This window comes from Phodopus roborovskii, unplaced genomic scaffold (genome assembly GCF_943737965.1).
Source record: "Phodopus roborovskii unplaced genomic scaffold, PHOROB, whole genome shotgun sequence".
Classification (NCBI taxonomy): Eukaryota; Metazoa; Chordata; class Mammalia; order Rodentia; family Cricetidae; genus Phodopus; species Phodopus roborovskii.
The window spans coordinates 2,154,922-2,298,486 of record NW_026125700.1 but is presented as its reverse complement, the minus strand read 5'-3'; the positions used below and the strand labels follow the sequence as shown (position 1 = coordinate 2,298,486).

At 42.9% G+C, this 143,565-nt stretch overlaps 4 protein-coding genes across 5 annotated transcripts in view; 1 reads left to right on the top strand and 3 right to left on the bottom strand.

The window, feature by feature from the left end:
• The window catches only part of Utp14a (UTP14A small subunit processome component), a 20,832-nt gene extending 5,660 nt beyond the window's left edge, over positions 1-15,172 (bottom strand). The window contains exons 1-11 of the mRNA XM_051178481.1: positions 15,007-15,172; positions 13,796-13,871; positions 12,520-12,590; positions 11,600-11,664; positions 8,737-8,879; positions 8,338-8,493; positions 2,809-2,928; positions 2,614-2,708; positions 1,933-2,056; positions 1,770-1,847; positions 725-1,112 (exon numbers count right to left, since the gene is read on the bottom strand). Coding sequence (XP_051034438.1) covers positions 725-1,112; positions 1,770-1,847; positions 1,933-2,056; positions 2,614-2,708; positions 2,809-2,928; positions 8,338-8,493; positions 8,737-8,879; positions 11,600-11,664; positions 12,520-12,590; positions 13,796-13,871; positions 15,007-15,035 — 1,345 coding nt within the window. The 5' untranslated portion in view covers positions 15,036-15,172. The remainder of the gene's footprint in view (positions 1-724; positions 1,113-1,769; positions 1,848-1,932; positions 2,057-2,613; positions 2,709-2,808; positions 2,929-8,337; positions 8,494-8,736; positions 8,880-11,599; positions 11,665-12,519; positions 12,591-13,795; positions 13,872-15,006) is intronic.
• Positions 15,173-52,702: 37,530 nt separating this feature from the next.
• Positions 52,703-81,937, top strand: Zdhhc9 (zinc finger DHHC-type palmitoyltransferase 9). Its single transcript, XM_051178480.1, has 9 exons — positions 52,703-52,942; positions 64,154-64,314; positions 67,662-67,820; positions 72,322-72,459; positions 73,376-73,424; positions 74,172-74,274; positions 76,272-76,375; positions 76,744-76,840; positions 80,308-81,937. Exons 1-9 carry the CDS (start codon positions 52,776-52,778, stop codon positions 80,419-80,421), a joined length of 1,092 nt encoding a protein of 363 aa, XP_051034437.1. The 5' UTR covers positions 52,703-52,775; the 3' UTR covers positions 80,422-81,937.
• A 6,018-nt stretch (positions 81,938-87,955) lies between these two features.
• On the bottom strand, positions 87,956-103,252 carry Sash3 (SAM and SH3 domain containing 3). Of its 2 annotated transcripts, none has more exons than XM_051178478.1 (8): positions 102,749-103,252; positions 94,957-95,052; positions 94,531-94,677; positions 91,952-92,093; positions 90,576-90,724; positions 90,230-90,439; positions 89,928-90,078; positions 87,956-89,404 (listed from the first exon to the last, which is right to left on the bottom strand). In XM_051178478.1, the coding sequence occupies exons 1-8, from the start codon at positions 102,803-102,805 to the stop codon at positions 89,211-89,213; spliced, it is 1,146 nt and encodes a 381-aa protein (XP_051034435.1). In that variant the 5' UTR covers positions 102,806-103,252; the 3' UTR covers positions 87,956-89,210. The 2 variants fall into 2 exon arrangements, with proteins under 2 accessions (XP_051034435.1, XP_051034436.1); XM_051178479.1 differs by having other exon boundaries at positions 87,956-89,401; positions 102,749-103,251.
• A 10,222-nt stretch (positions 103,253-113,474) lies between these two features.
• On the bottom strand, positions 113,475-141,113 carry Xpnpep2 (X-prolyl aminopeptidase 2). The gene is made up of 21 exons (XM_051178477.1): positions 140,886-141,113; positions 138,076-138,149; positions 135,882-135,992; positions 134,198-134,261; positions 133,148-133,252; positions 132,851-132,937; positions 131,813-131,959; positions 128,171-128,272; positions 127,461-127,542; positions 127,000-127,195; positions 126,192-126,281; positions 125,367-125,476; positions 124,649-124,726; positions 123,289-123,360; positions 121,608-121,668; positions 120,139-120,208; positions 119,497-119,601; positions 119,083-119,142; positions 117,345-117,421; positions 114,700-114,789; positions 113,475-114,139 (listed from the first exon to the last, which is right to left on the bottom strand). Exons 1-21 carry the CDS (start codon positions 140,932-140,934, stop codon positions 113,945-113,947), a joined length of 2,025 nt encoding a protein of 674 aa, XP_051034434.1. The 5' UTR covers positions 140,935-141,113; the 3' UTR covers positions 113,475-113,944.
• Between the last annotated feature and the right edge of the window lie 2,452 nt (positions 141,114-143,565).

Here is a 143,565-nt window from a genome sequence, read left to right as displayed (position 1 = left end):
ACTGGCCTTGAACTCACAGAGGTCTCTGCCTGACTCCCGAGTGCTGGTTTTAAAGGTGTGCACAGCCTGAGCTGTAACAGAGAAACCCTGTCTCAAAAACCAAAGAGTGAGGGAGAGGGAGGGAGAGAGACTGAGGATACAGGGCAATGGTGAAGCACTTGCCTAAAATATTGGCTTTTATCTCATCCCCAGCACTACAGCCCTCCAATAAGTAAATGAAGTTACATACAGCCTGCAGAACTATTCATTCTGGGGAAGTGTCACCCAAATACAGACACATAAAATCCAGCACTATGAAGTACTTAAAAGTGCCACTTTTTGCTTTACAGATTCCAGACATTTGAAGTAGTTTAACGATTTCTCCAGATCTACCTGGTCTCTAAAGTATGTGTAGATTTTGACACTTACCATCTGACTAGATGCAAGTCTGTAGGTACCAAGAATGTTAAGCCACACCTTTTCAATGCAAGCTTAGTAATGTCTTTGTGAAGATTATAAACCTCAAGAACAGAAAAATGTGTTTGAGCACATTGAATTTGATTATCAAATGCCTTAGGAAAAAAATGGTTATTGTGAATCTAATTTCACTTAAGGGTCCCAGTACACACTCTTCTAAGTCCCTAGAGTTTAATCACCATGTAGCATGTGTGGGTGGACATTTCTTCCTTCTCTCAGTCCATCTACAGCAATAAGAAACCAACCCTTCCATCCCATCACAGCTCACCTTTGGTTTCTTGGTCACCCAGTGGCTTAGCATCCTGGTTGAGCTTAGCTCTTTTCCTAAGGGTTCTCCTTTCCTCAAATTCTTTCAACAAAACATCTTCCTCTTCCATTGCTCTTTCATTTCCCTCATTTTCAGAAAACTCATGGACCACAGGCTCACGCGGCTCTTCAGCATCCACCTGGATATCATCCTCTTTTGCATCACGATTGCAACTCCTGAGCATCCATGGATTAGGTCCATCTGCATTCATCTGTACTTCATTCACTACATCAGGAACCAGGGCTTCTTCCTCATCAGCGCCTCCTTCCTCCTCACTCTCTGAGACAACTCTGAGCTTCTGTGTCAGTTCTTTGTTCTTAGCCAACTGTTCTTGCATAGCTTGGCGGGCCTAGAGGAAGGAGTCCCCCAGCACAGGAGCTTTGTCATCAGCGACCACAGTAATACCTTTTCCCTTATTTCTTAAAGCTGCCTCCATTATTTCTTTCCTTTTTTCCAACAGGGTCTCACTAGGTAGCCTAGTCTGAATGGGCGGTCAGTCTTCCTGCCTCAGCCTTTCTAGCACTCGGTTTGTATGTATGTATCACAACACTAAGCTCAAGCTGCTGCTTTTACTTTATTTTTTTTTTCTTCAATGTGCTGGGCTGGAACCCCAAGCATTCATTATGTTATGTAAGTGCTCTACCATTGAGCTAAAAACCCAGATTTTCCATTTCATTTGGTATCTCTTACTGGTATCTAATGTTTAAACAGTAAGTGGCCATGGGATAAAACAGAAAGACAAATTATCCTTAAGGATGCAGCAGGTGAAATACAATGATAAGAAAAAGTTCCCCCCTCTTTTACTAGATTTGCCTTGCTATTATTTTCCTTTGGCCTTTTCCCATATTTTCCTCTCTGCCCAAAGCTTTTTCCTAGTGTCTTTATATTCCTAGTCTTTCATTCATCCCTGTGACTTGGTTTTTCCCAACTCATTCTGCTACCATCCTTGTGACCTGTTTTCTTTTTTTCTCCAATTCCATCTCCTCTCGTCTTGTCCATCTCTTACCTCTAGGTCATACTTTGCCATAATTGCCTTTGACTTGGCCCATTTGCCACTGTTTTGATGCTTAAGGCTCATTCGCTCCTAGAAAGGAAGGACAGAATGAGATATTTAATACCGTCTAGGGATAGTTGTTTGCAAAGGTGTGAAAAACAACAGGCAAACTCACCATCATTCTGGCTTTCTCAATTTTTTCCAGTTCTTCCAATGCAGCATTTGGATCGACCTTCCTCAGCTGTTCAAAGTCTTTTATGGCCTTCTTAGCCTTTCCTTTCTTCACAATTTTGTGATATCTACAGGGTAAGAGAGAAGGTGTGCAAGCTTAGTTTTATCTGAAATACCAAGCACCATATGCAAAAGTGCCCAGGGTATCCAAGGGGTTTCCTTATGCAGATGCTAGAATGGCTACCACAGAGCCAATACAGAACCTGAGAAGATGGACAGAACTCTCTGACCCTTCAGGCTTGTGCAGAGCAGACTCGCCTGTTTCTATAGCTTAAAGAAGGAACAGAACAAGTTCCAAAGAAGCAGAACAGCAAAAGAGAAGTCCTAGTGGATTCCACAGCTGTGAAAAGTCAAGGGCTCATGGTATAGAACCACTCCATGCTCTTTTGGGAGAGAACGTAACCAAACAGCCCTCTTCTTGTCAATGTCAAGTATAAACGCTAAGGCCAGAGGAGCGGGTATTAATGAAGCAGGCACAGCTACATGAGGTTGGTTTAGGAAAGGTGACTAGTCATTCCTACTTGGGACTTCTTTTACGGGACCCTAATTGTCATGACAAAAGTTCTTTCCAAAGAAGTCGTGATTAACCACACCATTTTCTTCTACAGATACACAGCTTCCTTACTTTTTACTTTTGATTTTCTTCATTCTTCGAGCCCTGGCTTCATAGTAGGATTGCAGAGCCCGGGCCCTCTGAAGCTCTGCTCGGCGAATCTTAGCCTACAATGAATGACATGTACAGTAACTCCTGGACTTGAAGTCAAATTCTGGGAGTACCATGGCTTGCCTGGGTATGTCAAATGTTCTATATAACACTTACCTCTTCCAGGCTCATGGCTTTGAGGGAAGCTTTTTCCACAGGAGTCAGTAAAGGGTCTGTCACTGGCTGTTTGTTCTTATGGAGGAGGTTAAAAACTTCCTGTTCCAGAGGTGTTCTTGCCTTAAGGAAGTAACAAAATATGCCAAATCTAAAGTTCTAGTGTAGCTGTTCAGAGCAATAGACAGTGCCTCATTTTATTCTGAATTTTAAAAATTTGCTGTATTTCCTTCTTTCTTCTTTTCTTAGATGAGATCTAGACCTGGCTAGCCTGGAACTCAATATAGCCCAAGTTGCCCCAGAAGTCAGGGTAGCTTCCATTTCAGCTTCCCTAGTGCTATGATTACAGGTAGCTACTATTACACTCAGCTTGGATTTCTAGAAAACTCTAAGACAACTTCCACAAGGGGATTCAGGTACTCTTTAATATTACTTGGGGGATAATTTTCTGTTATCAATGATGAGAACACAGAACTCCATTTTCTTGAGAATGTTAGCATGATACTCTTAAGTCAAATGCTGGGAAGAGAGTAACACCAAATTGTCAAAAAGTCCAAAATTATCAGAAAGTTATGGTGACACACAGTTATAATCCCTACATTTGGGAGATAAAGGCAGGGTGATCGCTGAAAGTCCAAGGCCACGCTGGGTGATTTAGCAAGCTTCTGACTCAAAAAAAAAAAAAAAAAAAAAAAATAAAAAAAAAACTACCCTCAATATTTTATATTTATTTGGTCTTATCATATTTCTACAGGGAAAGGAGAGGTTGTATCTTAAGTGTTATTTGCCATTGATGATATTAACTGGAAAACCAACCCAGAAGGAAACTAATTTTTAATGTTCCTGCCTTAGCCTTTCAAGTGCTGGCATTACAGGTTATGCGTTACTATGCCTGGCTCTCATCTTTTTATTTATTACCAAGAAGACAAGCATGGTAGTTCTAGTTCTTAGGTACATTTTACCCAGTAATTTATTTTATAGCAGGGCATGTGTTTTAATTTCCTGACCATAAAAAGATTTTTTTTTTAATAGGACCTTCATGCATTCATCTAGTAGTTCAAATTTAACTCTACTCATTTTCTAAGTTTGGCTCCAACTCCACAGTTTCCATGTACTTTTTTATGATAGGTGATGACTATGGAATAAACTGTGCACCAGTTATTTCACATGTCAATCAAAAACCCCATTTGCCGCTTGACTGACATTGTAAGGTGATTAAAATAATCAGGCCCATCAGGCCATGGTCCATCCTGACACAGCACAAAGACAGCCTTAGGCAACAGCCAGTTTCAAACCTCACATATTTGCATTTTTCTTCAGTAGCCACATGCATCATGGTCAGTATTAAACTTACAAATATCTGAGCAAACACATAAATACACATCATCACATGTTACAAGGTGCTATTGATTTAGCCATAAACTTATTCTACTGAATGGTAAAGGTGCATGTTCTTCCATTTTTAGTATCTGCAGAAGTGATCAATCACAGGCTACAAAGTGATTTATATTACAATGTTGTAATCGCCCTTCAAATTCAATTCCATTTGCCAACTTTTATTGATTTCAGCTACATTCCAGGCACTTGTGAGGGGTGCTAGGACTACACAATTAATTAAGATAGATCCTGTCTTCATAGAGCTCAGAGCTAAGAGACACATATGCTAAAACAATGGAACACTAAGAGACACATATGCTACTAACAATGGGACATTAATGGGTTAAATGTTATTCCATAAAGGTAAGTATACAGAAAGGAACCGTTAATTCCGATTAAGAGGTGGGTGGGTTAGAGAGGGAAGGAAATAACTCTTAGATTTAGGCTTTGAGGCTTATGTACAATCCCTCCAAGACTGGGAAATGTCCAAACAGATGAGCATAAACAAAAACACAGGTAGCAGGAAATGAGTTACCGGTATGTAAGAGAACAATGTGTTCTTGAGCACAGCTAAAACACTAGGCGTTTGTATTTTATGCTCTAAGAGCCTTTGATGGATTTTAATTGAATTTTTACATTGATTGTGTGTGTGTGTGTGTGTGTGTGTGTGTGTAGGTGCTCATACACAGGTGGAGATATAGGACAACTTCTGGGAGCCAGTTAATTTCTTCCACCATATGGGTCCCAGGAATAGAAGTTGTCAGGCTTGGCAGTAGGCATCCTTAGCACTGAGCCATTTCACTGGCCCATAATGGATTTTAAGGAGGAGAGTCACAAATAATTTTGTGTTTCAGAATGGAAATCCTGATGGTGTGAACTAGCTCTTGAAGACCAGGCCGGTCTCAAACTCACAGAGATCCTCCTGCCTCTGCCTCCCGAGTGCTGGAATTAAAGGCATTCAACACCAATGCCCAGCTGAGACAAGCAGCAGTTAGACAAGAAGAGGAAACAAACAGCAGTGAAGGCTAGCTCTTTCCAAAGAATATTCCTCCTTAGATGATAGTGAGATTTGTTTTATTTTGTAAAAGCTTGAAACACGATATAACTTTCTATTTTTTTCTACCCTCAACTTTTAAAAATTTTAGTTGGAGACAGAATGTTGCTAAATTGCTCTGGCTGGTTGGACCTTTCAAACCTCTACCTCAGTCTCACAGACAGCTAGGATTATAGGCCTGCCATCATGCCCAGCCATATGTCCCCCAAATTTGCCTTGAGCTGGAAATCTTCGAATCTTACGCTCCTAAGCGAATTGTAGGCATGTACCATATGCCTAGGCAGACCCCCTTTTCATCGATGGGTCTCAAGGCAATCAGTCCTCCTCTGCCAGTTTCCCAAGTGCTAGAATTACAGACAAAAGCTATGAAGGTCTGATAGTGGTTCAGAATGGGTCCAACAGGTGTATTCATTCTTTGTTTATAGCCTTTAAAATTCTGGTATAGAGCTGGGTGTTGGCAGCACACGCCTTTAATCCCAGCACTCGGGAGGCAGAGGCAGGTGGATCTCTGAGTTTGAGACCAGCCTGGTCTACAAGTGCTAGTTCCAAGACAGGCTCCAAAGCTACAGAGAAATCCTGTCTCAAAAAAAAAAAAAACAAACAAACAAACAAAAAAACCAAAAACCAAAAACCAAAAATAAATATAAAATTCTGGTATAGGTACATGCCTGCTATTCCAGGCCTCTGAGAGGTGCCTGTAAGGAGTCAAGGCCAACTTAAGAAAGATATTGTCTCAAAGCAAACGTAACAGCTAGTGTACACTGTGAACCTCCAATCTCCCATAGGGACACTCAGCATTTATTTTGTTTCTCCCCTTTCCTCCTTCTGTCTTTGAGACACAGTCTCACAGTGTAGTTCTGGCTGGCCTGGAGCTCACAGAGATCCACCTGCCTCTGTATTCTGAGATTAAAGGCATATATCACCATGCCTGCGTATCATGCAGCAATTTCTAATGACAAACTCCCTCTTTGAGTGCGTACTGAGACAAAGGTTTAAATGGGGACACTTTGGTAAACGCAGGTGGGGACTGAAAGAAAGGAGAGATAGAGTATATGTTACCTTATGTCCTTTGAAAGAAAGGAGAGATAGAGTATATGTTACCTTATGTCCTTTGTAGCACTTTACGGTTTACAAATGCGTTCTCCTGCTTTGTCTCACTTAACTCTCTTTAGCTAGAGTTAAATGCTAACTTAGGAAGCAAAACCCAAACTACAGTGCAGGCTTTTCTGATTGTCCACCTCCAGAAATCCTGTTCTCTTTGGTACTTTGAACTCTTAAATTGCAAGGGAACTACTGGAACTTGCTAGCCAAAATCCTTTCTTTCTCTTTCTGTGCTACGCTAGCACAGTTTCTCAGGAATAAATCTTAGAATGAATGGCACAATATTCTCAAAGTGTACCATATGGGCCCTACTCACTGATGAGGCTGGACCTCTTGGCCAACATGGTACTCTCCTGTTAAGTCCCAGATTACTTTATCATTTGGAAAAAGCAAGGTGCCCAGCAGCATGGAAACTACTACATTCTCCATCAAAAATGGGGGCAAAAATCGTGAATATACAAATAAAACTCTAATTCAACCATAAAAACTCATAAAACTTGTTATTTTGGGGCAGGCATGGAAGTAAACCTGAGCAGAAGGAAGATGAAGTGGTGTAAGATACCACTAATTATCTTCAATACTTTGTTTTTGAACCCTGTAAATTGTTATTACCTCGTCAACTTTTTTCTAAAGTCCCCCTTCATCCTGCAGCCACATTTTATACCTGATCTCTTTTTCATGTAGAAAAGGAAGAATCCTAGAAAGAGAATGGTAGCGACTTCAAAAATACTATAAGAAAACAGAGCTTAGTCCCTTAATAAGTGACATTTGTTTAGTTATGGTGGCAAGCAATGTAATTTTAGTTAGCTTTAATTAGTTCAACTTCTAGCATAAGACACTGTAATATCTTTTTTAGAAAGAACAGAGAAACGCTAATAACTTTGTGGTCAGATCTATCTATCTATCTATCTATCTATCTATCTATCTATCTATCTATCTATCTTCTTTCTTTCTTTCTTTCTTTCTTTCTTTCTTTCTTTCTTTCTTTCTATCAGGTATCATGTAGGTACTGTTTTCTTTGACTTTTTTTCTTTATGACAGACCATTCTAGTAGAGACTCCATACCAATTGTACACTAGAAAAGTAGGCTGACTGCTTTGAAGGAGTTGTTCATATAGTAAGAAATAGAGTCTCTAGGGACCAATTTCGCCAAGAGTGTAACTGCCATTCTCCCTAAACCACATCATTTACTACTAGTATCATTTCATACAAGGAGATTTCAAAACCACTAAAATGGGAAGAATACCCAATAATAAAGAAGAATTGATACATTAAAACCCACCCATGATTAGGCATAGTGGCAGGGCTCAGTGTTTGGTTAACACAGCTTTAAAGTATTCCTTACCCCCTTCATGAGTTACATATTTTTGGGTGGTAGCATCACAACAAAACAGAACTAGGGGATAAGAAAGAAAACACAGGTGTTGGAGAGATGGCTCAGTGGTTAAGAGCACTGGCTGCTCTTCCAGAGGACCCAGGTTCAATTCCCAGCACCCACATGGCAGCTCACACCTATCCAGTTCCAGGGGATCTGACACCCTCACATAGACATACATGCAGGCACAACACTAATGAACATAAAATTATACAAAAGAAAACACAATGTTTCTTTGATCTTGGCAGACACACACACATACACACACTTTTCTAATTAATTGTTTTTGAGACACGATCTCACATAGCTAGCTCAATCTGGCCACAAACTCCTGACTCTTCTGCTCCCACCTTCCAAATGCTGGGATTATAGCCATGTATCACCATGTCCCAATCTTTGTCATCAGATGCTTTAACACTAAAACGTATAAAGCCACATTTTGAATACCATAATCACAAAGAGAATGACTACATAGCTATTGCCTCCTCTCTGTTTTTCTGACTACTAAACGAAAATGACATAAGCTGGCATTCAGGGTTAAATTACTCATGCAAACTGGGTGAAGGTTCTGAATCTTCAATTTGCACTCAGCTTTCAAGGATTGTTTTCATTTTTTTGCACTCACCTTCCAGTCACTAAACACATGTTCAATGGGAGCAAAGGAAGTTGGCTCCTTCCCCATGGGAAAGACCAGCTGCTCTGCTTCCCGATTCTTCTGAACCACAGAATCCCATTTGGAGAGGGTTTCTGAAGTTTTACTGAATGCCACTTCTCTCTGGATCTAAACCAGGCAAAATACAGAAAAGGAAAGGGCATGAAATTCCACATCGAACTCAAAGGAATAAAACAAAAACAAAAACAAACAAACACCAAGAGGCAATGCTTCTTAGTTGCCCTCACCCCAATAATTGGAAGGCTAGATATGGACTCTTGTTAAGTTCTGAAGACTTCAGCTGTCCCTAATTTACCTTCCTCCTCAGTTCAAGTGCTTTCCTTTAATGGGACCATTTTTCACATAACTTACCTGTTCAACCTCTGCTTTGTTAAGGGGTAATTCCAGAGTCTTCTTTGATTTGACTCTACTCAGTTGTTTTTTTACAGCAGACAATGAGGGTGAAGGTTTAACAGGTCCAAGCAGATCTGAAAGGGCCAATTTTTCTCCAGAGCCTGTGGAAAGGCCAACTTTCTGGTCAGTTTTGGAAGTGAGAAAAAAAAATTTAAATATAAAGTAGGGAGTAGTCTGAATAGAATATGTTGATAGTCTTGAAAATGTGCATGGAATTACAAATAATTCTTATTTCAATCATTTATCCCTAGCCATAGTGACACCACTAATCTTGTACATTTCCAAATATGTTAGGGCATAGAAGCAAAATGAAAAAGTTATTCAAAAAGTCAGTTAGTTACTTTTTTCCTGTTTCCCCCACAAGTCAGGCTCTCTGTGTAACAGCCCTGGCTGTCCTGGAATTCACTCTGTAGACCAAGCTGGCCTCGAACTCATAGATCCACCCGCTTGTGCCTCAATGCTGAGATTAAAGCTGTGCATCACCACTGCCCAGCTTCTGTCTTTTTACTTCTACTTTTGCCTCACTGCAATTCACTTGTCCCATAGCAGCCAGTCGGTTTATGAAAATGTGTACCTCAATGTTACAATCCTGCTGAAAACAATTCATTGTTGCTTAATTATACCTAGGATCTCATAAACCTAAGGGACACATACCAATAGGATTTGGTCTTCACCTGCCTCTCTACCCTATATCATTCTGCTATCCTCCAGTCATTTAAGTCTTCTTTCCGAATTTTCCAACAATGCCCTGTGTTTCTTTAACTGTTCCCAAGCTGTTCCTCTGACTGAAATGTTTTCTCCTACCTTTATATGGTTGACTTTTCCTCTCCTTCAATTTTGCCTCTTCAAGGACCTTTAATGACCAACCAGTCTTAAGTATTCACTTAAGTCATTATATCATCTGGTTTTTGTTTTTATGACAGGTCTCATGTAGACCAGGATGGCCTTGAACTGTGAAGCCAAGCTTGGGCTTGAATTCCTGATTTTCTTCTTCTCAGTACTGAGATTAAAGATATGAGCCACTGTTGTATTATCCTGTTTTAGTTCTTCCCTTCATTACTAGACTGCAGAGCCCATCATGCCTTAGTCTTCATTGTTCATTTAGTATCTAGACTATCACCTGCTATTGACTTAGTTACTTTGGTGGACACATTGTAATACTCAATAAATGCCTGTTGAATGAATTCAATTAGCTTACTGGTAATATACTGCTAACGGCTGGTGATTACTAGAAGCACAGAACTCATTCAAGCTGCCCAAGTTTAGAGAAGGGTGAAAAAAATCGGCATCTAGAGACAGGAACTATGCCACTTACTAGATCTTTTATTTTTCTGGTAGGAGCAAGCAGGGTCTGAGAATATAGCCCTTGCTGGCTTGGAACTTGCTATCAGACTGGCCTTGAACATACACCTGCTTCTGCACCCCCCACCAATGTTGAGAATAAAAAGTATGTGCCACCACACCTAATAGATTATATATTTTTAACAGGGGTGATATTGTCCTTTTACCCCTTTTACCCCTCTTCCCCAACTCAGGGGATAACAATGGGCTCTTGAGCAGGTGTTGGCACATGAAAAAAAAAATCTTAGGTAATTTTAAGCTTTGTGTCTGACCAAGACTCAACATGTGTCCATTCTTATTTATTGGATTTCCTGGACTGGGAGGCAATGAGGTTAAAAAAAAAAAAAGGCTGGTGACACGGCTCCTTAGACTAGTCATGCAACGATCTGTCACCAGGTTTCTTTTCTGTTGAGGGGGCCTGAGATTCTGTCTTGATCCTTTGCCCCTTGACATGTTGCTTTGGGGGGAATCATAGCAAAGATGCTGATGTTTGAGAAGCCAGAAAAAAAAATCAACTCATAGCAGATTAAAGACTACAACATAAAACCAGACATTCTGAAGTGCTAGAAGAAAAGGTCACCACCACCGTCAGCCTTAACTGGTCATGGAAGAAAACTTCTTGTTGCAGTGGATGTTGTACCAGAGACTCAATCACCCAAGTGCCTGTTTCCGTGGCACAATGCTTAGACATAAATGGCTGTCTGTATTACCACTTCAAGTCTGAGAGAATACCATGAAAAAGGGAGGAAGGGGTGGCCGGTTACATGGCAGCTGCTTTCAAATCGAAGCATTCCCATAGGAAGGAGGGGGAAGGCTGAAACTTGCAAGATTATCCAAGTCCACCCCTACTACACAACTTTAGAAGTAGTTCACTGTTGGGGGAAGAGATTTGAGTAGCCAGCTATAGAGATTTTCTTGGTCAATTCCTGCAAGAAGTCAAGGGGTGCAACATTCTTAAGTCCTCACCAATGTTGCAATGGGCTTTTGATAATATACCTGCTTTTGGGCCATTCTAGCTCCAATAAGTAACTCCTCACCCATATTCCTGTTAGTCACCCCAATATAAACTTATTGGTTTATCAATGCCACAAATATTTCTTTTTCGGGGGGTGGGGTTTCAAGACAGGGTTTCTCTTTGAAACAGTCCTGGCTGTTCTGGATCTTACTCTGTAGACCAGGCTGGAAGAGCACTGGGATTAAATGTGTGCAACACAATTCTAAAAAGTCTCCAATAAAGCTGAATGTCTGTCCTAACTTGAGGCATCATGAGAGAACTGAAATACAAAGGCAATTGTGACATTAAAGAGTTATACAAACATGACAGTTAAGCTAGTAAGAGATGCAAGGAACCATCATTCAAATCACTTTATGCAATAAGCATCCCACTAAGCTCCTTAGCCTTCTTCATCTGACTACCTTTAATGCATTCTTACAGGAGAATATTTATGGTTTCATGCATAAATATCTTTTTAAAACTTACCTTCATTACTAACATTAAACTCGGACACTTTCAGACTAGCCTCAGATCTCTCAGGCAATTTCCACCTGAAATCAGGAAAAAATGATATACTAGAATTAGACACATTTGCATGGGGACCATAAGCACTTATGTTCATTGTTTTGTTTCTGAGATGCTGGGGTCTAGATTTTCATATATGCTATACATGTGCTCTACCACTGAGTTACATCTTTAAGAAGAATACTTCTTCAAAGGCAGCCAGGGTTTTATGGGCCACACCCAATGGTCCACTTTTGTCACAGAGCAACCAAAGTGTTCCTAAATTTAAACTTAGAAGTCTAATCTGCCTCTCATCCTTTCATGTAGATTCAATCCTTAAAAAAATACAATGAAGTACACTGCAAAAAAATTTAAGCACACGTTGATATGAATCCAAGACCTGCCACTTATAAATGATTGACCATGGAGATAAAATTTTAATTGATTTCTTTAATGGGAATATTTAATTTGTATTCAATGCTTCAGAATACTATAGGTGTAAATTAAATAAAACTTCCAATGTGTGAGTTCTAATACAGTAACAGCAATAAGGAAAATAGCCAACAGCAATCATACAGGTTTTTTTTTTTTTTAACTATATGCTACACACACAGGAACTAGGATCATTACATGGGACATTCAATAAATCCCATTAGACATCTGAGAGAAACAGCTAGTTATAGGGCCAGCAAAATGGCTCAAGAGGTGAAGGCCATTGCTGCCAAGTCAAACTGAGTTTGCCCCCTGAATTCCCCACAAGGTGGAAAGGAAAGAATCAACTTCCACAAGTTGTCCTCTGACCTCCAATTATGGTAAGTTGTATATGTATATGTATATTCTCACACAAAGAAAGGAAAGGACCTTAAGGAAAGGAAAGGAAGACAAGCAGGCAGGGATGTTACCTATTTTTTCCATCAAGGGAACCAATTGCTTCCAGAAGCTTTTGATGCTTTCTTTCTCCATCACTGTCCCCCTAAACTCAGAAAAGGAAAACCCATTAGGACAACGAGAAGAGGGAAAAGACAACTTGGAAATAAGTCCACATAAAATTTTGGTTATGGTTGGTAGAGAACAGGGGAATCAGATGACATATTATATGAGCACTCTAATCCAAGCTGAAATTGGAACTGTCTCAAAATCTAAACTCTATCTTTATAAGGAATGTTGATCCTTAGTAACTTGAGTCCTAGTACCTTGGCTAATGTCCTAACTTTTAAGAAAACTGCTGCTGGGTGGTAGTGAAGCACGCTTTCAATCCCACCACTAGGGAGTCAGGTAAAGGCAGACGGATCTTTGTGAGTTCAAGGCCAGCCTGGTCTACAGATAGAGTTCCAGGACAGCCAGGACTGTTACACAGAGAAACCCTGTCTACAAAAACAAACAAACAACCTGCCCCCCCACCAACAGAACCCAAAAAACAAAACCAGCTTAAGGGAGGGAATGGGAGGAGCGGAGGGAGGGGAAACTGTTGCTGGTATGCAAACAAACAAACAGACAAAAAGAAATCAGCTTAAGCTAGGTGGTGGAGAGCATGCTTCTAGTCCCAGCACTGGCAGATCTCTGAGTTTGAGACTATCCAGGGTGGTTACAGAGAGACATCCTGTCTTGAAACACTCCATGGTGTTTTTTTTTTATTATTGTTAGCTTAGTGGCTGCACAAGAATTACCGATATTTTAATTATCATCTGCAGAGAAAACCTGTCTTGAATGCCCTAAAAGAAATAGGGGGTGTTCCTATCAAGTGTTGGATTAAAGGTGTGTGCCACTGACCGTCACAATAAAATCCCTTAAAAACTAACAAAGACAAGCTCTCAGTCCACAGCCTAGGCTGGCCTCAAACTTGAGGTACCCCCTGCCCTAGCCTCCCAAGTTATAGGATGACGGTCAGCATCCCTGGCCTTTCCTTATCATTAAAATTGGAACTATTTTATACAGGATGTAAAACACTTTAAGTAGTTTTGTCAGGGAACTGGGTTTAAAATTCATATATATATATATATATATATATATATATAAAATTTATCATATATATGTATACACATACATAATTCATACACACACACACACACACACACATATATATATATATATTCCCACATATATATCTCTCCAATCCTTTCCTCTCCAGGAATGTGCTGTTCACCCTAATTTTGCGTCACTTCAACACTTGTCACCCACCTCATCTTCACTGGCACTCAAGGGGTAGTTGGTTGGCAAATCCACTAGTTCTTTCTGCTGGCTCAAAGCCAGAAGGCTGTTTTAAAAAGGTAACATAGAAATATTAACATGTGAAATAACCCTTCTATTAAAATAACACCTAAACCAGTGATTCTCAACCTTTAAGTCGCGACCTCCGGGAAGTTGTCAAGGACCCTGTCACAGAGATCGCCAAAGACCATCGGAAAACACAGATGTTTACGTGATGATTCATATCAGTAGCAAAATTACAGTTATGAAGTAGCAATGAAAATAATTTTATGGATGGAGGTCACCACAACATGAGGAACTGTATTAAAGTGTCGCGGCATTTGGAAGGTTGAGAAGCACTGCTCTAAACCAATTCATTCAGTTCTTTTCAGTTCCAAGTAGCCTTATTTGAGAAATGCGCAACAGTAAGAGCACCTTTGATAACTTGTCAATATTCTTAAATTTTGACCGAAGTCAAGCAACAATTCCAAGGTTAATAGTAATTGATGACGACTTCCAAATCCGCAAGACTTAAACACGTTCCTTAGGGATAAGCACCGCATTTCCCAGCGATGCCGGCACCGCATTTCCAGTTGATGCCTTTGAGGTAAAGGCAGTTTCCTAATTAACCTTTTAAACATTCTATTAGCATTTCTGTGCATCTTCTACCAGTCAGGTGCCTTGATACGTGCAGCCTATTCAAAAAGTAATATTGACCATTTGTCAAGAACTGGGGAGCTAGGGGCATGACTGAAACCAACCGAGTACGGGCTTTTAACGGAGATTGATAGTGGGAAAGCGTCTAGTTCATCTCGGCATTTACATTTGGCTTTTCTACCGCTGAGGGGGAACACGTGAAATATCACAGGGGAGGAAATATTGTGGATGACTCTCACACAACTTGGCACTGCCTGCGCAAGTCGCGCATGGCAGAGGCAGAAAATGGGCACGTGACAAGTAAAGGGAAACCAATACTAACTTTGTCAAGAGATAGAAGGAGGATCATCAGTCTTAACAGCGATGCAGTTAAAGAGAAGAGAAACAGAGGCGCAAAACCAAATTAACGGATTTTAAAGGATGAATCGCAAATACACTTAACTACTGGCAGGGTCTTGGGATGATTGTTAGAAAGTGGCTCCTATTTTCCCAAATCCAGGAAAGTCAGCCCTCAAAGAGACCCGGGATTTCCCTTTCCTTCTTACCCCTTCGCAGCTTTGGTCGTGCTCATCATTGTAGCCTGTCTCTCACATGGGTCCGGAGCGGAAGCCAAAAAGAGAGCAAGTTACTTGCCTGCCGCAAAGCAATTTTTTTGCTTCCGCCAATCACACGCGGCAAAAAGCGTCATTTCCGCCCAGGGAGAGGCTGATGAAGAATTAGGAGTCTTTTTAAGATTGGCTGGCGTAAAAAGCCGCCTGCCTGGCAGTGGGCGGCAATGACGGTAGGCGGGGCTTTGCATTTCTCATTCTTTTCCTAGCTCTTTAATTTCGCGGTGGCGATTTTTTAGGGCCTTGGTTTTCTTGTCCAAGATGAGTGATGAGAGGGTGAGGGTGTCCGAGCCCTGCTGAAAGCTAAAAACCCCACAAACCTCCAGAACCAAGCACCATGGGACTGTGTCACACAAAACTCATTACTTGCCAGCCCCAAGCTCTGTTGAACTCCCGCATTGTGGTGTGCATAGGGCTAGAAGGATGGAGAGAACATGAATATAGCAAGTTTCCTTACCCTCTTTTTTTAAAAAAATAAATTTTTATTTAAATTAAAAACAATCTTATTTCACATACCAATTTCAGTTCCCTCTCCCTCCTGTCCTCCCAAGCTCCCTCCTATCTTAAGGGAAAATCCTTTTTGATTCGGTGTACCTGTGATTGCAGCCCGCTGTGCCCTTTTCCTGTGCAACAAAATGCTATTCAAGAATGAGTTATTGAATTATTACTAGCACTGGGAAGGCAGAGGCAGGAAAATGTCTTACATTTCATCAGGGGCTACTTAGTGAGACTCTAACACACACAGCATTATTTCAGCGCTATAGCTCACTGGTAGAGTCCTTACCTCACAGGCATGAGGCACAAGGTCTTACAGTATTTTCTGTGATTGCAGTTTCTCACCTCTTCACAAACATTTCTTCTTGTTTGAGACAGGCTGTATATAGTTCAGGCTAGCCTTCAATTGGTGGTCCTCTTGTTTTAGCGTTCCAACTGTTGGAATTACATGCTGTGGCACCACATCTGGCTCAATAATTCTTTTTTAAAAAATAAACCTATCTATTTAAGTTTGTCAGTGCGTGTGTGCGCGCGCGCGTGTGTGTGTGTGTACAGGACACTGTACACATATGAAATGAGTGGGCAAGTTGTGGAAGTTCCTTCCACCAACAATCTGGCTTCAGGGAATTAAATTGAACTTGTCAGGCTTGAGGTGGCATGCTTCTGTCCACTGGGCTACATTGTCAGCCCGAGACTTCTTGCATAAACATATTCTTGCCATTTCTTTTAGGTCGTTTCCATTTCTTTTTCTCAACTGTTCACTGAAATTTAAAGTTCTTAAGTAAAATAATACTTCTTAGTCTTTGTCTTCCCAGAATTTGCTAGCAGTTTTTGTTTTTCATTAATCATTCAGTAAATTTTTCTTTTAGAACATTGACTATGTGCCAGGCTTCTAGGAGTTGTTGATACATTAGTGAATAAAACAGATATATGCTATGGCTTCATAGATACTATTTTCCAGTGGGCTTTAGTACAATTTTAATGTTTTTAAAACTCTATCACAGAATTCTCTGACTATTCTTTCCTGGTATCTTAGCTCTATGGCCGTCTTCAATTTTCTTTGCTGGATATTTCCAGTATACTTACTCTCTAAATGATGGTGTTCCCTAGAGTTCTATTCTCACCCTTCTTTGTTTATTCCATATGTTCTTCTTGGGGTAAATCACTTTTTAAAACTGATACATGAACTCCAAAGCCTACAATTCTAGCTTAGATGTCTTTCTTAAACTATAAACCAGTATCTCTGGTTGCCTCTTTTATTCCCAAAAGCACAATAGAAATAACCAGTGATTTTGCCTTTCCCACCAGAATTCTCTTCTATTCTTCACTTCCATAATTGGCCAATAAACTATGCAATCAAGTCAGATGTTAGAGAATCATCTTACACTCACCATTCCATGCTTATTCCAACACCATTATTTTTACTTCCAGGTCCTCTCAAATATCTCCCCATTTTTCTGTCATTATTGTCTTTATACTAACTTAGATTCCTGCAATTTCAGGTCTGTGGTATTTAAGTAGTTTTATAGAAAAGGGGGATATTGTAATATTTTGAACGTGAGTTCTGAAGCTAAGTTATTTGTGTTTGAAATGGTTGTCACTTATTAACTTGGTAATCACTTTTTTAAACACATTTTAACATATCTAAAAATGTATTTTGTGTTTGTTATGGGTACACATGACATATTGGATGTGAAAGTCAGAGAGCAATTTGTGGGAGTCAGATCTCCTTCCATCAAGGTGTCAGGCTTGGGAGCAAGCACCTTTACCTGCTGATTTTGGTTCAAGATTGGTACTTGTGAAGTCATTTCGGCCCTCCGTGTCTGTGTTCTCTTATCTCTAAAATGCGGATAAGACCAGGCAGGCATCTGAGGGACATGCCCGTAATTGTAGCATTTGGAAAGTAGAGGTGTGAAGATCAGGAGTTGGAGCTCATCCTTGCTGGTATAGTGAGTTTTGTGGTCACCCTAGGTTACATGAGACTACTTCTCAAAAAGTGGGGATTTTTCACAACTACACTAGGTAGTTGTGAAAACTAAATGAATTAACATGTACAAGAAACAGAAAATACATGAAAAACACTTAGAGTAGCCTGTCATACATCAAGGACTCAATAATTAACTATAATAATGGCAATTGTTTCAACCAGTTTTTCAATTGCTAGTCTCTCCACCCAATTATGTATTTTAAAGATGCAAAGAGACTATTATTAAGGAGATAAAAAATAAAGTACAAGTTTAGTCTATCCTTTTTGAATGACTTGCCACCTCCCTAAGACACTTCAAATTATGTTTTTATGAATAGATGATATTTTATATGCAATATGAATAAGAGCATTTTAGAAAGCATTGACTTTTTGTTCCTTTTTTTAGGAAACAGTTTCTCTGTGTAGCTCTGACTATCCTGAAACTTGTTCTGTAAACCAGGCTGGCCTCAAACTCAGAGATCCACCTGCTTATGCCTCCTGAGTGCTGGGATTAAAGGCGTGTGTCACCATGACTGGCCCTTCCTTCCATTTCCCTCTAATATGGAATTATAGCAATGTCAATGCCATATTGTAGCTAAAACCTAAAGGGTGAGAAAGAACTAGTTTCGCAAAGAATGGGGAAGAATGTTCAGGGCAGAATCAATAATGTACACACAGTCACTCAGGGTCGGGAAGACCTTACTGTATTTTAGAAACAGAAGGCATCCCTGTCAATATTAAGGTAATAACAGGCAAGGGTGGAGAGACAGAATTTAGTTCATGTAGGACTTCATAGATGTTGAAAGTATTTGAATATTACGCCAAGTAAAATGGGTCACAAATATGCAGTTATGTAGGAGAGTGATTTTTTTTTTAGTTTTATGAATACCATTTTTCCGCTGTGTGGAGAAAGGATTGGAGATGGGTAGGAGCAGAAGCAGAGATGAAGCTGGGTGTGGTGGCACATGCCTTTAATTCCAGAACTCTGGAGGCAGAGGCAAGGAGATCTCTGTGAGTTTGTGGACAGTCTATAAAGCAAGGTCCAGAACAGCCAGGGCTCTGTTACACAGCACAGCAAACTCTGCCTTGAAAAACAAAACCAAACAAAAATAAATAAATAAAAAAGAAAGAAAGAAAAGAAAGGAAGAAAAGGATCAGAGACCACCCAGGAAGCTATTATGCAAACAGCTAGAGAGAAGGTGATGTTTTGGAATAAGGAAACAGCTGTGAAGACATAGTCATTAATGGACGTACCAGAAGAACGTGGGAGGAAAGAGAAAGATTAAGCCATAAGTACTGTCTTCATCAATTGACTGGGTACTTTCAGTGAGCTGCAGAAGACTCGTGAGGGATTGAATGGGTAGAGGCAATTGTGGAGTGAGACTATAAACTCAGTCTTGTCTTTTTGTAGTTTTAGAGTTATATTAGTCACTTTTCTGTTGGTGATAAATTGTCATGGTCAGAAGCGACTTAGAGAAGATATTGTTTATTTTGGCTTATGGTTCTGGAGGGATAAGGGTCTATCCTAGCAGGCAAGCATGGCACAAGGTGGCAGGCGTGGAAACAGGAGCAAGAAGCTCAGAAGTCACCTCTCTCTCCCTCCCTCCTTCTCCCTCTCTCTGAGATCCACCTGCCTCTGACTCTCAAGTGCTGGGATTAAAGGCTTGTGCCTCCACTGCCCGCCTCCTATTAGCTTCCAATACCCTGAAACACATTTTAACTGGAGCCCCCAGTGGGCCACACCTATCATGTCCACAGAAAATATTCCTACCTGGAAACTCACAGCCATCACATTCTTCTAAAATGCAGAGAAGAAACAGAAAGCAAGGAACAACATACCCACTCAACAAAGACAAAGCCAGATGTAAGGAAGAAAACACCCACCCAACAAAGACAAAGCCAGATGTAAGAACCTAGACTTACAATCACCCTAACACCAGATGCCCAGATGCAGGAGTAAAAACACAATCAATAACAGCCAATACAATATGTCTCTGCTGGAGCCCAACAACCCTACCATTGCAGGCCCTTAGTATTCCAACATAGCTAAAGCACAAGAAAAAGACCTTAAAAAGTCTCTATGAATATGACAGAGGTCATTAAGGAGGAAATGAGTAAATCCCTTAAAGGAGTCCAAGAAAACACAGTGGAAGGAAATGAATAAAACTGTTCAAGACCGAAAATGGGAATAGAATCAATAAAGAAAAACCAAACTGAGGGAATTCTGGAAATGAAAATTTAAGATTTTTGAAGAGGAATTACAACGGAACAGAATATAAGAGTTAGAAGAGATAATCTTAGGTGTTGAAAATATGGTTGAAGAAATGGATACATCGGTCAAAGAAAATGTTAAAACACAAAACATACAGGAAATCTGGGACACTAATGAAAAGATCAAATTTAAGAATAATAGGAATAGAAAAAAGGAGAAGATTCCCAGTTCAAAGGCCCAGAAAATATCTTCAGCAAAATCATAGAACAAAATTTCCTAAAGAATGAGTTGTTTATAAAGATACAGGAAGCACACACAGCACCAGATAGATTGGGCTAGTAAAGAAAGTCCCCTTGGCACATAATAATCAAAACACTAGATGTACAGAACAAAGAAAGAATATTAAAAACTGCAAGGGAAAAGACCAAGTGACATTTAAAGGCAGACCTATTAGAATAACACCTGACTTCTTTTGGGAAGGGGTGGTGAGACAGGGTTTGTCTGTGTAGATTTGTAGACCAGGCTGGCCTCTACAGAGATCTGCCTGCCTCTGCCTCTTGAGTCCTGGGATTAAAGGCGTGCACCACCACTACCTGGCTGACACCTGACTTCTTAATGGAGACTCTAAGAGCTGGGATTAAGGGAGGGAATGTGTGGAGAGACAGCTTGAATTGAAGGGCAACTGACAGGTGGTGTGGAAACCTAGTGCAGTGGAAACTTCCTAAAACATATGAAGGTGATCCAAATGAAGTCTCCAAGTAGTGAGGGAGACAGAGCCCCAATTGGTCATCTCCTGTCACCAAAAGGAGGTTACATTCAATTGAGTTGTTAGCCAAAGGAGTCCTATGGAAATATCCCAACAGCCAGCCTGTTGCCAGGATAATAGGTTGTTCAATTACCATGCCCAGTTGAACTGTATATATTAATGAATAAAGTGTGTGACATTACATATCAAGCTCTTTCTTTAAAGAGTAAGAGAAGCTGACTCCCAGGACGCTGAGGATGAGATATGAGGATTGACTCAAGTTCAAAGCGTTCCAGACCAGGTCATGCCAGAGCTACATAGCAAAACCCCATCACACACACACACACACACACACACACACACACACACACACACACACACACACACACACAATGCCAGTGGGACCAGAAATATGGCTCCACAATTAAAAGCACTTGCTGTCCTTCCAGGGAACTGGGGTTCAGTTTCCAGCACCCAGTTAGGCAGTTTACAGCTGTCTGTAACTCCAGCTCCAGGGGATCAGATGCCTCTGGCCTCCACAGACACCTCTCTCTCTCTCTCTCTTTCTCTCTCTCTCTCTTTCTCTCTCTCTCTATCTTTCTTTCTCGTTCTCTCTCTCACATACACACATACACTCACACATAATTAAAATAATAAAAATAAATCTTTTACCTTGTGACCTGTGATATCATTATAGTCATTAATTAGTTCTGGTATTTTCTTTTGAAGTTCCCTGAGGATAACTGTTTCCAGGTTGATAACAATGTCATCTCCAAGTGAACACGATTTTTCTAGGTCTGATCTTGCAAATCTGTAATCTCTAAAGTTCAAAATTAGATCATCTTTTTCTGTGGGGCATAGAGGTGCACTTGGGAGGTAGGCAGATCTCTATAATTTCAAGGCCACCCTGGTCAATATGAGTTCCAGATCTACATAGTGAGACCTACAAACAAACAAACAAACAAAAAACAAGACAACCCCCACTTCCTCTCTTTTTCCTCTTTCAATAAATATGCATGAATATGTTCCCATGTTTACATGGCTCTGTGGATATATGTGCACATATGTTTGAATGCATGTGAAGGTCCAAGGTTGATGCTGGGAACCATCCTCCTTATTAATGTCATTCATTGAGTCAGGGTCTTGCCATCAAGCGTGAATAGTCCTACTAGCCAGCTTGCTCTGGGAAATCAATCCCCTGACTTCAACTTCCAATGTGGGAATTACAGGCACCATATCCACCCAGTATTTATGTGGATTTGGGGGATCTGAACTAGGGCTCTCATGATTGTGTATGGCAAGCACTTTAACCACAGAGCAATCTCCCCAGCCCATAAAAATACATTTTAAAATGGTTTGGGGACACAACTCATTAGTAGTGTGCTTGCCTAGCATGTATAAGACCATGGGTTCAATCCCCAGAAATACAACACACATCATTTCTTCTTTTCCAAAATGAGTGGCTTTCATTTCTTTTCTTTGACTTATTGCACTGGTTAGGATTTCCAGGACAAACTTGAACTGAAATGAAGCAGACATCTTTTTTTTTTTGTCTTCAGTTCAGCTTCAATCATTTGCCATTTAATATGTTTGCTGTGAAGATTTTTCTTTTATTTAACATTTTATTTATTTGCTCTCTCTGTGTATGTGTTCTAAATAATGGATATGAAAATTTTCAAGCATTTTCTGCATTTAATAAAGTGAATGTTTCAATTTTTACTTAATTTTCTTAAAGTGGTTAATTATATTGAGGGATTTCTGTTTTGTGCTTCAGAAGGAACCTAGTGTTCTCATGCATGCTAGATAGGGGCTCTACTACCAATTATATGTCAACCCCACCTGATTTTTACTCCTTTTAATATATTTCTGCATCTGATTATTAATACTATAACACTGAGTTGATACATTGTAATTAACCAAAGTTCATACTGTATCCGTATTGTTTTTAGTTTTTACCTATTTGTTGTATTCATATTTTCTTAGTTTTTATCCTTTTTCTGTCCCAGAATTTTTAAACATCACTTTTTAATTTTTATTTGTATTTATTTATTTACTTATTTGATTTTTGGTTTTTAAAGACAGGGTTTCTCTGTATAACAGTCCTGGCTGTCCTAGAAATTACTTTGTATACCATGTTGGCTTCAGACTCACAGAGATCCACCAGCTTCTATCTCCCAAGTGCCACCATGCCACACCTCTCTATTATTTTATTTTTAAAATTATTTTTGATTTATTATTTTTCTGAGACAGGGTCTCATTATGTAGCTCTGCCTGTCCTGGAAATCTATATGTACACCAGGCTGGAAAGAAGCGCACACTTGGCACTGTTCCAGACTCTTATCCAGAATGCCAACTACATTTAGTCATCAGTTGTCTTTAGATTCCTCATTTGTGACAGTCTTTCAGACTTTCCTTGCTTTCAGTGACCTTGACACTTTCAAGAGTACTGATCGGGTATTTTGTAGAATATCTCTTTATTGGAATTTAACTGTTGCTTTCTTTTTGTTTCGGAGATAGAGTCTATGTAATATAGCTGGCAAGAACTTGTTATGCAGCCTAGATTGACCTTGAGTGTATGATCCCCTTTCTTGCATTAGCTTCCAATGTCCTAGGATTGCAGGCTTGTGCCACCCTAGCTGTTCTTTCCCTCATGAGAAGATTTCAGTTTTACTATAAAGACTACAGAGGTAGAATGCCATTTCATCATATTATATCCAAGGTACAGTTATCAGCTTGACTTTTCACTACTGATAGAGAACTTACCCACTGGCTTAGGTAGTACTCTGTCAAATTTTATCCGCAGTTAACTGACTCTTTTCCCTTGTTTCCCCTATTGTACTGTTTGGAAGAACATCGGTCTATACAGTCCATACTCAAGGAATGGACAGTAATTCTCTCTTGGAGAATTGACTATTGGTATAAATTATTTGGGATTCTTTAAAAATGTGAGGTTTTGTAACTAATCTTAAATTTGGTCATTAATTTATAACTATGGGCTCATAAATATTTATTTTGTGAGTTGGATTATAATCCAACAGTGCATTATTTTGTTGCTGAAGTTATTTTGTCTTTGATCATTAAGAATGCTTACTGTTGGTTCTGGTGTCTCTTTGAGACAGGAACTCTCATCAAAGGGAGCACTTCCTTACTTTCTGGCACCACAAAATGTTATAAGAGCTTGTATATTTCCTGTTCCTGTCCTAAAATTAACCATATTTGTTAGGATGTCCGGTTCTTTCCTTCACGTAACCGAATGCTATTAGAAACCAGTAACTTTGATTTTGTTGTGCTTTTCCATTATTTTGTTAGTTGTGCTTTTGCATTTAAGGACAGGGTTTAAAAGAAAGCCTTTTTGGGTTTTCATCAGGATTCGATTGAATTTCTCGATCAATTTGAACCACAATTTCTTCTTTTGTTTTTTACATGGGGTCTCGTTGTGTGGCTCTATCTAGCCTGGACACAACTTCTATTAAACAATAACAAGTTAACTGAACCACGAATTGATCTATATTTATTTAGGTCTTCTTTAATTGCACTACTCTTTTAGGGTATAGGTCTTGTAGATTGGTTGGTATTTTAATTATCTTTATACTGTTTATAATTGTATTGCTTTTAAATATTTACATTTCTAGTTGTTTGCTGTTAGTACGAATAGAAATACAATTTTCATTTGCATATTGATCTTTTATCCTGCCATCCCACCCTCTCTCTGAGACAGGCTCTTATGTAGACCTGGCTGATCAGGAATTCATTATATAGGCTAGCTTGCCTTTACCTCACTTGCCTCTACCTCCTGAGTGCTGTAACTAAAGGTGTGTGGCCCTATGCCTGACTTATCCTGAAATAATTTAAGGTTGCTTGCTAGGTCTCCAAGTATTTTTTGTTTGTTTGCCTGGTTTTTGTTATTATTCTTATGAAACAGGGTCTCACTTTGCTGGTAGACTGGAACTTATTTTGCAGACCAGGCTGCTATCTCTGACTCCCAAATGCTGGGATTAAATATCTGTGCCTTCATACCCAGTCATGATGTACCTCCTCCTTCTCTTCCTCTGTCTCCTCCTCCTCTTTCTTCTTCGACACAGGATTTTTCTGTGTAACAGCCTTAGCTGCTTCTGCCTACCAAGTGCTGCGATTAAAGGCATGTGATGAAAAAATGAGTGTTCTTAGCTAAGACTGGAAACAAGTTTGTTAACCATTCTTGCTACTTGTCCTGTATGTTGTTGTTTTTAAAGAAATTTATTGCTGTGTGGTGGTGGCACACATCTTTAACCCCAGCATCAGGAGGCAGAGGCAGGTGGATTTCTGTGAGTTCGAGGCCAGTCTGGTCTAAAGAGTGATTTCCAGGATAACCAAGGCACTACCAATGGAGGCTGGAGTTAGAGACAGTTGTGAGCTACCTGGTGTGGGTAGCTCCTCTTGCAAAAGCAGCAGGTACTCCTAAACATCAGCCATCTCTTCAGAATCATGAAATATAGATTCTAAGCCAGTGTATCCAGAACAGAAAAGAAATAAAAACACTCAGATTGGAAAGAAAGGAGTCAAACCAACTTTATTTCTAGTTGACGATTATTGATGTAAAAAAAAAAAAAAAAACAAACTTATATGTCATCCTAGAACCTTCATGTAGTAGCTGTTGGAAACAGAAGCAGACACCCACAGCTAAACACTGAGCCAAACTCCTGGAATCCAGTTGCAGAGAGGGAGGAGTGATAAGAAAAGGGGTCAAGACCAGGCTGCAGAAACCCACAGAGACAGCTGACCTGAACAAGGGGGAGCTCATGGACCCCCAGACTGACAGCTGGGAAACCAGCATTGAACCAACTCAGACCTGAACCTGGGTATCAGTTAGAAGGCCTAGACAGTCTAAGGGACCTCTGACAGTGGAACCAGGATGTATCTATCCCTGGTGCACAAAAAGACTTTGGAAGCACATTCCCCATGGAGGGATACTCCCTTAACATAGAGGCTGACAGATTTTGATGATCCCTTCTGGAAGGCCTCACCTTCCTTGTGGAGTGGGTGGGAAATGGGATTGGGGTGGTTAGGGAGTATGGAAGGATGGGAGGGAAAGCGAACTGGGATAGATGTGTAAAATAAGAAAAAAGATAATAATAAAGCCAGAATTTAGTTTTAAAAAGATGTGTATGAAAAGGTAAATACAAAAATGAATTATATTCCTATAGAATAACAATAAAAATGAAAAAATAAAATTACAAATATAATTCTGTTCACAATAATACCACAATAAATTGAGCGTTTTGAAATCAATTTAGTAAAAAATAATGTAGACCTGTACACAAAAACTATGAGGGCCATGAGATGGCTCGGCGGGTAAAGACACTTGCTGCCCAACCTGATGATCTGAGTTCCATCCTTGTGACACACATAGTGTAACAGATAACTGATTCATGAAAGTTGTCCTCTGACGCCCACACTTGCACTGTGGCATGCCCACACCCAAACACGTAGTACACACATAAATAAGGAATGTAAACAGAATGAAGCAATACTTAAGGAAATTAAAGATCTACAGAAATGGAGAGAATTCCAGGTACATGATTGAAAAATAGCTTTGCAAACAGCAATTTACACTAAAGTGATATGTAAATTACATAAAAATCACCATTAAAATTCCAGTAGGTTTTACAAAAAAATACACTGTCAATCTGTTTCTAAATGTATACAGGAATGAATTCTACCAGATATTAAAAAAATATCAATACTTCTCAAATTATTTCACACAATAGAAACAGAAGGAATATTGCCAAACTCTTTTTATGAGGCTACAGTTATCTTGATAACCTAACCACACAAAGACACAACTAAGAAAGAGAATTACAGAACAATTTCCCTCATGAACATTGATGCAAAAATACTCAATAAAATACTGCTAAATCGAATCCAAAGAGGATGCATCCCAGAGATGCAGGGATGTTTCAACACAAAAAAATTTGTCAACGTAATCCAACATATAAACAAACTGAAAAAAAAAATCATTTCATGATGAGAAAGCCTTCGACAAAATTCAGCACCCCTTCATGATAAAGGTCTTGGGGAGAATAGGGATACAAGGAATATACACTAAGCCAACTGCCAACATCCATTTAAATGGAGAGAAACTCAATGCAATTCCTCTAAAATCAGGAACAAGACAAGACTGTCCACTCTCTCCATATCTATTCAAGATAGTACTCATTGTTCTAGCTAGAGCAATAAGACAACAAAAGGAGATCAAGGGGATACAAAGTGGAAAAGGAGAAGTTAAACTTTTGCTATTTGCTGATGATATGATAGTTTACATAAGTGATCCCAAAAATTCTACCAGGGAACTCCTACAACTGATAAACACCTTCAGTGATGTGGCAGGACACAAGATTAATTAAAAAAAAAATCAGTAGCCCTCCTGTATACGATGATAAACGGGCTGAGAATGAAATCAGGGAAACATCACCCTTCACAATAGCCACAAATAACATAAAATATCTTGGGGTAACTCTAACCAAACAAGTGAAAGGCCTGTATGACAAGAACTTTAAGTCTTTAAAGAAAGAAATTAAAGATGTCAGGAAATAGAAAAATCTCCCATGCTCTGGGATAGCTGGGATAAACATAGAAAAAAAGGCAACCCTACCAAAGGCAATTTATAGATTCAAAGCAATGCCTGTTAAAAATTCCAGTACAATTCCTCACAGACCTCAAAAGAATAATACTCAACTTCATATGGGAAAACAAAAAACTCAGGATAGCTAAAACAACCTTGTCTAATAAAGGATCATCTGGGGGTATCACCATTTTTGACTTCAAGCTCACTACAGAGCTATAGTAATGAAAATAGCATAGTGTTTGCATAAAAACAGATAGGTGGACCAACAGAATTGAAGACTCTGATACTAATCCACACACCTATGAACAGCTGATTTTTTTAAAAAGAAGCCAAATTTGTACAACAGAAAAAAGAAAGCATTTTCAACAAATGGTGCTGGTTGACGGCATGTGGAAGAATGCTAATAGATCCATTTCTATCTACCAACAAAAGAGTTTTAAGCATGGTACAAAGAATACCACCCACCCATACCCTCTTATTTCTGGACATTTCTATGTGTATTTTCTACAATACAAGCCTGCTCTGTTATAAAGCTCTAAAATAATCATCAACATTAGATTATAACATTGCTATTGCTATCATCTGACTCAAGTTTTGCCAGTTTTTCAGTAGTGTCCTTAAGCCAGAGAATCCAATTCAGAACCAAGTGCTACATTTTGCTTCAATGTCTACTCAGTGTCCTTCAATTTTCAACACTTGAAGATAATAGTGTAGTTATTTTGTGAAATGCCCCTTCACTTGGGTCTTTCTTACATTTCCCCAAGATTATATTCTAGCTATGAAATTTGAGCATTAACACCAAAGAAATAATGCTTTCTTCTTTCATGGCATCTTACCAGCGGGCATGTTATTTCACTGTTTATTATTTTTTAAAAGATTTGTTATTTTTAAAACTATGTATAGTTGTGTGTGTTTGTGTTGGGATAAGTCCTTTGGGGGCCAGAGGTGTTAGATCCCCTGGAGCTGGAGTGAGGCCATTGCAAACCATCTGATGTGGGTGCTTGGAACTGAGCTCAGGTCCTCTGCAAGAAAAGCAAGGGCTCTTAACTGTGGAGCCATCTCTCCAGCCCACTGTGTTTTATTATTGGTGATTTTCTCTTTGTTCATTTGATTAAGGTGACATTTTCTGGATTTTCTCTACTGACAATTACTTTCTTGTCTTTGCCAACATTAAGGAACTTTGACTCTCTCTGTATTTGTCTATCAATCACTCTACACACACACACACACACACACACACACACACACACGCACGCGCGCGCGCACACACACACACACACACACTTGTGCATATACTCATGAAACTTATTGCTTTTATTTTGGGGGAGAGTATATTTCCCCACTACCACAAATTATACAGTCAAGTTTTATACTTTTGAAGGGGATAGTACACCCACAGTGCAACAGATGAGCTTCATCCCCAGAAAATCACCTTCATAATCATGGTGTCCTCCCTGCAGGCAAGTGTCTCATCATTCATTCATGTCAACGTGGACTCATGCTTTCTATTTCTTTTCATATTTTTAAACTGTTATTGTGACATTCAAATTTACTAGAGGGAACCCTTTTAGGTTGGCTCCTGTGTCTTTTTAAAACATGTTCCCATAATTCTTTGAACAATTATTTTTAGGGACAAAAAGTAGTTCCAAGCCCATTTTATTTGGTATCTAAAACCTTTGGAATTAGTGGCTTCGGATCAGGCATGGTGGCTCCCACCTGTAATCCCAGCAGCTCGGGAGGCCAGGGCTGAAACCGTGCTTGAGAGTTCAGGGCCAGTCTCCTGGGTTTTAGGATCTTTTCAGCAAAGATTCTTGGTTCCTTGGGGGAGAATGTTATTTATAGATAAAGACTTAGGTGCCAAGTAAGGTGCAAATGGTTAGGAGTGGGTGGGCTGACATTTTTGTCTATTTACTGATTACTCTTCCTTCATGAATCTTCTACTCTATTTTCTTCATGCAAGTTCTATTACATCTCGGAGAGTCTCTGACACTTATTTTTTTTTAACCATCTCTTCACAGGCTTTTAACATTTCATCCACAGATTTCAAACTGGCAAATTGCTTAAAAGCAAAAATGTAACCAGATCTCTATCTGGCTCATCTATTTCTTGCTCTATCTACATTTCCCTCCTGTACAGAATTTCAGCTTGTCAATTCCTCACTATCTTGGAGGCCCTCCAGTGTGATCAAGTAAAAAAGAAATATGCGCTTTCCAGCATTTTTTTTTTCTCGAGAAAAGGTCTTACTGTATATCCCCATGTCAACTTCCTGGGTTTTGAGATTGCAGGTGCACACCCCCATGCATGGCCATTCAGCTTCTATATTTATTTTCTATGAGATGGTTGATCAGAAGTAAGTCTGCCTCTGCCAGAAGAAATTGATTTATGCTCATAAATGATTAGTGTGGCTGTTTTTGGCCACATCTACAAAGAGAATGAAAATGATTCTTAGCAACCACACCATGGGTATTCCAGAAACTAATGGCACTACTCTGTAGGGTGCACAGTTATGGTGCAGGGACCCAGAGGGAGCCTGTGGAGGATCTTGAATCACAGCGATATAGAGCTCAGTGTCATTGAAAAGAGAAGGAAGAGGCTCTGGCTTGACAAATGGCAGGGAAAGAGAAAGAAACTGGCTATCTATGGCCATGCATAGAATAATATGTCAATGGCGTTGCACTGGGCTTCCGTTATAGGGTGAGGTCCTCGTAAACTTCTTTCTTTCTTTCTTTCTTTCTTTCTTTCTTTCTTTCTTTCTTTCTTTCATATAACCAAGTCCATTTAAATAAAAACCAACATTTTAGATAATATTTGGGAATTTGGGCGTAAACTTACTTCTGTATCAATATTATTATTCAGAATAGTGAGTGAGTGTCTTGTTGAAATTTGAAATTTCATGTGAAAAACATATCTGCAGGGTTCAGATGAGGACAAATGTTGCCTTTTCTCTTTATCAAGCCCAGAAACATACATTAATTCTTGAAAGAAAAGATATTAAACTTGTTTCAAATCCAGCTGCTTTGATTCAGCAAGACACAACAATTAAAAAGCAAGGATATCAGAACATTTTTGATGTCATCTATGTTTCTGTACAACGAACAGTACAGCAGGATAATGAATAAGACCTAACTTATCCAACTACAGAACAAGATTCTGGATTATCTAGCCAACTTGTGTGTTTTAATGATGCCATAAAGAAATTATATTGATTTGAGATGTTAAAAATAATTACTCTGGTTATAGTGTGTAGAATTTAAAGGTGGTATGGGTAAAACTAAGGAATGATGAGACTTGTTAAAATGATGGCTTGGACAAGGATAAAAATAGAATTGGAGAAATGGATACTAGTTTGGAGAAAGGGATGAGGAAATTGAAGGAAGCAGTACACTAATGATTTCATGTTATAAAATAGGAAGTTATGAGAGATGATATACGGTGAACCGAATAAAAAACACAAGTTTCTTTATGGTTAGAGCTATTTTATTTTATTTTATTTTATTTTGGACAGGGTTAGACCAGGGTGACCTCGAATTTACAGAGATCCCCTGCCTCTACCTCTGCCTCCCAAGTGCTGGGATGAAAACTGTGCGCCACCACCACCCAGCTAAAACACAAATTTATACACATGATTTAAAATAAAAGGATAACCATTAGAAGAAATAAAAATAATAAATCTATTGGCAAGGATAAAGGGCAGAGTAGATGTAGGAATGCTGCAAGAGAGCTTAACCATCAGATCCCACAGTATTATTCAATGGATAATGTTAAAAAAGAAATGCAGACTGACAGGTTAGGTCTCATGCCTTTAACCGCAACACTCAGGAGCCAGAGGAAGGTGGATTTCTAAGTTCGAGGTCAGCCTGGTCTACAGAGTGTATTCCAGGACAGATGGCAACACAGAGAAATTGTCTTGAACAAACAACAATAAAAAAAATACAGATTATACTGGCTTGTTTTGTATGTCAACTTGACACAAGCTAGAATCATCAGAAAGGAGTCTCAGTTAAGGAAATGCCTCCATGAAATCTAGCTGTAAGGCATTCTCTTGATTAATTATCAATGGGGAGGGCCCAGCCCATGCTGGGTGGTGTCTTCCCTGGTCTGCTGGTCCTTCATTTTATAAGAAAGCAGGCTGACACTTTGGAAATCAGTATGGCGGTTTTGCAGGAAAATGGGAATCAGTCTACCTCAAGATCCAGAATTCCACTCTTAGGCATATACCCAAAGGATGCACATTCATACAACAACGATATCTGTTCAACCATGTTCATAGCAGCATTATTTGTAATAGTCAGAACCTGGAAGCAACCTAAATGCCCCTCAACTGAAGAATGGATAAAGTAAATGTGGTACATTTACTCAATGGAATACTACTCAGCGGGGGGGGGGGGGGACAATGGAATCTTGAAATTCACAGGCAAATGAATGGAACTAGAAGAAACCATCCTCAGTGAGGTAACCCAGTAACAGAAAGACAAACATGGTATGTACTCACTCATATACAGATATTAGTCATAGAGCGAAGGATTACCAGCCTTCAACCCATACCTCTGGGAAAGCTAAGAAACAAGGAGGACCCTAATAGAGACATACATGGTCCCCTAAAGAAGGGGAAAGGGACAAATTGGGAGCATGGGGGAGGTGGAGGGAGGTAGGCCAAAGAGGAGGGGGGAAGAATAGGGGGGAGGGCAACATGAGGGATCATGAAGATTGAGTGTGGAGATGATTAGTGGTGAGCAAGAAAAGAGACACATCAATAGAGGGAGCCATTAGAGGTTTAAAAGAGAAATCTGGCACTAGGGAATTGTACAGAGATCCACAAGATGACCCCAACTAGAAATATAAGCATTAGTGGAGAGGCTACCTTAAATGCCCTTCCTCTATAATGGTAATGATGACTACCGCATATGCCATCCTAGAGCCTTCATCCAGTAGCTGATGGAAGCAAAGCAGACACTAAGCACTGAACTGAATTCCTGGAATCCAGTTGTAGAAAGGGAGGAGTAATGAGCAAAGGGGTCAAGACCATGCTGTGGAAACCCACAGGAACAGCTGTCCTGAGCAAGTAGGAACTCATGGACCCCAGTCTGACAGCTGGGGAACCAACTTAAGACCAAACCAGACCCCATGAAAGTGGGTGTCAGCAAGGAGGCCTGGGCAGTCTATGGGGCCTCTGATAGTGGAATCAGGATGTATCCCTAGTGCAGGAAAGGACTTCAGGAGCCCATTCCCCATGGAGGGATATTCCCTTAGCCTAGAGACACGGAGGAGAGCCTAAGTCCTGTCCCAAATGACTTGACAGATTTTGATGATCCCTCGTGGAAGGCCTAACCCTCCTTGGGGAGTGGATGGGAGATGAGATTGAGGGCGTTGGTGGGGAGTATGAGAGGGAGAGAGAACTTGGATTGATATATAAAATAAGATTGTTTCTAATTTAAATTATATATATATATATATATATATATATATATATATATATTCATATATTCAGGCTGAGCAAGCCATGGGAATATGGGAAGCAAGCCAGTAAGCAGCACTCCTCCATGGCCTCTGCATCAGCTGTGGCCTCCAGGTTCCTGCCCTGCTTGAGTTTCTGTCTTGACTGTCTTCAGTGATGAACAGTGTTATGGAACTGTAAGTCAGATAAACCCTTTCCTTCCCAACTTGCTTTGTGTTCATGGTGTTTTGTCACAGCTATAGAAAGCCTAACTGAGACACAGCTGAAGAATTTGTTCGAGGTAAGTTTTGCACAGTGTAGTTACTGATTTCATATTGTAAATATGGAGGGTTTTCGCTTAAGTGATTACATTGCTACTAGGATCGCAATTTAGGAAAAACTGCCAGGTGAGTAGAGAAGATGGTGAGGTGGTCACTTGTGCGTGTCAAATTGATTGGAACTCAAAGTTCTCAGGGTTTTGGCTAAATATTATTCTGGGTGTGGCTGTGAAAATGTTTTGGATGGAATATTTGAAGTTGATTAGTATAAAATGGACTGAGTGAAACTAGCGGCCATTCTCAGTGAGGGCAAGCCACTTCCCATCTGTTAGAGGTCTGAAAGAACAAAGTTGGAGGAAAGAAGAATTCATTTTCCTGTTTGTTCTCAAGCTCTGACACTGGTCTACTGAACTTGGAATGCGATTGACATTTTCTTATATTTATTCAGTTTTGTTTTATGTGTATGGATGTTTAACCTGTATATATGCTTGTGTAACACATGTGTGCATGGTGCATTTGGGGACTAGAAGAAGCAGTTGGATACCCCGATACTGCAATCACAGATGATTATATGGGTGCTGGGATTGAACTGGGGGTGTCTTAACTGCTGAGCCATCTCTTCATCAATTTATACCATTGATCCTCCTGAGTTTGATACCTGGGAGTTGGACTGTACTTTGGATCTTTTGGGTCCCCAGTTTGCAGACGCTGTATAACAGGGCTCCATAATTGTATGAGGCAATTGCCTACAAAGTTATATGTGTATTCACACATATATCATTTCTAGGGTACCTTGAAAAGTCTTTGCTAATACAGATGGGGGCGGTTCAATTTTAAGAATGTGTGAGACATTCTGGTGGAGTACATGCAAATTGGCCTTTCTCCATCTCCTACTTGGTCCTTACATAGTGTGGACAGGAAAGATGAACCCTAACCCTTATCTGGTGTTGTCCGAATCAAACCTGAACTTGTCTGGTAATATGATATTTTTTTTGTCCTGCGTTCATTTGTAATGGCAATAACTCCCTCTCACAATACCATGATAGAAATTGCTTTCATACTCTGATAGAACTTGGGAATGTTGAGATACTCAAACTCTTATGTCCTGATGTTTCCATAGTAACTAATGCACACCAAGAGGGAAAGATGGAAAATAAATGAGAATAGCATTTTAACAAAATAAGTGAGGGGCAAAGAGGCTTTAGACATGTGATTACCTCTTGTTTAGGAATATGAAGATATTCATCTCCTTAATAATGGGGTTATAAAAGTTGTTACGATGAAACTTGCCAGCAGCCATTTATATTTCATTTTGCTCTATAATCATCACCATCGAAAGCATTTAAATGCACTTCTGTCCAACAATACCATAGTGAGTGAGTTAAATGGACATACTTGCCATTTTTCTGTGAGCCTGCAATCAGGATGGGACAGGTTAGGTGATGCTGGTATTCCAGTCAGCTGGGCAGCGCTTTGACCCAGCTATTATGAAGAATGGGGATTCTCAAGAGCCTACTTAGTTTTACTGAATGGTTTTCTTTGACAAAAAGACTTTGCTAGCTTCTCACTACTGCCTTAAAGTTAAAGCTTGTGAGTAACAGGGTGCTGCTGCCCCTTTTCCATATTCTACCAGATGATTTGTCTATTAATTCTTAACAGCATTCTTCTTGATTCCCTGATGCATTCTATACATCATTCCTGTCAACTACAAAGCAAGCTGCTCACTTGTCTGCTAGCGCCAATTCTGTTTGTATATTTGTAGATAGATACATTCTTCTGATATACATATCAGAAAGCTGCTGATTTACTAACTAGTGAGACATTCTGCTTTACTATTAAACCAGTTCTTATGGACTGACCTGTACTCCCACCCTTCACATGGTTTAAGTCCTGATGACCAATGTCATTTGTCTATGTTAGCGTTTCTATTCTTGTGAATAGACACCATGACCATGGCAACTCTGACAAAGGAAAACAATTTATTGAGGTAGCTTATGGTTTCAGAGGTTTAGTCCATTATCATCATCATGGCGGAGAACATGGCAGCATTCAAGCAGACATGGTACCGGAGAAGCTGAGTTTTCAGAGGAGTGAGATACCAGGCATGTCTTGAGCATATATGAGACCTCAAAGCCCCCTCCACAGTGGCACACCTTCCAAAAATGCCATGTCTCCTAACAGTGGCACTCCTTATGGGCCAAGCATCCAAACACATGAGTCTAAGGCCATACCTATTCAAACCACCATATCACTGTATTTGAATATAGAACTTATAAGGATGTTATACAGGCAAGTCCTCATCAGTTATAACTCTAACATTTTGCCACTGCATTTTCAGATTCCCAGTTATCTTTAAAAATAAATGCTGTGGTGGTATGCACAGATCTGTAAAATTGTTTCTGCCTTTTCCCATGTCCTTTAAAAACAATCTTACTGGGGCTGGAGAGTAGTTTAGTGGTTAAGAGCACTTGCTGTTCTTCTAAGGACTAGGGTTCAATTCCCAGGGTGACACCCTCTTATGACCTCCACAGGTACCAGGCATGAAAGTGGTACACATACATATATGCATACAAAACACCCACACATTAAAATAAATAAGTATAAAATAAAATTTAAAAATACTCTTATTGACAAGGAATTTATTAATTTACATAGGAGAACTCTGTTTGTCAGAGCACTACAAGGAAAATAAAGGTCACCAAAGCTCAGCAAGAATGCTGAGAGCTCTCACCAGGAGCCAGATTGACTAGTACCTTGACCTGGGACTTCTAGCTTTTAGAAATGTGAGAAATTCAAATTGTGGTTGGTTTAGCCACATAGTTTTATGGTATTAAAGTTTTAAGTTATTGTCAGATATGAATAAACCCTGTATGAGTAAAAAGATAGCTTTTGAATTTTAAAATGATAGTGATTAAATTTCTATAGGTAATGTAATAACTGTAATACTTTTAAAACACCATAATCACATTACCATTGACAATTACTCTTCAAGGTTAGAAGCAAGATGTGATGGGAAGAGCTGGCTAGAGTGCTCAGAAGGTAAAGGAGCTTGCTGCATAGGCATGACAAGCTGAGTTTGATTCCTGAAAACCGGCTGAGTGTGGAGGGAGAACTCACTCTACAAATTGTCCTCTGACCTCTATGTCTTGGCATGTTGGCATGTGCATTCTCTCTCTCTCTCTCTCTCTCTCTCTCTCTCTCTCTCTCTCTCTCTCTCTCTCTCTCTCTCTCTCTCTCCTCATCTATTCTCCCCTGACTCAATCTTCATAGTCCCATATGCTTTCCTCTCCTCCCCTTCTCTTTCTCCTAGCTCCATCTCCACTCACTGCTCCCCCTCACTCTGCATGTGCTCTGGAGATCCTGTCCCTTTCCCTTTCTGTGAGGGACTTTATATGAATCTCTTAGAATCCTCCCTGTATCCTAGTTTCTCTGGCAGTGTGAATTATAAGCTGGTGATCCTTTGCTCTATGTCTAAAATCCATATATGAGCGAGGACAAATATTTGTGACTGGGTTACTTCATTCAGGATGGTTTCTTCAAGTTCTGTCCACTTGCCTGCGAATTTCAAGATTCCATTGTTTTTGTTTGTTTTTTTTTTTCCGCAGAGTAGTATTCCATTGTGTAAATGTGCCACATCTTTTTTATCCATTCTTTAGTTGAGGGGCATCTAGGTTGCTTCCAGTTTCTTGCTATTACAAATAATGCTGCTGTGAGCACATAGTTGAGCACATGTCTTTGTTGCATGTATGTGAATCCTTTGGGTATATGTCTAAGAGGGGGATTGCTGGGTCCTGTGGTAGACTGATTCCCATTTTCCTGAGGAACCACCATACTGATCTCTAAAATGGCTGTACAAGTTTGCACTTCCACCAGCAGTGGAGGAGTGTTCCTCTTTCTCCACATCCTCTCCAGCATAAATTGTCATTGGTGTTTCTAAATTTAGCCATTCTGGCAGGAGTATGATGGTATCTCAAAGTTGTTTTGATTTGCATTTCCCTGATAGCTAAGGATGTTGAGCACTTTCTTAAGTGTCATTCAGCCTTTTTGGATTCCTCTATTGAGAGTTTTCTATTCAGTTCTGTACCGCATTTTTTATGGGGTTATTTGGTGTTTTGGTGACTAGTTTCTTGTGTTCTTTGTATATTTTGGAGATCAGCCCTCTGTCAGATGTAGGATTGGTGAAGATCTTTTCCCAGTCTGTGGGCTGCCGTTTGGTCTTGTGAACTGTGTCCTTTACCTTACAGAAGCTTCTCAGTTTAAGGAGGTCCCATTTATTAATTGTTGATCTCAGTGTCTGTGCTACTGGAGTTATGTTCAGGAAGCAGTCTCCTGTACCAATTTGTTCAAGGGTACCTCTCACTTTCTCTTCTAAGGGGTTCAGTGTGGCTGGATTTATGAAGAGGTTTTTGATCCATTTGGACTTGAGTTTTGTGCATGGGGATAGACATGAGTCTATCTGCAGTCTTCTACACACCCTCATCCAATTGTGCCAGCACCATTTGTTGAAGATGCTTTCCTCCTCCCATTGTATACTTTTAGCTGTTTTGTCGAAAATCAGGTGTTCATACGTGTGTGGGTTAATATCAGGATTTTCAATTGGATTCCATTGGTCTACTTGTCTATTTTTGTGCCAATACCAGGCTATTTTCAGGACTATAGCTCTGTAGTAGAGCTTAAAGTCGGGGATGGTGATGCCTCCTGAAGGTGGAGACAGATTTGTTGCTAACAAATTTATTGTAAAAGCATACAGAAAGTAAAATTAGAGGAGTTATAAGGACATATAGGGACATCAATTTTCTAATTTTAAGAAGTGTGAAATCCAGAGACACTATCTATAGGTGAATGAGAAATAGATGTTTATAAAGGCACAAAAGATTGTTTTAAGACAAACAAAAAGATGCACATTACATCTGTTGTCTGTTATGGAGGGAACTAAACAGGGAACTAAAAAGAGTATTGTATTAGAGGGAGGAGAGGAAGGTGCTGTAGTGTAAGTGCTAAATCCCCATCTATCTCACTGGGAAGCAATGGATGCTGTTTATAGTTGGTAAACCAAGGAATGATTTAGAGGAAATGGAGTCGTGCAATATTCTGGTCACTGGTTTCTATTACTAACACAGCAGCTGGAGAGATTCTCTTAAAACTTAAACTCTCCTCTCCATGGCTCACTCAGAACAAAATACCATGTCATTACAATGGCTACCTAAGTTTTACACAAATGTCTGCCTCACAATTCCCACTCCCTACAATTCCTGTTAGTCCTCCTACTCATTTCTCAACAGTTCCATGGCCACCTTGCTGTTTCCTGAATGATCTAAACCTGTTTCCAGTTTAGGACGTTGAAACCAGCTATGCTTTCTGCCTAGAATTATCTTTCCCCGGATATTATTATGACTCACTCTATCATCTCCTTTGAGATGCTTATTAAAACACCTACTTCTCAGGTTTGCTTTGGCCACTGGATTTAAAATTGCAGTCCCCTGACTAAATATTATTTCCTTTCTCTGATATTTCCTCTTATAACATTTACTGTTTCTAAAAATATTCTTAATTTTATTCATGTATATGTGTCTTTCTGTGTGTACTCTCTCTCTCTCCCTCTCTCTCTCTCTCTCTCTCTCTCTCTCTCTCTCTGTGTGTGTGTGTGTGTGTGTGTGTGTGTGTGTGTGTGTCCCCACAGACACCTGAAGAGTTTGTTGTATCCTTGAGCTGGAGTTACGGTCAGTTTTGAGTCACTGGTGCTAGAAACCAAGCTTGAGACCTCTGCAAGAGCAGCAAACTGAACCTTCTCCTCATTTCTTGTATTGCATGTATTTACTTGTATTGCATTTTGTTGTGGTTTGAATAAGAATGGCTCCATTGGGCCATATATTTGAATGTCACCAGGGAGTAGCCTGTTTCGATGGGACTAGAAGGATTAGATGGTGAGACCTTGTTGGAGGAACTGTGTCACTGGGGGTGTGCTTTGAGGTCTCACCGGCATATACAATGCCCAGGTTCTGTCTCTGCCTGTGGATCAGGATATAAAGGTCTTAGATTCTGCTCCATGCTCCATTCTGCTTGTTCATATTCCATCATGCTCCTCGCCATGATAAAAATGGACTGTTTCTGACATTGTGATCCTCCTGCCTCCGCCTCCTTCAGCAAATTCTACCAGCGTGTGCCACCGAAACTGGCGAGTTTCTGAAATTGTAAGCAAGCTCCAAATTAAATGTTTGATAAGAATTGCCTTGGTCAATGGTCAACAGTGACTAAGACAACATTTTAACTACTTATCTTTCTTATTGCTTCTCTCTCACGGGGGGCTCATTAACAGCAAAGATTTTCATGTTTCATTCATTGCTATCTTCATAGTGCTTGGAACTGTGACTATTACACAGTAGGTGCTTGGTATGGGCTAATGTATATCTCCCCAAGTGCATATGTTGAACCCCTCGTACCTTAAAATGTAGCTAAGAAAGCCTTTTCTGAAGTGCATGAATGAAAATGAGGTTGTAATGTAGATCTATAGTTTAATATAACTGCTATCCTCAGAAAAAGGGATACGTAGCCAAGCTGTGGTGGTGCACACCTTTAATCCCAGTACATGGGAGGCAGAGGCAGATGGATCTCTGTGAGTTTGAGACCAGCCTGGTCTACAAAGCTACACAGAGAAATCCTGACTTCTAAAGAAAGAGGAAGAGGAGAAGGAAGAGGAGGACAGAAATGTACCTAAGGGTGGTGGCACTCAGGAGTCTCAAGCAAGAGGATTTCTATGACTTTGAGGTCAGCCTGGGCTATATAGTGAGACCTTGTCTGAGAATGAACAACAAGAACGACAACAACAACAAAAACAAAAAACCTGAAAACAGGGGAAAAAGATACCAAACTTTGTAGGACAAACATGTGGAGAGATAGGAAAAGAATAGCCATGGACAAGTCAAGGACAGGGGTCTGCGACAGTTCTTACACTTATGGCCTAAGGAAAGCCTAACCCTGCTAACACTTTAATCTTGGACTGAAGTCTCTCAAACCTAGAGAACAAAATCCTCTTATTTAAGCCTGTAGCATTTTGTTATGGGAACCTTATCAAGAAAACATGGTGCTTAAATTTGTTTGTTTAAATTAGTCCCCATTGCTATAACTCAATACATGAGGCTGTGTGCCTTATACAGAAATGATTTTTTTTGGCTCACATTCTGGAGATTCATTCAAGATCATGGTGTCAATATCTGCTGGGTTCTGATGAGGACCTTCTAGTTCTATCATAATGTACTAAGTGGGATCACAATAGGATCAAATGGAAAGAAGGAAAAACAGAGAGATTCAGGGGCTAGTCTCAATCTTTATAACAAACTAACTAGAATCCAGTGAGAACTACATTAATCTCTTCCAAGAGGTATGGAACAAACAGCTTTATCTCTCTCTCTCTCTCTGCTTTTTTAAGACAGAGTTTCTCTGTGTAGCTTTGAAGCCTGTCCTAGAACTAGCTATTGTAGACCAGGCTGGTCTCAACTCACAGAGATCCACCTGCCTCTGCCTCCCAAGTGCTGGGATTAAAGGCATTTGACACCACCACCCGGCTTAATCTTCTGTTAAAGGTTCAACAACATCAGCTTCAACCACACTGAGGACAAAGCTCCCAACACATGAAACTTGGAAGAAAAGCCATATCTAAATTATAGCACAAGTTAATGGATATGGCACGAACCATTGGAAAAAACCAAGTCAGAAATGCTTGGAAGTGGTAACTGAAGGCTGAGGATAAAACCCAGTTGCTAGAATGTTTGCCTAGTGTGCAAAAATCCCTGGACTCAATCCCCACTACTGCAGAAAACCTGCTGTGATGGCACAAATCTAAAGCCAGAATTCCAGAAGCAGAGGCAGTAGGGTCAGGGATTCAAGGTCATCCTCAGCTACTTGGCCATCCTGGTATGCATTAAGCCTTGCCTCAAAAACAACTGTGGTAACCTTTAGAGAATAAGACTACTTTCATGGGGGAATGGGGCAAGAGATACCTTTTTTCATTCTAAGAGTTTTAGTACTGTTTAATCTTTATGTACTTGAATGCAACGTTTTGATAAATTGATTTATAATGATGAGGTTTTTTTTTGTTACTTAGCAGGATATTTTTATATTATCTACATTTTCTGTAACCTAGAAACATTTCCTTCTTGCAATTTCCTCCCTCTAATTTTCTCCATTCATGTGTCCTTTTAAATTCATGAAAACTTTTTCTTATTATTATTGTTTCATATGTGCATAAACCTGTAACTACAACCTGCTGAGTCCGTTTAGTGTTGTTTGTTTGTGGTCCAATTAGAGGGCTTATTCCTGGGGAAGATTAGTTCTCCCTCCATAAACAGTCCTTAGTTGCTTATAGTTTTTTTTTGTTGTTGTTTTTGTTTTGGGGGGAGCAAGCCCTGTGAGATTTTCCCCTTCCTTGTTAACATGTCTATATGTCATTGTTCAGGTCTTGTTTACGCATCCATATTCTTAAGGTATCATGGGTGAAGTTTCCCAGGCATTTCTCACAGAAGATTTCATGGTCTGGCTCTTACAATTTTTACATTCCCTCTTTCACAATGTTCCCTGAGCCTTAGGTATGGTAGTTCGGTTATGGATGTGTCAGTTATAGACAGAAAACCTACAATCAGCTGTTCTCTGCATTTTGACCAGTTGTGGTTTTCTCTGATGGCCTCTGTCTACTTCACTGGGAAGCTTCTTGGATGAAGGGTATAAGGTAAGTATTTAGATTGCAGTTAGGAATTACATTGGGTTAGTCTAGTGGCACTAGTAGATTGTCCTCTAAGACCCAATACCTTACTAGCCTTGGGTAGTTAATTAGTTTTCCTATAGTAGGCATCATGATTTTCCTCTTGTTAAGTAAGTCTTATGTCCAATTAGATAGTTGGTTTGGTAGTACCAAGATATGAATACCATTATTGCACCTTTAGGGAATATATTTTGATAAATATTTTAAATGTTAATTTAAAAAGTTTCTGTAGAATAAAAAGATTCATCAAGGTATGTAGGGGTACACCTGTACTCCCAGTATAGAGAAGACCGAGGGAGGATTGTAAATTGGACACCAGACTGGCTGATAGAGTATGACCCTGCCTCAGAATACCAAAGAAAACAAGAAAGACTCATGAAGTTTTAGGTTAATAGTTCTCCATGGGACACTTACCAATGTCTAGAGACATTTTCAGGGGAGCCCGGTGGGGACCAGGGACACTGTTTGACATCTTAAAATGCACAGGACAGCTCCATGCAGAAAAGAACACATTTATCTATATAAATGTGCAAGTGATACCACTGCAACAATGTATTAAGTAAAGTTATGACCATTTAGTAAATAGGGTCAACCTGTGAGATGGATGTAATGTAGAAAATTCACTGTTGTTCCCCATAATCCATTCTTTAGTACCTCTGAGAGAAATTCAGAAGTGAATGCTATTCCCATGACAGCGCTAGAAATGTGGGAGGCATAGTAAATACAGGGAGATTGACTTCTCTCTACAGAGGTTTATATCAGGCTTATTATCCACAATGCAATGGATGGTTCAGCCCATATTGCCACACACTCACAGCAATGCTTCTCGCTGGTGCTCAAATTTCACCACCTCTGATCTTCATAAATAAATATTGAATACTGTCTTTTCTTTCCTTTTATCCCAAATCTCAATTCCAGGATTTTCCCTGGACTACAAATGTTGCTGGAATGCTGTCTGTGCATCACTGAGCCAGGGGCCAGCTTTCTGTCCTTTACACAGCACCTCCTTGATGAAATCTTCTCGAGCTACTTAGACAGTAGTGAACAATTTCTCACTGACTCTATCTTACATAAAAGCACACCCCTTCCTTATTCAACAATCCTCCCAAAGCATTTATTGAAATATTTGGATCTGTGATATGTGCTGGCTACTGAATGATCATGATCAGTGTATCTGTTAGTATTTTGTCCAGCTAGAAGTACTTACAACAAATGTCTTGAGACCTGCTCTGAGAATATGTTTTCTGAAGATGAAGTTGAGAAAACTTAAGGGCAGATACTGTTCCATCCCAGTTCCTAGAATATTAGTTTTGCCTTGAAGCTACATTTTTGCATTGCCAGGTCCTAAAAGCTTGCTAGGGAACAGGCAATTACCCTGTTTCCTAAGGAAAGCACCATGGAATTACCTATCAAAGGAAACACACGAGACTGCCAACAGTAGTTTGCTTCAGAGGGAGAAATTGGAGTTTATTGAGATGAGGGAGAATAGGAGGCCTGATTGTCAGTGTATAGCCTTATATAACTTTAAGATTTTGTTCTATGTGTATATTAGTGCATATTATTTTTATATCAGTATGCTGTATAGAACTGCAACATTTTGGATTTTAAACTAAATCTCTACCTGGCTACAATTGGAAATAATATAATCATGTTTCTGATACAGTGAACTGCACATACCTGTAGTTCTAGCAGGTGGATCTCTTGAGTTCAAGGCCAGCCTGATCTGCATAAAGTGTTCCAGGACAGCTAGGGCTACATTAATAAATCTTGCGTCCAAAAAGAAGACAAGGAAAAAGAAAGAAAGAAAGAAAGAAAGAAAGAAAGAGAGAGAGAGAGAGAGAGAGAGAAATATTGATGGTCAGCAAGAGAGCTCAGGTGGCAGAGGTGTCTGTCACCAAGTTTGAGGAACAGAGTTCAAGCCTTAGGCCCACATGTTAGAAGCAGAGAATCAACTCTTGCAAATTGTCCTTTGAGTTCCACAGGAGTGCTATGATAATAGAAATGCCTCCCAATAAAAAAATGTGATATGTTTAACAGATTTAGTTGATCCCTACTGGAAGGCATCATCCTCCCTGTGGAGTGTTGGGGGAGAATGGGATGGGAGGGTGGTCGGGGGGCCTGGGAGGGAGGGGAAGAGGGAACTGGGATTGATATGTAAGATAAGAAAAAATAAAAAAGTGACATGTATATAAAAATAAACAAGTAAGGCCAGCAGGATGGCTCAGCAGATAAAAGCCACACAAATCTGATGACCTGAAAGGAGGAAGCCAACTCTGCAAAGTTGTCTTCTGACCTCCACATGGATTTCCACATGTATGCAGTCACACAATATTATAATAATACATGAAAAACATTATATTGACAACTTTCTGCTATAAAATTTCAACTCTAATAGATTTAATACTGAATGTCCTTTTTTTTGAGACAAAGGCACAATCGGGCCTCCAACTATGGAGATCTGCCTGCCTTTGGCTTCTAGGTGCTGGGATTACAGGCCTGTGCCACCACACCCAGCCTAATATGAATTTTTTAAAAATGAAACTCTCCCCTTTCCAGCTGGAGCCTGTAGCATAACATCATACTTCATCCGACTTGCAAGGCCCCCCTGAGTTTGACAATTACTAGCAAACCTCTGGCTATTCCAGGGAAATGATCTTCATTTCCAGGTAAATTTAGGCTACTGACCTTCATTTCCATTGAGGAGCTCAGCCTGTTATAATCTCTTATCACACCCTTTTTGTTTTATTTTACAGTGTTATTGTGTGTATAAGGGAGCGAGTGTGCCAAGGTTTGCATGTGGAAATCAGACGACAACTTTGTGGAACTGGTTCTTCTACCTTTACGTAGGTTTGAGGGACTGAACTCAGGTTGCCAGGCCTAAGAGGCAGGTGACTTAACTGTTGAGCCATATTGCCAGTCTTTAATGTGAAAGTTTTTATTGAACTATGCACACAGACACAAAAAATGATGTTCTGCTCTTATGTATGTGTATTGCAATGTAATTATCATTGCTATTTTTAAGTTTTTGTTGCTATGGAACAACCCTTCTGTACACTGTGTGAATATATGTTGCTATGAATGCTTTAATAAAGCTGACTGGCCAATACCTGAACAGCATAAAGTTAGGCAGGAAAGCCAAACTGAGAATGAGGGGAAGATGGAGGGCCGAGTCAAAGAGTCTCCAGTCAGATGGAGAACGAGCAGACACACAAATGGGATAGAGGTAAAAGCCATGAGCCTCAGAGCAGCACATAGATGAATAGAAATGGTTTAAGTTATAAGAGCTAGTTAGTAATAAGTCTGAGCTATCGGCTGAGCATTTATAATTTATATTAAGCCTCTGTGAAAAGATATCTGGGAAATGGCAGCCAGGACAGGAAAACTCTTTCTACATTTTGTATTTTATTTTTATATATTTATTTAGTTAGTGTGTGGTTCTCTCCTTCCAAACTCACATCTCAGGTCATTAAGTTTGGTGGCAAATGTCATTATTTGATGAACTATTAAGATAATTGTTATTATTTTTTCAATATATGTATGCATGTTTAGGAAGATGGACTTATGTGTAGGTAGGTATGCATACACATGAATGTTTCTATTTGTGGAGACCAGAGGCAAATTTTAAGTTTTTTTTCAGATGTTATTCACCTTGCTTTTTGAGACTACTCTCCCTGGCCTAGGACACCTGGAAGGACATGCTGGCTGGCCAGTGAGCCCCAGGGATCCAGCTTCTCAGTACTGGGATTACAAGTATGGGTCATCATGTCTGACTTTTTCATGTCATTTCTGGGAATGGAACGTGGGTCTTCATGCTTAGAAGTCAAGCACTTTGACAAACTGCTACCTCCCTATCCTTAGTACTATTTTTGAGATTTCTTGCCATGTTGTCTTGAACCAGTGATTCTCCTGCCTCAGGCTACTGAGAAGCCAGATAATCTCATTACTTTTTAACATTGGTGTAGTTCTTCTGTGCAATATTTAGTGGATTTGTTGTTTACTGATTTTTGCAATTACACACAATGTTCTAGTAATTGTCTTTGAGCATTGTTCTTCAAACATTTTTACTGGTTTTTTTTCTAGATAGAAGTAGAATTGTTGGATTGATGGTTAAGTAGAATATAAACATTAGGAGATACTGCTAAATAGCCCAACTGATTTTAAAACCAGTTTATTCTTCTATAAACAGCATTTGAGAGGGTACAGTCTTTACTTGTTTATAGTTCATTTTTATTATTTTAAGTGTGTGTGTGTGTGTCTGTGTGTGTGTGTGTGTGTGTGTGTGTGTGTGTGTGTGTGTGTGTGTAGGTGCCAGTGGAGGTCAGGGGCATTGGATCACCCTGAGCTGGAGTTACAGGCAGTTGTGAGCCATGTGGCATGGGTGTTGGGATCTGAACTTGGGTTCTCTACAGGGGCAGTATGCACTTTTAACTGTTAAGCTATCTTTTCAGTCCACAAACTTTCTATTTTAGAGCTGTGGCTGGAACCTGGGACCACATGTGTGTTAGCTAGGCAAGTGCTCTAATCCCAGAGCTATACCCCCTGTCTAAGAGAGTACTCTTTTGAGTCGAGCTTTCTTTAATTGGAGACTCAGCAGTGAGTAGTTGAGAATTTGACTCTGAACTGTTTAGTATTTATCTTTAATGACTACTCAGATGCTCGTCTTTTCTCCCTCAGAATATTTTAAGTTCCCTGGAGGCTGGGACCATGCCATCCACTTCCTTGGCATTTCCCATAGTGCTCAGCACAGGCTGGACAAACTGTTGGTGATCAATACATACCCAGTGAATGACTAATAGACCAGTTTATATTTGTGGGCTACACAATGTTTTGAGGTCAGCTCCTGGAATGAGAGGGCTGGGCAGAGTCAGAGGCTAGAGATGTGCCAAGTCAGTATCAGTTGCTCTCACTTGGACAAGTTTAGGTCCTAATCTGGGAACCTTATCTGTATCAAGCACCTAGCACAATTCCTGGCTCAGGGAAGCTCCTTAATTTAGAAAAGAAAAATCTGCGATTTTGCTGTAGTGACTCCTGTTTAATGAGAGGGTTAGTACTAGAGGGAGTTGAAGGTTCAAGGATGGCACCTAAAACTATCCCAGGTAAAGTCAGAAAGTCACAATCAAGAGATGTAAACAAATTGGGAACCAGCTGGAGCAGCAAGAGACAGTGGTGAAACGGGTTTGGAGGGTGGCCGTGGTGATGTAGTCATGTAATCGCAGCATTTGAGATGCTTAGGCAGGAAAAAATCTAAAGTTTGAGTATGACCTGCATCACACAGCAAGCAAGCCCCTGTGTGAAAACATCACCACCACCACCAACAACAAAGACAAAGAAGAAAATATGGGGTGATGCCCAGTTCCTAGAACCTGAAGTAGAGGTTTAATTACATTATGGATGAAGATTTTTTTTCTGACACCCCAGAGAATTTTTTTTTTCCGAGACATGGTTTCTCTGTGTAACAGTTTTGGCTGTCCTGGAACTCGCTCTGTAGACCAGGCTGGCCTCAAACTCACAGAGATCCGCCTGCCTCTGCCCACCGAGTGCTGGGATTGAAGGCGTGCATCACCACACTTGGCTATGTGTGGACATCTTAATGGTGCAGCTCGTTCTCAGAGAAGAGCCAACAAATTAAGTGTAGTGCTGTGAACATGGAGGGTGCTTAATAAAAGCAGTGTCCCCTTCTCTTTCATCTTTTGAAATAGAGATTGTGCTAGCAGTTTGGAGGATTTATGGAGAAGATGGTACTAAAGAACAGATGTTTGACTAGACTAAGATTACTGGGCAAACTTTACCTGGTGAAAGTGAAATGTGGCACTTGGAAACCAAGCACCCTGTCAGATAAGGATTAAATTCAGTGGTGAATGTAGAGAGTATGAAAACAAGGTACCTAATTTCATTCTTAACTCTCTAACCCTAGTCTGCAGCATGACTGAAGGAGGGAGATGGGAGATGCCAGGTGGCATAGACGTGACTATGACATTTGACATGGATTGTGTTTCTCCTATATGCCAACATTTAGAACATATCACCTCTAATACCCTTTAAAATTCTGTGAAGTAAGTATAGTTGGCCCTCATTATCTAAAGATTCTAGGATCCCATGAATATGAAAGTATGTATATATATTCAAATATTTCATGTAAAATGGAATAGTACTTGCATATAGCCTTTGTAATCCTCCCATGTGTTTTTAATTTTTTTTTCTCCCATATATTTTAAATCCAGATTACTTATGATACTGGCTGCACTGTAGATGTTATATAAACGATGTTACATTGTATTGCTTAGGAGAATAATGATGAGAAAAAGTTTCTGTATGTTAAGTAGAGGTACATTCTTTTCCTAATTCTTTTAATATCTGTAATTGGTTGATTTGGAAGGCTATGGAAAAAATAAGCACAGAATACATAAGTTTCCTGCTAGGGTTACCCCACATATTAAGTAGTTCAAGTTTGAACTTAGATCTCCCTAGTCTTAAGGCTTATGTTCTTTCTCTCCAAAATACCATCTACCTTCTTCTATATTGTCCCCACAGGGGATCTTGCTTAGGAACACTAACTGGTCAAGTGTGGGCAGGACATTCGTGATTTGTTTACTATTATTTATTTGTAGCCATGGAAGAGGGAGAGGAATTTAAGTCAGACGAGTGGGGTGAGAAGAGCACGTGTGTATATGGTTGAGTACAGAGAGAAAAAAGGAGTTATCATGAGCTCAAATGTGTCCTAGGGTTCAATTTGACATGTCTGTTCTTGGCCTTGGCTCTGGATGGTTTCTGGTACAACATTGACAAGCAGTGTCCAATCCAGTGGTGGCTTTCAGGATCTGAATCCCTTCAACATCACTTTACACCTACACATGCATATACACATGCACATACATACCATAACTATGAAGACAAATTATTTAAAACATATACCACTAAATTATGAGCTTTCCTATAAAATGGAAGGCTACCCCTTGATTGTAGTAGTGCTTCTCATGCTCATTGGATGACAGCAACACCATTCAAAAGAGCCAACACTGATTGGGATGCATAAAGTAGGGAAGTTTTTTGAAAAGAGCAGAAGGAGGAAAGAGAAAAAGGGAAACCCATTCTTAGTTTATACTTTTTATTAAGAATGTAAGGATCATGTCAAATGATGTAATTATGTAGAAAGAGGTGCTATGGAATATTTATCCATATACAATTTCCTTAACTTTCTTTCAGTAAGCAATAGTAGTAACAGATTGTAATAAAACAAGCCTGATTTACAAAGCCATTTAATCCCAGAGGGAATGTGACCCAGATCAGGGAGGGGCAGAGCTCAGGAATGCGTTGCCATGTTATGTTCATTCCAGAACCTTCCAAGGCTTCACCTGAAGCTGAGCAATGACCAAAGCATGTTTGGCTTTGGTCTCTTCATTCCAATGGCTCTACACTCACAAGAATGGCAGCTAGGCTGAGTGTGCAATTCCTCAGAGCATCTCATATGCAAAGGCTTGGGAATTCAGAGAGTTGACAGGGCCAAGAGAAGTTCCTGTCCCTTCCATGCCAAGTGTGTCATAATACCAGTACCCTTCAGGAATTGGAGGCAATAATGCTGATCATATGCTTCATAAGGAATAAAGCAATGATTGTCATCAGCCTGAGTGCTCAGGAACAATAGGTTTATAAAGACATACTTTCAAGTACAAATTAATTATAACACGTCTCTCTTGTGAGACAACTGGTTCATGATTTTTAAATCCTTTAAAATTTTTGATCGGAAGGTGTCATAAATGTGTCAAGAATAATTATCAGGCTGGAGAGATGTCTCAGCTGTTAAGAGCACTCACTGACTGCTCTTCCAGAGGACTCGGGTTCAATTCTCAGCACCCACATGGCAGCTAACAAATGTTTCTAACTCTAAGATCTGACACCCTCACACAGACATATATGCAGGCAAAATACTAATGCAAGTGAAATAAAAGTAAATAAATTATTTTAAGAAAGAATAATTATCATCATAAATACTTTTTTATTATATAGAACCAAAATACTATAACTGAAGAATAATTCTTAACCCTGTATGTAGTCATTCATTAAAACTATCACAAAGTTGCCTTTGGGAAAGCATTGGCAATCACTTATGTCCTAAATCCAACTACTGTGACCCTAGGGAAATCTTGGTCAAGTTCTAGAGAACCTGGGCTGATAACTTAGGCAAGGACAGACCCACTTTAAATCATCCCTTATATTGTTTGGAAGGCAAGAACCAGTCATACTGGTGGAAACAAACCTGGTGCCTTGTAACCTCCACCATATAACATAATGCTGTGGTTCTCAGCTCTTTTCCTCACTCTACTCTCAAATTCTCACTGCAATGGACAGAAGAGGCTCATAGTGGCAGTAACTGCAGAGGAAGCATCAGAAGGAAAAGAACCAGTCTGATTGATCTATGAAAATTGTGCCTTGAATGCCCCTCCCTTAATTACCATAATATTTTCAGTTCTTTTGTTTTGTTGTTTTGAAACAGGATCTTACTATGTAGCACTGTCTGGCCTGGAACTCATGTAGACCAGCCTGGCCCACAGAAACCTACTTGTTTCTGCCTCACCACATCCAACAAGACCTCAAGTTCTAACAGAAATTAACCACCTTTTGGCAATCTTCACCTCATCATCTGCTTGGAAGTATTTATGTTGTCTCAGTGTACTTTCCCCAAGCCTCTTAATGTCAGTTACATTTTTCAATATCGCAAAACAAGGTTCTCAGATACACTGTTTCTTTCTCATCTCTTTTTTTGTTTTCGTCTCAAAGCCTTCGAGGTTGTGTCGGCGCCCCTGTCTCCTGAATGGGATTTGTGAAGCAGAGAACTTAACATAAAGATGCCCATTAGCAGACCTTGGTCGATTTGAAGGCAATCAGAACTGGAGAGGCCCAGGGGAGACCTAATTCAGGGTGAGCGTCCGGATCTGTGAGCTAGTGTTGCCTCAGCATCTCGCCGTGTTTGTGGCAAGGCTGCTCTTGGCTCCTCCCCTGGCCGGTCCACACTACCTTTCGCCTCCGCTTTTGCGTAACTATATTAATAGAAGGGGACACTTCGCATACTGACACTCAGGCCCCAGAGAGAGGCTGGCTGTAGCTTGGCAGGTGGGCTTGTAGCAAGGAGATGGGTGGGGGGAGTAGGCGGAGGCACTCTTGAGTGGCGTTAGAAGTAGCCAATGGCAGTTCGTGGTAGGGGCGGGATGGAGGCCCTGTGACCGTTTAGCCAATAGAGGACGAGCAACTACTGGAGCGACCTGGTGACGTGAGGAGCGTTCCATTCCGCCAGCGGTGGGCGGTTGCCACAGCTGGTTTAGGGCCCCGACCATTGGGGCCCCTTGTCAGGAGGAGGCACCCTCCCTGTCAGGGAGAAGTCCCTACCACCTTTGGCGGCTGACACGATCCCCGGGGACCGTACACTTTCCGCCCTCAGTTGCCGGCCGAGTTCGGGCTCCCTCATTCAGGTAACGAGGGGTGGGGGTGGGGGGGTCTCCGGGTCTCCGCTGTCAGAAGGGCTTGCAGCCCCCCAGCTCCGCTGGGACCCAGGGACGTTGGCACCGCCCTGCTCCGCTCGCCAGCCGCCAAGCCCCTGGCCCGGGGTGACTACACGTGGCGGGGCGTGTGTGAGTGTGTACGAGCTTGTGGACGCGTGTGCGTGTGGATGTGGCGCGCGTCCCAGCCAGCCTGGGGCGGTGGTCGGCTGCGTGGCGGAGGCAGGGCGGGCCTCCTGAGGCCGAGCCCGCTGCACAGCCCTAGCTTCTGGCACTCGGCTTCTGAACCCGGTCGCTGCTTTCCGACGGATTTTAATTTTTCTTCTCCCAGGTTGGGCTCCCCTTCCTAGTCTGTGCTCTCCTGCCGGGTCAGTTTATGAGGAAGAGATTGTTTTCCAGGTTAGTTTTACACAAAGGAAGTGATCTTTGCACCCCTGGGGCCCCCTCCCCTTTCACAAGCCTTACACCTTTCCATCTCGGAGCTCGGCTCCTAGTCCTCTTTTGGACCTTTGCCCTCGCTAGAATGATCTCTGGCTGGTTGTTTCTTGCTCATCAGGCTGCAGGCTTCCGCCTCATTCTTGCCAGCATGGGGCATGTGGTGCCAGTAAATAGAGGACACAGCCCCACACCTGAGAGGAAGAGCAGGATAGCAGTAACTGGGAAAGGCTAGGCCTGCAAATCCAGGATGCTGGATAGAGATGGTATTGGTGAAATATCCCAGAAAGCCCCCCCCCCCAGGGACTTATCTTAGCTGCTGCCACCGCCCTCAGGCACCCCTCACCCCATCACCAGTTGCCAACCATTCCAGAATCTCTCCTGATAAAGGAAGCCTTTTATCTACAGGGTGGTGTGGCTTATGAAGAGTCCCACAAATGGTAAGCTAGACCAGCAAGACTTTCATTTTCGGACTCAGGAAGTTGCAGAAGGTTTGATTAGGGCCAATCTATTTTGTGTAAATACAACGTGTGTATGTGTACAGAATGCTCAGAACACCCTACCCCAGCCAGAGGGTTACTTGTTCTCCCCTGTAATTAATATTTTGAATGACTAATTGTAGAAAGAAGGTGAAGGAGTAGAAGAGGGATGGGAGGGGCTATTAGGGACAAACAACAAGAACAACAAAAACCTGCTAGTATTACTTTTATAGGTCTCTTAACAAAGACTAAAGAACACTGTGGTGTAGTGGAAAGTGCCAGGGACTGGAAGTCAGTGGGCATGCTTTCTTGTCTCAGCTTCATTGCTGTGCGAATATGTCATTTTGTCTCACTAGTCCTCAGTTTACTTATTTGTTAAGTATACTAATTATGATAGGCACTTAGAGAATTCCTAGTTACTTCCGAACTATCAGTATTAGTTTGGAAATGGGATTTATTACTTAAGAAGTACTACTTCCCTCCCCTTTCTGAAACTGTTGTTTTTTCCTCTTTAGAGAACAAGCATAAATTAGAAATAAAAATTTCAGACTCCCCCATTCCCAGTGCTTCAGGCAGTGTTCATTTTCTATTTCTGGAAAATGAAGGTTCAGTTGCATTTTGTTATTCTTGTCTCATTCCCCCTTTTTCTTCTTTTCTTTTCTTTTCTTTTCTTTTTTTTTTTTTTTTAGGGCTCTTGATAATGTTTGACCCAGTGGCAACAATAGTAGACGGCGTGATTTCAAAGCTGGGCTCAGCCTCTGTTTCTGCTCCTGTGTAGTTGCAAAGCCCATTGTGGAACAGGAACTCCAATCATGTCTGTGATGGTGGTAAGAAAGAAGGTGACACGGAAATGGGAGAAACTCCCAGGCAGGAACACCTTCTGCTGTGATGGCCGCGTCATGATGGCCCGGCAAAAGGGCATCTTCTACTTGACCCTCTTCCTCATCCTGGGAACATGTACACTTTTCTTTGCCTTCGAGTGAGTTTTCATTGAATACAGTTGTCTGATGATGGTTAAGTTGGGTCCAAGGAATGAAATTGTCTTTCCTGGGCATTTGTGGTGGTTCTTGCATGATTTTATTCTTTTGTTGAACAATGTCTATAGGCTGTGTCTATTAAATTCACTGCTTTGTGGTTAGAGTAGAATATAGACTCCCTAAAAAGACCAAGAACTTTAACATCAACTTTATAACGCTGGTGCAGATAACCGGGAACAAAGAAGGGAGTTTGTCTTATTTACCTCCTTGCATTGACAGTAACTTAGTGACAAATTACTTCTCTACCCCTCCTAAGTCTGGGAGTAACCCTCACTGTTACAACACCACTCAACAATATTCATTTAATCTGCTATTCTGGGTCCTATTTCTGTAAACTCTAGTTCGTACCTAGCTGTTAAATTGAAATACAAACTGAACTGGGAACCTGAAGATTGTCCCAGTCATCAGCTGTACTACAAAGGAGCTGTGGGAATGCTTTTGAAGTGTGCCCTTTCTTTCCCTCAAAAATCACTCAGTATAAAAAGTATCAACATTCTGTGTAGGCCTGATACTAGCCTTGGAATTTTTTTTTTCTGTAATGTGGCACCTAGTACTACAGACACTGTTTAAAGTCTGTGTAGGTCACTGTTCCACGGAGGTGGCCAGTTGGCGTCTAGTGTGCTGTGGCATGACTATTGGGTATGCTGAGAATGATTCTACACTCTAGGGATGGGAGCAGTGCTAATTGTTTTGGGATTACTGTATTAAGGACGACCTTGAGGAAACAAGACGTGTGCATGTGTCTACCGAGGCCACACCTGATGTGAGCCTGCCATGGCTTGTGTTCATGGGTGGCCTGGAAATAAGAGTTCCCATGCCGGGGCGTGGCTGGGAGATGCCAAGGGGGCTCCTTGGCCAAAGTGAGTGGGGTAATTAAAATGAGCTCCAGTCCATTGAGACTCACTTGTGTCTTTCTCTGTGCATCTCAGAGTAATTTGGGGGCTACTTTGCTAGACTTTGATGATTGCAGATGGCTTGAGTAACAGCAGTGGGAAGAATGTTATAATGTTCTACAAGAGGGCTGGTAAAATAAGATCAAATGAACTCGTTGTTAAAGGTCCTTTTGTTGTTACTGCCACTGACTTTGTAGAGTTTTTCCATGAAGTTAGGCAGGTTGCGGAAGGCTTGTTACCTGTTTTCCATTCTGAGTTTTATAGCTCTGTGTGTGTGTGTGTGTGTGTGTGTGTGTGTGTGTGTGTGTGTGTGTGTACATGCACCATGTGCTTATGTGTGCTGCAAGTGAGCATGTGCAGCCCGGCAGGGTTTTGCATAACATAAAAACAGTTTGTTTTCCTCCCCTCACTCTTCTTTCTACATTTGCTTTGCTCCTGCTTTTCTTCTTTCTGGAAGTACAACATTGCATTCTGCTGTCATTCTCCCACACTTTTGTTCTTTTTCCTCCCCCTGTCTCTGTTTATGATAAGGAATTTTCATGACAGAGATGAGACTTGTTTCCACGCTCTGAGTGATTTGGGAATTCTGGGTCCGGGAAACCTCAGGTTTGGTCAGAGAAACATGGGATTTAGAGCTGTGGCCTTTTGGCCCTTTTCTTTCACCTGGAAGGGCTACAGAGACTGTGATTTGGATCTGTTCCACTTAGGCCCCTGAAGGCCTCTGAAGAAAACTGCCCATGGGGTGAAGCTTCTAATTAGCTAAATGACTGTGCAACAGAGGCTTGATAAGTTTGCTCCCAAGATGACTTCCATTTCAAAATTATTTTGGGGTTTTTTTTTTTCTGTAGATATTATGTTTTGTAAAACTGCTCCGAGTTCCAGCTGTCTGTTTGAAAGAGTAAACATTTCAAAACTACAGGCTGGGGGAGGGAGAGGAGAAGGAAGTAAATGCGTTAGTTTAGTAGTGGAATGGGGAAGTGTAAATCTGACCAAAGAAAAGAGGACTCCCATGATGAATGCTTCTATAAGAAAGGCAGAGTCTGGGACGAGAATGTGTGTGTGTGCGTGCATGCGCATGTTAGGCATATGCAGGCACATGGATAATCAAAGCGGTGGCTATCTAATGGCAGACTGTAAAAGGCACAGCAAGTCATAATCTATTCTCAGGACAATAGTGGAGGGGCTAGTACGGCTTGGAGTACAGAGTTGGGGCTCCAATGTTAATATTAAGATGCAATGAGACCTAAGGAAACCAGGTGATCTACTCCCTAATTTCAGGCAGGTGATGATGGCATTTGACATTACACTTGATTTTTGCTAAAGACCAAGAAGTGATAGGAGAGAGCACACTTAAGTTCACAGATTGCTGTTTCCATTCTTTAATTCTCTATGAGAGTTGATTCCATATCTTCTACTTGTTACATTGTTGCCACCAGGGAAGATATTTCAAATTGTTTGTTGTTTGTTTGTTTTGAGACAGGGTTTCTCTGTGGCTTTGGAGCCTGTCCTGGAACTAGCTCTTGTAGACCAGGCTGGTCTCAAACTCACAGAGATCTGCCTGCCTCTGTGTCTGGAGTGCTGGGATTAAAGGGGTTTAACACCACCACGACCTGGCTTGGTAGTTCAAATCTTGATGCACAGCTGGATGTGCTTTTTATCGACCAGGTCCTATTGGCAGCAGGTACTTAGGAACAAGTGTGAGCAGATTTATGCCTGTGTTTGGCACAGCTGTGGGCCAGCCAGATGGCTGGAGCAGTCTGGTCAGTCATGTGGATGCCCCCTTCATGAAAAAAAAATATGCAGTGTCGGTATTGGTGCCAGCCTTGCACTTGGAGATGTTGCTTTTACAACTCATTACAGAGTGGCTAAACCCCTGGTAGCTCTGTCTGAAATTCTACATAACTGTATCTGTCTGAAAGGACATGAGGGTGCAAAAGGAGAGTGTATATTGCCAATAGGTAGTTGTATTTGTGGTAAGTATATATACATTTAAAAGTGCAGTGAAAAGTGTAAAGTGCATAAAGACAAAGGATTTTCTGATTAATTCTGGGGGTGAGGTAGTTAGGAAATGTGCTCATGGCTGCCAATTTCAGCTTTCAGCACAAGGAGCAATATTTTAACCCTTTTGCTCAAACCCTGCCCAGCTAATGCCATAACATTATAGCAGAATGGCATTGACAGCCTGTAAGCTGTCCAGCTACTGAAAAGCTTTTGTGATATTTGGTTTAACTCAACTTCCTGACAAAGTGTAGACTTGGGAAAGGATCAAACACATTGCCTTCTGGAATGAACTTAGAAGCATCCTCTTTTAACTGTCTGACTGGATTTCTAGTGGGGGTCAAAATCCCCAGACTTTATGTGGCAAAAAGGACTATATGACTCTTGACACCTTCATAGAAATGTCTTGCTGCTGTGATTGCTGTTGATGCTCTATGTGCTGTATGTGGAGAAAATTGAATGAAGGTACTATCAGATCCATTTTTGTCAGACTGGTCCCCATGGATACTTTGTGCATATTAGAAGAAAAGTCACTGAATTGGATAAACTAGAAAAGAGATTTATATTATTGCTTAGTAATTATCTCAGTTCTCCCAGCCACCCAAATTTTCCTCCCCTTTCAAGTTCCTTTAACTGTACATTTGCTCATTGTACCAAATAATGTGACATGTCTTACATTTCTGAGTTCCTATTTTGATTTTTTTTTTTTTGAGATGGGATCTCATGTAGCTCAGGACAGCCTTGAATTTCTGGTGTAGCTGAAGATGACCTTGAGCTCCTGTCCCCCCACCTCCCGCTTCCACCCCAGGAGTATTGGGATTATGGTTCTGTGCCACCACACCCACCTGGCTGTTTTTCTGTTTCTATTGTGCTTAATCTCTTCGTTTGTTCCGTATATCCTCAAGGTCTTTCAGGTCCAGGTGTTATCTCCTGTGTCTGTAGCCCCCTGTGGTGATCTACACTGGTGTAGGTGGTCAGTAAGTGTTGCCAGAAGAATACATTCTGGATGCATTTAAAATTCTAGTCTTGACTCACAGAATCATAGCATGGTAGAGTTATAAAGGGCTCCGGAGATTCTCTCTATCCTTTTTGTGGTTTAAGAAATCAGGCCCACAGAAGTGAGCTAATTTAAGATCTGTTGAATGCTTATCTTTTGACTATGCAATTCTGAAGACATTCAAATTATTAAAGTTGTGTATAATGCCAAATGCTAGAATCTCCCAAGCTCATGCTCCTAGGAAACCAAGGATTATTTTGTAGAAAACTGACAGCAGTCTGGCATGGCTTTCTCAAAGGAGTACAGTGGCCTATCTGTAAGTGCCCACTTAAAATGTAAGATACTTTGTGAGTTCATGAAGGATCATTGCCTCTGTTGCCACTCTTAGGTCTGGATACTAGGATAAAAATTGTTGGGAGAAAAATTAGGCAAAGTGTGCTCCTTACCTAGACACTCTGTGGGTGCTCATAACTCAGTAGAAAAAGCAGATCTGACAACAGTTAACCAGGTTTAAGAAAATACTGAGACTGAGAAGAGTTAAAGGTGACTATCATGTTCTCTGACCAAGAGAGTGTTCTTTTACAAGTTGCTCTGTGAAGGCCAATCTTGTGCTTTATGTGGGTTAGAGCTGTTCTATACTTGACCAACCAAATGGAAGTTTTAGAACGTTAGTGTGGCCAATGGCCTCTTTGATATTGGTCTACTACAGTTTGTAGCTAAACTTAACTTTTTCCTTTTTTTTTGGAGATGATGTCTCATGTAGGTTTGATTGGCTTCAGATGCAGTATATAGCTGAGGATGACTTTGAACTCTTGATCTTCTTTCCTCTATTTCTTGAGTGCTAGGATTGCAGGCATGTGTTACCATGTCTGGTATGTGGTGCTGAGGATGGAACCTCAGGCATCTTGGATGTTAGACAAGCAAGACAGCAACTGAACTACATCCCTAGCTGTAACTCTTGATAATGCATGTGCTTTGAAGATGAGTCTCCCCCAAAATTTATTTCCTTTAATAATTCTTAATGGTTCTGTTATTCAGAATTCCTCTGTATGGTTTTAATCTTTCCACTGTCTTTTGTGGTAATGGCTTATTTACTGTCGATCTGCTTTTAAAATATTCTTTGAAATTTCATCTAAATGAATATTGTTTTTTCTATCTCACCCAAGGCTTTACAAGTGTCCTCTTATTGAGCTTTACTCCTACATCCCCCCAAGAGGATTATAGTCTTTCTTTTCTTGAGATGGCAATCTCTTTATGTTGTTCAAATGGCGTTGAACCCACGTGAGCCTCCTACTTCAGCTTTCTAATTATATGGACTATAGCCAAGGATGAGAGCAAGTCATTAGTGTGTATGTTTGTTTGCTTTAGAAAGGGTCTACTTAGCCCAGCCTGGCCTGAAACTTTCTAGGTAACCTATGCTGGCCTTTAATCTGTGATCTTTCTTGTCCCATATCTCCTGAATGCTAGGATAGTGGACTTGAGCTACCATGCCAGTTTAGAATGAAAAAAAACTTAATTAAGTACGCAATTCTCTATTTTGGAAAAGGTGAGCACAAAGTACAAAGATATTCCCAGCAATCTGACATGAGCTGAGAGAAGAGACCTCAGAAGTCTTCCTCCTCAGAGATGTCAGAGCTAGTATTGTTTGAGAATGAACAAAGGAGGCACCTTGTGTCTCTTGCCAAATCAAGAAGCTAGGTAATTCAGTGTAATTAGTGGGATGTTTCTGAAATGGAGCGATGAGAAGACAGGAGCCTTGGGATGATTAGATAGGGCCAGTTAATGGAAGGCCTTAGAATACTGGTCTGTGGATACAGTTAGCAGCAGTACAAAGTTGTTAAGCAGGGTTATACTATGATTGAAGTTTGAAAATTGTCATTACAATGAACATTTGACAATCACTGAGTACATTTACCTGGGTATAGATTATTATGTATCTCCTCACAAAAGGATTTTTACCACCACAGAATAGAAATGTGCGTTTGTTTAAATTTCTCCATTTCTACTGAAGCAAAAGAGAGAGGGTTATGCATTTTTTCTCTACCCTTTATGTAGCAAAATGTCTGGAGGTTAATTTTTAATTAAGTTTTTAGTGTTAAAAGGGACTTCTTCCCTTTCAGCAGGCTCTGAGTATAGCTATGATAACCTTGATACTGTGTGCTAGATGGTAGTTCTCCCACCTAGTTACTTTTCTCTAGAGGTAGAATCTTGCTAGTCTGTTTGGGCTGCCATCACACTACTATAGACTATGTTTTCTCAACGACAGAAATGTGTATCTTTCAATCTAGAGGCTAGAGAGCTTTAGCTCAAAGTACTGGCAGAATCAGAGTCTGGTGAGGATCTATTTCATAGCTTAGATGTGACTATCTTCTTGCAATCTTCTCATAACATAGAAAGACAAGGGGGCTCTTGTTGTTATGAGTCATTAATCTCATCCATGAAGATGCAGACTTAGGTGACATAATCATTTACCAAGGGCTCCACCCCACCTGCAGATGCTATTGAATCAGGGATTGGGATTTATGGAAACAGAAACATTCAGTGTATGCCAGGTAAGTAGTAAATAAGGAGACAACTATCCACCCATATCTGGAAGGAATTAAAATGTGTTGTTTCTGTTATGTTGGATCAAAGGGCATCATTGGGCTCAGATCCTTAGGCCCTGCTTGCAGTTAAAAGCACAGCTCTTCTTGAAGCCATCCTTAACAGCTGCTATTGGAACAGTTTCAACAGCCACCAGCTCCCCAAGAGAGCTTTTTCCTGACCACTTACAGTCCAGAGAGTCTGAATCTCCATTCTAACACTTGATTATTGGTCTCATCTTATGCTTTAGCTGCTTCATGTGTTAGTTATGTTTTGCCCAACAAAATTAGCTCCTATTTTTCTTGTTCTTCAGTTGTTAGACCAATAAATACTTGTTGGCTTATTGATTGTACTGATCAAAGAACACACAAAGCATTAAAAATGTAGGAAGAAAGCTATTAGGGACTTAGAGGCAGAGTGTTATATGGAACAATCCAAGATTGCAGTCTGTGAGGCAGAGCCCCAACATAGAATCTATTTGGTCTCATACCAGCTCTACTCATGAATCTATTTTGAGATTTTTTTTTCAAGTGAATTGAAGTCTGTGCCATTACTATCATTCCACCAATGAACTAGCATGCTGGGGGTGGGGCATGGGGCATGATGCACTAGCCTAGCCTGGCACTGCTGGATACTGCTGGTCAGTACCAGCATGTGGCTCATGGGAACATATGGGAATCCAGTATTCTAGCCCAGCTATTGAAACCTGAGGTCAGTGAAGGAGTTGGAAGAGGATATTTTTAAATGATAATGCCCTTTCAGGTATCAGAAACGAATACTTACTGGGCACATGGCTTATTTATAAAGTAAAAATGGGGACTTCTAATCCCTGGAAGGAGGAAGGCTCCTGGTACTTGGAAGACAAGAGACTTCTGTTTTCATGAGAGTGTGGATATTATTATTCCAATAAACTATATAGCTAGAAAGTAGGAAGGAGTTTAAAAATCAATTAGTTTGTATTTGTAGATGACAGATCAAGTATTTCTTTAAGACAAATTAGTGAAGCTTGAGGTTACCTTGACTCTGGGGAATTACTACTGGATTTTTGTGGAGCTTCTTCCTGTCACAGAAAGGTTCTAGCTTATTGCACTCAGGGAACTAAAATGAGGTCCAGATGTTTGTCAAGTGGCAAGTACAAACTGTATTTATAGTGAACACATATTTTGATGCATGTATATGTTGTAGAATGGTTAAAATGAAGCTCCTTAACATATATATATAGCATTTCATATACTTACCTTTTCATATACTTACATTTAAAATCTAATTTGAACCATTTTCACGTATTGCAATTAATTATAGTCACTATTACGTGTGGTGGAATTCTTGAATCTATTCTTCTTTACTGAAATATATTCATAACCTCTCCACATTGAGGGAGTTTTGTTTTATTTTAACATATGTTTTCCTGTGTTGTGTAGGGTGGTCTTGAACTCATGAACACAAGTAGTCCTCCTGGTTCATCTTCTTGATTAACTGGGTCTACAGGCATACAGCACAGTTCCTTGTTTAGGGTGCTGTTTTTATTTAAACATATTTATTTAGAAGAGAGACACCATAGGTTGTAATTCATAATAGTCTTAGTTTTGATACTTCCTCTTACTTGGAGTAGAAAGGCTTGCTGGTCCCCCATCTGCCTTTCTAACCACACCCACTTACTAGGGACAACTGGCTGCCAGTAGCCTCATCTCTGGAAGAGAATAATACAATGAGCCTGTTGTGTGTTTGTTGACATACAGAGTGGATTGTTTTAGCAGGTGCAGAAGATAGTCTGTATGGAGACTACAGAGACCTTTATCCTTGATGGTGTAGTATAATTCAAATCGAACTTGTCTTTTGTCTAGTCTACAGCAGGTGTTGGAATTGGACTTAGTTAAGCTTTAGTGCTTCTTTGCAAGGGCCAGCATTGATTTGATATTCTCCTTTGGTTGTTGTTTGACTAGCTCCCTCCCTATCTTTCCTCTTAAATAAAAAGAAATGTAGTTGATGAGATGGCTCAATAATTAAAATTGCTTGCTGCTCTTGAAGAGAACCTGAGTTTGGTTCCCGGCACCCATATGGTAGCTCACAAATATCTATAACTCTGATTCCAGGGACCCAACACCCTCTGAGTGCACCAAACATGCACATAGTGCATATACCTACATGTATACAACATACATACACACACATGCACGGAATACAAATAAATAAATCTTAAAAGAAACAACTTCCTTTTTGGTAGATAATCAGGTAGCTCCACTGTTTTAAAGCTTAAAAAATATGATTACATCATTTTCCCCTTCCCTTTCTTCCTTCCAACTCCTCCCATGAGCCACCCCCTTGTTCCCTCTAGAAGTTAGGGTCACTTTTTATTTAGTTGTTTTACACACACACACACACACACACACACACACACACACACACACCCCTACCTTGCTCAGTCTGTTTAGTGTTAGATAGAGGGCTCTCTACCCTGGGCAATAAGAGGGCTCTTCCCTGGGGTGGGGGCTATTTCTCCTGCTCTTAGCATTTCTTAGTTGCCTGTAGTTCTTTGTTTATGGGTAGGGCCCTGTGAGATTTCCCTGTTCTGTGTTGACTGGAGACTAGACTCAAGGCAGTTAGTCCTGGAAACATTGCTTGTTTTGAAGAGAGATCTCATAGATGATCTATGACTAGGATGAAAGCTGTTTTCTGTTAGTGTAGTGATTGCACTTGACTTGCCCATGAAACATGGCTTCATGATTCTCCTGTGTCCTTTGGGTTTCTGGCAAGTGGTGGTGGCTTTTGTTTCTGAATTTACTTTTTGATTATGTGTCACTGCACAGGGAGGAATGGAAAAGAAAGTATTCTACAAACTAGTAATATGCATGACCCTTAGTTACCTGACCCCATTTGCCAGGTCATTTAGTTCTTTACATTCTCCTCCTATGCCCTTTTGACTTTAAGAAGAAGGAAGTAAATTGTTTAAAAAAAAAAAGAAGCAAGACTGCAAATTATTTTTTAAAATGAACAAAAGGCCACTGAAATCATTTTGCAGGTTCAATACATATGCTCACTTTCACTATAAATACTATTTAGCCTAATATAACAGCGAGTTCACCCGCCCCCCCATCCTGTGCACTTTTTATTGTGGAGGGCAGGCAGGAGAGAGTCTCATGGGGGTTGTTCTGTGACTAGAGCAAACATACAGCCTGTAGTTAAACATTTGTCCTGAATAGACTTCAGTTTGCTTACTCTCCATGCTGATGAAGTAAGCTTTTTCCTGAGCTTACTTTCTCTGCTCTCCCTCTGCTCCTTGCTCATCCACTTATAGTCTGTCTCCAGTGATGATCTCTGTTTTCAAGGAGAAATGTGCCTCGGGAGGAGATGGATAAAAATAGGTCAGTGATAATGCTCATCACATAATCTCATTCATTCGGTTTGATAGTCAGTTCGGATCAACAAGTATTTAGTGATGGTTTCTTTGTTCCTTTACTTGAATGAAAATCTAGCAAATATACAATCAGATGCTAATGTTAATAGAAGTCATTTATTTAGTGTCTATTATGCATCAAGTAGCCTTTAAGCACTTTTTATACTAGTGACCCCACAAAATACTACTACTATCTCCATTTTACGGATGAGGAGACTGATATTAGTTATCACCCAGTTGGGAGTTGGTAGAACCAGAATTTGAGTACAAGGTCCTATAAGACAAGTTTCTTCCTCTTAAGAAGTCAAGATGAGGGAGGTGAATCAACATACTGATAAAGAGCTAGGAAATAATGCAGGGCTTTTACAGTGAGGCTACTTCCCATAGTCCTTTAGGAGGAGATGAGACTTCATTAAGTCCCAAATTCTTTATCTATCAATAAATGTAAGGGGTCCTACCTTGTAGCTTTGGTGTGAAAATTGGATGAAATAGGGTATTTAAAGTAGTTAGCACAGTGCCTGGTATATGGTAAATTGTAGTTGCCATGATGACAGTGATATTTCTAGGATCTGAAAGGTAAGTTCATTTGGGATATGGAGAGGAAAAGGTGCATTATGAGGAAAGGCAGAAATGGACATGGTCCTGAAGTGGTATTAAGGAGTTTTCTTATTCCATTGCTGATGGTCATTCATCACCCTCTAGCTGAGCTATTTGAGGAGACAAAAGGAATGGATGTTACAGAGTCAATCATCAGCCTGGAAGCTTTTCACTGCTCTTAAAGCATGCTGAGATACCCTCTGTGTGCCACTATGAGCCAGCTTCCTGATTGATCCTATTTTTTCCTCCTCCTCCTCAAGCTCAGTCCTAAGGCTGGATGAGTGGATATGAAAAGCTCTGTATATCCCCAGAGCAAAAGTACCCTATGGTGCTTACAAGTCCAGGCTCTTACTTCTCTGTCCCTAGCCAGCGTCAACCTTTCTTGAGGCAGACAAAATGTTCCCAGAGACCTGATAAGAGGTATGAGTTATAAGAGGCATGGGTTATCTTAGGCATAAGGGAGTTCCCTCGAGATTGTTTTTATATGCCATAGGTGACCCCAATCTATTAATTATGTATTGAGGTTACATTGTGTTCAGGATCACATCTTAAGTGTTGGAATATTCAGAGGAAGTAAATAACATAGTCTTTGCCTTGGAGACCTCCTGTTCTTATTGTGAAGACCAGGTTGACACAATTGCAATAACTGGATAGATATAAAATTCAATGTTAAGTTGCTTCCTTTCTTCAGGTGTCGCTACCTGGCTGTTCAGCTGTCTCCTGCTATTCCTGTGTTTGCTGCCATGCTCTTTCTTTTCTCTATGGCCACACTGTTGAGGACCAGTTTCAGTGACCCTGGAGTGATTCCTCGAGCACTACCTGATGAAGCAGCTTTCATAGAAATGGAAATAGGTGAGTCTTGCCACCAGTTGGCAAGTTGTTATACAGTGGGTGGCCCTGTTGGGTAGGGGAGTAGAATCATTATAGTCATAGATTCAGACTACTATTTCAGCTTTTTCTGTCTGAGATCCTAAATGACTACCTATAAATTCAGTAAGACAGGTACAGTAAGCCTATAAAGCCACGTGCTTTCTTTTTTTCCCCAATGTTGGGTTGCATTGAAGGAAGTGTTTGTTGCAAAGGTCTGGCTGAATTGTTGCCAAAGCGAGTCTTTTCCATTTTGGAGGAGGCCATCAGACATCTGCTTGTTGAGGGAAGCTGTAAACTGTCTTCCCCATAAAATGTTCTTTTTTATTTTCATATACATACAACTTTGGATATAATTTCATAGATCTTCTGAAGTTCATTCATGGGTCCATGCCCAAGAATTGCTGCTTTAGGGGGAAGTAAGAAGGGCCAACCACTCAGAGGGGTAAAGGAATCAATTTCATGCTCAGAAGTTACAGTCTGCAACTCCGAGGCTGAAATGTAACACCACTTGGAGCTGTGATGGCTTCGTGAATTGAAACAGAACATCCCAGGGCTAGAAAGGGGACTTGTGGGAGTTGCCACTGTGAAAAAGTCAATGATGCGATCACTAGGAACAGGCGGGAACCTACTTGATCAGCAACAGTGGTTATGTTTTCTCATTGTTGTTTTGACAGTAGCTTGAGTCCACTTAAAAGCAAGATAAGAACAAAAAAAGGGGGCAGGACCTATTTTGGCACCTCCTTGCCCCTAGGTCCTGGGGACTGAAGCCAGTCCACTGGGCATGCTAGGCACATGTTCTACTACTGAGCTGTAGCCACTGCTCTCTGACCCAGAACTTGTAGTGCTGAATATCCGTGTTAGTAGAGTGCCAGCCTGTGGCTAGCCTCTCGTTCTTTGATGTTGCTCTGAAGGCTGCCATTCTTTTGTGTTTGTTTAGTTGAACTGTTTCCCCTACTTTTCTAGTATATTTATTTTTGGAAAAACTCAGGCAATTTTAGTTGAGCCAAAGACAGAATGGTTTGCACATGGCTGAGCTAAAAGTACATGGGGGTGAGGGAGAAAATAGGAAGCATAAAGTAGAGGCAGGTTTGGGTGACATAGGCAGAGTCCACATATGTGAATGAGAAAGTAGCTATGAAAGAGGAATCCAGCTAGAGAAGAAAATAGTACTCGCAATTCCCCCTTTACCTTGCTATGAAGTACCCTACGTTCTACCCCCCATGTCTCCCTTAGATTCTGCCATGAACTCTGTGCCCCACATGCCCTATTGTAAAGCATATGTACATAAATATTAACGTGGCATGCTGGCACTTACATCATCATCTTATGAATAGCTAGCCTCATCTTCTTAGGACTTGTAGCATACTGCCATTGTTTGATTTCACAGCACCTACCCCACTCGGCAAAAAAAGGAAAAATGTTCCATATGGCAGATAGTTTTAAAGTCAAAGTGAATTGAAGCAATATCCTGTCTTTAGAATTATACTTTGTGGTAAAGGTGCAACGAGGCTGGCGCTCTCATATGCTGTGGATGGATAGGCACGCAAATTCATACAGTCTGGGAAGCAGTTTGGCAATAAGCAAAGTGGCTTTAAGGGTCCATACTGTTAGTCCTAGAAATTAAGGACTCCTTAAGAGTCTGGCTAAGGGCAATAGCACATATTTAAAACAACCTAGCATAGAAATATTTTATTGTATTTTTGCTTCTTTTTCCCTTTAATATTAATATAGCTGTCTTAATACAAGCAAGTTACTTTTAGTTTACCCATTTTTAAAAATTTTATTTTATTTGCATTGGCATTGTGCCTGCATGTATGTCTATGTGAGGGTGTCAGACAGCTATGAGCTGTCATGTGTGTGCTGAGATTTGAACCCTGGTCCTCCCTCTGGAAGAGCAGTCATTGCTCTTAACCTCTGAGCTGTTATTTGCTGACACAGTTTAACCCCCTTTTAAAACAATTTATTTTAAGATACTTTTTATTATTTTTATTCCATGTATTTATTTATTTGGGGGTGGGAACTGCATGCACCATGGTGTGTGCATGCGTATAAGTCAGAGGACAACTTTCAGGAGTCAGTTCTGTCCTTCACTGGGAACCAAACTCAGGTCCTTATGCTTGGCAGCACATTCCTTAGCCCCTACACCTTTTTGTTTTCGAAACAACAAAGATGTATTTATTTTTGTTTTATGTGATGGATGTTTTGTCTGTATATCTGTAAGCACACCGTGTGCATGCAGTGCCCATAGAGGCAGAAGAGGACATTGGAAGAGGAACGGGAGTTTTGAGCACTTATGAGCTGCCGTTTCAGTGCTGGGAACAAAAGCCAAGCCCTCTGCAAGAACAGCAAATGTTAAATGTTAATTGGCATATATTAATTCTATATGGCATTAGGTTTCACAAGGACACTTTCATATTAGTATATAATGTACTTTGAACATGGTCTTCCCCTGTAGATATTGTGTTTTGTTTTTGTTTTTGTTTTTGTTTTTTTGAGGCAGGTTCTCATGTAGCCCAGGCTGGTTGCTAATGTGTTGTGTACCCAAGTCTTTGCTTAAATTTCTGATTGTACTGCTTATACCTCCTAAATGCTTTGATAGTAGACATGTGCTGCTATGTGGGCAGTTTTCACTATTAAAATAATCTTGCATAACCATGCTTTGTAGTACTCTTTGAATTTTTCTAGTAGAACCACTAGGCTACAGAACATATACATTTGAAATTATGGTAGCTGCTAATGTGTTGTTCACTGGTAAGATATAAGTTTGACCTTTTCTGGGTACCCTGGGTATTTATCTTCTTTTTAATATTTGTTAATTATAATAGGTATAAATAGTATTGTTGTGTTTTAATAGTTTTTGACATAGGGTCTCACTGCATAGCCATGGCTGGCCTGGAACTTGTTATATACACCAAGTTGGCCTTGGACTCTTGGAGATCTGCTTGTCTCTGCCTCCTGAGTGCTAGGATTCAAGCCATGTGACCAACATGCTAGACTATATTTTAATTTCATTTCTCTCATTATTAGTCAAGTTAGATGCTTTCATTTCAGAGTCTTGCCATTTTTCTTTTTATAGTTTGTAATCAACCTGCATCCCAAACCCACCCCTTAAAGAAACACCTATTACATGTACATCACATGTAAAAATTGTATGACATTTAATAGACATGTGGGGTTAGTGGTGTGGTGTTGGAATTCTAGTCAAGTAACACTTGCTGGAAAAGAGGAGCCTTTACCTTTCATGGTCTCCATAACTTTTGGACAAGTGGTGAGATTTTGGACTCAAATAATGGATAGCAGTGAATTAAAGCTCTTTTACTGACTTACAGAAGCCACCAATGGTGCGGTGCCACAGGGCCAGCGACCACCTCCTCGTATTAAAAATTTCCAGATAAACAACCAGATTGTGAAACTGAAATACTGTTATACATGCAAGATCTTCCGGCCTCCACGGGCCTCCCATTGTAGCATCTGTGACAACTGTGTGGGTGAGTAAAACCAAGGGGATGAGGGTCTCACAGTGAGTGGCCAATAGTTCTTTCGAAAACTCAGTGGGAATGAGAAGACAGATTCGATGAGAAACAAGGTAGGTTTAGATAGGAAAGAAGTTCCTACACAACAGCAGCTCAGCACACTTATGGAGATCAGTCTAAAAAAAAAAAATCTCTCTGCTAAATGGGAAATAATGCCTTTTTGGGAAATCTTGTTTTTCTCTATTGAACCCATTTCAGGGGTGTCCACTTTACAAAGGAGGAGAATATTATTGTCCACTAGAGGGAAGTATTGAGGAAAGCCTATGGTAAAAGTGGTCTTCTTTGAGTTCCCATTATGTACTAGTCCGTGGTCTGAGTGCTTGCTCTTTCTCTTATTTAAGGCTCATAGAAACCCCTAGAAAACATTATCATTCCCATTTTGTAGATGTTGACAGTGAAGTGACTTTGTGTAAGTTTGTGTAATTGGCATAAGATGATGCTTGATTAGGTCAGATGTCCAAGCCTTCATCTTTTTTTCTTATGTCCTTGCTCTTATGTGGTTAGGTGTGCAGAACACAAGGTCTATGTTGCCGTCTGCATATATGGGTCTTAGACATACTTCCTACTTTGTGAACAAGTCTGGGGAAGATCATACACAGGCAATAAAGGTGCTCATTGATCGATATATCGGTCACACTGCTGTTATCTCTCATGTCCTTCTAACTTCTGTATGCTTTAGACCATATCTGAGAACCTTGCTTTCTTCCCACTAGCCAATTCTTCAGGCAAAGTTTGGGGAGATATATATTCCTCTATGTGGTCCGAATTGATATGTGAGTTAGATTGTATAAACCAAGACTAATTTTAAATGGACTATAAACAATATTTGAAGTGTGGCGTGAAGGTTTCATGATGAATTCCCTCTCTTTATTAATATTCTTAAATATAAAGAACTCATACTATAGCCAGTGTGGTGGCATATACCTTTAATCCCAGTACTCAGGAGGCAGAGGCAGGTGGATATCTGTGAGTTCGAGACCAGCTTGGTCTACAAAGTGAGTTCCAGGATAGCCAGTACTACATAGAGAAGCCCTGTTTCTAAAGGAGAAGGAGGAGGAGGAAGAGGAGGAGGAGGGAGGGAGGAAGGAAGAAAAGATAAGAAAATAAAAGGAAAGGAAAAAAAAAGAATTCATACAAGTGGTTGAGGAAGATTTAGTGGTTAATAGCCCTGGCTGCTCTTTCAGAGGACCCAGGTTCAATTCCCAGCACCCGCATGATGGCATCTTTAAGTTCAGTTTCAGGGAATCTGACACCCTCTTCTGGCTTCTGTGGGTACTAGGTATGCATGTGCTGCAGAGATGTATGTAGATAAACATAAAAAAATAAAAGAATCATACAAGTTGATTTTTTGAGACAGGCTATCTCTGTGTAGCCCTGGCTGCCCTGAAGCTTTCAATGTAGACCAGGCTACCCTAGAACTCACAGAGATCTACATGTCTCTTCCTCCTAGGCCAGCCTGGTCTACAGAGCTAGTTCCAGAACAGCTAGGGCTGTTGCAAAAAAAAAAAAAAAAAAAAAAAAAACAGAGAAAGGGGGGGCACAGATTCCCTATGAGAAACATGGACAGTTCATAAAACAGGAAATTTGATTATCTAATTGATGTGAAACTATGTCCACCCCTACTAATAATCAGAGAGATAAACCTTAAAACTGGATTTTATAAAAAAGATGTTTTAATTTTTCTTGGCAATTCCATGATATATACAGTGTATCTTGGCCTTCCCCAGAACCCCCAACACATGGCTCCCGAATTCATGCCCTCTTCTTTTCAGTCTTTATAACCCACTGAGTCCAATTAGTGCTACCAGCATGTGCGTAGGTATGGGGTCAGTTATTATCTGGCAACCATACCGCTTAAAGAAAGAAAAAAAAAAACAACTCTTCACCTCAGCAGCCATCAATTGCTGATAGCTGCTCAGCTGAAGGTGGAGCGTCATGAGCCCCTCAGCTTCATCCATGCTGCAATTAACTGACTTGATCTTGTCCAGGTAACCACAGAAGCTGTTTGTTCATGAGTATAATGGGTCCTGTCATGTTCAGAAAACAGCATTCCAAATCCTTTGGCTCTTGTACTCTCTCCTTCCTCTCTCCCTCTTCTATGATGTTCTCTGAGCCTTAGTGGGGTTGATATAGATGTCTCATTTATGACTGAGCTCAACAGTTCTGGGTGTCTACATTGACTCCTGCCACTGCGCATGGAGGGCTGGAGGGGGGGAACGTCTATAGCCAAGTTGAGAGCAACACTAAAAATATGGTAAAACATAGATCTGTATAAATTTACATTTTTCTCATTGTTTTTATATGAAAGTTTGCTTAAAATGAGGCTATATCTATAATTCTAGGCATGATGCTTACTGCTTGAACATAACAGTTTTCTTTATACATTTCTTCTTTTTGAAAAAAAAATAACATATATTGTAACTCTTTATTTAGCAAGGAGGTGTACTACTCTTACAGTCTTATTTTTGATTAATACACAGCTCACTGTTCTTCAGGAACCAACTGCCCCTTAGAGGTGTTTGTGTGTATGTTCATGTGTATGTGGTTACATAGGTATATGAGCCACATGACAACTTTGGGCGTCATTCCTCCCTGTTTTAGAGACAGGGTCTCTGTCTGGGATCTATAACTTTCCAAATTAGGCTATCCTGGCTGGCTAGTGAGACCAGGGATACCCTTGTTTCTGCCTCTCTAGTGCTGGGGTTATAAGTATGGCCTACCAAGCCTTATATGTTTTATATGAGTCTGGGGGGGGTGTCTAACTCTGGTCATCATGCTTGTACAGCAAACACTTATGACCAAGCTATCACCCCAACCTTCTTTACCTTATTTTTATTTTATCTTACTTGTATGGATGTTTTGCCTATATGTATGTATTTCTGTGCACCACTTGTGTGCCTAGTACTCACAGGCCAGAAGAGGGTGTTGCATCCCCTAGAAGTGGAGTTCTAGACAGTTGTGAGATGTTATTATAGGTGCTGGGAATTGAACTCAGGTTCTTTGGAAGAGCAAGAGACGCTCTTAATCACTGAGACATCTCTCCAGCCCTCAATCCCTTTGTCAAATAATATGCATGTATTAGAAAATATGGGTGGTCTAAAAATATAAATAAAACCCAATTTTAAATCCAGACTCTATTTTTGCTATATGTTGTTTTAATCCCTTTGTTTGTAAAACAAGACTTTACATAATATGAGATTTTTAATTTCTGAATTAAATTTTTATGGTATTGGGGGTTGAACCAGGTCCTCACACATGCTAGTCAAGTACTTTACCACAGGTGACATCTCCCATCTTTATTAATTTTTTATTTATTGTACAAAATTATAGGTTTCACTATGGCAGTTTCTTAAACCTATAATGAAATTATTTTGACAAATTGTATGAGGGAAAAATGTTATGTTATTTTCTACCAATTAGCCTATTGTCTCACAAATATTCATGAAATCATACTTCCTTTTATAATAGTATGTTTATTAGATGGAAAATTCTTACATGTTCTAGAGTCTGTTTCTGTGTTCTTTCTGTTTCTGTGTTCTTTCTGTTTCATTGACCTATGCCATACAGCTTTAAGAATAGTGTATTGTTGATTTATATTTTTAACAAATACAGGTTAAAAAACTCATATTATTAATTTTTCAAATTTGTTTTCTAAATTTTGTAAATCCACCTGCTAAGGTTTTACTGAAAAAAAAAGAAAAAAGAAAAACAACTGACAGAATAACCTGACTATTGGACTATCCAAAGCCTTTGTTTCTCGATCTCTAATGTGAGAAAATATTTTTTAACAGACATCCAGAGTAGCTGTGAAGATTTTTTTAGTCAGGATTCCCTAAGGAGAGATAACTGATTATATATATACATGTGTGTGTCTGTGTGTATATTGAATGGCTTATAGGCTATGGTCTGGTTAATCCAACAATAGCTGTCTCCTGATGAAAAGGCCAAGATTCCAGTAAGTGGTTGTTAAGTCCATGACTCTGGGGGTTTCAGCAGTTTCACTCTGGTGCTAGAGCCCCAGAGGATTCCTAGAGAGCTGCTGGTCTTCAGTGAATGTTGAAATCTGAAGACGTGGGTACTGGTAACAGTGAAGGAATGCTTAACTAAGCAACAGGGTAGATGAACTTGGCAGTGAGAGTGAGGACAGTCAAAAAGCAAGAGCTTCCTTCCTCTGTATCCTTTGCTATAAACTGCCATCAGCAGGTGTAGCCCAGATTTAGCGTGAGTCTTCCTGCCCCCAAACAATATGATTAAGAAAATTTCTCACAGGCTTGTCCAGCAGCTTGAGTTTTAGGTTGGTCTCAGACTCCAAGAGATCTGCCTGCCGCTACCTCCCAACTGCTGGGATTAAAGGCGTGCATCACCATGCCCAGCTCCTTGAGTTCTTTGGCTTGGGTCCTATGTGGGTGGGGTTGCTTCTGTTTGGCGTTTTGCTTGAACTCTCTTTCTCCCACAGAGCGCTTCGACCATCACTGCCCCTGGGTGGGAAATTGTGTTGGAAAGAGGAACTACCGCTACTTCTACCTCTTCATTCTTTCTCTCTCCCTCCTTACAATTTATGTCTTCGCCTTTAACATCGTCTACGTGGCTCTCAGTGAGTATACAGGGCAGAGTGTGTCACTGGAGTGAGAGTGGTGTGGGGGAAAGGCTTGAGGGTAGCTTAGGGGAAGTTGGATTTCCGGCGGCCTTTTGCCACTAAGAAGACCCAGGAGCAAACAGAAAAGAGTACTATTGTCTGTTCTTGGGCTATAACACATCTCGGCTCACGTTGGTTGATATTGACTGAATATTCTTACCTTCTCTCTGGCCATTTGTTGGGGAGAATGGGGCCCTAATTCTTGCCACGTCCAAAGTACTGGGAGGCTCTGAAGTGAGACGAACGGTTGGGTGTGTATTTGCCTCTACACATCCTCTCTTTCTGTCTTGCAAAGATATACCTTTGTGGTGGGTGGTTGAAGGGCTTTTACCTGTTAGTGGATCATGGTATACTCCAGAGATGGAAAACATACACCCACATGTTTGCATGTGTACACACACACACACATACACACACACACACACACACAGAGTGACTAAGGATGGAAAGAATATAGAGCTAAGCAAGGGGTCTTGAGAAGAGAGGAGCTCTAAGCTGGGTATCACACAAGGGAGGGGCATAGGTGAGAAGAAGGTTCTTCCAGAGTACTTCCGGTTTCTTTCATGTGTTACTGTCCCACTCACTACGTGTCCATATTTGGGAACTGGGAAAAGGAAAGGAAACCCAATGCTTGGTTTTTCCCAGATCTGGTCCAGTGCTTAGTCCTGCTTTTGGAGTATGCTGGGAATGTGAACTCGGGTACAAGCTTGCGGGTGAAGGGGAGACTCTTTAACCTCATCCCAGTGGGACCTTCTCTCTTGTCAGGGTATGGCACAGGGAAGGGAGATGAGGAAATGAGTAGATACTAGGGGGATTTTTATAATTTTGACTAAAGTCACTAATTTTTCTTCTGCCTCTCTTCCCAATTTCACAGAATCCTTGAAAATTGGCTTCTTGGAGACATTGAAAGAAACTCCTGGAACATATCCTTCCCTGGCAGTTTATCCCTGTGAAGCTGTCTTAAACTGCTTGCCAGCATGATTTCTTCCTGCAGTTCTCCTGCTATCTAGTTTTCTAGACATCAATGAATGCCAAAACCTAAAATTAACAAGTGTAGTCCTAGTGTTAACAACTAGAATGGAGAAGGGTCAAGACTTTAAGGGAGGTTTGCCCCTCACCTCTTTCTTGGCTGCCTCCTCTCCTCCCAGCTCAGTCTTAATGCCTCTAGTTGGCTACCCTCTATCTAAAATACACTTTAGTGCTATTTGCTGGGAGCTCTGCCCTCCTGGTTCAGTGATGGTTTATTTTGTGCAGTGGCCACATTTCTGAAAAGGAGATTTAGAAGAGATTTGGGTAAACCACATCTTGTTTCCATCCCACTGAGTTTTCATTTATAAAGTTTATTTTTGGTGGGATTTTCATTAGTAGTGGTGGCCAACATTGTTTAGCTTTGGCACCTTCCTAAATTTCCTCTTCTAAGAGCCAATGACAAGCAGTCAAATGCTACACATTAGAGATGTTAGAGATTTATTCATAGTGAATAAACAGAAATGCATTAACTTTTGTAAAGGACCTTTACAGTGAAGTTTAGAATTCATCTATAGTTATATACAGATAATTTTTTTTTTTGTGATACTTGTTCCGAGATGGTATAACTAATATCATGAATATGGCGTGAAGTGTCAAATCCCCTAGTATGAGTTCTTCAGCATTCCTTAACCTAACCTCACTGTTCTGGAAGTCCTTATTTGCTTCTTCACACTCTGGTCTGTTGTGGGACTGACTGGGTTTCACACTTTCCTCGTGGCTCTCAACCAGACAACCAATGAGGATGTGAGTCAACTTTCCCATCTTGCTATATATCTTTCTTCTCTCTATGCCCATTCTCTAGTTACCTGCTAGGAAACCATGTCTCCAGGGCTAGGAAGGTTGAGACAAGCGGAAAAGAAACCTGACTTGGGAGATTATTAACTAAAGGTGTAGAAGGGAAGGCAGACAGCTTTGTTTGGAGTTGAGTGCCTGTAGAACATTAGGAAGAGGTTGAAAAGTTGGAGAGGCACAATGTCTTTTAATGTTTATAGACCATTTGTTTTGTTTTGTTTGAGACAGGGTTTCTCTGTATTGCTTTGGAGGCTGTCCTGGAACTAGCTCTGTAGACCATGCTGGACTCTAACTCACAGAGATCTGCCTGCCTCTGCCTCCTCAGTGCTGGGATTAAAGGCATGTGCTACCAATGCCCTGCCCTGTTTATAGGTCTTTAAAGGCTAGTTGAAGTCCTAGGGTGATGGAAGAGAGACTCAGAAAATAAGATCTCAAGTTAAAGGCTACTCTGGGCTACATAGAGACAAAGAGACCAGACTGAGGTACATAGCTAGACCTTATCTTAAAGACAAACAACAAACAAGGCTATTAATGCTTCTAAATTTGGAATAGAGAATGACAATTGCACCAAATAAATATTTACTTTTAAGGAATTACCAGTTCACATTCATTATGGATAATGAATATAGTTGAACAATAAATAAATTCTTGTAACTTTACCTTCTAGATATCACTTCTGTTAATGATACGATTTATAGTCTTCTAAATTTGTATAGATTTGATCTTATTTGTTTTTTAAAAATTGATTTTTAGTTAAAATTTTTCATGTAATATATTCTTCCCTCAACTCCTTCCAGATCTTCCCCACCTCCCTACCCACCTGGCTTCATGTTTTTTTTTTTTCTCATTCTTAAAAAGAAAGAAAAAGTCAGAACAACAAAATTTGAAACAAACTAAAAAACGCCTTTAATCCCAGCACTTGGGAGGCAGAGGTAGGCGGATCTCTATGAGTTGGAGGCCAGCTTGGTCTACTTATTGGGTTCCAGGACAGCCTCCAAAGCTACAGAGAAACCCTGTCTCAAAAACAAACAAACAAACAAACAAAAAAGATAAAAGATACCAAAAATAAAGTAAATGCAACAGAGCACAAAAAAACAAAATGCAAAGTCTTTTTTGTATTAGCCAACAACACCTGGATATGGAGCCTGCTCTAGAATGTATTTGTTATATACAGTGACACTCACTGGAGAAAACTGACTTCCCAGCAACTATCAATTGGAACTCTTTGGTTAGTGGTAGAACATTTTGTCCACCCCTCCCCTTCTCAGTGCCGGGCTTTGGTCTGGTTTGAACCTGTTACAGGTCTTGTGTGTGCTGTCACAGTCTCTGTGAGTTTGTATATACACTGTATTGTAAAATAAAAATAGTACATGTTCCTTTGTCTTTTTCTTACTCTTATAAACATTTTTCATGTTCGACTATTTATTTCTTTTTAAAACTAAATTTATTAGTGTGCATATGCATGCCCAACGGAAGTTGTGTGATGTCATAGGAAACCTTGGTTCTCTCCTTCTACTATGTGAGTCCTGATGACTCAGACCATCAGGCCTGGTGGCAAGTGCCCTTACCCACTGAGGAATCTCCCTGACCCTTATTTTTGTCAATAATTTTAGTAAAATATATACAACATAAGGTATACATACCATCTTAACCATTTTACATATTTTTATTAATTTATTTTTGTAGAATTTTGAGATCACTATGAAGAGTAGGTTGGCCTAGCACCCAGATTCTTCTATCCTTGGCTTCCCAAGTTCTGGGATTACAGGGTGTGTGACATTATGCCCAACATTTTAATTTTTTAAATGTATAGTTAAGTGACATTTAGTGCATTCTTGTTATTGGACAGTTATTGCCATTATCCATCTCTTGAACCTTTTCATCCTCCCATGGTGCACGTGGTTCTCCAACATCACTTTTTAATGTAAGCCCTGCCTTTTATCTTGCAGATCAAAGGATCGTGGACAGGGAAGAACCGTGTGCAGAATCCCTATAGTCATGGAAACATTGTGAAGAACTGCTGTGAAGTGCTTTGTGGCCCCTTGCCTCCCAGGTACTCAAGTAACAAAACTGCCCTGGGCTCTTAAGATGAACTATTCAAACCCATCATCTTGCTTGCTCTGAACATTCTTCTGAATGGAACTTCTCGATATCAAATAGGTCTTCCTGGGAATTGTCACATGGCACCATAGCTACACAGACCATAGATCAAGGGCTGGTTACTTCATTTGTTTGTTCCCTGGTTATTGTGACATCCTCTAGTTTGTGGAAGAGTAAATGGAAGATCGATGTGTGCTAGGGTCAAGACAGATTGCCAAAGACATATTTGTGCTTTCTAATGTACATAACAAGGTTCAGTGGGGACTGATCTGGTAGAAGAGTGACTGCCAGGTCCTTGATTAATTCTCTTGTCTCTGACAGTGTGCTGGATCGAAGGGGTATTTTGCCACTGGAGGAAAATGGAAGTCGACCTCCAAGTACTCAAGAGACCAGCAGTAGCCTCTTACCACAAAGTCCAGTAAGTATTGCAGACTTACACTGTGTTGGTGATAGGGACCATATACTACTTCTACAATTTCAAAATGTAACTGTGTGATATTGCATCCTAATCTCCCCAGATTCCCTGCCTCTGCTTCTGCCTTGATAGTGCCTTCAGATCTGTGTGCCCATGAGACACATATTGAGCAGTTATTCTGTGCAAACTACTTTTATAGGTTGGAGGGATACACCAGTAAGCAAGTTGAATGATGTCCTACCTTGAAAGAAGTTATTGTCTGATGGAGATGTGGGGGAAAAAAAACAGAACATTGCTCAATGAGTGAAGAGTAGCTTAATTAGGGAAACATACAATGTTATAGAGGCAAAGATGTGGCCAGAGGACCATGTTAGAGTTAGTGATGTGTTTACATTGGTATAATATACAGGTGTTATGAGCATTCTCCAAGGTATTTAGGTCAAGATATATTTGTAAATATGTTCTTAAATGTTACTTGAGATTTATTTTTATGAACTTTATCGACATACAATGCACATACCATACACTGTCTATTTAAAATGTACAATTCCCTAGTGTAGTGTCACAAATTAAAAAAACAAAAACCTTAAGAAAGGTATGCCTTAGCAGTGAGATCTGGGGATGGAATCCAGGGCCTTATATGTGCTCGGCAAGCACTTTACCAGTGAGCTCCCCAGGCCTTGGCATGATATTTTTGATGCTGATCTGTGTTACATGTGGCTGTACTTCATTCCTTTATATGACTGACTCATATCACAGCACATGGATGTACCATGTTCTATCTGTCCATTCACCATTTCCACCTTTTTTTATTTTAAAAAATTTAATTACTGTGGTGTGTGTATATGTGATGTGTGTGTGTAAGTGTGGGCATGTGTGTGCCACAGTGTGTGGTGTGTGATGGTCAGATGACAAGTTCTAGAGTCAGTTCTCTCCTCTCACCGTGGCTTCCAGGGATCAAACTTAAGGTATCAGGCTAACTTGGCAAGTGCCCCTACCTGCTGAGTCATCTCACTAGCCCAGTTTCTACCTTTTGGTTATTATAAGCATTGCTACTAAGAACATCTCTGTGTAAGTTTTTGCATGGACATATGCTTTCGTTTTTCTTGGCTGTGTTCCTAGGAGTGAAGTTGCTGAGAGAAGTGGTAACTCAATTATATAAATAAAACATTTACATCTTTTGGGATGCTGCTGAGATGTTTCTAAAGTGGTTGCACCATTTTTCATTTCCACTAGCACTATCCGATAGGTTATCTGATCATTGCTATTTTAGCTTTTGTAGATGTGAAGTGTTACCTCATTGGGGCTTTCATTTGCATTTCCCTGATGACTAATGATGGATACATCTTTCCATATAGGTATTAGTCATTCGTATATCTTCACAAGGGAAATGTTTATTCAAATCTTTTGTTTGCATACTCACCCTCTCCCCCCCCCCCACTCATGTGTGCAGATAGATAGCAGGGCAGAGGATAACTTTTACTGCTGTTCCCTGATGCTTTCCAGCTTTGTTTTTTTTTTTTTTTTTTTTTTTTTTTTTTTGATGGTTTGTTCATTTGTTTGGCTTGCGTTTTGTTCGTTTGTTTGTTTTTTGATAGCCTCTCTGACTGGCTCCACTTAGAGTAGGCCGGCTGTGCATCAAGCTCTAGTGATCCTACGTGTCTCTGCCTCCCCAGTGCTGGCAGCTGAAGTGCGAGTCACCATTCTTGACTCTCTCCCACCCTGGGTCCTCATGTTTACAAGGCAAACCCTTTACCCACTGAGCTATCTCTTAGCCTGTATGTTCTAAATTTTAATATGTATCAGTTTCTTTTCTTTTACTGCTCATGTTTTTGCTGCCATATCGAAGAAACCATTACCTAATCCATGGTTGTGAAGATTTAATCCTGCCTCTTCTGAGAGTTTTATAGTTTGACCTTTTACATTTATATTTTTGGTCCATTTTATGTTAATTTTTATATACCAGAAGAGGTAGGGAGTGCACATTTTATTTATGTATTTCTTGTGTGTGTATCCAGTTATCTTTCTACCATTTGTTGAAAAGATTGTTCCCTTTCTCTCATTATTTTGACACTTGTTGAAAATCAGTTGACTGAAATGTGAGTTCATTTCTGGATTCTCAGTTACAGTCTATGATCTGTATGTCTGTTCTTATGCCTATAGAACACCGTCTCTCTTGATTTAGCATTGAAAAGCTTTTAAGATGGGAAATACTGTTCCTTCATTTGTTTTCATGTTTGTTTCGACCCTTCTTGCTTCCTTGAAATCCTGAATGGACCTTAGGATTATCTAAAGCCTATTAGTTTCTGGAATTTTGATAGAGATTGCATTGCCTCTATATAGATCAATTTGAGGAATATTATCACCATAACACAGTTTTCGGAGCCATTAACATGACCGTCTTTTGTTAGAGATGGAGCTCAGGGGTAGGGTACTTGTATATATGTGCTCCCATATGCACATCTGTGCACAATGGAGAGATTCAGAGACAGAGAGAGTGCATTTGTCTCCTTGATTGTTATCTCTGCTGCCTTGTCAGGGTATAGTGGGATGGTAGCTCTCTGCCAGGTAGGAAGGGAACCCTTACCAAAAAGCATGGGCTATCTTTTTGTTCATTTTGGTTTTCTTTGATTCTATAGTTTTAAATGAATCTCTTGTTACATAAATATTTTGTTCATTTTGACATTAATGTAAATTGATTCCCTAATTATATTTTTTTGCATTGCTCATTAGAGTATAGAAAAACACAATTAATATTTGTATATTAGTCTAATATTCTGAAATGTAACCAAACATGTTTTCATTCTCATAGATTTTTAGAGTTAAACTTGGTTTCAAAATAGAATCCTACTGTATGTGCATATTTTTTGTAGAGTTATTATTTTCTTCTCCCCTAAATCTTTCATTTGCTTTTTTAAGGACAACAAGCATGATTACATGCTATTGTCATCATCTTGAATATCATTTTTCTTGTGAGGCTGGTTCTAAAGAGTAACAATATAGGTTAGTGGTCTCAGTTGCATATAAGAGAGGATGCATTTTAGAATCACTTAGGAGGCATTTTAAATCATATGTATCATTTGAAACCACTTTCACAGGTTTCAACTCACTGTTCTAACAAATTCTCTGTTAGGACAGAAACAGGATTGAAAATCGTTGGCTCAGACCTTGTTAGACAAGCACAGTATAATATTCTGTTGTGGTGGGTGTGCTTGCATATAATTCCTTATGGTACATGTTATTCTCATCATTTATAATAGTGGAAATATGTGTCCATAACAGTTAAGGATAGACCTCAAATAAGCTGCAGGTACATTCTGCTGAGGAGATGGTCTTGGTCTGAGTTTGGTGACCGTATCTTAATGTCACTGTCATCAAAGTTTTCAGAGGAAGAATCCATTGCCTTTGGATTATTTGCATTCAGATCTTGAGAGAGCTTTGTGTTGAATGTGATATCTTTTACTTCTTAGGCCTCCACAGAACATATGAACTCTAATGAGATGCCGGAGGACAGCACTCCAGAAGAGATGCCCCCTCCAGAGCCCCCTGAGCCACCACAGAAGGCACCTGAAGCTGAGAAGTAGCCTGTCTATGGAAGAGACTTTTGTTTGTGTTTCATTAGGGCTATGAGAGATTTCAGGGGAAGATCAACCTGAGACAGAGAGCAAATAAGCTGTCCCTTATTACTATTTTCCTTTGGTCTTTAGTCACCGGATTGCACACTGGCATTTTCTTGCTGCAAACTTTTTTTTTTTTAAATTTATGGACTTAAGATAGTGGCAGAAGATGCCAGTTACCTCTGGCAACTGAACAAATGGGTCTCTTGGGACATGGCACTTGTTTTCCATTGTCTCAGCTACAAGGTGTCCTTGGACTTCCCTTCTCTTCCCTCCAGATCCTAGCTCTCCTGCTGGGAGTCATTAGTCCCATTCTGGGGCTAAAGATTTTTGAGGCTGACTCAAGTCCTTCCCAGCTGCTGCATGTCCTGAGTCCAGAGGCAGTCACAGAGACCTCTGGCCAGGGAATCCTACCTGGGCTCTTGACTCCTTCAGAACTAATGAGGATTGGAGAGTGTGGTTGGAGGATTTTCCTGGCTCCAAAGTGCCAGCATGGTCAGCCAACCCTTTAGGAATAGGGCGGGTACCTTCCACTTGTATTTATTTATGTAGCTTCTCCTCCCCCCATCTACTCTCTAATATCCAAGTTCCATTCTTCTCCCATTAGATGATAGTTGTAAGTAGTCATAGTAGAGATAACAATTTACATTTCTCATAGGTTCTCCAGAAACTTCAATGCCTGTGCTATTTTCAATAAGCACTGATGAGATGCCAACAGCATAGCCCCTCACACTCTCTGTCTCATCTCCCCTCTCTTCTCATTAGCCCATTTTCATTTTCTTCTTCTGACTCCTGCTTCCACTGGGAGCAGGAATGGCAGTAATACAAGTCTGCACTTTGGCGGTTCCTTTTCCTCAGGGGAAGCCTGAGTGCTCACTTAAAACACTACCCCTCAGACTTCTTGTGTAAGGCCTACAGAGGCCCTGAGTGCACAAATGGGAAGCCAAGGCACAGAGAGGCTCTCCTCTCCTCTCCCCCCTCCTCCCTTCTCCACCTCTCCCCTCCCCTCCCCCCACCCCGTCCTCTTCTTCCCCTCAAAAAAGAAAATACAAAAGAAAAAAAAAACAAACAAAAACAAAAACAAAAAGGCTAAACTAAACAGTACTTCCATAGCCTTGACTGAGTGAGAGAAAGCCCAGCACTGCTGCCCTCCCGGGTGTCCCACTCCAAGGCCTCAGCCCACCTCTGGCAATGGTAACCACACCAGGGCTTCGTCCAAGCCCCACTCTTCCAGCACTTCCACCGGCAGAGTCCCAGAGCCACTTCATCCTGGGGTGGACTGTGGCCCCCAGGCAGCTCTGCTCAGGACCTGCGCTATTTCAGGGAAGAAGATCTATGTATTATATGTGGCTATATTTCCTAGAGCACCTGTGTTTTTCTCTTTCTAAGCCAGGGTCTTGTCTGGACAACTTATGGGGACAGGGAGGGGCGTGAACCACAACTTCTAATCGATTTGAAGGCAATTAAACTGTGTCTAATGCAAGCTGCCTGCCTCCTCCTTCCCCTTCCATTTCAAGAGCCACCATGGGGTTGTGAATGTGTTTGTGTGTTGGGTTAGGGGGCGGGTGGGGGGGTAGAAGGGGTTGCTTGTTACTTCCCATGCTTCCATTTTCCAGGGTACCCTTGGGTTGAAGAGATCGATCCCTCTCAAATTCAACCTCTCCATTGATCTATTTCATTCTGGGATGGTTTATCTTATTCTGGACTATGAAGACAGGACTTCCAAGCAATATACAGTGTGAACAAGACTGGGAGAGTAGAGGGTTTGCATTTACTTAAGAGAACACGTTCTTCATTGGGATATGGTTTTAAGTCGATGGACACTGTTATCTGCAAGTGAGTCTTGGTGTTCGAAGCAGGTTGACCAGGGCCTCCCCTTGGAAATGTTTCATTAGTGATCTTTTACGAGTGATGGCATGCATTTCTTCTCCAATGGTCTATAATGAAGACTCCTCTCTCACTCTCTCCAGTTAACTGTGCTTATAGTGACATTTGGCTGCTCCCAGGTTTCTCTGTGCCCTTTCAGTTTGGTTGTTGCAGGGTTTGAATTTAATATCCCTGGGGGAGAGAGTCATTGGGAAAGAGCTTGACCCGGATCCCTCTCCTCTCTGCTTTTCCTTTCCTACTTTTTAAAAATGGCTCTCTCAGTTTTCTTCTTACAGTTTGGTTTCATTTAGTTCAAAGTTAGGGCAATCATGGAGAGTGTGGAGGGTCTGGTTTTTTTTTTTGTTTGGTTGCTCGGTTGGATTTTGTTTCCAGTCAACCGGTCCCCTATGGGACTCTTTCCAGCCAATACTCAGCCCATCTCCACTCTTGGGCCAGAATGGGTTTCTTTCCTCCCTCAAGTTACCTCAGCTGCTCTTCTGATGCCCCTTAGGTCAGTCAGAAGAGCTTTCTCTTTATGGTGGGAAGGATCAAAATGGCAATCTTTTGTCTCCAGGGCAAAATGTTTTTGTTTTGTTGTTGTTTGTTTGTTTACATCTGCTTCCTCACACTCCTTGCCCCCCTCTCTTTTCTTTAAATATAAATCTTTTGTATTTAAGACCATGGCCTGAAGACCCGTCCCATTCACACCATATAGCAGCTGGGGCTGTCCCTAGTCTGAGCTCTGATCAGAGGAGAGATTGAAGACTTGATCTTTCCCTGGGGAAAGAGGCCTTATATTGTTTGATGATTTCAATGGCTGACACTCTCTCCAACTCTCCCCTTCCTCTCCATTCCTCACACTTCCTATGCACCCACGCTACTTCCCCAGGCCAGGATGGTTGGCATTGAACCAAAAACCTCTGAGGGAAGGGGAAATTGATGACCTTTTGGCTCTGGGGCCCTCTTGGCCCTAGCTGAGATCATTATTGCTCCTTTTACATTTTCCCCAGAAGTGGGGTTGAATTAGAGGTGGGTTCTAATTCTATAGCAGCTAAATGCCATTCTGCCCCTCCTGACCATCCTGACCATAGCCCTAAGGCCCCCTTTCCTACTGACCAAATCTCTTTACCTTGTTTGGGGGAATATATTTTGTTTTTAAATCTATTTTCTAACTTAAATGCAATTTAATATGTAAATCTCTGCACTTTTTGTGTGAGCCTACAAATGTATGTGTTGGGGTTTTTCACCCTCTGGTATTTCTTAATAAAGAAATCTTTCTTTTGGGGGGTAAGCCAATTAATGAAGGAGACTTGAATGGTTTTAGAAATATAGGGCTGTGTGTTTCTTTGTGCTTCTGCCTCATTTCTTTACTTGTGCCTAGTATGAATGATGGGGCCCCTCCCTCACCTTTGAACCCCCCCTTCTCTTTCAGAGGACCCTCAAATCAGTGGGCTAGAGAGAGACACAGAAATAGAGACAGAGAGACAGAGAGAGCTGTCCTGTATCTGGTACCCCTCTGGGACCACTTAGATTGGCTCAAGTGGTAACCTAGCAACTTAGCCGCCTCCTCATTCCCTGTAGCCTGGCCCTGTTAGTCCTTTCTTCCAACTCAGTTCATTTTATACTCCTGAGGCTGGGGCCAGGATAGAGAAAATCACCAAGAGATCACAGTAAATAGCTTTTTTATTCCTGAAAGGTAATAATTTTTTTTCTCATGGTGCTACTAAAGAATTACATTCCCAGTAATTCAAAAGGCATTTGCGTTACTTTTGAGAATACATTCTAGGAATCTCTTGCTGTTCTTAGGCGATAGGTTTTAAAAATAGCCTCAAAGACTCAAACTCTGAATATCATTGATTTTAAAGGATGCAAGCAACACACAAGAAAGAGTGTTGGTGAACAGCATGCTTTGGGTAAATATGAAAGGGGAATAAGAAGTATACACATTCATCTTAAGAACATGCAGATGTCCTATAGCACATCACTACAGGTGGAAATGGTGTAATCACTGGTCCTAATGATTTCATAAATAAATACAAAATGATCTTATAATGTGAATAACACATGGGGTTTCCAGGAATACAGCAACTGTGTAGATTGTGGGAAGGTAGTATTATACTTTGTTTGGAAACTTACTATGAGCTATTCTTGTCCATAGTGCCATTCTTGGGTATCGAAGTTGCCATCACAACCCATGTTTATATTGCATTCAACTGTGATCCACAGACAGTAGGCTATATCTTGTACTTTATTGTGTATCTTAGCTTCAACATTTCCAAGCATTTCTATTAAAATACATTATCTTATAGATTACTTTCTTTTAGTGTTCCCCTTCATAGTATCACTAGTACAGTAGTCTCTTTTTTTTTCGTGAGTCCCATGTTCACAGACTAAACTAACCTTAGATTTAAGATATTCCTAAAAACTTTACCTGTGCCTGGTGTGGTGGTGCATGCCTTCAACTTCAGCATGTGGGAGGTAGAAGTAGGTGGATCTCTGTGAGTTGGAGGCCAGCCTGGTCTACAGAATGAGTTCTAGGCCAACCAGGGCTACACAGTGAAACTCAATGTCAAAACAAAAATAACCTGCATCTGTACTAAGCATGTCCAGACTTTTGTGTGTCGATAATGCACAATACAGTGTACCAAATATTGATGTGACTCAAAAGCTCTGTTTCTAGAAATATATAAAGCTGTAATTACAGATATGCCCATATATTTTTAGAAGAACTATTGAGTCACAGAGAATGCTCTTTTATAAGCTCTTGGCCAAATAGTTACATGGGAAGGGTGTCATAGTTCTGCCAGTGGTATATCAGAAAGCTTGCTTCAACCATGTCATTCAAACATTCAGTGCAATAATTTGATAGTATAAATCTCACTGTCATGTACTTTTACATTTGCTTGGTTAATAGTGAGATTAGACATTTTTTGCACTTTTCATCTCTATTTATGGACATTTATATTTCTTCTGTGAATTATCTGTCCATAGTCCATGTTCTTTTGGTACCAGGTCATTTTCTGATAAATCAATAAATCAGAGCTTAGGGCTGCCACTCCCTCTTGAGCCTGGAAATGAGAGGACCCTTGATTTAGAAATGGCTTTACAATTCCAGAACACAGGCTAGAGTTACCTCCTTGACATTCCATGTTTCTTTGCTTTCTTCTTTTTAATATTTGTCTTTATATTTTAATTATACATATATATGTATGCTTGCTTGTGAGTATGTACCACAATGCCTGCAATATACAATGCCTGCAGAGGTAGAAGAGGTGTCAGATCTCTTGGATGTGGAACTATAGAGAGTTGTGAACCATCCAACATTAGTGCTGGGAACTGAACTCAGGTCCTCTACAAAAACAGTATGTACTTTTAATCTGGCCCCCCGCTGTTTGAAGCCCATTTTCCCAATCTTTTCTGTGAACTACTGCCCATCTATTTGTCTGTCTTTCAGTAGTTGTCTACTCCAACTTGGATGAAGGAGATAAGAGTTTTCTGTCCAAATAAGATACGTGATGATTATTTGTCATAAAACCCAGGCTCTGATGAACTACACAGCTGAAAGGAGCCTATTAATGACATGGGCACAAGCTGCTTGCTTGTGCTCTCATATTCATGATCTTTCTGTCTCCAAATTAAGTACAAAGACTTATGCAAAGTTCCATAAAGAATTACCAGTAGAGTTAAGACCAAAAGAAAGATGCACTAATTTCAAAATCCAGAAAGTTTTGTAGTCTAACCCACTCCCTCTATGTTAAGTGGGTATAAACAGAAGGAGTTTGCATTACTGCAGATAGTGATGGAATGAAATCAGCCTTTGATTTTTGTTTCACATTCAATAAATAATTTGAGTATTGTGTGCTATGTGTTAGGGCAGTTGTTCTTAACCTGTGGGTTGTGATCCCTATGGGCTTGAATAATCCTTTCACAGGAATCACATATCAGATAGCCAGCATATCAGATATTTACATTATGATTCATAAAAGTAGCAAAATTACAGTTCTGAAATAGCAACAAAATTAATGTTATGGTTGGGGGTCACCACAACATGAAGGATTGCATTAAAGGGTCGTAGCATCAGGAAGGTTGAGAACCACTGTTCTAGGGTTAACAGGAGAAACTGCATTGCTGACATAATTCTCTCTTAAACATATTGACACACAGCAATGATTTTTTTTAGGATTATTTCTCATTTGGAGTTTATAGGATTCATGCTTTTTCCATTTTAGGGGTCAGGTTGACAAGGGGTTGGTTATGGAGTTTTTGTTTAGAAGTTAAATCGCTTCAATCTTTCTCCAGACCCCTGCACTTAGGTTGAACTGGTGGTGAGGTTTCTTTAGTATTGAAAGTCAGGAAATTGCCTTGCCAGTTCCCACAATCAAGTTGGCTATGCCTTTGTGAGGGCCATTGCCTTGGGCTCATTCTTGCTTTCTGATGCTATCCCTAGCAGGTCCCAGAGGTAATGGTATACAAATGCTATATTGGTCACTGTGAAGTTATAGGAAAAGGTGAAGCCTACATATTGAGTACTATAGAATTCCATTTATTTAAGTACTTCCTGGAGGAGGAGTCTTGGCTGAGTCCAGAGGGGAGGCAGTTCCTTCCCACTTGATTGTGTTCTTGGCTGAATAATAATGCAATGTGGCCACTGTTGTGTGAGAAGTGAAGGTAGGTTCTATTGTGAGAGAGAGCTGGGAGAACCACTTTTTTTTTCCCAGCTTGGAAACCTCATACATCATCCTGAATTTCCTGAAGGGGGTGGGGGGGTGGGCTTTCTGGGACTATGGGACTATAGATCCATCAGTGTGCTTTTTCGCCATGACTTATATTTCAATGTCCTTGGGCCCTGTGGTCCGAATACAGCCTTCCACCCCTGTGAAATGTCTGGGTGGGAAGTTCAGAGAGTGAGAGAAGTTGGAAGGTTACCAGTAGGGACTAGGGCCTCTGCCATATGTTGGCCCACATTGCCAAAGGGATTGGGCACAGGTGGGAAAGAGAATGGTGAGGGTCTGTGATGAGCTGCCCAGAACCAGCCTAGAGTGGTCTTAGGGGGTGTTAATGAGATAAGGAGTCTCTAATTGAGAAAGGAGGCAGTGGAGCTGGTATGTGACAGTGCCAGGAGCTGCTTCCCTGATGGGAAGAAGGAAAATGAGCCTGTCGTCTTGAATTGGACAGTAGCTGACCAGACTGGAACCCTTTCATCTAGTGTTTAGTAGATAGAAGTCTGTCCCTGGGGCTGATAATCTACAAACGACAGAGCTCAGGACTGCCCGAACTACCCTAGATTCCTTAGAAGGCCCTTATCTCCATTATCAGCCTCCATTATAATCAGAGTTGGCACCCTCAATCAACCCTTGAAATCCAACATCTCCTAAGTATTTGAGGATCAGCAGAGCCTGTGGATATGGGCATCTGAGCCCTATTCTCAGTAGGGATATTTGGAGGGAAGGATGGAACCAGCTGGAGCTTTAGATGGAGAGTTAGATTAGCAGAGTCAAGGTGTCTTGCATCCTCAAGATGGGGAAAGATGGCCCTGAAAGGACAACGAATGGCTATTTTGCCAAGATCACCTTTAAAGACCTTTCTGACCCTCCCCAAACCCTCGGCCCCTAGGAAAGAAAACAGGAGACTGTAATTAAGTTCTATTGCTATTTATTGTTACTAACGTCTTTCCCTGATAACCCCTATTTACAATCATTCGAGTGCTTCACCCAAACTAGATTTTACAAAACTTCTTGGTAGTAGATCAGAAGCATGCCCACTTACTAAGGCTTACCTGTGGTGAGCACAGTTGACCCTGCATCTGGAAGAGCTGCTCTTCCTACTGAAGTGGGGGGGGGCAGTAATAGATGTGATGATCTCCCCGCCCTTTGGAGGTAGGGTACTAAAACCTTTAGTGGAGCAATGTTGGGTTGAGTGGAGCCTCCATTGTCAAGCAAAAGGCTTCTTTTGCTTGTGAAGATCTCCATTAAGGACCAAATCTGGGCCCATCCCTGCATCTGGCTTGCACAGAGGCAGTCGTGTCATTCAACCAGCCTGTGGGAAATCTTTCAATGGGACACTTATCATATGAGATACAGGCATTGTTTTATGCTGGGTGAAGGTACTGCTCAGTTTGAGTCCCATGGGAAGGTATGACATAGATGAGAAGGACAAAGTATTTCATTGGAAAGCCAGAGGCCCCTCCAGCCTCCTCAAGATGCCCACTGATGTCCTGGATGGTAGGCAGTTGGAGAGCACATATTTAAAGATATAGACTGTCAGCCAGTGGGACCTTCAAAACCTCCCATTTGAATCTTGGCCAGGCTGAAGCCAAAAGAAGGGCAGGCATATCGTTCAAGTCTCATGGTGACTTAGTGGTCTCTAAAACGCTGAGAAGGATAGTGGGAATAGTATGTGTGGCTTCCTTCAAACCTCATTTAAGGAATTCTGGATTCGCCTATAGCCAACTGAGGTCCTTTGAAACAGCCAGCTTCCCCAGGGCTATGAGACTGGTTTGAAACAGTGGTTTGGTGTTCTTCTTAGAAGCAGTGTGGCTGTGGTGTGTGGGTAAGAAGGTTTGGGGGGCCTTGGTCGTAGGGAATGGCTAGGTCCCTTGCTGCTCCACTTGCATGGCCATAGTGAGAGAATGGGAGGTGCCAGAAGGGGCCATACTGTCAGTCACTGGTGGAGGACAGGGTCCAGAAGATGGGATATGCCTTTGGACAGCCCCTTATCCACTTTACCTGAGCCTGTAGCACCCTGCCAGGGCCTTCAGCCATAAGCTTCCCTGGTGACACAGAGCCAGATTCTGCACCAGTCCTCTCTGGTCCTGAGCCATTCTAGAAGGCCACACCCATCCCCACAGTCTCTGCAGCTAGGGCTCAGCCTGGGCCTTTGCCATCTTCCCTTCAAGGTGCCCCAGCCAGGGAGAGACCCTGCAGCTGCTCTTCCGTGCCTGCCAGCTCCGCCTCATCACGCCCACTCTCTGAGCCCTCAAAGCAGCCAGAGTCACGTGGGATGTCCACCTTGGGGTCTGACACGGTATGCAACACGGGCTCCTGGCTGCTCTCAGCACCCTCTTCAGCCTCTTCACTGCCAGCTGCTAGGAATGAAGACAAAATGGAGAGACTGGGTGCAGTTGAGGTTGGGATAGCAGGGTGTTTTCAGACTGGTCATGGGCTGGGACCTCTGGGCAGTGTCCTGTAGGCAGTCAGCTCGTCTGACTCCCTTTTCTACCTCTGCTTCTCTTCTTCCCACTTCCAGCGTAGAAGGTGGGAGCTGTTCCCCGGCCCAAGAGCTCAAACCTCTCCAGAACTGAGAGGGAGCCAGGCAACCTGGACTTGGTCTCTGGGGCTATTACTTAGCTTCATGCAAATGCCCTGTTTTCTCTGCCCTTAATCTCCCCTCTGATCCAGAGAGGGTTGGGCCTGATTACTCCTGTGACACCATCCCCTACCCCTACCCCAAGAAATTTTCCTGGAAACACCAACTCAAGTGAGGAAAAGCGTCTTCCTACTGCAAGGGAGGAGGGTGCCTTTGGGACAGAGCATGGTCAGAGCACAGGGCCTGGAATGCCAGTGAGAACCTATGGCCACCCCCCCACCACCACCACCAAAGCCACTCACTGTCATAGTCCAGCAGCAGCTCTGCAGCTGTGAGCAGCTTGGCCCGGTGCTGTGGGTCCATGATGTTCAGCTCATTGAGGTGTGTTTCCCGCAGCTCTTTGAAGTCTTCCAGTGTCTGGTAGCCATTGAGCAGCAGGGTGGATGTGTGCTCCTGGGGGACAGAGACAGGCCATCAGCAGTTTCCTTTACAAGCCACCTTGTCTGGAACTTTTCCCTTACACATAGCTATCCCCTTGGCCCCCATCCCAGTGGCAATTATGCCTCCTTCACTTCCAGACACAAATGCAAGTCCAAACTCAAACCTCCAGGCCAATGCGCTCCAGCAGCTCATGCAGAGTCTTCGGCTTGGGCCTCTTGCCCTTGCTCTGTCGGCGGCTGGGGCGCACGGGCTCCACAGCCTCCTCGGGCAGCACATCCACATAGATGAATTTGAAAGAGCCCAGCTTGCCATTGAGAAGGCCCAGCCATGTGCCCACAGGTGGCTTTTCTATGATCTGGATAACATCTCCTTTCTGTGGGGACGGAGAGCAGAAGAGAGCAGGGGGGGGAGCACTTGGCTTCTGCTGACACTTTTCATACTTTGTTTTGTTTTCTTCCTTTGCAGCTGAAGCCTGCCAGGCTCTGGAGGGGCCCAGGTACCAACTTTACCTGCAGTTTCAGTGAGTCGTGGTCATAAGGGCTGGGAGTAAAGTCAGTGTGGACTCGAGCACGTCCACAGAAAGGCCCTGTGTACTGGGGAGCAGGTGTCTCCTCCATGAAGCTTCCAGAGCCTGGGCCAGGGCTACAGAGTTCACTGCCTGCAGAACACAGAGAGAGAGGAAGCATGTCTTTGTCCCAAGGCAGCTGGGGTAGGCAGTGCCTAGTAGGGGCACTACAGGAAGCTCCTAAGGAAACACCCTTGTGACAGAAACTGAACTTGTGATTCAGCTCAAGCCCCTTAGCCACTCTGGTGAAGCGTGGCTTTCTACCTCTAGGCCTTCAGACAATGAAGAGTTGATAGCTAGACAGTTGGCTCATAGAGACTATCGGATGGGCAAATCTGGAGCAACTCTGGGGGCCCAGCAACTCTCCAGGTAGGCCAAATGACACCCCCACGGCCTTTTTTATACTTGGTGCCATTGGCTCTACCATACTATATGCTCCTTCCACACAGGACGACCTACCTTGCAGCATTCTTTTACTTTCTCTATTTTATAAGACTGAACGTTTAGTAACAAGGCCTTATGAAAATGCTGGCACACTCTTTCTACCCAAGAAGAGCAGGGTGATGGGAATTTTGTTTTTGTTTTTATTTTTCAAGACAGGGTTTCTCTGTGTAGCTTTGGAGGCTGTCCTGGAACTAGCTCTTGTAGACCAGGCTGGTCTCGAACTCACAGAGACCCTCCTGCCTCTGTCTCCTGAGTGCCGGGATTAAAGGCGTGCACCAGCCATGTCTGGCTGGGTGATGGGGATTTTAAGGGGATTTCAATGGGAGGCAGAGAGAGGGCAACACGAGTGGGATGAGCCTGGGGGACTTCCAGGCAAAGCAACTCTTGCCTAACTCCTGAGCTATTAGAGGATCTGAGAGCCAAGAGGCTGACTCTTTAGAACTGGAAAATCCATCTCTGGACTTCAAGGTGGGGTGTTTCAGATAGTCAAGGGGCTGTGTAGCCTGTAGGTCCCCTTGGACAACTGAGTACAGGCTGGTCCAAGAGGACAATGACGTTCTTCCTCTGCTTGTGGTTCTTTCCAGGCCTGAGATAGCAAGTGGAAGCCCCTGCAAAGTAGATCTGAGTTCAATACTGGGTCACTTGGCAAGTCATTCAACTTCTTTGTGCCTCAGTTTGCACATCAACAAAGTGGGGATGATAGTATAGGCCCTGTCATGTTAGGAGGAAGATTGAATGTGAAGTGGGTCGAAAGGTTCCAGTCAGTAGAAGACAAATATTCATTTCTCTTTCAACCCTTTCCCAGAAAAGCCCTGGGCACTGTCCCAGTCTTCTTCCCTCCAGAGCTGGCAGATGTCCACTCACTTCCCTGCTTACCTGTTGATGTCTGCCGACTGAGAGCTGGCAGTTCACGTTCCTCCTGCTCAGAAAAGGCTAGGGCCATCTTCTCAGGCCCGGGGCTGTCCAGGCTGCAGTCTGGAGATGTTGGGGAGGCTGAGCCCTCCTCCAGTGTGTCTCCCTATAAGAAGAGTGTTGGAAGCTCTGAGAAGCCTTGCTGTGACCAGCCAGTCCCCAGTACAGTAAAACTGGGCATGAGTTTGGTTCAGATGATAGTTTTGTTACCCACAGGTTCCGTGGCTACATTCTGAACCTTAGTTTCCTCTTTTGTAAAAATGAGAATGGCAGATCCGGTTCTCCTACATCACAGAAAGAGGCTTCCAGGGTACTGAGTGGACATACTCTGTCAGTTTCCAGTTTTAGTGGACATGTAGAAGACACCAGAGTGACTAAAGTTGGACATGGGACTGTTGCTCATGACATGGTCAGGCAGACAATTATGTCTGAGAATAATTGTCCACATTCTTGTGTGCCAGGCTTGTCTGCCACTTCATCTAATCCTCATAGTAACAGTTGAAGATAAGTAGTATGGTTAGCCTGAGTTTTAAGATAGTAACTTTGCCAAGGCCTGTGGGAAAAGGCAACCAAGTTGTCTGGCCCCAGAGCTCCTTCTATCTCAACTCAGTGCTTCTGAGCATGTGTTCTTTAGCAGCTGGTTCTCTTCAACTAAAGGACTGGGTGATTTGCCAATTCCTTTTTGTGGATGTTCCACATCAATGGGCAACATCTGGGTACCATTACATGTCCCTGGATGAGTTGTCAGAAGAGATATTTAGGTTATTTCCATTATGTAAATAGTATACACACATCAGCAACATGTGTAAAAATAAGGGGTTGTGCTGGAATTAGGAGATGATGGATTTTGAAGATGTTTACCATCACCCAACTTGATACAAGCTAAAATGATTTGGGAGAGGGAGACTCAATTGGGAAAATGCCTCCATAAGATTGGGTTCTAGGGTGTTTTTTTAAATTAGTGATTAATGGGGAAGGGCCCAGCCCATTGTGGATGTTTCTATCCCTGGTCTGGTAGTCCTGGGTTCTATAATAAAGCAGGCTGAGCAAGCTGTGAGGAGCAAGCTATTAAGCAGCACTCCTCCATGGCTTGTGCATCAGCTCCTGCTTCCAAGTTCCTGCCAGGCTTGATTTCCGATCCTGGCTTCCTTCAATGATGAACAGTGATGTGGAAGTGTAAGCCAAATACATCCTTTCCTCTCCAAGTTGCTTTGGTCAATAGTGTTTCATTACTGCAATAGTAACCCTAATTAGGACAACTGTTGTTTCTAATAGGACATATTTGATTTAAAGTGCTCTGTCTTTCTCTCTCTCTCTGTCTTTCTCTCTCTGTCTCTGTCTCTGTCTCTCTCTCTCTCTCTCTCTCTCTCTCTCTCTCTCTCTCTCTCTCTCTCTCCTGTGTGTGTGTTTGGTAGCATTGGTGATCAAACCCAGTGCTTTGCACATGCGAGGCACTGATTTCTGTTACGTCTATCGAAGCCGATTTCTAATAATTCATGACAGTTAACCAACTGCCCTCACAAAGCTAGTTGAGCTGGCTCCAGGATTCAAGACACCTCATGAAGGAGCTACAAGCACGAGCAGCCCACCCAGTGCTCTAGGCTACTGGGGCTATGCCTGCTCCACAGCTCTCTCTATCACTTTCCTCCAGGGCTGAAGTTAGCAACCTCCACTTTCTCTACACTCTGAGTTAATGAAGGTTCAACCAATCAATTCCTTTCTTTCTTTCTTTCTTTCTTTCTTTTTTGCAGGTTTTATTTTGTAATTTATATGTGTATGTGTGGGTGGGGTCATGTAGGGGTTATATGCATGTCAGTGCAAGTGCCTCTGGAGACCAGGAGAGGTTGTTGGAGACTTTGGAACTGGAATTACAGGTGGGTTTAAGTCAGCCACCATGGCTGCTGGAAACCAACCTTTTGCTCTCTGAAAGAATAGTAGACACTCTTAACTGCCGAACCATCTCTTCAGCCCCACAGTCTGACTTTCTGATGGTTACAAAAGTGACACCATTCAGTGGGAGCCACACATTGAATCTTGAATTTGGATCCTTGCCCAGGCTGGCACTATATAGTGTGATCCTATCTGGTGATACTGGGTAGCAACAGTGAGTCATAGCTCTCCATCAGCCACATGGTAAACAGAGGAGCGTCTGGAATTTTCTCTGTTTTCCTGGAATTGGGCCCTTTTAAATCAATCCCAGCTTCTTCCAATCAGAGTTTGAGGCTGGATACATTCGGCTCGGGAGAGCTCATCTTCCTTTCAGCTGCCCTCGCTCTGTTGCCCAGACTTTCATCTGTCCTCAAACTCAGTCCTTTCCTAGCCAGCCTCCTATAGCCATAGCTAGTGATAAAACACCCCCCCCACTTCCTCTACCCCCAACCCCCATGCCCCGGCCTCCACCTCCATGTGAACACCCTGTTTGCACTGAGCAGAACCTGCACCATCTCAGCAGTGGCTCTGCAGGTGATCGTGCTCACTTCCCTGCAAGAGCGGCCTCCTTAGATGTCTTTGACCTCACCCTACCCTTGGATTCCAGGCCTCACCATCTCCTCTGACAGAGCCTTCACCATCATCTTGCCCATTTTCCTGTTCATGGTTCGGGAAATGACTGCCCTCCACTTCTTTCCCAACTTTTTGCCACTCTTCCCAGAATCCTCTGGGGTAAGAACACCTGAGTCATCTTCTGGAATCTGTGATGACAACAAAAGAAGAGGTTCAGGGACCTTGGCAACACTGGCTTGGATCCAGGTCTTGGAATACAAAGAAGTCTTCAGGCCCCTGGATTGGGTGGAGGTGATAGGATGGAGAGTGCCCCACCCCCTACTCCTATTCCCTTTTGGTGCTTAGGAGAAGTGGCCCTTCTGAGTTAAGGAAACTGTCCCAATGACACTAATTCCTCCTATTTCCCCTCCACCCCTCCACCCCCACTTCCCCTACTCAATATAGGCCCAAGAGTCTCTGAAACTCACATTATCATCCAGGTTAAATTCCTTCTCGCTCACCACAGGGGAGCTGGGCTTGGATTTGGCAAAATCCTTAAAGCTGCTGGAGCGTTGAAGCGAGAGCTGGAAGAAGCAGAAATGCTGTAATTATTGGTGCTAAAATGACTGCTCAAGGGTAGATCTCTTCTCCCTTCTGGGCACATACACCCGCATCAGGGCTGGGCAGAGCAACATAAACCCTGAGGTGAAGAGACAACATGCATTGTTCTTCATTCTATCCCTGGCCTCACAACAAAGGACTTCTGGCCTCAGGTGCCTCATACCTCAGTGCTCCAGACTAAACCTAAAACTTCCCACCAGCCCCTGAAATTTGGTTCCAGAACTCCAGCATGAGAGTCAATGGGTCAGAATCAGTGTACACGTCAGCATCTGTGAAAAAGTCATAAGTGAACTAGTGTGTTAGAGCCAGGTTGCGATCACAGCGACAGGGGCAAACATATCCAGGCCTACAGCCTGATGAACTTTTGTCCCAGGAACACAAAGACAATCCCTCCAGATGCCTGGCATGACACTTTCTAGAGAAAACACAGTAGAGGCTTCCTTATACAAGGCATCTATAGATTGGGCTCATAAACATCTAGAACAGAATTCAGTTCAAGAAAGCCACCATTTGTCTCTTGATTCATCTCAGCTTTTAATCTTGGCCACCAGTGAGAGAAGCTGGCAAGTGCTGATTTTTGCCTGTGTTTGGACTTCAATGCATGACCCGTTGTTTGTGTTGATGAGATTATCATGTGCATGCTTAGATATCACCCTGAAAACAGGACGAGCCAGGTAAAGGGGGAGGGCACTATAGATACAAATAGTTGAGGCTAAGCCTGTGTCGCGATAGATAAACAGACAAAGCCAACAGACACACACAGGAACCAGAGTTCACAGATGGCCAGACAGATAAAGTGGGGATAGACCTCAGACACCCAAGATAAGGGCTTGAGGAACCAGAGCTCCAAACCCCCACTAAAGCTGAAGGGTTCACATCCTTCTTCCTACTCAATGGGGGTGTGTCCAGTGACAACCCCCAGATCAGGGGGTGACAGCGCTTGCCCCTCCAGTGCAGTTTGTCTTAACTCCTAGAGACTGCACTGTAGCTGTCTGGTACATTTGCTGGGTCTTGACCAAAGCTGAATCAGCAACTGGTTTTCAGGGTCATGTATTCCTAGAGGTAGTTGGCCAGAAACTAGGTCAGCAGTTAAGCCAAGCAGAAACCAGCATCATTGGGGGCACATAGGTGGGTGCCTGGAGCCTCAGTTGGTAAGTTTCCTTTGTGATACCTTTGAGACCTGGATAGAGGGGCTGTGAGTGGGTATACAGAGAAGAATATCTGACCATGGGGTGATTCCCATGATTCCCATGCGTCTCCTCTCCATCCTCAGCACCCCTCCCAAGGCTCTTTCCTCCTTTCCTTTCTTTCTTCCCCCTCTCCTCTACTTTCCATCCATTTTCTTTTCGTGTATGGTAGGATGCAGCTGCCTGGATAACTTCCCCCTCTTATTGCAGGGAAAAGAGGGAACAGAGAGAGGGTGGGCACCAAGCTGGCTTGGGCCCAAAGAGAGCAGACTAGGTTGCTATTTATAGGCCAATGGGGCCTATTGTGGCCTTCCCTCCACAACTGCTTAACCTAGACTCCAGAGAGGGAGGCGGGAGGCTGAGAGTCGCCCCTGAAGCCCCAGGGACTAATGAGGCTGGAAAGCGAGCCAGAGGGCAGATGTGGGGTGGGAAAGTAAGCTTTGTTAGGAAGAGTAAGCTTATTGCTAGGCTGTTCTCTAATCGAAGCTCTTCCTCCAGACCCTTTCCTGGTATTAATTTGCAGGCTGTGAAGCTGGGAGGAGAGGCCTTTGACTCCCAGGCGTCTGTCATGGCCCCTCTGTGTTAGCTTAAGCCCAATGCAGGAGACAACCCTTTCAAAAGGGCCATGGAGGTAATTCTGGGGCTTGGGCCCAGCTGGCCACTCTTTAGTCCAGATCAACAAACAGGACAGGCACATGTTCTTCAGGTGATTAGCAGCAAGAGTCAGCTAAGAGGTCTTTTGCCAGGCGGTCCTCCATCCTCAGAAGCAGCCACAAATACCCTGGCTGACTTTGGCTAACCCTGGGATAGCCTAGTCAAAAGGTGAGTTGAAATCCATGAGCTCATTTTTTGTTTATCTGTCCCCCCACTTTGGGGGTGAAGCCTGGCTGGGAGTCGTTGCGGGCAAGAAGGAAGTACTATGTACTGGTGGCCTCTTTTTCAAGTCTAAGGAGAGCATGTGGGCCTCTTGGAAACAGCTCCACTTTGTGCAGTGGGTGTTGCTAAGTTCAACTCTGCTATGACTCTGGTATGTGTGGCCCCAGATGACTTATTTAACCTTTCAAACCTCAGTTTCTTCTTTTCCACCACTGACCAGCTATTGAAGTTACTATTTTCTCTGTGCTGTTGTTTCCTCATTAGTAAAATGATGACAAAACCTCTACTGCTCTGAGCTGTTGTCAAGATGAACTAAGTATCCATCCAGTGCTGGGAACATCACCTGGCACATCTGCCCCTCCTGGGATGCTGATTTATGTTTAGCCTTTGTATGACCCATCTGCAAACTTTGTTGTTGTTATTGTTTTCAAGTCAGGATTTCTCTATCTAACAGCTCTGGCTGTCCTGGAGTTTTCTTGCGGACCAGGCTGAACTTGAACTCACAGAAATCCATGGGCCTCTGCCTCCAGAATGCTGGTACCAAAGGTGTGCTTCACCACACCCGGCCTCATCTGCAATCTCTCTCTCTCTCTCTCTCTCTCTCTCTCTCTCTCTCTCTCTCTCTCTCTCTCTCTCTCTCTCTCTCTCTCTGAGACAGGGTTTCTCTGTGGCTTTGGAGGCTGTCCTGGAACTAGCTTTTGAACTCACAGAGATCCGCCTGCCTCTCCTTCTCAAGTGCTGGGACTAAAGGCCACTACTGCCTGGCTCATCTGCAAACTCTTAACCTGGACATTTTCCCATCTATAACACTCTATACTTCCAGTAACTGCCTGAAAGAAATCTCCTTTCGATTTTAGTTTACCTGGAGACAACACAAATATCCATCAACTGTAGAATGGATTCATTGTGTCAAGAGTCATACAGGAGGACAGTAACCAGCAATGCAACTATCTCAGTAATGTTCTTTATTCCTAAAACATGAATAAATCTCACCAACACACAGTTGATGAAAACTGGTCAGCTTCCCCCAAAAGTATGACTCATAATTCTTCCTCCACAAAGTTCAAAGCATGGGGGAGCTCATTTATGCTGTCGGAAGTCAGCAAAGTGGTTACTCTTGGGGAAGGGGGTATGTGGTGACAAGTAAGGTTGTGAGAGAAACTTCTGGAAATTCAGAAATGGTTTATTTCATGAGCTGAGTGCTGCCTACCTGAGGATATCCACTTTATGGAAACTCACCATATGGATATCATACTCAGAAGAAAAAGGGGTTTCTACTCAAGTTTCAAAGGCAGCACCCCTACAGAAGTTCTCCTCTGATCACCCCTCATAGCTTTACACTACCCCAGGTGGCTCACCTCTCTTGCATTTCCCCCAGAATTGTGCTCTAAGCTACTTCAGTGATCTAGGCCCTAGCCTCTGTGTGTATGTGAAACCATCAAAGGAAGGTTCACCGCCACCCATATGCCCAACAGCTTGCCAGGTTCTTCATATATGTCAGCCTACTCCAGCATCACCACCTCCATATTACATCCCCACCTCTCAGTGAAGGAAATGGAGATGCAGAGAAACTAAGTGTTCTAGGCAGAGTCCCATGGCTTGCAGAGGAGACACAAGAGCAGGGCATTCCTAAACCCAAGTCTGGGACTTGACACTGGAAGGCCGTTTGCATTCCTGGGCTTGTGCTACTTCATAGCTAGCGAAGTCACTTCCACACCAAGATAGAAATGGGCTGAGTACAGAGATGACTACAAGTGCTGTTTGCATGGAGACACCAGGAGAGCAGGTCAGAACAACTGTGAAGGAAAGACTCAGGCTTTCTAGGAAAATGCACATTTAACCAGACTCAGGCAGGAGATGGGATACTCCTCCACTAGGAGCTAGGAAACATTCGAATGAGAGTGAGAAGCTAGGGGTAATCTGAGGTGATGTAATGGTGGATAGGTCCTAAGTTGTTCAGGCAGGCAAAGCAAAAAGGTCATGGAAGGTTTTTGCTAGCCATGTCCCTGTGGACAATGGTGAGCCACGAGTTGAATGGCATTTATCTGAAATGGTTAGGACCAAAAGTGTTCCACATTTCAGAGTGCTTTGATTTTTGAGACAGAGTTTCTCTGTGTAACTGCTCTGGCTGTCCTGGAACTCACTTGGTAGAACAGGCTGGCCTCAAACTCACAGAGATCCTGTTGCCTCTGCCTCCTGAGTGCTGGGATTGCAGGGAGTACCAATACCACCCGGCTTCAGATTTTGATTTTTTGAGGTAGTGTCTCATGTAGCCCAGGCTGGCCTCTAATTTGCTATGTAGCAGAGGATGACCAATATTCAAGTGGTAGAGAATGGTGCCTCTACCTCTTAAATCAATATTCATTACAGATTACATCTGTGGCTACCATGCTCAGTTTACATGGTGCTGAGGATTAAACTGAGAGCTTTATGAATGCTAGATGAGCACTCTAGTGGCTGAGCCACATCTCTAGCCCTTCCAATATAAAAAAAATCTAATATTTTCAGGTATATTTATAATGAGATTTTTTTTGATGATGAGACATCTATACATGAATTTCATGTGTATTTCATATATTCCTTATATGTATATTTTGAAGGTAATTTTATATAACACTTATAGTGTGCCCGTGTTTTGACTATGACCTATCATACGAGGTCAAGTGTGGAATTTTCTACTTGTAGCACCATGTTGACTTTCAGACTCCTTCAGATTTTGAAGCATTTTCATAATGCTGCTCAGTCTGTAGTGAGACTACAAAGCATGTGTTGTTGGAGTGTCATTCTAGAATTGTGACATGGGGGAACACTCTTCTAGTATTTGGGAAGATTTGAGAAGAAATAGACTATAAGGAGGCAATGGCCCAGCACTTGAACACGAGCCTAGGTTCCTTTCCATTTCCCCTGGAGGGAGGCAAGAAAATAGGGATTCATTGGAGAAGGGCAGTCTTTAGGGAAGACAGGTCAAGAACACATCCCTCTCCATTTCTTCAACATCGACATTGATGTTTGATGGAAGTAATAGCAAAGGGAATGCAGTGAGTGTGCACTTGAAGATGATGCAAGTGTCCACAGGGCAGCCAAGGGCCAAACTCTCCCACTCTGGAGCACCCTCCTTCCTTCAGAAGCACAACAGGTGCCATGTACTGAACCTGTTGTCTGTCTCCAAGGCCTACCTTCTCTGTTCTGTTGGCTTGTCTCTCAGTTCCCGGCTACCTGAGTGTATCACACAGAGTTCTCCTATTGATGCACTGAACCTTTTGCTGGTTACTCTCTCCTAGTGTTTCCAGGAGACAAGGGACAAGGGTGTGCAGCAAGAAGGAGGTAAGAGTCTGAAAATAAGCACCTGGGGTTGGATCCTCGAAACTGACAAGCTGCATACGTCATCAGTCTGGGCTTCTGGTGTGAAATCACTATAAAAGTAATACCTTTCCCTGACCTGCAAGGTTGCCCTGACAAGTGAGCAAGCTAAGCCATGAGCAGAGTGCAGAGCCCAGCACATGGCCTCTGGTGAGCCTGGTGGTTCTCCATAGGCCTTGTTTCCTGTACTTCAAAGACTAGAACCATGGTTTATTCTTTACAGTGTGCTCCCTGACTTGGCTCATGCCACAGCAAGCATCCCCTTGTAGGCAGGAGCACATGTGACACACAACTATTATTCCAGTGATCTCTACCTCCTGAGATTAGACTTCTCCTTTTCTTCCAAAGGTGAAGAAGCCGAGGCCCACCGGAACTCAATCAACTGTCCAGGGTCCCAGGGCAGAACATGGCAGGATTCCAAATCCACTTCCTTGCCCCTTGCCCCCAGCACCCTGTCATTAGCAGAAGGAGGAGCTGAGACAGGGACAGGTGGGAGAAGCTTCCTTTGTTTTTGTTCATTCCCGTCTGCCATATCACCTCAGTTGCCCAAGATGGAGCTGGCTACTGTCTCTAGACCTTGGGAAGATGGCACATTTTCTGGATGTTTGGTTGTGCTAAGGGCATTTTTTGAATAGTATGAGGCTTGGGGATGTAGAGGCATGCCCATTTTGGCTCCTGGAGGCTGGCATGGGCTCTGACATGAACTACTCTCCCTTAAAGGATGTGGACCAAAGACTTTTCTTTAAGAGGTTTGAAGGAATTCCCAGAGGCCCATCCGCCGCTGGGTAATTGGATCCAAGAGGGAGGAAAGGGATTTCTTGTTTTGTGTGCCTCAGGGAACTATGAGCCCTTTCTCATACTCTTTCCTCCAGCTTGATTCTCCTGTGGTTTGGGGCCTACCAGTGTCTATACAGCAGTCTCTGTTTCCCTCATGAGCTAGAGAGCAAGGGGAAGTGGCTTGGCTCTGAGGAGTGGCAACCAATGGCAAGCCTTTGGGGCCTAGTTTAGGTGGGGGTAGGGTGGGGGTGGGGGATGACAGGGCCCTGTGTGAAGATTCACAAATCTCCCCTTCCTCCACCTACCACCACTGCAACCTTAGAGAAGCAGCCGAGATGGCGAGCATACAGCTGAAAGTGGCAGCCACCCAGATCCTCAGAGGTGGGACAGGATGCACACCCCAGTGCTCTGAGCTTGTTTCTCAGCTGTCACCCTCTGCCTGGGAACTGACGAGGGGACTCCCCCGTAGTGTACCTGAGTTGAATCCCAGGGGAAACTGGTAGGGCACAGTGAGAGTCCTGGAGGACCCTGACTATGGCTTGGGTGCTTCGATCTAGTCAGGCCTGCTTCGGAATGTTTCTGTACTCTCTCTCACTAGACATGCAGGCCAGACAGAATCCTACAATAAAATGAACACTAGACATACAATCAGAGCAACCTGCACATGACAGAGTCTTCAAGACTCTTCCAGTCTAGCTGCTGCCTCAGGAAGATGAACACCTCGGCCGTCCATGACAGCTATCTTCCTTCCTGGCCTTTGAAATCTCCCTCCCCCACCAAAACTTTCCTCCTCAGTTCTCACACCTACTCACCGTGTCATCAGCTTCATTTCTCATTTTTCATAAGGTCTCCCACCCAGAAAGAACCCGTGTAACCCTCCCAAATTCCAGTGCATTTTGGTGGGCCCTTCTGAGTCTGAAAACAGTGGCCTGGGGAGCTATAGTTGATATGAGCCCAGTGGGGAGGGGCATGGATCCTGCCAAAAATTAGGGAGCCTGGGCTACCTTGGTTGGGTAGGCCAGTGGGGCCCTTTAGATAAGGTAGCTCCCAAGAGGACACACTTGAACAGAAGTGACACAGAACCAAGCTAAGGGAGACAGAATTAAGTATGTTCTTGGGATTTGACCAGGGCCCTGTATTTTGTAATTCTCAAACTGAGGTCTATGAGTCTAGCCCTTAATTTCTTTAATCTCATGGTTGTGGGATTGTAGTCTATAACTCTACACTTCTAAAAGTCCAATTTATAACTCTGTGCACCAGAGTTTAAAAGTGTCTTCCGTACTCCTACTACTCTAGTGACGGTTGAGCCTATCCCTTTGCTTTCTGGGAGAATGGCCTTCATCTACAAGCTCAACACACTGTCTTGGTTCAACTCCCCCCCTAACAAGAGTCCAGGAGGAGATTGGTGGAGAGTGTGAAGGAGGGCAGGAAGGAGTGAGAGCTAGAAGATGCTCCTCACCTTTTTCTTCTGAGTGGGCTCCTTGTCACTGGCGTTGGAGGGTTTGCGACGCAACATGGTCCTCTACTGCAGTGACACACCTGCTCTGTTCTCCAAGGTGCTGAGATGCAAAGGTCTCTTGTCCAGCCTCACCAGCACCAGTCAGGTGGCCCGGCATAGACTGAGCCTCCAGATGCCACTCTTACTGCTGCAATGGCAACTTGGGGGTGCGGGCCATGGGCACCCAGCAGCAGCAGCAGCAGCAGCAGCAGCAGCATACAGGAAACCTTGCCACGTGACCTACTCTTACAGCAATCATGGCCCCCGCTGGCCTCTAGGGAGGAAGGAAGTCCCAGCTTCAGTCTCCAGAGACTCTGATGCAGACAGATCTTGACTTGAACAATCAGAGAAAAACCCCAATCCTGTTGTCTCATGGCATTCACCAGCAGTTCTTTTCCTCTCTGGCTTATTCAGGCTCTATCCTCACTGAGTAAACTTCGGAAATCAGAAGGCGAGCAACGTCTCTGCCTGTTGAGTAAATGCCCCCAGTCAATTTGCAAATTCAAAGTCATTACTGCTATCACACTTACCATTATGGTCACCCCTATGGCCACCATCTCCATGGCCATCGCTACTGCTACCATTACCAGATAGTCACAATTCTACAACCATGACCTCTACAACTGTCATGGCCAGCATCCCCACTGCTGCCAGCACACCTTAGCGATGAGTGATATTTCCATGGCTTCTATCATTTCCATAGTTGTCACCCTTACAGACATTGCATTCCTGGTGCTCTTAGTACTGCAACTTTCAATAAGCCTGCATCCACAACCCTTACAGTTATCATCCCAGTAAAACTTCACATTTTCATCAGCACACATCTGGCCCTCATTCTAGATGAAGTGTCTATACTCAGCATCCCTCAACGGTCACAAAAATCTGATCACAAGAACAACTAGGAAATATTTCTCAGGCGATGCTGTGTCAACAACAGGTGCCCCATTCAAAAGGCGCTTATCAAATGCCTATGCACCATACCCATCTTGTGAAGTATGTGTGGCAGATGATGACAATGGCAATGATGATTTGCAGAGGTCTAACCCATGGCTTACATATGCCAGGTAATTATGTTACCATTGACCATTTGTGGCAGATGTTTAAATACTTTCAATGACTCCTGTTCACTACGAAGCTACTGGTATGCATCAGATACCCTTTAGTAAATATAGGTGAACAATGAACAGAAATTTCAAAAGTCTCTATAGTCAGCTTCCACATTGTCTAGGTAAATGTCTTTTACTGTTTTCAGCATCTAGCACCTCTGTTTAAACATAAGTCTATTTCTTCCAAAAAACATCATACTGTAAAGGACACATATCATTGGTTTGGGGAGATTTGGGGAGATGGACACATAGAACTTTTTGGAGATGATGATTACGTGTACTCTTTTGATGGTAGTGATAGTTTTATGAATGTAACTTATGAAATTTTATGTTTTAAAAAGTTAACAGTTTACTAAAGTTAATAATACCTCAGTAAAGCTTTTTTTTTTAAAGTTTGAATGAAAAAAACCCAATTTCACAAACTGTTCATATTTGCTTTTCATGTGGAATATATTTATATTTTCTCAAGCACAGGTTCTTGTTTTGTGTCCCAGGCTGGCTTGTAACTTGTGATCCTCGTGGCTCAGCTTCCTAGGTGCTGGGACTATAGATGTGCACCACCGCAACTGGCTGAACTATTAGGAAACTTTGTGATGATATGTGTGCATGTGTGTGTTTATGTGTACACTCAGGATGTGTGCTTCCTGTGCGTTCGTGGAGGCAAGCAGTCTATGCTGACTGTCTTCTTCTATTGCTGTCCACCTTAGTTTTTTTGAGAAAGGGTCTCTCATTGAACCAGGAGCTCATGGTTTTCAGCTAGACTGGCTGGCTAGTGAACTTCTGGGATGCACAGGGCTCTGTCTTCCCCATCCAGTCCTGGAGTTACAGATGTACGTCACTTCATCCAACTTTTATGTAGGTGCTCAGGATCCAAACCCAAGCACAACAGGCAATTTCCTCAAAGAGCCATCCATCCTCCCCAGCCTGAATTACATGATCTTTTAAATGGAATGGCTGCTTAGCATCTGGTTGTGGGAACCCACAATAATTATCTTGTCTTGGTTGATTTTTAAAAAACACACAAGTACTTATTGAAAGTCCTTAAGGTAAAATGTACTCAGTTACATATATAAATTTATTATTAGGTTAAATGTCCAAAGAGTTTGGAATTTCTGGGGTAAGAGATGTGCACCTTTCTTCTTCTTCTTCTTTTTTTTTTCCTTTAGGGTTCTCAAGATAGGATCTCTCTGTGTAGCTCTGTCTGTCCTGGAACTTGCTCTGTAGACCAGGTTGACCTTGAACTCATGGAGTTCTGCCTGCCTCTGCCTCCCGAGTGCTGGGATTAAAGGAGCCTGCCACCACTGTCCGGTGCACATTTTTTTTCTTAATTCAAATACATCTTTATTCTTAGAATAAAATAATTCTTCAAAGAAGGTAGAAGAGAACAAGTAAGAAATAAACTCTTGCAGTGACATGAAAATGAATATTCGTCTTCAGTAGGAGTCTTTCTTACCTGGTTCCCGCCCTCCTTCGTTGTTTTTTCCTAACCTCGTGGAACATCATAAGGAACTCGAACACACACCTTTGCAGGGCTTTCGATTCTCTGGAACTTGTTAAATCCTTGAGCTGGTCTGCCCCAGCTCCCAAGATGTTCTCGTAACTTCCTCCCTGGACCCTACGGCCTTCAAATCATTCATCTGCGAGCTCAGGGAAGAAGGACAAAGTCCATCTCTTTCAAGATAAAACCATATTTCCTCTGGCACTAGTCCAGCCAAACTGCCGGGCTGACTCATGAAAAGATTCTGCCTTCTCTACCTTCTCCATTCCTTTCTTATTGCCTTACATTTTTTCCAGTCCGAAAGTCTTTCCCTGGCTGCCTAGGGGCACCAAGTTAACTGGCTAAGGCTTTGCAGTATGTTTAGAAGCCTGAAAGCTAGGAAGGGAACAGACATTCCAGCCTGCCAGAGGTGTGATGGGGTGTGGTGGGTGGGGTAGGGGTGGGTTCAGACCAGAGGTCATTCTCCCCAGGCTCTGGGATAAAGAGTACAGATGGTTTGTCCAGGAACACCTGAGGCTTACAAGGCCAGGAGTCTGGAAGGCGGGAACAGCTCACAGAGCCTCTCCGGGCCTATGCAGCGTCCCTGGCCGGTACTCAGGATGTGCCCACTTCCTGTTTGCCCAGCCCCAGCAACGAGCAGAGCTCACACACTAACCGCAGAATCTTCAAAGGCTGCCAATAAACCCGGGTGGGCGGTGGGCCTGGGAAAGGGGTAGGGGTGAAGTGGGAGGTAAAGTCATCCAGGGCGGAATACAGAGAAGTGGCAGACCCCAGTCAGGCAGAGCAAGAGTTCTCAGTGCCTCCCTGTCTCTTCTTGCAGATTTGTGTAAGACCCAGTCCGCAGCCTGTGTTCTGGGGGTTCAGGGTCTCCCTCACGCAGACTTGCCTTCTCTCAGCCTTTCTTTCAGTAGATGACCCTGGCTAGAGTCCCAGTGGGTCAAGGTCCCAGGAGCTAATGGGTCCTAAATACTTTTTTAATGGGCTTCTTACCATATTTGCATTTTATAGGTTCTATTCCAGATACACAGAGTCTTCAGCTCAAGAAGTGACCCAGGGCAAAATAGTCGAATGAACAAGACCATGCTCAACTTGATAATGGGCTGACAGGCAGGACACAGGAGCTTGGTCTGGCCACAGCCTTGTGCTAGGCACTTAGTGGAAGGGCAAGAGAAACAGATGGCAATGTCCCTTGCACGTGAGAACTGCCATCCTAGGCAGAGTGGCAGGCTTTCATTTGCCCCGTGCTTGTTCTTTGCCAATTGCTTCATTAGATACTTAATAAGTAGTCTTCAATCCCACTACAACCCTCCCGAGAAGCAAGGGAGGTCGTTTAGGCTAGAATAAATAGGGAGATGTGGCCTAGAAGGAAGTATAAATAATCAGGTAAGGGAACCTTGATTTAACACACAATTGGTGTGGTGTGGTATGTGTATGTTGATTGTGGCTATCCTACTGATAACAAGGTGAGTCTGAACCTTTGGGTAGTGGATGTCGGGGTGCCAAGGTCTCCAGACCCTTGTAAATTGTGTTTACACAGAGCAGGCCCCCACCAGCACACCCAGTGTAAAGTCTCTTGGTAGAGAGATGATCATGGGTGGGATATATAAGGCAGGTGGGATCCAGACGTGTGGATGGACTTGCCTTCCTTATGCCCCTTTATAGGTACATCCCTGCTTTGAGAGATTAAGAGTTTGGATACTGAAGGACACTACATTTCCCCAAAGACGTTTTTCCTTGATGCCTACCCTCAATCCTCCCTACAGTCCAGGTAAAAAAAACTTGTTGGCTTTACAACCCTGCAACCCAGGCACTGTGGTTAGCCCCATTTTTCAGGAAGTCAGGGTACCGTGGGGGTTAAGTGACTTGCTCAAGAGTGCACAGCTAGTACCGATTGGAGCTGAGGCCTAAACACGGGCCATGTCTTGGTTTGGGGCCACCCTATTAAGCATTTGGTTAAGGTGCCTCTGCAGAGTTTTACGAGGGGGACATGAAAGCACTGTGGAGCCTTTTTGCCATGCTTTTTCTCTGTACTGGGACTAGGTTGGGCTGGGCACAGGACTGGATGTCACAGGGCCACCTAGAAGCAGGGGTGTGAACAGGATGAAGAAGGCATCTGAAGTCACATCGGGTGCATTCCAGCTGCAGTAACTAGGGCAGGTTAAGTGAGAATGACGTACAAGGAGGCCCTTGTCATTGTGTCAAGGAGTAAACATCTGTCATAGTTTGTCTACAGAGTTGGGGAAGGGATTGGAGGCACGTCCATTCCCAACAGCTGTCATATAGGTGAACACATACGTGGCTAGGAATGATGAGGACTAGGACAATTGGTTATTTGGATTCACTTGAAGGACGAAATTTTGGATACTCCGCTGATATGAATTCAGTCCTGGTTAAGTAGTTTTGTCTTTAGAAATACCTAAGCAAGGATTATGTAGTCCCTTGAAAATACCTGGGGATTTCCAGGTGAAGCCTGCCACTTCAGCCCATAATCACATTGTATGATTATCTTAGGCAGAGTGAACGTAAGAAGAGTAACTGCAAGCAGGGGCAGAGGAGGCCAAGAGACAAGGGGTAGGAAGCTCTTGCATCTGTGCCTAACACATGACATGTGCAAGATATACACAGGGCTTTCAGCTCAGGAACACTGGGGAGCTCCTACCAGAAAGACAATCATATCTGGACTTCCGAACCCATGATTAGGTCTTGGTTTAAAAACAAAAACCACCTGCAGGCAGCTGTGGCAGTTGTGCTCTGAAGAGGAGGCAGGGCTTTGGTGCTCAGAACAAAACATGCACATGACTCATTGGAGGGCCTTACTATGGAGGACTAGGTGTGGCTGGGTTGCTCTGCCTAGGACTCAGTGCCGAGGTTACCAGGACAAACATCTATGAGCAGTGAGCTCCATAGGCCGTGGGGATGATTTTCAAGGGCTCTAGGGATAAGCAGAACACTGAACACTTCCTAGAGAAGGAGCGGGTTGAACTGAGTTCAAAATGTCCTTATTGGATGCAAGAGCTTGGGCAAGTGACAGCGTTTGTGATGAACCTTAGTGAAGACTAACTGATCATGTGGGTCCCGTGTGTGTGTGTGTGTGTGTGTGTGTGTGTGTGTGTGTGTATGAGTGAGAGAGAGAGAGAGAGAGAGTGACAGAGACAGAGAAACAGCGAGATGGAGACAGACAGGCAGACAGACAGACTATAGGCTTATTACAGATCACCTACACTAGGGGAGTACTCATGGAACATGCTTGATCCCTGGTGGATAACCCTGTATCAGTTCCCTCTAGGTTTCCTCTGGGAGACTTTTTTTTTTTAAAACCTTATCACAGCAAAGAAAGCCTTGGTGATGACTATTTTGGAACTATTGCCTCCTCTCCACAGCACCTTGGCACCTACTAGTTTCTTGTGCCCACTGGAAACGTCTGCCCCAGGATCCCGTTGACCCATGTTTTGTTAGTGTCTCTTCATAGCTTGTCTTTCCACCTTGCCAAGTCAAGGTCCCTCTGCCCAAACTAGACCATACTTAGTGTTGACAAGTGAAAAGGCCTAAAGCTGCCTGGGAACGGCTAGGAGGGAAACCAGTTTTTCAGCTTCAGGGCCTTGCCACAGCCCACTGGGTTTTCTCAACCATCCATCTTACCAGACTTAAGCTGCTTGCTAAGTTCCTGTTTCATAGAGAAACACAGAAGTTAAGAGATGGGCCAGCCTCAGAGCAAGGGCTGGTTGGGTGAGGGTTTGGGGAGTACCTCCCACTCCCAGCTGTGATGAACCAGGGGAGCTGGGGGGTGGTGGGGGTGGTGGGCAGGGATAGACAGAGAGGAAACATTGGCTAGTAAATCTTCATAGTTTTGTTTTTTTTGGAGACCAAGAGTGCCCAACAATTGATTTAAGGAAGTACCCAGTGAGTTGGTAAAATCCACGGCTGACGTGGGTTAACTAGTAAAGAGTGGATAGCCCAACCCCTTCTGAGGTCCCAACTCATGAGCAGCTGAAGCCAGTTGGCTTGCAACGGAGTAAAAACTGACTTTGTTATCACTTGTAGACGAACTAGTTAAACTCCCTGTGAATGTGTGTGCAACTGCCGTTTTGGCCACATCCTTTTCTAGTCTGAAAAAAGTTTTAAAGCACAAAGGAATTCAAGCAGTGGCTGCCTGTAATATTAATCCTTGAGGCAGGAGGGTTGCCATGTATTCAAAGTCCTCCTGGATTATATAGCAAGGCCCTCGGCAACAACAAATAAAAATGTGGCTTCAGGCAGAGCTTGATGGTGGTCTGTTGTGCCAGTACTTGGGAGAGAAGGGCGGAAGGGTAGAGAGTCTGAGGCTAGCCGAGGGTACACAGGAAGCCCCTCAGTTTCAAAAACTATCTCAATACCTTACCACTTTAATCGTAGTTACATGACTTCAAACAGGGTCTCCTGGAATCTCATTTTGTCCTAGCGACTATGGGAGTTACAGAAGCACACACTGAAAATGGGAGGGGATAAATCCCACGTGCCCATGCCAGGTCCACTCTGTCTCTTTCTCTCTGCCTCTGTTGCTTTCTCTGCTTGCACATCAGGATGCAGCTCCGGGCTCCTTTGCCAGCACCACACCTGCCTGCCACCATGCTCCCTGCCATGACAATAATGGACTAAGCCTTTAAAACTGTCAGCCAGCCCTCAAGTATTAAATGCTTTCTTTTATAAAAAGGAAAGAGGGAGAGGGAGAGGAGTCAACACTGAGCTCAAGCAGAATGTCCGGGATTTAATACTTGCTCCTGGCAGGCTGGATGGCCTGGGGTGTATCCTTTTCTCTCTGTGCTCATGAAGGTTCTGTTCAGGACTGAATGTGGAACTTGCAGGGTTGGATACAACATGGAAATGTGCCCCCCCTTTTTTTAAGTATTAAGATTATGAAACAAGGTGGAGGAACATACAAGTCCAGTCTCTACCACAGAGTGTGCCTGAGGCCATCCAGGATTATAAGAGACTGTCTGAAAAAAGAAGAACAAAAATGAATGAACAGACAGCCAAAAACCAAAAAGCAAGCAAGGAAGAAAAGAAGTGTGAGACACGCCGCCAGGAAGAAACCATTAAAAACAGCTGGAGCCCCCTCCCAACCCCCCCCCGGCCCAAGTCCCCAAAGGAATGCCTAGGTCCCACAGAGCTGACCCTTTACCTCCTTCAATCATAGTTGGATGGAAAGCCCAGGAGGGCTGCTTGCTGCTGGAGCTCTGCTTTCTGTCACAGGCCCTGCAGTGTTTCCAAGGAGACTCAGGCTTAGGGAGCATAGTTAGAGAAAGCCAAATTAGAAGTCCCAATAGCCTTTTCAGAGACAGGGGATGGGTGGGAAGGAGGGAAGGAAGGAGGGAGGAAGAGAAAGAGGAAGGGAAGGAGAGAGGGAGAAACGGAAGGAAGGAGAAACTAATTTGGGCCCCAAATAAAGTTTTCCTATCCACCTCTGAAGGTAACTTGTGCTAGGTGAATGACAGTATTATCATCTTTTTGCCTGTGTAGCTTCCTGATTTACAGAATAATGCCACATCCGGGGTCTTACAGGGCCAGCTTTGTACAACCTCACCAGGAAGTTTGCATGGGTAGTTTACAGAACTGATAACCAAAGATGAGAGAGAGAGAGAGAGAGAGAGAGAGAGAGAGAGAGAGAGAGAGAGAGAGAGAGATTACGTGACTTGCCCAAGGCCACACAGCTGCTACTGAGGCTAGAATCCTAGAAACCGGACTCCTAGGAACAGGGAGGGGCCTTTCCTATGGCCTGCTCCATAGCAGCAATAAGGTCAGGAGAAATGGGTAAGCTCCCCGCTCTGGTGTGAAAACATAGGACTAGAGCCCACGGTGGGGGCTATCTACCTTCAGTTCCTAATGATGTCACAGGAGCTCCTTCGGGTGCCAGTCTTAACTGTATACACACTCCCTGGCTGAGCCACAGTGAGGCTCTTAAACAGGAACAGTTGAGGCCAGCCCTTTGGGTCCCAAGGAAGGTAGGAGCTGGGCTGGCTGGAGACTCTTCTACAGCTATGCATCTGAGGCAGGGCTTAATCGCAAGGACATAAAGGGAGTGCAGGGAAGCTAGTTTGCAAGGAGATCAGGTGGAGTTCTAGGTTTTGGCTTGAATGACCTGCAGATGGGGCTCGGTTAGTGCCCATGCCTGGCAGAACAAGTGTTGGGGCACAGGCCTGGGCAGGCAGGCCCCGATGAACAAGCAGTATGGAATTTGCTTCTCCTCAGCTGTGTGAGCCCAGTGAAGCCTGTTTGCTCATTTGGTAAGGAGGAGGAGTCATAGCCCTTGGGTTCTTTTCAGAGAGCATGTCCTTGAGCTGTGTGATTGGTCTGAATTCTGTTTTATTCACCAACTTGATATTAAAACCACCTTGAGCAAGTTGCTTTCTCTCCAGGCTCTAAAGGCATCACTCACTTTCCATACTTTGAAAATGAGAATGACACCAACATCCTCTCATAGCTTAGGAAGATAAAGAGGCAATGCACATGATGCCTTCTGCACAATGGTACAGAACACAGTGATGATGGTGATGACAGCCGTACTTTTTATAAGTAGAAGCTCTCAGAGAGCAAATACACTCACACATGCCAGGCTTCTCAGTGAGGGCAGGACAGGTCTGAGGCCTTTGGAAGCAAATCTGGGTGATCATATATAATTTATTTTTCATGTGTATGTATATACATGCTTTTGCTTTTGTGTACATGCCCATGTCAAGGCAGGAGGTTTATATTGGAAATCATCCATGACTCATCTATCTTATTCATCAAGGTAGCGTTTCTCAGAAAACCAAAAGCTTGCCAATATGGCTAGTCTTGCTAGCCAGCTTGATGTGGGGAAGCAATGTCAACACGTTGGGAGACTAGAATTACAGGCTGGCCTCCACACCTATGTAGCATTTATAGGAGTTTCTGGGGTTAGGGACTCTGGTCCTCACTCTGGTATAGCAAGAGCTTTAACCACTGAGGCATCTCCCTAGCCTCCATAATCATTTTCACACTTGGAGAATTAGGCCTTGTTGACCCAGCCCAGGCAAACTCAGCCTGTTGCCTTTGTTGAACACTGGGCCCCTAGAACCTTGGTTCTCACCTTCAGTGTGGTCCCTTGTGACAAAAGTGCTGGCTCCAAATTTTATGTACCATACTTAACAAGTCCCCAAGAGTGATGTGAGCCCATCTCTGTCCCCTTCATAAGGTTGCAACAATCTTCATACAGGCTGGAGGTAGCTGGCTGGGTATGGAGCACATGCATGTGAGAGGAAGCATGCACACACACCACGCATGCTCATGAGCACATTCTCAAGCCCACGTGTTTCTCTCCTGAGATTCTGGGAGCCTCACATCCCTGCCCCCACCTTAGCCTCTTCTCTTCCTCCCCCGCCGCAAAAGCCACAGGTACCAGCAGTCTCCTCCAATACAACAACAGCAGACACAATGCAAAACCAGAGGCAGGCATCTTTGCAAAGTTGTTTCAAGCTTCTAGCAGGATGTGAGCCCAGGTGGCTAACGGCTAGTCCGGGTGAGACCAGAGAAAATGCTGATGAAGTGGGTTCAGTAAAGGAGGCAGTGGCTGAGATGTAGCACAATGCTGATGGGCAAAGAGCTGGGATGCCAGCCCATCTGGCCCCACCATCTCCTAACCAAGTGCTGAGTGTCTTCAGGCAGGCCATACCTCCTGTCTGAAAGTCAGTTTTCCTGTCTAGAAAATGGGGAAATCAGAGTCTGCCCACACAAGGTTACGAGTGTTTCAAAGACATGGGAGGTTTTAATAGCACTGTCATGGTGGCTACACCTTAGAAGATTAAAATGTTCCCTGACAGCAGAGGAGTCTGGGATGGTGTGGCCGCCCAGGTTGATCGCCACCTCCCAGAGCACTGCCACTTAGCCAGTCTCTTTCTTCACAGTCAAAGTCCTATGCCTTAATGTTCTTTGTGGTTACTTGTCAAGGAACACATTGGTGGGTTAGGATCTGTGGGCTCGCATGTAGGGAGAGGACGGGTCCCCAGTTCCATCTACTTATCTGTTGTCCCCAGTGCAGATAAGGGATAGTCTACATGCAGCCACCTCCTTCTACAGGTATAGCAGGCAGGCTTGAGTCTCCCATATTTTTTCAACTCTACAGTCTATAGCCAGGAAGCCACTGTGTGGCTGAGGGTAAATAAGGGTGGCCAGAGGCAACCCTAAAATGTCTGGAGTCAGTGTGGGTAGGAACAGCTCTGGCCCTCTCCTGCAGGTGGACATAGGATGGGCCCTCTGGGTTATGGAGCCTTATGAATAGGAGCATTAGCCTACAGGATCCTTTACTTTGGGAGACAGGGACTCACGTGGCTCTGCATCCCAGGGCCCAGGAGAGGGTGTCTGTCCATGATGAGGCATGCACAACTGGGAGAAGGTAGAATGTGCTGCCTGGGGTCTGGCTCTGGAGGAGGCTTATGATAGTAACTCCATGGTGATGGACCAGCAGGGACTCTTGGGACATGTATGGTACAGAGGGAGGAGAGCTAAGCAAGAAAGAATGAATCCCAAACCGAAGTGAACAGTCAGCAGAATTGGGGGCCTCTAGCTAGTCCAGCTGAGGATGGCCAGAGGGAAGGCTACCCACATAGAGGTCAAGGAGGTGGTAATAGGGGCCATGGCTGACAGGGGTTTTGTATGCTGTTCCAGCCATTCGAACTCCTCCAGCAGCTGGCGGCGCTGCAGTTCTGGACCAACTTTCTCACGAATGGTCTGGTAGTAGTGATTCAGGTACTGGAGCTGCAAAGGGAAGTGGGTTTGAGCTAAGCTGCCAAGAGATGAAGTCTTGTTACCATCTGGTCCCTGCTATGGGACTCTGTGGACTAGGGTCCCAGCCATTTTCAGATCTCTGCTATTTTCTGGGGCTTTCCAGAGACAGTGCTCTGTGGTGGTTGCTTTACAATAAAGTGACACTCATGGAGAGGAGGTTGCTTTCTGGCACAGGAATAAAAGGGAAGGAGAGTAGTTATCTCTAATTTACAAAAAAAAAGGGGGACTGGGGCCCAGAGTGGGGAAGAACAGCATCTCCTTCTATGCCTTTTTGTAGCAGAGCTCAGAAGCCCAGTCTCAGAGTCCCTAGGGGTTTATAGTGTTGGGGCATGCTGGTCTGACTAGAAAGTCCTAGAAACTTTGGGACCTCTGACAAGGTGGGAAGACATGCCCCCGACAAGTACCTAAGGTGCCATCATGTGGGTCTTCTCGGTGAAGGGCAGAAGTCCTTGGAGTAGGGAGATTAGAAGCAAGAGAAAGCAGAGGGTGGTTGGAAGTGAGCTGAATAGCAGGCAGTACTAAAGACTTACCTGCTCTGGGGAAAGCAGGCTGACATCGATGAGGTTTCGGTCATAGGGCACAAACGACACCACTTCAAAAGTCAGGTAGGTCCCTGGGTGCTGAAAGTCCATAGCGAAGGTGAGAAAGCAAGAAAATGAGGGAGGCTGAGAAACTGGCTGAAGGTAGCAAGGGAACACTGCACTCAGAAGCCGGAAGCGCAGGGAACGAATCCTAGCCAGCTTTGGACACTGCAGCTAGCCTTTCAGAGTCCGTTCTCTTGGCCAGTCCTCTCATCTGCTACTCAGCAACCTACTTTGCTGCTTCCTTCCTGATTCCTGGAAGGAATTAGACTCATGTCTGATGTTCAAAGCATGGGCATCAACAGTGTATAGGGAGCACATTAAATATTTGGGTTGTAAGGACTACTTCCAAAACCCACTGGAGGTAGAATCTTTAGGGCAGGGCCATGGAACCTATGTTTAAATAATCTGTAAATGTTATTTGATATCTACCTACTCCCTCTAGATAGGGTCTTCTGTTGCCTAGGCTGTCTTCAAACTCAATGTGTAGCAAAATTTGACCTTGACCTTTTGATCCTTCTGCCTCTAACTCCTGAATAGTAGGATGACAAGAAAGTACCATCAGGTTCAGTTCATCGCATACTGAGGATTGAACCCAGGGTGATAACTGAGTCACATCTCAGTGCCCATAGATGCCAGAAGAGGGTATAAGATCCCAAGGAACTAGAGTTCCAGATGGTTATGAGCTTCCATGTGGATGTTGGGAACTGAACCTGGGCATTTTACAATAGTAGCAAATACTCTAAACTGCTAAGCCATCTCTCCAGCCCTAAGATCTACCTCATTTTTAAAGGGATGCATAAAAGTCTAAAGTATGGGGATATATCCTGATTTACTCAACCCGGTCATGGGACTGGGAAATATTTGCATTTTTTACTATTACTTATCAATGCTACAAGTTGCTAACACTATGTAAACATCTTGATGAACTTTTGGGACTGTATCCTGGTGGTACATCTGGTTGAAGGACAGCTGAGACAGAGACACAAGGCATTTTGATAGATATTGTTACACTATCCTCCACAAAGTTTGCAACAATGTATACTTCTCTGAACAGTGAATGAGGGTGCTCATCATACCACATACTCATCAGCACTGGGTACTATCAGTCTCTAATTTTTACTAATCTGGTAACTGTATGTAACTATATAGACAAGTCTTAGAAAGTCAGAGTGGATGCTACCATACATACTTCTCTGTATCTTCCTTCCCCTTTTATTGTAGTAGTAAACCCAGGGGAACGATATGCTATTCTATTGTTGTTTTGATTTATACACATTTAAGGATACAGTACAGTTGAGCATCTGTTTACGTGCATTCAATTACTGTTCATTTTAGCAATCTGTCTCTTCATGTCCTTTGCCCTTGTCTCCCAGTTTTGATTTTGTAGGAGTTCACAGGAAAAATTAAGGATATTGAGCCTTTCTTTAATGCACATATTATACTTGAAACAGAACTTTTGATTTTGGTTATGCTATGATTTCCATACAGACATTTTCTATTTAACTTAGTTATGACCCCCCCATCACTTCTGAGTCTTATAAAGAGAGGTCCTTTTCCACACAGGATTATAAATGAATTCATATAGGTTTTCTTCTATGCCTTAGTGGTTCTATTGTTCACCATGAAACTTCAGTTTATCTGGTAGCAAGCAGGAGAAGGGAGCCAAGAGTGGGTAAGAGCTGTATGGATATGATCAAGGTATGTGATACCCCTGATCTCATGCAATCAATATATAATAACAAAACCTTTTTGGTTCATGTGAGATTTTATTTGCTATAACAGTGATGGTATTTGGTTTACTCTCCACGCTGATAATCGTTTATTCCCTTGCCTATTTGTGGAGTGATTTCTCTCTTCCCTCCTGTGGTGAAACACCAGCTAACTCTCTGTGTTTATGTGAATTAGGAGTTTATTTCTGGACTGGCTGCTTCGCTTCATTATCCCTGCTGTCTGTTTCATCTCCAGTTCTAACTTGTTTTTGTTGGAATAGTTTATGGTAGGATTGGATAGGGCTAGTTTGTTCCCCCTTAGCTACCTAGCTATTTTGCATGTTTATTTTCACAAATAAACATTGCTGTCATTGGTGAAGACACAAAACTATCTACTTAACATTGAAATTGAGGTTGTCTTGAATTTAGAGATTAATTTAGGGAGAATGGCATGTTCATAATATCATGGCTTCTTCCCAGAGAGCACCATTTATGTAAATCTTTTTTATGTTCCTTAACAGAGTTTCTCTGTGTAAGTCTTTTAAATTTATATCCAGGTATTTCATCTTGTTGGCTGCTATAATATCAAATCCTTAGCCCTAACAAGCTCCCCTGGCGATTATTATGTGCACAGAGAACCAGAGAGCTGGAGAAGGATACTGATTCACTTAGTCTGGAGTGGGGCCTGGCACTGATATTTAAAAACAAAAACAAAAACAAAAAAACAGATTCCCAGATGATTCCTGTGTGCAGCCTGAGAAATGAACTCCAGATAAAGTCATGCTTGTACATCAAATGCCTTTCTCCTTTGGTCTTCCTTATCCCCATTCACCCAAAGTCAGAGCCATGCTGTCCATCTGTGTCTAGCCCATGGCACATTACCTTGGTCTTTGCTTCTACCACAAGGGCTATATCTTCAAGACGGACTCCAAATTCCCCATCCTGGTAGTATCCGGGTTCTGAGAGATACATACAGAGATGCTAATGACATTAAGCAATGGATAAGAAGGACCCATGCCCAGGTTTCCTGCACCAATCTTTAAATAACTGCAGGGCCTGGCAGCCTAAGCCCGGCTACCTGTGGCTTTGGCTCTGTCAGCCCCACAACTTGTTAGATTCTTGGCCTTAGATCTTCTTGGGTATAACTTGACCTCACCCCCCCCCACACCCCTTGTATTCTAGCAGGAAAGATTGAAGATCCCACTTAGGGCTCCAATCTCCATGTGTGCCATTGTCCTAGCATTTGATGGACAACTCCATAGTTTGGGTGGACGCCTGGAAACCATTTCCCAAGGACAAAGAGAGAGTTATGAAGATCCAGGCCTGGTGGCACATGCATGCAATACCAGTACTGGAGAAGTGGAAGTAGGAGATGGATCAGGAATTTAAGGCCCGCTTCGGCTGTATAATGAGTTCAAGGGAAGCTTGTGCTATGTAAGATGCTCTAAAACAAAACAAGAAGAAAGGATATGGGGCACAGGGAGCTTGGAGTAAGGGCGTGATAACCATGCGGGTCTAGATTTAGGAAGAGAAGCAGTGATAGAGCTGTGGCTAAACCTATACCTAGCATGATCCCTAAAGATGGGTGGATATCAGAGAAACTAGGAAACAAGGATGACCCTAAGAGATTCATACAAGGTCCCCTACAGAAGGGGAAAGGGACAAGATCTCCTGAGCATATTGGGAGTGGGGATGGAGGTGGGTTGGGGGAGGGCAGTGAGTGGAGAGGAAGTTAGGAGAAAGAGAAGGGGAGAAGAGGGGAGAGGAGAACATGGGGGGGGCAGGAAGTTTGAGTTGGGGGATAAATAGACGAGAGCAAGAAAAGAGATACCATAATAGAGGGAGCCATTATAGGTTTGGAGAAAACTGGCACTAGGGAAATGTTCAGAGACCTACAAGGATGACCCAAACTAACAATCTGAGCAATAGTGGTGAGGCTACCTTAAATGCCCTTCCCCAATAATGAGACTGATGACTAACGTATATGCCATCCTAGAGCCTTCATCTAGTAGCTAATGGAAGCAGAAGCAGACACCCACAGCTGAACACTGAGCCAAACTACTGGGATCCAGATGTAGAGAGGGAGGAATGATGAGCAAAGGGGTCAAGACCAGGCTGGAGAGACCCACAGAAACAGCTGACCTGAACAAAGGGATGCTCATGGACCCCAGTCTGATAGCTGGGAAACGAGCATTGTACTGACTCAGATCCCCTAAATGTGAGTCTCAGTTAGAAGGCCTGGACAGTCTAAGGAATCTCTGACAGTGGAACCAGGATGTATCCCTGGTGCACAAAAGTACTCTGGGAGCACATTCCCCATGGAGGGATACTCCCTTAGCCTAGAGGCAGGAGGGAGGGCCTAGGCCCTCCCCCAAATGACTTGACAGATTTTGATGATCCCTCCTGGAAGAACTCACCCTTCCTGTGGAGTGAGTGGGTGGGGAATGGGATGGGAAGGGGGGTCAGGTGACATGAGAGGATGGGAGGGAGAGGGAACTGGGATCGATATGTAAAATAAGAAAAAATAATAAATATAAAAAAATGTGGGTGCAGATGACTACATTCCCCCAGACAGCTTCACTCTGACATGGAGTAATGGGGTAGAACTCAAGAACCATACCAATGGAAGTGAACATGCCCTTGGCCATGGCAATGTTGTTAGACTGGAATCCCACTGGCCCTGGGAAGAAAGATATAAGCAGGGCTTTAGCTCTATGTCATCAGCTTGGAAGTGAGCAGGTTGTGGGGGGGGGCAGGTAACTGGAGGGAGGATCCCTAGGTATGTCTAGAAGCACTTGTCATATGTGGAACTGACATACACCAATCGGCTTTGCCTTTTATTTCCCTGGGGTATACACTATTTGGTCAGCAGGCCGTGGTTCTCTCTCTGGAAGACCCACGGTCAATATTATTCATTTAGCCCTTAGAGCATCATGCCCACCATCTGGTGACCTTAGGTGGGTCATGCACCTCTGTGGATTGGTAATTTCCATGCTGGAGAGCATCAAACAAGTATAGCTGAGAAGATACTTACACTCATGCACACAGAAGAAATTGCCAATGCCATGGCCTGTCCCATGACCATAATTGAGTCCAACTTCCCACAAGGCTCTTCGAGCAAAAGCTTCCACCATTCTTCCTGAGAGGGAAAAGAGATTGTTCTTGGTCCACTGAATAGACCCTAGACTGTCCACCTTGACCTTTCCTACTCAACTTCTAGAGTGGTACCTGAGGAAAAGGGCTCTTGAGAGGACACTGGAGTGGGATGGCGAAGGGATGATGGATGAAGCTAGTAAATGTTTCCTGACTCCTTACTATCTCTTGAACTCTGTACACTGGACTCATAACCTGGACGCATGACTCTACTAAAATGTCTTCTCATGAATTAGGCCTTATCACTTGGACAGTCACTTCCTCCCAGAATTATATATGACTTCTGAAGTTCACACTGACCTCCCCTGCCTCTGAATGACAGCACTGAATTAAGAGGCAGGAGAACTTGGTTGGTGTCCCCACTAACCCTATGTAGGACCCTGGACAAGTCCTCTCTTTTGGCTGGATTTTCTCATTTATGAGAGAAGAATGTGATGTTCCATAGCCTCCAAGGATAGCAAGGTGAGTCCCATTAAAAGCAGAGCCTGGGGGACCTGGGTCCACTTTGGTTTCTGAAGTCTACCTGATGTCGAAGCAGGAAAGATGAGTCTGGACAGATCGATGTTTCCCATTAGCACACGTGTGTACGCCTCCTGGTAAGGAGAGAGGAGGAAGAGGTGATGTGGAGGACAGGAGGAGGAGCCAGGCAGCTTCCAGCAGCATGGTCTGGAAGCAGATGGGAATGGAGGCCCAGGAACAGCAGACACATTCTCATGTGTAGTCAGTCACTCAGGTTTCGGAAGATGACCAAAAGAAGGTGGGGAACGAAGGTGTTCCCAAAGCTGGGGCCAACTCCATGTGCTTTTCTCTTAGGCTGATATACAGGGGTCATTGTCATGTGCCGAAGACATGCTTATAGAGAATAGTGACTGAGTGGGTGGCAGCAAGTCTTTTTCAATTCAAGTCTTGGATCCTGGCTTGACCACTCACAGACTCTCTCTATCTCTCTCTCTCTCCTTCCTCTCTCTTTCTCCCTCCCTCTCTTTCCCTCTCTCACTTTTTCTCTGTTTAGCTATGGCTGTCCTGGAACTCTGTAGACCAGGCTGGTCCTCGAACACAAAAATCTTCCTGCGTCTGCCTCTGGAGAGGTGGAATTAAAGGCACGCGCCACCATACCCAGATCTCTCTTATCTCTTTATACCTTGGTTTCCTCATATTTAATAGGTGCCTGGTTGCTTAAGTTGTTAGATGAGGTAGACTGACACTGAGTATACAGCAATGAACAAATGCTCAAGCAAAGTTAGCCTAGTTGCTCCTGTATCCCTCATAGGTAGGCTCTCAATTTTCTATGTAGCCAAGGTTGGCTTTGAATAGTCAGTCTTCCTGTTTGTACCTCTCCAGTATGTACTACTATGCCTTAGCAATTTCCTTTAGTTTTCTTAAGGCCTAAAGTTTGGGTTGGGCCTGATCATGTGGCAGGGCAGGCTTCCTGTTGAGGGAGAGAGACGGGCAATGGTGACCTGTTCTGGTCACTACTAGTAGCCATGTGGTCATTTCCTTTCTCCATACTCTTGCACTGGCTCACTGTCTGGGGCTCTGAGAAAGCTGACTCTTCAACATGCTATACTATGAGCTCCTGGAGGCCTGCATAACAGGGCTTCTCCATTTAGGCAGCTCCCTGGCCCACTCACCCTAGCCAGTGTCCCAGGTTCTACTCTAGCTGAGCAGCCATCCCTGTTTTCAGACCAGCTCTAGCTCCTCTGAGAAACCCTGTGCCATTTTCCTCCACTACAGATGGCTTTCCCTCCCTTTTGTAGAGTGCAAGCTGAACACACAGATGGCCAATGTCTGTGCACTCATGAATTGACATGACAAGAGGATGGCCTGAGGTCTTGGTGGTGGCTTGACTTTGCACTGGCATTCCAGTTGTTGTGTGACCTTGGGCAAACTACATAACCTCTCTGGATCTGTTTTCCTCCCTCAATTTGAAAGGGCTCTTGATGAAGTGATCACTGGGAGAAACGGAAGGACAAATTGGGGTCTAGTACTTACCTTTTGGAAGGCAGTAGGGGTGCCCCAATGCACTGTTCTGGTGATATCTGTGGTTCCATCCCTGTGGAAAAAGGGAACTAGCACATCCGACTCTATGGAGCACTCAGGAGGAGGGGCCAGGACCGTGTGCTTCCTGTATGTTTTCTTCTTTTTGTTTTTTCTACTGGGGTTTGAGTGACCGGCTTGAGCAGGGCATGGTAGGAAGCAAGAGAGAGAGAGAACCAGGCATGGTGGTGGATGCTTGTAACCCTAGCACACAGGAGGTTGAGGTAGGAACACAAGCAAAAGCCAGCTTGTGTTCCACAGTGAGATAATGTTAGAAAAATAGAAGGAAAGGATGGCTGGCAGGGAGTAGGGAAGGAGGGAGGATAGGTACCACCATCAGAATTACACCGCAGCATCCATGCACCAAAGAGACTTAGCAGAGTTCTTAATGGTAAAAGTTGCTATGTTCAGGACATTGTCTGTTTTTTTTTTTTAAAATAAATTACAGATGGGGAGGACTGAGGTTCAGAGAAGTGACATTATCCTAACACGCCCACAATCACTGCCATTTACCATCTATAGGAACTTCTGCAGCTCCCCAGATGACAGCAGAGCAGGCCTCTTTATGAAAGAGTCATTAGGCTATGAGGCCATCTCCATCCCTAAGATTTGGTAAAGCCTGGCTGGAGAAAATGCTGACTCCTTATAAGATGTTTTTTGCTATGAACATTGCTTAGAAGTCCACTGAACTGAAGCCAGAAGTATCAGGTTCAACTCACAGTCACTAGTTGTACTGGTTCCCCCAGGCTGGCACTAAGCATACCCATCCCAGGGCTCTGGGGCTTCTTGAGAGTAGGTCATGGGGCATGGGGAACTTCTTCCTCAGGAGAGAAGAGGAAGTGAGGTGACTATTTCCCTACCTTACCCTCTTCTGAGCATGCGCCAACCCAATACGCCCCCACAAATTCACTTCCTCTTTCTTTGCGGCCTTCTCAGGTTCACACAGTATCAAACTAATGGTAAGTACAGGCTGCTAAACTTAGCACATGGCAGGCTGGCTCCCCAAGAGGTATGCTATGAACAAGAGCCTCTGTCCTTAGTTCAGTTACCCTTTCCACAGGATAGAAACCCGATGACACTGAACGATTGGCCACACATTTTGAAGGAATACAGTTAACTTATTCAGTATGACTGTCACATCGGACAGTTTAGGTTGACACTGTACAAGAGAATCACATCTAAAGGGTTACTTCTTTCATCTGCCTCCATCTCCAGCCTCACATGGTCGATTATCTTGCCACAGGGAATGAGATGGGTCTGATGGCTTGGATGCAGGCTGAGTCTAGGGCTTGCATGAGTGGGTGAGAAAATGGGAGTTCATGTTTGTGCAGCCAGGCAGATCTGTGTAAATAATTTGCAGACTTGAAAAAATTATTTAAGCAACTAGAGTCTTTTCCTAATTCCCACACAGGTGCTGCATGAGTGCTCCCATTATTCTGATCTCTGTGTGTTTTCTACTGTGCAGGCACCCCCAGTGGGAACATGAGGGGTCTGCTCAGGGCTTCTTCAATACAGGTCTGTGCTTCAATCAAATGAAGACCTATGACCTAGGAAAGCCAGCTTTAGTCAGCCTCTGGAAGCCCAGGATGTATGAGCTGAGAGCTAGGCCAAGGCATGATGGGATGGACGGACATACCAGTACTGCCCTCCAGAATCCACCAGGTACATCTCATCTGAGGACAGCTTGCGGTGTAGATCCTTGGTCGGGCTGGGAATAAGAATGAACACTGAGAGAGGAGATCTGAACCCTGCACTGGGAAAACAGGGCAGACACAAGGATGAGGGCTGAGGAGAAAGAGCATGCCCTCTGCTCTCTGCTCTGGGGAAATAGTTATCTCCCAAAGGATCCCAGGAAAGCACTTGGCTCTAACTGCAGCTACTGTCCACAACACACTTCTGTTTATCCTGCATGTGGATAAAGACTTTGGTCCCCAGGGAGGGGAGGTAAGAGTCTCAGAGGCTACTTGGTTCAGCCATCTCTACTCACAAAAGAACAAGCCAATAGAGGCAGGAGCTTGCAAGAGACCCACAGCAGAGCAGAGAGGTGCTGGTCCTGAGTGCGCTCTCTCTCTCTCTCTCTCTCTCTCTCTCTCTCTCTCTCTCTCTCTCTCTCTCTCTCTCTCTGAGGGACTTCAAGGATAGGTCTGGAGAACAATATTTTAGAGGACTGAGGTATACCTACTCTGCCACTCTCTATTTCCCATAGGCGAGGCTCTGGAGGAGGCATCAGAGAAGGGAATTCTCAGATATGCTAGGTCTTTCTCTGGAGGGCATCTGACTCCCTTTCTGTCATGTCCAGGCCAACTGATAGATCTGCTCAGCTTGGCCCTCCAAATTTTATCAGGTAGGCCTACTGTGGTTTGTTTTCTATGGGACCAAGTATCTGAACTAACTTATATTCTTGACTTATTATGGTTGGTAGAGGTTAAGTGGACAGGCCTTTCTCTGTGGGGTCTTATGTGGTATTCATGTCTGCATTTGCAAAGCTCACCCAGAAAGATCACAAGTTCTTGGCCAGCCTGAGCTACAAAGCAAAACCCCATCTCAAGCTAGGTGTGGTGGTGTATACCTGTAACCCAGCACTTACGAGGTAGAGGCAGGAAGATCAGGAGGTAAGCCCTAATCTCGACTACATAGTAAGTTTGAGGCTAGCCTGGGCTACATGAGAACTTGTCTCAAAAGAAAACAATAAAACTATCTCAGACAAAGGGATACCAGAAATAATTCAGAAAAAGAAGAAAGCTTTTAACAGCATCTATGCTTTCCTTAAACCTTAAAGACCCCAGAACACCCAAGCACCAAGTCCCAGCCTTTTAGGGATAAAAGCCACCCTCTGCCTTTTAAAAAGTAGTTCATTCCTTGACCACCCATGGTCCTGAAGGCCCCAAAACCCTAAATGTTGACCCAGAGCATTCCCTTTCCACCCCAGTCCCTCTATAGTCACAACCATGACCCCTGCTCACAAGTACTCTAGAAAATTCTTTGTTCTGAAGTACCTGTAATGAGCCAGTGCAGCATTCAGGCCACTAGCAGAGATGGTTTCAAAACTGGGTCCAGAGGAAAAGTTTTCATTCCTAAGCAGGACAAGGTAAGGAATGATCAGAGAATGGTCCAGAGATGAAGCCGTGACAGAGATATCTTTTACAGCAAATAAAGGTCCAGCTACCTTTACCCAAGCCTGACTCCATCTGCCTCTCCAAGTCCCATCTCCCCCAGCTCTGGCCTGTCACGGTAGACAGAGCACTCAAGTACAGGAAGAATAGACCATAGTTACCAATTCTTGGCCCTCTGCCTCCATTTTACTTGTGGGAGAGAAGAAAGGTAGTTAGTTCCCTGTATCTGAAAAACATCCTATCTGTGTGCTATGTCTTGGACCTCAAACCTAGATGGTACCACAAGCTACCTCAGGAAGCCTTCTCCCAACCAGAAGCTCCCAAGAGCTCCAGAGCCCCTCGCCCCCACCCCCACCCCGCCTTTAAGCTACGTCTACGGTAGTCGCTAGGGGGTGCTGTTGGGTTGTCCTGTTTTCCACAGGGCCAGGGAATGTCTTGCAACACCCCCTGCACAGCTCCCAGACCACCCACGAACCTGTCAATCTCACTTCCAAATACAAGCAGGATCTTTCTTCCTCCTAAGGGGACTAATTACTCCTTGCTCCCATCCTCCCATCCCCCCCCCCCCCCGCGTGCACCAAAAAGATAATAAGTCCAGTACCGTCGCAACTCATCAATGTGTTTTGCCCCAGAAAACTCATCTACCGTGCCTTTGGGCACGTTCTTCTCCAGCCAGACCAAGTACTGGATCACAACCACAGCATCTCGCACCTGAATCAGGAAACACAATGGTGACTGAAGTGAGCCAGAGTGGCTGCCTTCTCACTCAGGGAAGATCAGATAGCTGCCCTGGGATTGAGTGCTTTAAAAACATGACGATTTTACTAGCTACTGGATAGCAGAGGATTCTCGTTAATGTTTATATCTAATCAGAGTGTGTGCATGTTTTTAAAAGCTTTCTTATCTTTAAAAATAGTTACTGAAGCGCTGACGGCCGAAACGATGGGATATGTGGGATTTGTTTTAAAATAATCCAGCAGCAAGGATTGGGAGGGGAGGGTCATGCATGGGAGGAGGTGTTTACAGATGAAAGAGCATCGGTATGACTCGATGATTGTGGAAGCTTGGTAATGGGGACAGCTGGAGTTTAAGCTATTTTCTCTACTGTAGTGTATGCTAAAATTGTTTCTTAAGGAAAAGTCTTTCAAAAATTATGTCCTTTATCCTAATGTTAAGAATATTCTAAAAAGTAAGCTATCCTCTTGCCTGGCAGGAAATCATTACAGGTAGCACTTACTAACACAGGCAGTGTTCAAAGTAATGCACATCACCTCATCTAAATATCTACACAGCTATACAAGTTATAAACATAGATATTTGTTGTACATTTCGTGCTTTCGCTTTGAGTCTTCTTCAGGCTTCTCCCTGGAAGGTTAACCCATCAGATCTCCCAAAAGGCCATGCCATGGGGACTTTGGGGACTTACATGGCTGGCCTTCAGGAGGGCCTGTTCCCTGCTGTTCTTCACAGCCTTCAGTAGCATTACTGGGGAGTAGGCCTGTGTCACCAATTTCTCCTGTTGGAAGCACCAAAAGACGGACTAGAAGCACCATTCAAGATGAGCAGTGTTTACAAAGGACAGAGAGGACGCAGCTGGGGTGAGACTGTGAGACTTGCTGATCTCTTTCATGGCCATGCCCTCTCCTTTGGCTACTTTCTGGCTACTCCTTTGGCAGGTCTTTCCTCGCCTCCCGAATGCAAATTTCCATGATGAATATTGTCCTAGTGCCAGCAGTCAGGCCTGGCATGCTATAGTCAACAGGCTGTTCTAGCACCATGAGTGTCTTGTATGTATCAGAGCAGTTACCAAATCCCACACATGTTCTATGTAAGCCACTGGATTTCAGAATGACTATCTCCTAGAACTGTAATTGTTCGAATTCATTGCTATTTTAAAGAAACAGAGATCTAGATTGAATGAGCCATTTATCTAAGGTCACATGCATGGCTATTTAGGAAAAGAGCTCCTGTCAGTTTCAGTCTCGGCTGACTCTAAAGCTTCTTTTAGATTAGGCTGTATTTTGTCTAGCTTCTGTGGCTGTCCAGGCTCTGTGGACAGACGCCCTTGCCGCCGCCGCCTCCTCCTCCTCCTCAGTCTTCTCTCAGTGAGGACTACAAGGGTACACAGTACACATTTGCTGACTGACTAGGTGGCTCAGTGGCTGAGGGACCCCATTTTAAGTTGACAGTTGTCATTCCTGGAGCAGAAGGTGGTCAGTGACTGGCAAACCTACTTTGGGTATCACTTCGTAGAGCCCATAGGTGGTATATCTGAGCCCAATCAAGATCGTTACATTGCCTGAGGCATAGGCCTTCACACTGTCACGAATTTGACTGTAGTCCTCGAGCTGCACACACATGGATGATGTGCACATTGTATTCAGGTACTGCAGGGTCTCGAGGCTAAAGCGACTCTTGTTGACAAACAACCTAGTGGAGAGGGAAGACAGGGAAGGGACCTGAGTGCCTCCTTACTGAGGACAACACAAGAGACCAGAGGCATATACCAGTCTTTTGTTTCCAGAAGTCACAGGAAGCCAGCATAGAGAGCCAAAAGTCAAGTGGGACGTCTCCTAGAGAAGTCTGCTGTGACAGGCCCCCAAAGTCATGAGCACCTGAGGGTTGTGAGGCCGGTGGTACCGGGTAGGGTGAGGTTGGGAGAAAGTCACAACAGTAAGCCCAGGAGAAGCTGTACCTGATAGACGAGTCCGTGAGCAGTGTGTAGGAGTAGAAGAAAGGGTTATAGGGGATGTCACTACTGCGAAGGTTGAAGAGCCCTAGGAAAAAAAATGAAACAGGGAGACTTTTGGAAGCCATTCTGCAAGGGGACAGGCATTTCTGACACCCATGCCCCCCCCCCCGTTTGCTTTGGCCTCAAGATTACTTCTGGTATTTGCCTCTGATTGCATCTCAATCTTCTTAGGGATGATTGAGATGCCGAAGAGAGCAATGGGTGTCTCCCCCATAAAATGTAGCTAGGTGACATTCAGCACACAGTATTGGTGCAGCCTCCAAATGTCTGAAGCCCGGACATAGGAACTGAGGAGAAGGCCCTCATCCATGTGGGGACAGAGTAGGGCTACTCTGCATGTCAAAGCTGGGACTTTGAGTGACCTAGATAACAGCCAGGGCTGTTGGTGGCTCTCCAGGCCTTCTTCTCCCTAAGGAGACAGAATCGCTGTATTATTCTGGTCAGTCCGTTTCTCAAGTGGCCTGTGGGCTTGCCCCACTTGCTTGGAGCTTCCTGGCCTCCTCATTTTGCAGATGTGAGCAGCTGCTTTCTGATCCCTCTTAGTTCCCATGGGCCATGACCATGGAGATCATAGCAGCTGGTGAGTATGCTGTTATTTCAGGAGGAGCTATATGCTGCATAGCACCCACTTGCATTCGTAAATCCCCACTTACAGGCTGTCTCATCAAGTGCTGATAGAAGGAGACCAGTTGGAGCCATGGTATGGTTCTTCATATAGCTTCGGATGGTGGATACTTTTTCTTGCCAAGTGCTCCCTAGAAGCAAAGGAACCCCCCCCCCCAAAAAAAATAAAAGTCTGAGTGACACACCTTGTCTTTGGTACAGGGCTCCTGGGAAACTCCAGAAGGGTAGTGGTTTTCCTTTATTTCTGGTGGAGGAGATGAAACCAATGGCCTTGAACTTTGGCCAAGTGGCTCTATGACTGCACTACTACAGCTTTCTATGCTTCCAAAAGCAGTAGAATTCTATCTTCAAACACTTGTATTATTAATGATGTGGGCCTTGGGCCCAGATGGGGCTCCAGTAATCATTCTGCCATTAGTAACTAGGTGTGATCTTGGGCGAATTACTTGACACCTCTATGTCTCATTTTGCACATCTGTTAGATGAGGGTGGGTAATATCTACCTCAGTAGGTTTGCTACAAAGATCAAATGGGTTGACATTTATAAAGCTGTAGAAAAAATATTCACTAGGTCTTACACTGCTTCTTTTGACCTGTCATTAAACATAAAGAAAGGAGAGTTGCTCTCCATGGGCAAAGGAAGAGAGTAACTGGGAGAGAGTACTGTCCTGCAGTAACTCCAGCACTCAATAAGCCATAGATATTGGACTAGGTACATCTTGTACATTGTTTTAATTCTTATATTTTTGGTTGTGAGCCTAGCCTTTAATGGCTGAGCCATCTCTCCAGCCTGCATTGTTTTAATTCTTACAGGCACCATTTTACAGACAAGGAAAGTGAGGCTTCAGAGAGGTAAATCAGTTGCCCAGTGTTTCAGAGCTGAAGGGATAGAGCTGAGATTTGAACTCGTGTCTGTGTGATGGGCCTGGCCCATAGTCCTAATCTGCACAAATACTGAGCTCTCCTATTAGCCTTTTCAGTCTTCTAGGTGGTCTTCAAACTTTGTCCAGTACTGTCCTTTTTTAGAATGCATATATCTGGGTTCCAGGAGTTCAGTTTTCATCTCCTGTTTCTGCCTTTTCCAAGGCATATCAAGTTTCTCTCTAGACAGCACTAGAAAAAAATTGGCAGAATGTCATGCGCATCAAGACTCCTGCTTGGGCCCAGATACAGAAATGATAACTTAATGCTATTAAAAACTTTATGCAAATGGGTAAAACTACTCAACTAGAACCAAAAGCTTTGGATATTTATACTTTTAGGCTTATTTTATACTGATATAACAGACACAATATAAAATTTATCATTTTAACCTTTGTAAAGTACACAATTCAGCTGGCTTTCAGTATATTCATAGTATTGTGCAACCACTGCCAGTATCAAATTCTAAAACATTTTCATCATCCCCAAAGGAAACCTTGTACCCATTAAGGAGTCACTCCCCATTTCCTCTCCTTCCAGCCCCAGGAAATCACTAATCTATTTTTTGTCTCTATGGATTTGCCAATGCTGGGTGTTTTCAGATAAATGGAATCATACTAGATGTGGCTGCATTCACTTAAAATTATGATTAAAATTCATGAGTATTACTTGGTATTATGACTCATGACTCTACTCCTAGCACTTGAGAGGCTGAAACAGGAGGGTCACCATAAGTTTGAGACCAGATTAGGCAATATAGGAAGTTTAACGTCAGCCTAGGCTACAGAGTAAGACCCTGTCTCAAAAACAAAACAGAATACCCCAGCAACTTATAACTCACAAAAAGAAACATATGTGAATATGATCCATTTTGAGAAAACAAAATCACACAACTGGTCTGATGTGTGAGTAGCTAACTTGTCACATGGCAGTCTTTGCCTTTGCCTCTCCACACCATCTTTAAAGTGTATACATAGAGGAAAAAGCCCTCAGCCATGTGAGGACAGAATAAGCTTACTCAGGGTGTCAAAGCTGGGCGTTTGAATGACCCAGATGACAACTGTGTCTGTTGTGTATGTATATGGATTGTTTTGCCTGCATGTTGTCTGTGTATCACATGTATGCAATGCTTGTGCAGTTCAAAGATGGCTGTGAGTTGCCATGTGGGTGCTGGGAATCGAACCCATATCCTCTAGAAGAGCAAGCAGTACTCTTATTGTTGAGCCCTCTTCAGAATCATACCACTCTGCCCACCCCCCAATTTCTTAAGAGAGAAGGCCCATGAAATAGGGAAAATTCACTTTTGTCTAGCCATGAAGCTTAACTCTGACTCCCTTTTCTTTGAAGATTAGTGATGCCTCAGCATCTCCTAATTCATGGGAAGTGACAAAATCCTTGTGAATTCTGTCCCAATCCCTGGTAGCCGTTTTTCAAAGCCCTTTTAGCCTCACATTCCCTTGGCACCATGATGGCCTTTGATATCCGAGGAAGGTGAGTGTTTTTTTATGATCAAATCCTCATAGATAGCCAGTCTCTTTAAAAACCAAGTCCAGGGTGTGCACAAGTGACACTGTTTCTCCTTGTTTCATCATAGCCACAATTTTGAAATTCTCCACTCCACCCCACCCCCACAGTTTTCTTGGTCCCTTTCTAAATCAGAAATAATATGTGGAGTTGTATGTGGAAAGGGGTTTCTCAGATTGCACAATGTGACAAGAAATGCAACTCCACTGACCCATTCAGAATTTCCAGGGAGGTGAAAGTAGTCAGTGACCAAGACCCCGATTCGTAATAGGTCCCCTAGCCCTGGTCAGTAATTGCTTAAAAGAACCATAATGTAAACTGATCTTTTATATCAGATTAAGATAGTGTCAATGATGTCATGGTTACAGACGCTAGAATTTTCTGGGTCAATTAACCTATTTTGAGGTCCAGCCAAAATCTGAACCCTCTCTTGTGCCACAGACTGACATTGAACTTAGTCATTGACTTCTGTCTAAGTGTGTCATGTCCTAAATCTAAACTCCTTATTGGAGTAGAACCAGAAGTAAAGGGCCAAATGACTCAACCAGTTTCTACTACCAGATAAACAACTAAGTACAAGGGCCTTCCCTCTTAAGAAAGTATTTTTTGGGGTGACAGCTGAAGAAGGCTCAGCAGTTAACAGTATTGGTTGCTCCTCTAGAGGATATGGGTTCGATTCCCAGTACCCACATGGCAACCCACAACCATCTGTAACTCCAGTCCCAGGGTATCTGACACCCTTTTCTAGACTCCATGAGCACTGTATGCATGGGTCACATAGACAACATGCAGGCAAAACATCCATACACATAAAAAAAATAGAACTGAAGTCACAAGAAACCAAAATCAAACAAATAAAACAAAACCTGAGACATTATTTTTTTTAAGAAAGGTGGTTTTGTTGTTGAACTTTTCTTCAGCTGTCTTTTCCTCCCTTTCTGCTGTCTCTTTCTTCAAAACCTAATACTGCTCATTTCAGTATTTTCTAAAAATAGTCTGAGTACCTTTGAACTCTGTGAGGAGACAGAGACAAAGAAATTCTACATTTTAACCAAGCATCTCAGATAGTTTGTCAACCATTACTTTGTTGCCTTAGTTAGTGACATTTTCAGGGGGAAAACAAAAAAAAAAAAAAAAAAAAAAAAAAAAAAAAAACCAGGCAGCCTCACCCTGGGAGGGACCCTTGTTTGTACTGATTGGGAAGGACAATAGGCTTATGGAATCACCTGTAAATTCTTCCGGCAGGGCATAAATGGGTTGGCTTGGCACTGGGGGCCTCTCCGACCCCCATGCCAGGTCCACAAGGTTGGTTGTGATGGATACCAGTTGTCTGTTGGAGTCTTGTAATTGCAGATTATAATCCTCCCAGGAATCTGCAGAGACAGGAAGGAGTCAAGGGAAACTCTACCTGCCCAAAGCCTACCCTAGGCTCTGGCCCTCTGAAAATTGTATCTCTTCTTCACAGCCTGTCTCCCACCTGTCTTTTTCTGTTTTCCAAATTTAATTGTCATACTCCCACCTTGATTCTGTCCACTGTCAACTAGCTAATCTTGCCTTCCTTTGACCCACCCCCAGTCCAGCACTAGGGATTGAACCCAGGACCTTGTGGATGCCAGACAAGTATTCTACCACTGCACTATACCCCGACCCTAATCTGGTCATTTTAAATTGTCAGTAATTGGGGACCAAAATATTTTTATTAGAAATTATTGTCACCATTCAGAGGAAGAGTGATGTCCAGGGCTTTGGATAAGTTGTTGTTCTTTGTTTTTTGTTATTGTTTTTTTTTTCAAGACAAGGTTTCTCTGTAGCTTTGGAGCCTGTCCTGGAACTAGCTTTGTAGACAGGCTAGCCTCAAATCACAGAGATCCACTTGCCTCTGCCTCCCAAATGCTGGGATTAAACGAGTGTGCCACCAATGCCCGGATTAGAAAATGTTTTTAAAGAGATCCCAAGTACCATAATTGTTGGTGTCCCAGGACTCAGGGATGGCTCTGGGGTCAAGAACATACAGACCTACTTATCCACTGGATCTTAATGATATCAAGTCTTCTAGGTTGGCTTTCTGCATTATTTTGGTAAAGTTTGTATTTGTTTTTTAAGCATATGTTAATTACACAGTTCATGAATCTCTTTTTGTTGTAAAATATTTCTATAGCCATATTGGCCCTCTTTCTAAGCAAATATATTCGTATACCTCCCAGGAGGCAGAGCCACCCTCCTTAATAGCTCAAACAAATCCAGAGACTGAGAGTAAAACATACCAACAGAGAAAAGGAAGGGGTCGAAGCCCACATGACCTCCAGCAGGGACTTCAGCAAGGATCCAGGTGACAATGGACGAAATGCTAACTAAAAGATGGGAGGGAATACAAAAGTCACTTCCCAGATCAGCATCAGACCCTATAGCCAGACTTTTGTCTGTGACAGTCCTGCTACATGTGTTCTTAAAGATCAGAGATGCCCTCATATTTCCTGAACTTCCAACAGTGAGTTGCAGACAACCACTCACCTGTATTTCCCCAAACCTAGTCTAGGGGACAATCCATGTGGGCCTTCTACCTTCCTTATGGAGTTCCCAGTTGCAGTCCATCTGCCTCTCAGCCTGAGTCCAGTATCGACTATCAGTCCAGACAGCTGCTTTCGCCATGGTCACCACCGCAGTACCTACAGCAGAGCAGAGAAGTCTAGAGGTGAGGATGAAGATGAAAGTGAGGGCTGTGACTTTGTTGGGTGTGGAATGTTGTACTCGCTCTGTCACAAGGGCCTCTAGTATGAGCTTGTCTCCTCCATTGGAAGAGGTAGGAGATGTTAAGGGCACACTTGGGGGAAAATCTACAATGAGAGTTCCTCCAGCAAAGCAGCTCTCTTTTGTGATGTAGGTCCCTAAAGAGGGCCTTTAGAACTTTTAGTAGGAAAAAAGTCTGGCTTCCGCCAATCCAAAGAAGCTAATGCTGTACATGGGTGAAATTCTCAGGAAAGATGAGGGCTGATAAAGACATCAAACTAGGTGCCTATCTGTGGATTGGTAGGGAAGACAAATACAACAACTGTGCTAGGGAGAATAAGGGCTTGCAATGGGGGAGGCAGAGCCCCTTCAGGCTCAAGAAAGAATGTGTGAGGATCAACAGAGGAAGCTGCCTGTACTTAATGGGACAGGATCAGAACAGGAGGGCCCTTCAGAAATGGAGACATCAATAAGAGCCTCCATTTGACCATGTAGAGAGATGTTGTCTATAAAAAAGATCCGATAAAGTAAAACCTTATCCCTAAATGAGCTAGTATGTAAAAGAAAAACAGGTTTCTTGTCAATAGATGTGGAAATAGCAATTGCTTCAGAAACCAGGTCCAGGGAGCTCTGTTCTGGACCTGGCTGTGGCCGAGGCAGAAAAGCATGGGAAGGAAGCCAGGAGGGCCAGCTCCTATGCAGAAGTGTGGTCATAGGGGCATGAGACATTTGACCTGGGGAACATGCTGGGTTCATGGGGGCGGGAAGAATGAGAATGAACACCAGCCTTTGGTCCTGGTTGCTAAGGAACTGGCTATAGCAGGTCTTCTATGATCAGGGTAGGTCTACCAACAGAAGCAATGTGAGTGGGGAGTGGCTGTTACCTGCAGAGCCTGTGAAGCCTGAGATCCATGCTCGCCTCTCATCATGTTTGCCAATGTACTCACTCTAGGAAATCAACAACACCATCAACTTTCTTCGTAGAGTCAGATGCCAAGGGGTCCCAAATACATCTTGGGTTTTTCCTGTCTTGCCATACCTGGCATTTCTTCCCAGGAAAGTCTCTGTACCTCCTTCAGCATACTATCTTCTTTACTTTTCAAAACCTTTCTCTTGGGGGTGTTAAGCCCACTGGACTAGGTTATACTAGATTGTTCTGCAATATTTACTGCCATGGTCATAATGTAAATCCAGTATGGTCTTGGGCCATTCCTTTTGGTATTCTCCTTCAAATAGCATGCCTTCCTCCAGAGTCTATTTATTATATTATATTGGGTATTTCATTAATAACTTCTCCACCAGGTTTTATACACTCATTGGCCAGTTAGACATCCATATTCATGAATTCTGTATTTGCAAATGCTATTAACCTTGTCCTTGGTCAAAAATATCAGAAAAATTGGACAGTATTTGGTATATGTTTTTATTGTCATTATTCCCTAAGTAAAGCAGTTTGGTAACATTTATATAGTATTTAAATTGTATTGGGCATTATAAGTCTTCTAGAGATGATTTAAAGCATATGGAAGGTTATGAATAGATTATATGCAATTACTATGTCATTTTTAAAAAAGATTATTTATTTATTATGTATACAGTATTCTGTATGCATGTATGTCTGCATTCCAGAAGAGAGCACCAGATCTCATTACAAATGGTTGTGAGCCACTATATGGTTGCTGGGAATTGAACTCAGGACCTCTGGAAGAACAGTCAGTGCTCTTAACCTCTGAGACATTTCTTCAGCCCTCACTATTTCATTTTATATAAGGGAGTTGAAATATTCTTTTAGACTATAGATACCAGGAGATGACTTTATGTTGCTTTCTCATCCTTGAAGATATATCATTGTTATTTTTGCTTGAAGGAGCTCAGATACTTAGTCAAACTTCTTAAGCATCCCAGCAGGTCAGAAATGCCTTTTCTTCTAGCTGAGTTGATGTGAGGAGCTAGATGAGGTAGAGGCTGAGCTACTGGTGGGGAAAGGTAGGCTGGATAGGCAGCACTGCTATTTGGGGAAAAGTGGGTCTTATATAGACAGCCACCTTATTTTATGTCTGCTCTCTCCTCTCGGTCTACTTTCCACACTTGCATAATCTAGCACCCTGGGTCATTTCACTGCTCTACTCAGCAGGGTCTGAGATAGCCTGGACCAGGAGGGAGCTTAGAATTTCAGGCCCATTTATAGTGATACCCCAAACATTCTTTATGGAGTTGTCATCTGGGAAGTTGTCAAAATCTCTTCTGAAGTTGTTTTAATTTTAAACATTGTGTGTGTGTGTGCGTGCACGCCATCTCCCTAGCCCCAAAGTTGTTTTTATAATATAATTTCTAGAGGTCAATAAAATTTGGCCCCATTTTTCCTCCAATGAAAAGAGGTTTGTTCTTTCAGTTGACCTTAAACTAGTGTATGTGTACTTTCCATTTTCATCCTTTCGGCTGTGAAATGCTTTCTCTGTCTTCAGCCTCCAAGTCTTGCTAGCCTCTTGTTTGTGGCTTGTGTTTAGAGGTCAACAAGCCCAAGTATAGGAGAAAGAGAGGGCAAAAGAGAATAGAGCTGGTCCTTACCATGTGTGCATCTGTGTCTGGGATGATGTAGGCAGAAAGATTCCAGGCCTTCATCTGCTGGCGGAGGGCTGCAAGCTGTATTGTTGTATTGACTGCAGTAACTGGCAGGTGCTGACAGATAACAGGAAGACACCCAAACATAAGCATTGCTTAAAGAAAATGATATCCAGGACTTTGCCTCTAGGGGAGGCCCCAGATTCTCCTGAGGGTGAGTTTAGGGGTATTTAGGCTATATTTAAGAGTCTTGGGGTCGCCAAACGGTAGTGGTGTATGCCTTTAATCTCAGCGTTTGAGAGGCACAGGCAGGTAGATCTCTGTGAGTAAGGCCAGCCTGGTCCACAGAGAGAGTTCCAGGATAGCCAAGGCTACAAGAGAAACCCTGTCTTGAAAAACAAAAAGAAACACAAGAATGATGGTCTCAGCCATGTGTAGTGGCTGAGGCAGAGGCAGGTGGATCTCTATGAGTTCAAGGACAGCCTGTTCTATACAGTGAGACCCTTTCCCAAAAAGAAAAAAAAAAGGTGTGTGGAGGGAATGGAGTGGCTGTGGATAGTATTTGTTCATATAAATTAAGAAGCCTAAGTTAGATAGAGATGGAGGTATTGTAGAGCTTGAAAAAAGACCTTTTGTGACAATTAAAGGGACAGGAATGTCCACTGGATGTGTGGACATCCCTGGTCCTAGCTGAGGTATGGGTAGACCCTTTGGGATATCTTGAGAGTACAGTTACCAGATTTAAGGAACAAAAATACAGGCCACCTATCTGGCTAGATTTGACTTTCAGTAAAGCAAGGGATCATATATTTTCCCTTTTCACCATTTTTATTTCTTTTATATACCAACTACAATTTCCTACACCCCCTGCCTCCTTCCTACTCCCCCATCCATTCCTCCTCCATCTCCACTTTGATGGGTAAGTCCTCCCATGGGAATCAATAAAGCATGGCACATCAAGCTGAGGCTGGACCAAGCTCCCCACCAAGGGACCATATTTTAATATTAGTATGTTCCATAAACTATGTGGGGAACACTTTAATACCAAACTATTATCACCTGAAATTTAAATGAAATCAGGTGTCCTGTTTTTCATCAAGCAACTCTACTTTTCCAGTAGTTATCTATTGACCCCAAATAGTTCCGGACAGTGAATGAATACCCCTGCATTTGTGACATCTGCCAGAAAGATTCTCTTCAAGCCAGGTATTTCTTTAGAGGGACTTTCATCTTTCAAATGAAAAACCATGCTTTTTTCTTGTCTGTTTTCTTTGCCTCATCATCAACAAGAAATCTTGATTTGTTTGAATATGAAAATGCTGTGGCTTACATATCTGCTTGCTGGTCCTAGTGGTCCTATAAAGTTGCTATTACATGCAGATGTTTTCTGTGTTTATCCTGTGGCTCAGACTACTACTGGAGCTCACCTACTTCTTCACATTTTGGAGCCAACTCCTGCCCAGACTTCTTTACCCTCTGTAGTTGTGGAGACAATCACTTCAGAGGCAGCTGTGAAACTGGCCATATTCTTCCCTTTGGCTCCCGTTTGCCAACCTCTGCCTCCCTCTTTTGCCTTTCAGGTAGATCTTCCAGTTAGTTCACTGGTTTCCTCCCTTGATCCTTTAGGCTTCCTTCAGTTTCCCTCTAGGACATCGGTTCTCAACCTGTTGGTTGTGACCATTGGAAAACAAATATTTATGATGGTCTCAGGAAGCCACAACCATACATTCTCATTGCTGCTTCATAACTGTAATTTTGCTACTGACTAGTACCTCAGTTCCTAACACCATTGCAAATAAGTTTTCGAATAATCGTCGTGACCCACAGCTTAAGAACCACTGCTCTAGAATTGCTATCATTCCCTCATTTCCTTCCTTGATTTTGCCTAGCCTTAGTTAAATGCCAGCTAGTAGTCTCTCTCATCATCCATCTTCTTTGCCTCCCTCCTCATGAAAGCTTCCCAGCCCCAGGCCAGGGCAGAAGCCAACAAGCTATGGAAATCAGTGGATCTAAGGAGTGGAGCACCCATATTGGGTATGTTAGATACCTGAGTCACTGCTAATAGACTTTAAAAAGAAACAGGGGTCCCCAGAGTGCAGAAATCAGAAGAAAGCCTATAGTAGAAGCTAGCAACTGGGTCAATAGGGGATGGAGAAAATGATGGGTGGGTGGGGTATGTGGGGTGGGGCCATGGTCTCACCGGAGGGTTGGTTGAACAGTTTCTCACATCTTCTCTTCCAAGGTACCCAGGTTGTGGGTAACTCCAGGCACATGCTAGGAAGTAGGAGACAAACCTAGGGTTATTCAGGGACCAGAGAGCTCTCACAGAGTGAAGGGACATCTTCCCTTAGCCCGCAGGAGCTGTATGCTTTGAAACAGACCATGCTGGCCAACTCTACTTGAGACTAAAAATAATCATATCTCATGGGAAATCAGGCTAAGCTGGATGGCACCCTGGGTCATGCTGACTGACAAGTGATTGCCACTTTTGGATGCATTTGTATTCATTATATCATTTTTTTCTTCTAATCTAATTGTGTCTTTTCAGGGTCTAGTAAAGTGGGAAAATTGAATAAACTAAAATTTTAAATCAAATTTTCTTTGAAATGCCCTAGAGGGGCTTGATAAATAATCTCCTCCACTTTCCTGTGTGTGTACACGGATGATCTATTTAAATTCAAGGGTCACTTAAAGCCTTTCTTACAGTCCCAGTCTCTGCTCACTATTCTAGCCTTTGATTGAATATAATACAGCAGTGCCTCCTAGTCCAACATCATCACCTGGTGGGGAAAGTCGAATAAACCCTACTGTGTGCCAGATGTGGAATTCAGTAATTTGCAACTGAGCAGAGCACTGTATGCCTGTATTACCAATGCTGGGGAGGCAGAGGTAGGAATTCAAGATTACCTTTGACTATGTTGCAAATTTGCAGGCATCCTGAACTACATGAGAGCCTGAATTATCAAAAGATAATATAGAACCAAGTAAAAATCAGCTCAGCAACATATAACTGCTACAAATCATCAGCCACGTGACACTATTGAGGTCAATTGAGATCAACCAAGGCCTACAAATGTAACAATGACCCCCATAGTATAATATAGTCTACTGCCATTAAAGCCACCTGAGTTTTTTAGAGTACATTCCAAGTTGTCATGTAACAAAAAAACATTGCCTAATGGTGTATTTCCCAGAATGCAGTCCCATTGTCAATTGGCCACAACTGTATCTCCTCTGACAGTTGTGACAACCCTATGAGAAATGCATGATTACTCATCTTCTATAATGGAAGAAGCCAAGGTCCAGGTAGGTTTCATAATTTGTTTAGGTTTTGCCACAGTGAATCAGCGTTTAGATGGAGATTTGAACCCAGGCCATCTAAGGAGAGGGCAGAGGGTGGCATGGGCAGTGGGGATCAGTGGCAAAGCATTTGCATACTTCAAAAGATTAAAAACTCTCCTGTTTTAGTTCTTAGCACCACCAAAGAAATAGGGGTTCCCTTTCCAGCAAGCATAGGAAGTGGTTCTGGATAGTGGGGGCGGGGAGCACAAAAGGGCCACCGTATACAGAGATCTAGTTTCCAGCTTGGGCTCTCTACCAAATTCGGTATGATCCTAACAAAGTACCCTACCCCATACTGGGTGGTGGTGGTGATAGCAGAGCAGCGCAAGCCTTGAATTCCAGCTCTTGGGAGGCAGAGGCAGGAAGATCTCTGTGAGTTCGGGGCCAGCCTGGTATACAGAGCTGGTTCCAGGACAGCCTCCAAAGCTACAGAGAAACCCTGTCTTGAAAAACCAAAAAAAAAAAAAAAAAGCACCCCACTATTCACTGAACATATGTTTTTTTTAAAATACCTACATGCCTACTGTGTTCCAGGCACTAGGCTATGTCTCTTAGCTCTGGGGCTCTGTAAAGGAGGCTTGGATTAGAGATCCTTCCTGGCTGACAGTCCAATGAACTCTTAGAGTCCCTCTTTCCGTCTTGACTCTTAGGGCAGATACTTCTGTGGAGGCCATAGAGAACTGAATATAGGGAGATGCCATATTTCTACCTTATAAGTGGCTTGAGAAACATGAGGAAAGTAGCTGGGCTGTAACATCATGACTTGGCCTCATAAACTCAAAGGAACAATCTAAGAACTGCCCCCCACCCCAGTTCTGTAGCAAAATTTCAGTGCTAAGTTGCCAACGTAGGAAGTGGGACCCAGCCGATCCACTTTCCTCTGAACACCAGGAACTATCACTCTCTCTGTACCACAGATATTCATTCTCTGGATGCTAAATGAATGAGCAGGTACTGCTGGCAGAGAACAAAGAAAGACTTCCCCAGGACCAGGGAAACGGGTGGGGAGCTGAACTGGGCACCTGGTTTGAAACAAACAGGGCACCATAGATGTGATGTAACATTCTCCAGTTGATCTCGTCTCTTAACAAGACCTCCGCACTGACCTTTTGTACCTGCCCTGTCCTACCAGGGCTTTATTGTCTTGCAAGAATTCTGCTAAGTCAGTCTAGGCAGAACCCCCACCCTTTAATATCTGATCACCTTCAAGAGTGGATCAGATTCCCTATACCCCTGCCCTTGACACCTGATTACCCTGTCCTGCCTTCAGCAAGAATCCTGTTAAGTCAGTTTAGCAAGAATTCTCCATCCTTGGACCTTCAAGGAATCATTCCTCTTAGTAACTTTCTGGGCAGCAAGTCCTCCAATCCTCACTGGTTCTAAATCTCCAGCAGTGTGTGCGGTGTGTATGCCCTACCTGCCTCCCTTCTGCAAGGCGCTTACTGCAGTCATCTTTTAAAAAATCACCCGCCCAATGAGTGCTGCAATAATGTTGGCACGGGATGGAGAGGTGCCAAACTAGACTTGATCCAAGTCTTGATCTCTTCTTCAAGACAGGGGGACAAAGAGAAAAGAGATAACCTGGGGTCCTAGCCCTAACTCCAAACTTTTCTGAGCCTGGGGAAAAAGTCCAGAGCTGTCTGCCAGGAGAGCCCGGGGTGCACATACCACAGAGGAGAACAAGCCAGTGGTAGCAGCACCAGTGAGCTTGGTCCATTGGGTCTCCAGATGCTGGCGATGAGTAGATCAAGGGACTGGGGAGAGAACTCGGTTGTTTGGTGGCCTCTTCCTCCTGGCTTTTCCTGGGCAGGAACAGGCAAGGTGGACTCGGCTGTGTCCTGCTGCTGGATGAGGATCCTTCTCTAATCTTTTGTTTCAGAGGAGTCTGGGTAGCCACAGAGGAGCCCAGGCAACCTGTGCTGGTTTCTTGTGGGTTGGAGTAGGGCGTGAGCCTGCCCCCGGGGCAGAGTCCAAAGATCTCTGAGTTCGAGGAGCAACAGCTGGTCTCAATCAGCCAGCTTCTCCCAGCCCCCTCTTCAGCAGCCCTACCTCAGCAGTTCCTGAATTCTCTTCCCCAGCCTCCAACAAGCTGTTTCCCATTAGCTCCTTCACATCAGGCGCTGGGTACAGCCCTGCTTTTGCTTTGTGGTGGATGTTTGTTCCTACTTCTGCTCCTCCTCGAAGCCCTCCTGTGTCAGGAAAAGCCAGTGAGCTCTCTCTCTCTCTCTCTCTCTCTCTCTCTCTCTCTCATCCCTCTTTCAGCTTTCCCTCCCTACCTCTCCCCCTCCCCACAAGCTTTGCCGCCGCACCCCAGGGGAGATGATTGTGACTAGCTGGGGGTGGGGGTCACTTTCTAGAAACTGGTATGAATTTGCCCACTAGTCCATCCTAAAAGGTACCAGCAGATCTTCCCTTGGGATCCCACAGACCCATTCAGTTGTGTAATCTGGGCTTTGCAAACTCTAAGCTCTTCAGGGACCTTGATCTGGGAGGAATACTTTTGAAGGCCCAAAGATTTGGAGGGCCCGAGGGCTGCCATTGAAGTGGGAAGAAGACCTTAGGAGGAGTGTGGTGACTCTGAGAAGAAATCCCTTTGACACAGCATCCAGAACAGAGATCTGGTCACCCTGCAGTGTGGCTCATTAAACAGTAGTCAGTTTCACCATCGAGCTACTTGCCACACCAAAAGCAGCACATGTGCTGGAAGATTCGAGAACTCTCTCCCCTTTGCTCCCCCCCCCACAGTCTGTTTCATTGGAAGCTTCAAGTCACACCAATTCTAAGACAGCTCCAAGGAAAGACTTTCTTTTTTGTTTATTTTTGTTGTTTTGTTTTTTGAGACAGGGTTTCTCTGTATTGCTTTGGAGGCTGGCCTGGAATTTGCTCTGTAGACCAGGCTGGCCTTGAACTCACAGAGATCTGTCTGCATCTGCCTCTCGAGTGCTGGGATTAAAGGCGTGCACCACCAATGCCAGGAAAGGCTTTCTAGAACCTTTGGGGCCCTGTGAGCCTAGAAAGAAATTCTTCCAAGTGACAGTTTATTATTAATTTTGACACAGAGTTTTGTATCAAAAGATCAAAAGCCTAGTCTAGTCTAGCCTTAAATTTGCAATCATCTTGCCTCAGCCTCCTGACTACTAGGATTATAGGTAACAGCCATCATGTCCAGCTTCAACTTTACTTTTAATATATTTGCCTTCTGTTTGCAAAAACAATACATAGCTGGGCGGTGGAGGGATAGGTAGGGCTGGCAGGCAGAAAGAATAAATAGAGGGAGAAATCTAGGACTTCGAGAAGGAAGACAACAAAGGAGATGCCCAGGGCCAGAAACCATGCAGCTGCCAGACAGGCAGATACAAGAAATAGTGAAAATGATACATACAGAAGGAAAGTAAAGGTAAAAAGTCTCAAGGCAAAAGGTGTATAAAGAGAAGGGGTTAATTTAAGTTAAAAGAGCTAGCCAGATAAGTGCCTGAGCAAAGCCGAGCATTCATAACTAATAACAATTCTCCATGTCATGATTTGGGAGCTAGTTAATGACCTAAAAGAGATAGCCTGGTACAGTGGGATAGTAGAGGAATTGGAGGCGGGATAATGGGGATGGATTTGATCAGAACATGGTATGTGTGTGTCTGAAATTATCAAACAATAAAATGAATAATGAAGTAGACAGACCTTTTTGTAAAGGGAAAGCGGATATTTTCTGGGACTCCCTGACAAGGCAGAGTCAAAATAAGTGAGGACATTTTTTGTGACCTCTGTTTTGGGGGGAGGGAGGGAAAGCAAAGGGCAGAAGTCCCCAACCTCAGGGTCAAGAACTGGAAGAAGTCCTTATCATTCCATGACTGTCAAAGCCCTTGTCTGCCCCTCCACCCCTGTCCCATCCTCTCTTCTCCATCCTTTCCAGGACTGCTGAAGTAGTTCCCAGAAATGGGAGAACTGCTTAAGGGCAGTGACTTCCTTGTGTTATACCAGCCACCTCATAGGGCGAGCATGGGCTCTGGCAGAGCTAGCCTTCAAGGACAGTTACTGTCAGTGGTTATCTGCATGGCCTCAGGTAGTGATTTCTCTTATCTTCACCTGTGACATGCTGTTCCCAAAAACATGCAAGTCTTCTGGTTCGACAAGGAGCAGAGCAGGCGAGCAGGGTAGGTTTTGTGTTTGTTTGTTTGTTTGTTTGTTTGTTTTTATGAAGCTGCAGCAGCATCCCTGCTAGAGCAAAGCTTAAATGCTTTCTGTTTGCTCATGCACATGCATGACCAGCAGCAAAGCAGGTCTCAACTACATCTTGTCCTTTCTGTCCTTGGCAACAGCATTGCTGAAATGGCAGTTATTGTTACCACAGCAA

Excerpts from the sequence above, each read along its gene's own strand:
- Xpnpep2 (XM_051178477.1), bottom strand. The coding sequence starts at position 140,934 with ATGGACCAAGCTCACTGGTGCTGCTACCACTGGCTTGTTCTCCTCTGT. Across the intron at positions 121,669-123,288 it reads GATTCTGGAGGGCAGTACTG|GGATGGAACCACAGATATCA; the intron begins GTATGTCCGTCC and ends CTTTTTCCACAG. Across the intron at positions 114,140-114,699 it reads GCCTGCTTTCCCCAGAGCAG|CTCCAGTACCTGAATCACTA; the intron begins GTAAGTCTTTAG and ends TTCCCTTTGCAG.
- Zdhhc9 (XM_051178480.1), top strand. The coding sequence starts at position 52,776 with ATGTCTGTGATGGTGGTAAGAAAGAAGGTGACACGGAAATGGGAGAAA. Across the intron at positions 67,821-72,321 it reads CATCTGTGACAACTGTGTGG|AGCGCTTCGACCATCACTGC; the intron begins GTGAGTAAAACC and ends TTTCTCCCACAG. Across the intron at positions 72,460-73,375 it reads CATCGTCTACGTGGCTCTCA|AATCCTTGAAAATTGGCTTC; the intron begins GTGAGTATACAG and ends CCAATTTCACAG.
- Sash3 (XM_051178478.1), bottom strand. The coding sequence starts at position 102,805 with ATGTTGCGTCGCAAACCCTCCAACGCCAGTGACAAGGAGCCCACTCAG. Across the intron at positions 94,678-94,956 it reads AATTTAACCTGGATGATAAT|ATTCCAGAAGATGACTCAGG; the intron begins GTGAGTTTCAGA and ends TTGTCATCACAG. Across the intron at positions 90,440-90,575 it reads ACGACTCACTGAAACTGCAG|AAAGGAGATGTTATCCAGAT; the intron begins GTAAAGTTGGTA and ends CCGTCCCCACAG.